At 37.9% G+C, this 111,521-nt stretch overlaps 3 protein-coding genes and 1 long non-coding RNA gene across 4 annotated transcripts in view; 2 read left to right on the forward strand and 2 right to left on the reverse strand.

The window, feature by feature from the left end:
- Positions 1 to 3,935, reverse strand: part of FGF20 (fibroblast growth factor 20) — a 7,658-nt gene extending 3,723 nt beyond the window's left edge. The window contains exon 1 of the mRNA XM_008146222.3: positions 3,653 to 3,935. Within this exon, the coding sequence (XP_008144444.2) occupies positions 3,653 to 3,935 (283 nt within the window). The remainder of the gene's footprint in view (positions 1 to 3,652) is intronic.
- A 15,957-nt stretch (positions 3,936 to 19,892) lies between these two features.
- MICU3 (mitochondrial calcium uptake family member 3) lies at positions 19,893 to 93,150 on the forward strand. Its single transcript, XM_008146223.3, has 15 exons — positions 19,893 to 20,283; positions 46,563 to 46,716; positions 50,291 to 50,322; positions 55,670 to 55,748; positions 58,013 to 58,060; positions 60,941 to 61,023; positions 63,451 to 63,522; positions 65,513 to 65,551; positions 75,807 to 75,902; positions 82,451 to 82,551; positions 82,927 to 83,098; positions 86,472 to 86,580; positions 89,085 to 89,242; positions 90,303 to 90,371; positions 91,993 to 93,150. Exons 1-14 carry the CDS (start codon positions 19,894 to 19,896, stop codon positions 90,369 to 90,371), a joined length of 1,602 nt encoding a protein of 533 aa, XP_008144445.2. The 5' UTR covers position 19,893; the 3' UTR covers positions 91,993 to 93,150.
- LOC129150005 (translationally-controlled tumor protein-like) lies at positions 27,732 to 28,500 on the forward strand. The gene has a single exon (XM_054720094.1). It carries the CDS (start codon positions 27,779 to 27,781, stop codon positions 28,235 to 28,237), a length of 459 nt encoding a protein of 152 aa, XP_054576069.1. The 5' UTR covers positions 27,732 to 27,778; the 3' UTR covers positions 28,238 to 28,500.
- On the reverse strand, positions 54,626 to 56,708 carry LOC129150006 (uncharacterized). Its single transcript, XR_008556787.1, has 3 exons — positions 56,629 to 56,708; positions 55,658 to 55,735; positions 54,626 to 54,773 (listed from the first exon to the last, which is right to left on the reverse strand). It is a non-coding gene; the product is annotated as an uncharacterized LOC129150006 (long non-coding RNA).
- Positions 93,151 to 111,521: the final 18,371 nt, after the last annotated feature.

Raw genomic sequence — 111,521 nt, forward strand, 5'->3', positions numbered from 1 at the left:
AAAATATCAGGCCAAATCATGTTGGTAGAAGTAGATATGTTAATGGAATTTCATCCAGGATATACTTACAAATGTGTAATTACTTGAAGTTGTATTGAATGTTAAATTTAAATTGAAAAGGATACTATGGTCACATGTAACTTAATTTTCTTTAAGTGTCTGATTTACATTAAGATGCTCCTGTCTTTCAAAGAACAGGAACTGGTTAACTAATTAGGATGCATAATAGAGCCAGATTTCAAATACAATAAAATATGTTTCATTTGCATATAGACCAATTATAAAACAGACCTTATATTCCTTTTTCTTGCAAAACTTAAACCACCTATACTTTAATTCTCATCTTAAGATATTGCTATCTTGTCAGAAATATGAAATTGTGGAAAGACAGAAATTACACATTCTTAGAATAATTATATTAGATAGTTTCAACTTTATTAAATAATATCCAAAACTTCATACATAACCTGGTATAAATAATTTTGCAATGGCTCATAGGGTTGATGGGAAAAGGGTTATATGTTTTTTGTGTGTGTGTTCCTCTTAAAGATTTTAGCCACACTTTTAAATTCTGATCCTTTTTCTCCTCAAGGAAATAGTATACCACATAGTAATTTGTAGTCATTAGATTCTTAAATGAGATTTGACAAGTCTTTTTTATTTATAATATGAGGTGGCAACTAAGCTAATTCCTTCACAAAGAGTAGACATGAAAAACTTTCCTTAAGAGGTAATCACAGATTTTAGATAGATTTTCTAATGCCCAGTGTCCCATAAAAAGACTTGGAGGTACTTTGTCTTTCTGGTATCATTTTCAAAGCCAGCCTTCTTTAAAATCATAATAAACAGGTGAGTCAACCCACAATGCAACCACATCAGACAAATCTATGGAGAATAGGGGAGAATAAAGGAAAAGCCTCTAAAGAAATACGTTTGATCTCAGTTAAGCTTTTTTTAAAGTAATGATTCCATGTTTAGGTATTAGGTAATATACTACTGTGCAGAGAAACTCTATTATAAGTATAGGGCTAACTCAAATAGGAAATTATTTTAACCTCACTGGGACCTTTCTGACTATTGATGTGGTTTTGAAATTTTAAAATCCAGAATTCTGATATTTTTTACTTAATTGTGACTAAATCAGTATAAATTATCAAACATGTTAATTTACTTTAACATCTGAAATATCCAATCTTAAGTTTTTTCAAAATTAGTTTTTTGATGACATAGAAATGAGTCTAAAAGAAAAATAGCAAAATAATTTCATAATTAGTAATTAAAACCCTAGGAAAAGAAGGCAAGTAGAGAAAGAAACATAAAATTATACATCCTAAAATTAAGCTTTCTTCTCACCTACACTCCTTTGTAGTAAATTATGATGTCTTAGCTACCAGAGGCCACTAGGAGGCACTGTAATGCACTGTAGAGACTGTTCACTCCTTTAGGCTACCAGACCCATCTGGTTATCTTCTCTTTGTGACAGTAAATACTTTATTCTGATAAGTAGCCTCTCATCATAGAGTGACAAACCAGCACAAAAATCAGTCAGTCATATTTTTGCATTTACTAAATAATTACACAAAATTTTAGCAAAAAAATTACCATAAGATAGTAATTCTGATATGCAATCTTCATTTCTTAAGGAATGGATTTAAATACCAGTTTAACGAGTGTTATCAAGTCTACAAATATTTACTCATCTCTTCCAACAGAGTCAGTCTTATAAAGAGACACAAAGCGGAAGAAGCAACTCTTGTCGTTGGGGAAATTCCATGAATTGCAAGTGTTTCCAAGGCTACATTATGTACCCCAGGGGCAAGTCTGAATAGTACCTACGCTTAACTTCCACCTGCTCTACTTATAAGCCTTCATGCATTTGTGTTCATTTCTGAATCTCCTGGTAGCTGCAGGATTTCTCTGTCATGAATGAAGTGCCGTAATTCTTAGAGGTGAGAGAACTGAGCCACCTGGTGTCCACCAAGTTCGTGGGAATCGGAATCTCAGACTCTTCCATTCAGAAACCACTTTCCAAAAGTGACCCCAAGGTTGGCCACTAGGCCATGACGCTTTTGACTCATAGTCACTGGGAATTTGGAAGAGATCAGCGGGAGCTGCAAACATATGCATTTTAAAAAGTTAATTGTCTAGGCCTTTGAGTGCTACCCAATGACCCCCACATGCTCTTTTCTACATTGAGAGTGACAAAAGCCACTCAGCCCAAGACTTCCACTTCTCCGAAGTTTTAATGAGTACTACGGACCAAAAGGAATGAGAGTAAAACAAGGAGATGAGGACAAGATAGAAGGTCATTTGGAGAAGAGATTCTCAAAAAATCCTGCAGTGCTGAGGAAGGTAAGGGAACCTGATCCCGTGTGGGGCCCTTTCACATTGCTGCTGACCAGTAAATGGCATCTTGAGGCGGGAGGTGGGGGGAAGAGAGAGAGAGAGAGAAGAGAAGAGAAGAGAAGAGAAGAGAAGAGAAGAGAAGAGAAGAGAAGAGAAGAGAAGAGAAGAGAAGAGAAGAGAAGAGAAGAGAAGAGAAGAGAAAAAGAAAAGAAAAGAAAAACAGTGAATCTCTCCAAAGATGTCCCAAATTTGAGGATCAAACCCCTTGGAGAGTGCTAGGCAGTTAACTCTAATAGGATGAATGTTTGCAATGGGGGAAAAGATGCCGGGATGTCAGTGGCTGAGAGCGTCGTAAAGCGATCACCTATTCAGTCCCCTCCTTGTACAGTCAAGAAAACCAAGGCTCAGACTGGTGAGGGCCCTTGCTCGTTAGGGAGGAATTAAACGCGGAGACGTTCTGATTTCCCAGTCTAGTGACTTAACAGTCGGCCTTAACACTCACGCACTTGCTTCTTTCCTTTAACCCCTGCCGCTCCCAGCGCCGCTGGAGGTATTCCGAGACCTGTCCCTGGGTGTTCCCACCCGTATCTCCTTTCGCTTCCCCATTTCCTCCTACGTGCGGTCCACACCGAGATCTTTGCTTGGGGGTTTCACAGTTTGTAAAGAGGAGCCTACCTGAAGGACTGGGCATGCTCAGTAGCCACAGGCTTTTTTTTTTTTTTTTTCTCACCCAAACAGAACTTTAAGCGCGCAGAGGACTGCTGCCAGGTGAGCCTGACCGCAGCGACGGCGCCCACGAACTACCCCGTTACCTCCGCAGGTGGGCGCCCCCTGCGCTCTGGGTGGGCAGGTAAATGCTCGCATCCCGGACGGGAGCAGAGCAGCCCTGAGTGCGTAACTGCAGGGTGTGTTTAAAGGAGCGGAATGCTTCCTGTTACTACTTTTTGCTGATAAAACGGTAGCCGGGCGGGGGAGGGGGATGTGACAGGAAGTGGGAGGAAATAGTACGGGGGTTTGAAAAACAAAACAAAAACAAACAAACAAAACACTGCCTGCGAGGTAGGCGGTGCGAGGAAGATCCCAGGCCGCAGAAGGGCTGGGAAGTAAAGCGCGTGCGGAGCCCCCACCCCCCCACCTTTTGCTCCCCCCGCCCCGGCATCCGGAGCCGCGGGCCTCACCTCCGTTAGAGGACAAGTCCTCGGGGTCCCCGCGCTGCTCCCTCGGGCCCCAGCCCGCCAGCGCCGTCTCCCGAGGAGGGAGGCGGCCGGGGTGTGGAGAGGAGCCGGGGTGGGGCGCAGGTACCTACCGAAGAGGCTGTGGTCCTGCCGGGTGCCCTGCACGCTGCCGTCGGGCAGGATCTGCAGGTGGAAGCCGGTGCGGCAGTAGAGCTGCCGGCGGCGCAGGATGCCGTGCAGGTGCGCCAGCTCCGCGACCCCCGGCCCGCGGGCGCCCCGCTCCGCCGCGCCCCGCCGCTCGCCCAGCAGCGGGGGCCGCTCCCCGGCGGGAGGCAGCAGGAAGTGCGAGCCCACCTGCTGGCCCAGGCCCTCCAGGCCCCCCAGGAGGCCCCCCACTTCGGCTAAGGGCGCCATGGAGGGAGGGGTCAGGGGGAGAGGCGGAGGATCCGCAAAGCAAAAGACCCTCAATGAAAAGTATAGCTGGGGTGGGGGGGGGGGTGAGTGAAGAAAAAGGACAGCGAACGGAGCGCGGAACGTTAAGACGCGGCTACTCCTGCGAGGTCGCGGAATGAACTTTGCACTGAGCTGGCTGGGCAGCGGCCGCCGTCTCGGAGCGATCTTCTCTCCGTGGGCAGGTGGGAGCGGGCCGCTGGCTTTGCAGGAGCATCTAGAGCTGCGGCCGCCAGCACGGGGGCCGGGGGCAGGGGCTCCCGCTCCGCAAACCGATCAGAGCAGTCCTGTGTACATACACGCCGGGTATATAAGCGGGTCCTCTTGACATATGCTAATCAAGTCCTTTCATGCGCGCTGGGGAGGTTCTGTTTGAAATCTTAAACCGGCCTCCTCTCAACAGGTTTTAGCTCTTCGGAAGTGACCAAAAGGGCCCTGGACGGTTCTCTGTCCGTGCAGCCGCAAAAATCATCCCCACACGTGGCCAGAGCTGGCCAGCCACTTCGGGAGGCGCAGTCAAGGCCCCTCTTTGGGGCTGGCTGTCTTGGGAACAACCTTGATGCGGCTCCGCCGCTGCTGTGCAACAGCCTTTGATGTGCGCCCCTCTGCAGTGATAGATGGCTGCTCACAGGAGCCCAGCTTGGCAGGTATATAGAAGAAGGGGAAGTGGGGCGGGAGGGGAGGCTGGGAGGGGAAGGGGGAGGGGGAGCAGAGGAAAAGGAGAGGAGAGGAGAGGAGGAGAATTGGACTCCTTGGGAGCTGCTGGGAGAGCCTGCAGTGGACAGGTGCAAAGAAAGGTAAGAGAGGGAAAAGGGAAAAAGGGTGTTACCTGAGGCTTAGACCTGCCCAGACACACATGAAAGGAGAATCAAAGCTTTGACAGTTTAACTCACTAATTTTAAAACACTAATAAAATGTACAAGCATTACTCTTTTCTTTTATCATTTAGATGGGGGATTTTCTTTACATAATCAGGGTTAGGTTACAAACACACGGACTCCCCCTTCCCAGGCTCTCTTTAATGTTAATCGTTACTCAGCACATGATATTACCAAGATTGTCTTATAGCTATATGGAAGTTTTATATTGTGTGCTCAGGTCGTGAACTTTTAATCAATATAATATAATAATATAATAAATCCCGAATCTAGGGATTATGAGTAAACCCAAATAGGCGGGAAAGAGGTATTGTTCATCCTTATATTTGCCACGAATAGAAAATGGGAATCTGTAATAGTGTCATTGGTGAGTAGCCTCTGGGCCCTTCCCAAACCAAGAGCACATCCCTTTCCGCTTGGTTGCGTTTTCTTTAAGGTTCCATTTTTTGTTTACTTTTAATTATAAAAACAGTGTTGATTCTTGATGTGTTTTTGAGATATGGAAAGTTACTGGTAAAAAAAAAAAGGAAAGAATGCCTGTATGTATTTATTAAATAAAAAATCATTGAAGTGAAGGAATTGGATACATCTCCATTTGAACTTATAAACTCTGGGTTTGGACCACTAGTTAAATTCAAGATGTTTCCATTACTATTTTTTCAGTGGTAGAAGAATTGAGAATCCATCTTTTGGGAGATTTATGCTTCCGCTGAGCAAAAAGTTTTAGGGAATCACTAAAGATTAGTTTTCCAGTCTTGTTTCATAGTCTATTCAGCAAAAGCCTAAACCTGGGAGCGCAAATGGATGGGATTGCTTTATTTTATTTGGTCTAAAGGGTTGGGGTTTTTTTTTTTTGGTTTTTTTTTTTTTGCTAATTAATTGGCAGGTGCTTTAAAGTAGGTAAAGTTACACCTTTTCATCACTATGGCCCTAAGTACTGACCCTTGTGCCACCAAGTTATAAAAGAGTCCTTAAAACAAGTGATTTACTGTTGATAGATATGAAATAAAACAAAAACACTGGCTAAAAACAATAAACAGATAAATCACTTTAGAAATGTATACTGCCAAGTCTGTTTTAAAGGTTGTACCAGGTAAATGTCATATTATTTTACCTTTCAAATAACAGCAGTCTGTCTTGTGGTAGGACCCCAAAATCCACCATAATCAAGATTTCAAAGGACATCTGTGTAAACATTATCACATCAGTGTAAAACACCAACCAATGAGCTTTTACTTTGAACCAAATCTTCTTAATTGCAGTGTTAAATCAAAGAAAGTTAGATCAAAGTTGTGTGAATCTCATAGCGGGATAACTAAAATAGCCAGTACATACATCGATCACTTTTAAAGAAGAGATACTTAAAGGTTTAAAACAAAGATCAAGTACCTTTTAATGAGGTTTGTTTCAAGGTCTAAGTTCTTCACAACATATAATACTATTAATTATCCCACCATGGATATATAACATCGCCACCTGTTCCTTGAGTACTAGTTTGGTACAAAATGAAATATTTTAATTCTATAAAACATTTCCTCATACTTTAAGTCTTGCTGTGTGAGTTATAGCTCTAAGACTGTTTAAGTCTTTTATATTATTTATATATGTAAAACTATGGGGACATTTTATACATAGTCACCAAAACCCAAATACTTTAATAATAGAAGTACCTTCTCTTTGTGCAGCGTTGGCATTTTCCAGTGCATTGTCTTACTCGTATTTGATCACCACAATAAACCTATGAGATAGGCACATTCCACAATTTAAGGGGGAAAAATTCTCCCGGATTCTAGTTCAGGGTTTAGTCCTACATCCCAGGGCAATGTCCTTAAGCTCTCTGAAGGCCTGTTGCCTCTTTTGTACAATAAGAACAATATAACTCCTGCCTAGTTCACTACATCTAGGATTGCTGTGAGACTTGAATGCGAACATATTTAGGAAAGTGTTTTTATAACTATGAAGTTTTCCATGCATATAAGATGCTAGATACCTTCCGTTGTTGGGGGAAATTCTGCTTTATAATTTAACAAATGCAATTCATTTGAAATACAAAATAAATCTTTTTTCCCCCAACCAAACCTTTAATGTGTAAGTTTTGAATGGTGCTTAATGCCATTTTATAAAGGGCCAGAATAGAAACAAAAAGATAAGGATTTCTTTTGTTTGCACTAGTCATGTGACAGGAAAAGATAACACTAAAGATTTTTTTGCACATGCTGTGATGATATCATGGGAAGTTAAATAATTTTGAAGAGTGTTTTACAAGAGTGCATTATTCAACTTTTAAGTATACACTGCAATCTAATCAACTCTACCTATACTTCCTAGAGACCACACTTGCCTTGCTGTTCTACAAATATGTGGTACAATTTCTACTTCCACAAATGTAGTTACAGTTTTCCAGACCATAGAATTTCCTGCTAGCTTTTCAGCAAGCATATTGCTGTGAATCTTCATTTTACACATGAAAAAAAGATGGTTTTTGATACTTCTACATGTGTTTAACTTAAGAAAAAGAGCTGATTTAAAAGTCATGACTTTTACCCCCATAAAATAAAAGTACACTGGCTCACATTATTTTTATTTGTAATTACAAAATATTGGCAACAACATAAATGTCCTTACATAGGACACTGATTGAGTACGTTATGATATATTCACACAGTGGAGCATTATACAGCCGGGGGGGAAAATGGCAAAGATGGCTCTAAACTAATATGGAGCATTTCCAGGATATATTATTAAGTGAAAAGAGCACAGCTTCAGCATACTTTATGTACAGTGTGTTACCTTTTTTGTAAGAAAGAAGGAAAATAATAAACTTCTACCTGTGTATGTCCATTTTTTCCCAAAAATAAACATAGATGGATAAACCAGAAACTAATTGGCTAATTGACTACCTGGGTGAACGTAAAAAGAGAAAGGGAAGTGACACTTCTTTGAGAACAGCTTTTTATAGAGTTTTGACTTCTTGAGAAATGGAAAGGTTATAAAATTTTTTAGGTAGAATAAAATAAACAAGAATGAGGGGGAAATGGAATGGGACCAGAAACAAATGAACCTAACTGAATTCAAATAAATAGCATAACCACACAGAACGGAATAATAATATATATTTTTAAAAACTAAGTAACTTTCAAATACAGTTCGTTGGCTATATAATTAAGGTCTAAAGAGAAAAACAAACATAAACACTGAATTTCAGTTACAAAGACTGATTTCCCCAGTGGTGGGGGTTAGACTAGTATATTGTAAGATTGAGCAAATAATTACATACACTGACAATAATAAAAGCTAGGTGTTTCTGTTTTAAAGAATGGAGCTATAGACATGAAAACAGGGAAGATTAGAATGAATCTTATAGTATGAATTGAAATTGCAGTTATTGGTATGAACACATAGGTAGGTGTGTGTGTGTGTGTGTGTGTGTGTGTGTGTGTGTGTTCCATCTTAGTTCTGTCCACTAAAGGGGCCTAGCATCAAGGATACACCACAGAGAGTTGAGCACACCTAGTGTCTAGATCTTTAGTTTCTCAATTCAATCTACTGCTAATATGACCCGTAATTCCTGGAAAATATCTGGTTTCAGGACTGGAGCACCTTTTCTTTTTACGACTATTTTTTTAGAGCCATTTTAAGTTCACAGCAAATAAGAGGATACACACTTGCATAGCTTCCCCATCCCCTACCAGAGTGGTACATTTGTCACAATTGATGAACCTACATGGACACATCATCACCCGAAGCCCATAGTTTATATGGGTTAACTCTTCGTGTTGTACAGTCTAGGGGTTGTGACAATTGTATAATGATGTGTGTCCATCATTATAGTATTCTTTCACGGCCTTGAAATCCTCTGTGCTCTGCCTATGCATCCTTCCCCCGACCCAACTCATAGCACCACTTACCTCTTTACTGTTTCCATAGTTTTGTCTTTTCCAGAATGTCACGTAGTTGGAATCATACATTGTCTTCTTTCACTTAGCAATATGCATTTAAGTTTTCTCTGTGTCTTTTCACAGCTTAATAACTAATTACTTTGTAGCACTCAATACTATTCTATTGTCCGGATGTACCACAGTTTACTTATTCACCTGCTGAAGGACATATTGGTTGCTTCCAAGTTTTAGTAATTATTAATAAAACTATAAATTTCCATGTGCAGGTCTTTGTGTGAAAAACCGTTGGGTAAATACCAAGCAGTGTGATTGCCGAATTGTATGGCAAGAGTATGTTGAGTTTTATAATAAACTGCCAAATGATCTTCGAAAGTGGTTGTTCCATTTGCATTCTGACCAGCAATGAATGAGAGCGCCCATTGCTCCACATCCTCACCATTGTTTCGTGTTGTGGATTTCGGTGTTGTGTTTTGGATGTTGACCATGCTATGTGTGGAGTAGTATCTCATTTTAATGTGTGATTCCCTAACGACATATGATGTGGGGCGTCTTTTCATATGTTTATTTGCCATCTAGATATCTTCTTTGATGAGGTAGTTCTTCTGAAGCTCTTTGGCCTGTCTTTTAATTGGGTTGTTTGCTTTCTTTTTGTTGAATTTTGAGTTATTGGTATAGGTTAGATAACAGCCCTTTATTAAATGTGTCTTTTGCAAATATTTTTTCCCAATCTGTGGCTTGTCTTTTCATTCTCTAGACTTTGGCAGAGCAGAAGGTTTTAATATTAATGAGTTCTAGCTTAGCAAATTATGTATAGGACAAGGCAAAACTATGTTTACAGTTATGAGTACATGAAACAGAGTTTATTCTTGTATTATTTATTAATTATTGTATTATTTTCAATATGAGCAACTGTAAACCTACTTTTGCCCCACCCTGTATTTCATGGATCATGTCTTTGGTGCTATAACTAAAAAGTCATCACCATGTCCAAAGTCATTTAGGTTTTCTCCCATGTTATCTTCTAGGAGTTTTATAATTTTGCATCTCACATTTAGGTGTATATTCCATTTTGAGTTAATTTTTGTGAACATGTAAGATCTGTATCTATATTCATTTTTTTGTATGTGGATGTCCTATTATTCCAGCACCATTTATTGAAAAAGTATCCCATTTTTGCTCCATTGACCTTTGATTCTTTGTCAATGATCAGTTGACTATATTTATATGGATGTATGTCTAGAATTTCTATTCTCTTCCATTGGTTTATTTGTCTATTCTTTCACCAATACCACAGTATCTTGATGCTGTACCTTTACCATAAGTCTTATGGTCAAGTATTGTCAGTCCTCCAACTTTGTTCTTCTCATTCAGTATTGTACAGGCTAGTCTGGGTCTTTTTAAAAATATATATTTTTTTTATTGATTTCAGAGAGGAAGGGAGGGAGAGGGAGAGATAGAAACATCAATGATGAGAGAGAATCATTGATTGACTGCCTCTTGCACGCCCCCTACTGGGGATCGAGCCCGCAACCCAAGCATGTGCCCTGACCAGGAATTGAACCATGACCTCCTGATTCATAGGTCGATGCTCAACCACTGAGCCACACCAGCTAGTCTGAGTCTTTTGCCTCTCCATATAAACTTTAGACTCAGTTTCTCCATTGCCATAAATAACATCAAAATAATAATAGGAGCAAGATATTCATAGAATAAAATAATAATCTATGAGTGCAACTGTTCAAATAAATAAACAACCAAGCAAACAAATAAAAACAGTAAAGGAGAAGGGAACACTTTCCCTTATGGTAGATTCCTACTAATAAATACTGAAAGAATGATGCAATTAGAAAATGATGATTCTGCATCTATCATAGAATCATTGCTAATCCAGCAAAGTCATATGATGGATGCTAAAACTATAAAACAAAAAATAAAATAAATAAGAAAAAACAAATAAAATGAATGGGTAAAAGTTTGATGAAGAAGAAGCTATTTACAGTCTCCAATATCCCCTCCAAATTGTTTCTTCATCACCAAGAGAAAATTATAACTTTACAGTGAATTAAATCTAGCAAATACTATCTTAACCAAATAATAAAAGTAAACAACAATAATAAAACAAACCATGTGCCTCCTGATACCCTAGGAAGGATGCAATGTCATTTTTGTATGTGTTCTCGTCCAAAATGCATAACCTAAATCTAATCATGAAAAAAAAAAAAACATCAGCAAACCCCAATTGAAGGACATTCGTCAAAACAACTTGCCCATAGTCTCACAAACTGCAAAATCAACAAAGACAAAAAAAGAAAAAAGTTAAGGAACTGTTCCAGATTAAAAGAAACTTAAGAGACATAAAAATTAAAGGTGATGCATGATTCTGGTCTGAAGCCTGAACCAGAAAAATATAAACCGTATAAGAGACATTATTGAAACAAGTGACAAGATTTTAATATAGACTCTGAATTAAAAAATAGTATTGCATCTATGTTAAATTTCCTAATTTTGTCCATTTTACCGTGACTATATAAGGAAAAGTCTTAGGAAATACAAAATAAAAATGTTTGGGTAAAGAGGCATGATTTCTATTAAATTATTCTCAAATGGTTCAAAAAAATGTATACACAGCTATATATAGAAAAAGAGAGGATAAGATGATAAAGCAGATGGGGTGAGATGTTACCAATTGAAGAATGTGCTGGAAGGGTATGTGGAGTTCTTTGTACTATTCTTGTAACTTTTCTGTAAGTATAAAATTATATCAAAATAAAAGTTTTAATATAAAATTTGTAAGATCACAACTTAGATATTAGAAATGCTTTAATTATAGGAGAGAAAATCTAAATACAACAGTTACTATATAAGGTAATTGAGATACATCAGAATTCCAGAATTTGAACTATGCATTTGCATAGGAGAGTTTCAGTCTGCTCAAATCTCAAACCTGGACCAGAACAAGTTGTATATTCTCTGTGGATCATATTGAACACATGGATATTAATTGACCATAAAGACATATAAATTGGGGAACCAAAATCAAGCAGAATGAAAATTTGACACAAACTGAACATCGTTGTTATTACCTTCTTATCTCAGGAATGTCAACTACTCTAATGCAGTCCTTCTGCTCACTTTACCCACCACCAAGAACAAGAAGAGTAATAAACAACACAGTTTGATTTTTGCCTTGTATTGTTTTCTTTCCTTGTTCATCTTACTAGATACAAGCAAGGTATCGCCACACAGTAGGTATGAGATCTTGGAAAAACTACATTACCTCCTTGGAGTTCAGTTTTTCCTGTTTAAAACTGGGATAATGAAATATTTGTATCCAACCTGCTGAAGTGTTGTAGGAATCATATGACTAAATATCTATGAAAACCCATTAGTGCTATAGCATCTAAGATACTATTTCAGTGACAATAATCATTATCAATTTTCAATGGGGTTTAGGCCACTTAAAATTCCACCCACTCTGGAGTGAGAAATGTTAGTTCATGGAAGTCAAGTAAATGCATTTGTAAGGTGAGTACCAGCTTGGGGCTAGTACCAGCTATGCAAGTGACGTATTTCAAGTCACCTGCAACTTGCCCGGAAGGCAGGTTAGAGACGATAAGACAAATGTTGACCACATTTCATTGTAGATGTTAAGAACAGGCGTCAATAATGTAGTTCAGTTCATAAAAGCACAGTTACTGAAATATTCCACGTGTACAGTAGCCTGGTTTGAATGTTTTCCTAAGGAGAAACACGTTCTTTGGTGTAGTCCTCACACTAGAATGTATGTATGCTCCAGGAGGGCAGGGATCTTTGTCTGTTTTGTTCATGAATGTATATCAGGCACTGACAACAGTACCTGGCATATTTCTATACTTGATAAGTATTATTGGTTGATTGACATACACCTAAAGACTTTTTCAGAAACCTGAGTACTTTCTTTGATTTTTTTTATATATTTTATTGATTTTTTACAGAGAGGAAGAGAGAGGGATAGAGAGTTAGAAACATCGATGAGAGAGAAACATCGATCAGCTGCCTCCTGCACACCCCCCACTTGGGATGTGCCCGCAACCAAGGTACATGCCCTTGACCGGAATCGAACCTGGGACCTTTCAGTCCGCAGGCCGACGCTCTATCCACTGAGCCAAACCGGTTTCGGCTTTCTTTGATTTTTTTAAATTTATTTTTATATTGCCCCAAAGAATGGTTCTGAGTCATAGAATGTATATTCAAAGACTTACATTTAACTTGACTGTTAGAAAACACATGCACACTGGGCAAGATATCCTTCATCTTACAAAATAAGAACCCCTGGGCATAAAATCCACTCACTGAGAGAAAGTCAGCCACTAGAGGACGGTGTGGGCACACCCGCTCCCAGCCCCCTGAGAAAGCCAAGAGCGACCTTGATAGACAGGAAGGAATGCTGCCAAGTTTCACTTCTCCAGCTTCAAGTCATTGGTAAATTCCTCGTGCAAGTTTCACTTCCGAAAACAAAAACAGGGTAATAGCCCAATGATAATGAGTAGGTCATTGGCAAAGATGAAAGTCAGAAAAACTGCAAAAAAGTCAATAATCCCATGAGGAATGAAATACGGCTCAGCAGATTTTGTGCAGCTGTCAGGACACCTTGAAAGTGTTGACGCTGAAAATACTTGACTCCAGCTATTCCTGTGAACTAGGCTATAAGTTTCTAGCTGGCAGTGAAGTTGTGAATTGCGTTCAAGGACAAGGAGCTAAGTCAAGTACATGAAGTAGCAAGGAACTGGATTCGGAGTACTTTGTCGTGGTACAAAACGAAGAGCAGTTCTTTGAGAAATGTATAACCCATAAATCAGCATGTACCAGAATTGGCAACAAAAAGACATGACCACAACAGCAAATAACCACTTTGTGGATTTTTTTAAAATAAGAGAAGAAAGTTTCAGACAGCAACCTTTTAGGAGTGAGTTCAGTAAATTCAGATCCACTAGTATTTCCTCAAAGTCATCAGTATAATAAATTACAAATATTTCCAATGAGCTGAAACGATAGAAAAAAAATATTTTTTCAGGGCAGTCCTTTTAACCTAGCAATTTATTGGCTTGGATGTCTGAATGTTGAACAATAATTTAACTCATCGCTTTATCCTTCTGAAGAACTTATACCCATGTTAAATTCACATGGATTCTCAGTCATTTTATAAAAACAAATATTTGTCTCTCAGTCAAAAAATATGTGACTTCTTACTATAGAACAGGTGCTGTCTGTGTTTGTTAAAATGCAAAACACCATCTCTGTCTTCCTGCTGCTTACGGTCTAGTTGGCAGATACAAACAAGTAGAGGAGAACATTATAGTGGTGGTGCTATGATGGGGAAGTTCAAAGTGATTTGTTAAAGCAGGTAGCAGGGTAGACTAAACCAGCCTTGGAATGGTGTGAGCATTTTGGAAGAAGTTCCATCTAAGCAGAGTCCCATTGGGGAGTGCCAGGGAAGGGAGGGAGAGCAGACAATAGCCAGGTCAGGAAATGTCTCCTGGGAAGGCACCATTCACTCACTTTCCTCTGCTCTAAGATACAGGCCTCAGACTCAATTATCTCCATGGTTTCATTCAACCTCACATTTTATGATGTTCTACCCAAATTTCAAGGTAAAATTTAGTTGGAAAATAGAATTCAGTAACTTTGCTCACAAACCTCTGTCTTCAAATTATTTAAATTCTCCTTCCCTTAAAACCAGGACTTTAACAAAGATAAGGAAGGTTCTAAGGATGACACTCAAATAGTGATATTTTATAAAAGCAAATATAAAAATATGTTTATTTATACGTGAGCTTCCAACATCTGAAGTTCTCTTAAACATAACACAATATTTCTGTAGCTGTACCTACAAGTTCCCATTATTATGTAAATGCTATGTAATTTACAATTTTTTCTCTAACATAACCCACTTATAGCATATGTAAACTATCTTTCAAAAGTATGGTATTTTTTACTAATCCTATATAATAAAAGGCTAATATGCAAATTGTCCCCTCGACTGGAAGTTTGACCGGGAGTTCGACCAGGGGGCGGGGCCAGCCAACCGCCCTTGGCCCAATTGCCCCAATCGGGGTGGGCCGGCCGGCCCCCACCCATGTATGAATTCATGCACCGGGCCTCTAGTTTCACATAAAAGCCCAAATAAATTGCAATATAAAGCCGCATAGTAGTCAGTTATCACCTTTAAGACCTCTATCCCAAACCTTTGTTTCACATCTCTGCCTCATTGCCTCGTCCAGTAGAATGCATATCAGTTTTTCATAATTATCAAAGAGGATTATAAAAACATTTAATTTTCATCTACAGACTGGAAATAAGAACAAAAGCAAATTCACAGTGTTTTCCGAAATTCCTTTCTCATTTGTTTCCACTTGTAAAAGACTTAAAATGATGAATTACTCTAATGTTTAGCTCCTCCTTCTTCATTTGGTTTATTTTCAGTCTGAGAGAGCACCTAGTTGGGATAAAGATCTCGAATTTCAAATATTGGTTTTATCATTGTTCAGTGTTCCTCTTTATTTTAAAAATCACTTATGGACAAATTCTTCACAGGCACATAGGTAGGCACTAGAGGACTTGCTCAGTTCCTTGCTCAGTTGTTTAATAAGTAAGTCCATGTAATATATTTAGCCATAGCCAAGAGTTCAATGATTAATTATAGATATAGAACACAGGCCTCCAGTACATAGATTTTGATCACAGCATATGCCCTGAAACAAATACTACACATAGTAAAATCCTAAGCAGACCTGGTTTCCTTGTATAGCACTGCAAGGATGAAGGAACAGACCTCCTTATTCTGGGATAATTTGTTCAAGGAGACCTGTGCACCTGCATGATGATGTGAGAGTAGCTCACTTAGTGGTTTTTTGTAAAGTCTTATCATCAGTGAAAGGTTCACTTCATTCCCCTTGATGTGGTGGTCTGAGGTTTACAGGTTCCTGAACATAAGATTTGAGACAAACTTGAGAAAAATTACAATCATTTCCAAAGTGCAGACGAGTTTTGATATGCTTCAGTTGCCAAGGAATTTATGAAAACCCATTCTTCAGACTTTTCGGTTTTAGATCAATCTCTAGTGTTTGAGGAAAGCTGATTTATTTTAACAGAAAAAGACATTGCATAGTGATATAAATCACTTGATTTATTACTTTGCCTTAAGAATGACTACTTTGTTGTGGACAAGATATAACTTTTAAGTGTAATAAATTTCAGTATTGTTTACATGTATTATATCATTGTATTGTAAATTTGAAATAATATATTTTAATCAAACTTAAAAGTCAACATTAGCATAAAGCAACACTTAATTAGCTGGCAAAATCCAATGAGAGCTGGGTCCTGTTGGTTACCAGCTGGTAAAGGCACAGTTTTTTAACTGGCTCACTGCAGACTCAGCTTAAGTCTCCATTGGCTCCGTATAGTCAGTTATTTCTGTCCAAGTTTGAGATGATGTTTTTTGAATTCTAAGTCTTTGGAAAAACAAATATAATTATTTGGAAAGAATAAAAGTAATTAATATTAATGTCTGTATATAGGTTGATTGAAACCAATTAACCCCAGAAGGGAAGGGATGTTGTTAAACCCCTTTTTTATTAAAAGGTAGGTAAATTTTTGCCATTTGTAGCTAAAGATTTCTTTTTACAGTTTTCACTAAAGACTCCCCACTCCACAAAAAACAAACAAAAATCTTTAAAAGGTTAAAAATTTTTCAGACTTAGCTATCTCTAAATTCTTTTCTATTTTTACAGGGCAAATACAAAATATTCACATGTATACTACAGAAAATTTAAATATTTTTTAATTTATCTGTTCCTACAATTATTTGCACTGTCTTCTCTAATTGAAGAGTTGCAAAAAAAAAAAAAAACAAAAAAAATCCCCCCCCAAAAAACTATGGTGGCTCAACAATGCAGCTCAGCTTAGTCGGATAGCCTGTTCTTAGCAGATATATTCATCCACCAAGGCATTTTCCGATGAATTCTGGACCCAATCTGAAAATTTTGTTCATCACAGTGTTCTGGGTAACCAATACCAATCAATTGGAGTTGGCAAGAAGTGATACTGGTTCGCCATCCCACTAAGCTTCACGCAGTATATACACTGACTTAACCTTATGCTATGCTTGATTTCTCCTCTTGGTGCTGAGCTGTCCATCTGTTCTGAAGGCTGCCCTTCTGTTTGGTTATCTGCCCTTAAAGCAATTTCTCATCCAACACCTGACAATCTGGGGTTAGAGCCAAAGACAAGGGTGTATACTGGTTGCACTAGGCCTTACTATTAGGTACCTATTGGGTCTAGCCATATGGACATTACAGGAGAAAGTACTACAACTCAAAGAAGATAAGACACTAGGTGGTTGCTTAAAATATGACGTTCCTTTTGGCTTTTCCTTAGTAAGTAAGGAAAATAGCTAATGAGCATCTTCTTAAGGGTTTTTAGGTACCAAAAGACTTTTATTAAGGTGCCCCTTGGTTAAATCACTCAAAACTGTAACAAGATTATCTACCTTTCCACGAGTTTCCAACTCTTCAGTTTTTCACTCTTATCTCAACTCTTCATAAGTTCTATCCATTCCTTCTAAGTTGTACAGTTCAGAACTCAGCAAGTCCTCTAGTAAATAGCACATTAGTATAAGAGCACTAGAAAGAAATTGTATTTTTTATTTTATATAAGCTTTTTATTGAAGTATAACATACATGAAAAGGGATTGTGAGTTTTCCCAGAGTGAATACACTTGTCTAATTGGTACCGAGATCAAGAAACAGAACATGAACAGAGCTCCAGACCCTCCTTTCTCCCTTTCAGGCACAATCCTCTACCCCCAAAAACACTATGTTTCTGAATATAAATATGTATGTGTCATTTTGATTTTTAAAATATAATACATTTGGTTCTTTTGTGTTTGTCTTCTTTAACTCAGTTTTCTGCTTGTGAAATTTACTCACATGATTGCATGTAGCTGCACTTCAGTAATTTTCTTGCTATATAGCATTCAACTATATGAATGTACCACACACACACACACAAAATCCATATCACTGTTGATGGACATGTGAATACTTTCTAGTTTGGGGCCAATTACAAATATTTCTCCATGTCTTTTGGTGTGCATAAAGTAATCATTTTTTTATGAGTATTTCACCTGGGAGTGAAATTGATGGGTCGTGTGGTATGTTTATGTTCAGTTACATTATTAGAAATATTGTTTTACTACCCTAGTGCTATTCTTGCATAAAAGATGATCATTATATTACTCGTCTGAAGCTATTCTCCACCAGAAAACAGCTTTTAATGGGCATAGACACTTGAATTGCTATCAGGCATGAAACAAAGGATATAACAATTGAAAAAGGGCTCACTTGTTGTTGGACAGGAAGCTGTACTAGTATCAAGTCTGAGCTGCTATTCCTTGTTTCCCAAATATGTAAGATAAGCGGTTCCTGCCACTAAATGGAGGACAAAGACAACAGTAAGAATTAAACAGAGAGACACTGTCAGCAAAGGCCCTGGAAATTATAGTATAAACTCCTTAGTTGTAGAAGTCAGACTGGTCAGATTGTTACTGGTCTTGAAGTCAGATAGTTAAATGTACACAACTGGCAGCTTGGTGGCTGTCACGAGTGAGACACGTAAGAACAAAAAGGGAGCTGTCAAGGTCAAGTCACTGACCTTTGGCCGTGGATCATGCTGGCATTCCTCAGAGGCCCATAAGAACCTGGTGGAAGCCTATTGCTTCAAGGCTCTCAGTCCAACAGGATCCTGCCCAAGTATAACATGTAAGATTGGGTTCAAGTAACAAAATCACAACATTTTTTCCTGAATGGACCCATCTCCATGACCACACTCTCTGATCCTTCCTTACCAGCTCCTTGGCTTTCTCCTTTTGGCCTTCCATTTGCATCCGTTTCATTTCCAGATGTGCTGCTTGGTGTACCATCTCCTTTAGTGGCTGACCAGCTGCTTTACATTTGTTTATCTCCTGATTTGCCATGTCTATCTTGGCCTCCTCCCTCCGCACAATAATAATAAATTCCCCTCTCCATTTAATAAACATTTATTGAGGCCCTACTATGTGCCAGGAACCGGGCTAAATAAATACTAAGTAGCTCTGGCTTCTTGGAGCTTAGACACAGCTTAGTTTGACTGAGGGAAGGGGGCAGGGTGCAGACCACTGTCAGCCTGTCACTGGGAGTGGGAGACAGGCAAAATGGAAAACGGATCCTCAGCGCCTTGAGTAACGTGGTTCCCATAGCTCTGGGTTCTGGAAATTGAGTTCCAGACCCCTGGTGTCTCTCATAAAAGTGACACGGACAGTGTAACCAACAAGTAGACCAACAAAAATAAAGATGGCATTAATTCTTTATATTTAAACCAACAGCTTCCCTCCAAAATTAAGGGTATTTTTCAAGACAGTTCTGATTTGATGAATTAAGTGACCTCAGGTATGGTAATGTGTTTTGTTTTGTTTTTAAATATTAACGGTAACTAAAAAAGAACAAAACAGCATTAGCTTTCCCCCCTCAAAAGGCCAGGAGCTTTCGTTGTGTCAATTACACCCTTCAATGCAGTTTGCCATTTTTATGACCTGAGCCCACGTTGTATGCCTCATTTTTGTTGGACTCAAGATACAATCGCCAATGATTCCAGACCCGGTGTGGGACGATCAGGAGGCCGCCAGGGGATGGGGCTGTCTCAGAGGGGCGCTACTAGTAACCCGAGACCACCCGGCGAGGCAGAGGCGAGGGGCGCGGTTAGCGGAGGGGCGCCCGGCACCCCGCGGCCAGGGCTCCTCCAGCTCCGCTGACCAGGCCGCCGCCGCGGGGCTGGTTCCCGCGTCAGGTGTCGCCGGGGCCAACGTAGTGCAGTCTGCGGGGCTGGGCTGCGAGTGCGGGCGGAGGAGCAGCCGACTGCCCTCCAGGCTCTCCCTGACCCTGACCCTGACCCTGACCGGAGACCCCGCGTCCCCGCCGCGGACACCTGCCCGGGGTCCCCCAGGCAGACCTCGCGCTCGCAGGAGTCGCTCTCGCCCCGCGCGCGCCTCCACGCTCCGACTTCTCGCGAGATTTCACCCCCCACACACCCCTCTCCCGCCCCCTCCAGCTCGGGGCCGGCGGCTCCGTTATGGCTGCACTGCGGAGGCTCCTGTGGCCGCCGCCTCGGCTCCCGCCTGCATCCTCCCCTCATCACCCCTTCCCCGGGCCGTGGGGGCGGCCCGTGGGGACAGCCGCGGGCCCTCCCGGCCGGCCCGTCCCCTGCCGGGAGGAGGAGGACGAGGCCGTGGCTGAGGCGGCGTGGAGGCGGCGGCGGCGTTGGGGGGAGCTGAGCTTCGCGGCGGCGGCCGGCGGGGGGCTGGTCGGCCTCGTGTGCTACCAGCTGTATGGGGACCCCAGGCCCGACTCGGCGCGGGCGCCGGACCGCGGGCCCCCCTCCGACGGCGCTGAGTTCGAGCTGGAGGAACCGCCCCGCGGCCGGGGGCTGCTGCCCATCCCGGTCGCCGCTGCCAAGGAGACGGTAGGTGCGCGTGCGCGCCGGCGTCCGCAGGTGACGTCGGCCAGGTGTTCCCCCTGAGTGCGGGAAGGGCCGGGGTGACCGCCTGGCCTGCGGGGTGCGACCGAGGCTGTGGGCCCCCGTGACCCTGTGACCCCAGCTTGGGAGGCTGTTGCGGTGTGAGCTCTGCAGCCGCAGGCAGAGACCTCCTGGGACCAGGACCGACACCCGCTAGGCCCGGCAGACCCGGGTGTTCATTCAGATGTTGCCAAGGCTTAGATGGTGCTGTCATGGATGACGGAGAACCTTGAAGGTTGCTGCAGCGACCGCGTATCAAGGGATACCCCAAACCAGGACAAAACAAAACAAAAACCAAGGTCATGACAGGCAGAAAGCGGAGGGTGGCATGTGTGAGAGGAAGGAACTCACAGGCTGGGCTGGGCTGGCAACAGCGAATGATGCAGTGCAGGGCTGCGAGGTCTTAGACGACATTATTGTTTATCAGTCGCCAAGGACCAAATGCCAAAACTGTAGCTTCGGCATTTCAGGTCAGAAAGAATGAAGATGTCACCAGGTTGGGGGAAAACACACACACACACACACACACACACACACACACACACACACACACCTATTCAAAAGAATCTAGCCCACCCACTCCACCCCTTTCCTAAGGTAGAATCGCTTAAATAGGGACAGTAAGTGAGGAGATGGATGGATAGGACAGCAAAAGTAGGAACTAAATGAGGCTAACACCTACGGAGGAACTTCCAATGAACATGTTCAAGTATCATTAGTACTTTATAAGGTAAAGATGAGTAAAAGGCAAGAGTGAGTACAGGCACATGATGTTTTTGTTACATGAGTATACTTAACAGTCATGTAACTGACTAGGAAAATCGTCTAGGAATATTTTCCTTGCAGGACTAGAGGAGTGTGAAGGGCTCAGATGACAATAATTTAGAAAAGAGGCAACTGTTTTTAATGAAATGTATATACCCTTCATCCTTTGCACAAGGTACATAGTGGCGATCTGATGCTGTAGGTGTGTCATTTCTTTTGGTGGAGGTTGTTAATGCATTTAGATCAAGGAATCTATTGTCCTTATAGCAGCAAATCACAAATTCTTAGCATAAAGTACGTTTATACAATGAATATTTAAAATACTAGCAAATACTTCAACCTGCATCCTCCAAATCCCACACACACATACACTGAGTGGCCAGATTATTATGATCTCTAAACTCATAATAATCTGGCCACTCAGTGTGTGTGTGTGTGTGTGTGTGTGTGTGTGTATTAATATATAAGGCCCAGTGCATGAATTCGTGCATGGGTGGGGTCCAGCCAGCCTGGCCAGGGGGAGGGGACATGGGCAGTTGGTTGGCCTGCCTGCTGGTGAAACTCCTGGTCAAGGGGACAATTTGCATATTAGCCTTTTATTATATAAGATATACAATGATTGGCCAGACTTTTATGCGTTCAGAGATCATAATAATCGGGCCACTCAGTGTATATAATACATTAAACTTGTGTTCTGATGGACAAAGACAGAACTTTGAATCAACCACAGTTGATCTGGGAACAGAATAGGAATGTAGGAAACATCAAGTATTTTGTTTTTTTCTTTAAAAAAAGTAAATTTTACTTATAAAGTTGAGAGACAGGATCATGCAGTTTTAATTTAAAAGACCAAACTCAGAAAGCCAGGACTCTGAGTTCAGGACTTACTGGTTGTATCGTTACTCAACTTCTCAAAGCCTGTTTCCTCACCTGCAAAAGGAGGTTGACAGTGTCTTCCTCATACCCTTATGAGAGTTAAATGAGATAATACATTTTAAAAAAGAATGGTGCCCCAGCACATAGTGAGCATTCAATCAATATAATTTTTTTTTATTTATTCACTTATTTACTTTATGGCTCTATTTATTTGCTTATGTTACTATTGTTTATTGTTAATGAAAGTACTTATACATTGTTTTAGAAGTCAAATAATACTCAAGTCCTGTATCTTACCCTTCCCAAGTTTCCAATTGTACATTCTGATCATTATTCCTTTGGTATTTGACCTTTTTTTCCCCCTCTGAAAACTTTTATAATCTTCTCTTTTCCTGGTGTTTAAAAGCTTCACAACAATAACCACTGGTGTGGGCATTTTTTCATTTATTGTAAGAGGTACTTGAGGGCCCTTTCAGTATGGAAATTCATGTCTGAAAGTTCTGTATACTTTTTTAAAAAATAGATTTTTATTGATTTTCAGAGAGGAAGGGAGAAGGAGAAAAAGACATAGAAACATCAATGATGAGCCGAAACCGGTTTGGCTCAATGGATAGAGCGTCGGCCTGCGGACTGAAAGGTCCCGGGTTCGATTTTGGTCAAGGGCATGTACCTTGGTTGCGGGCACATCCCCAGTGGGGGGTGTGCAGGAGGCAGCTGATCGATGTTTCTCTCTCATCGATGTTTCTAACTCTCTATCCCTCTCTCTTCCTCTCTGTAAAAAATCAATAAAATATATTAAAAAGAAAAAAAGAAACATCAATGACGAGAGAGAACCATTGATTGGCTGCCTCCTTCGAGTTCCACATGGGATCGAACCTGCAACCTGGGCATATGGCCACATCTGGAATCCAACCCTGACCTCCTGGTTTATAGGTTGATACTCAACCACTGAGCCATGCCGGCTGGACCTGTATATTTTTCTTGTATTATTTCTTTGACAATTTTCTCCATTTTCTGTTTTCTTTTTCTGAAACCTCTATTAGTCTGAAGTTACATCTTCTGACAGATCCTAATCTAATTCTACTCTTTCTTTTGTTCCAACTTCTTCATCTTTTTGTTCGTTTGCTTTTGTGGGAGACATCTTTATCTCCAGAGATAACTTTATCTTCTAGCCTTTCTGTTGAATGTTTTATCTCAGTTATCCAAATTTTTTAACTCAAAGAACTATTCTCTGTTCCCTGATGTTCATGTGTTACAGCGATCTATTTTGTTTTATGGCTGCTACATGTCTCTTTTTACTATAAGGATATGAATTATAGTTTTGTTTTTAAGTTGTCTTCTGCTCCATGCATTGTGTTATCTCTTCCAGGTTCTTTTTCATATTTTATTTTCAGTGCTTTCACTATCATTTTGAGGTTTTCTCCACATATCTGTGGTTGTTGCCTATCTAGATTTGAGGCCACTCAGAAGCTCTTTTTACAGGAACTTGGCTTTTTATTTGGTGATCTGGGCTTTTCATTAGAGTGGCATCCACATCCCAGTATTTTATAAATATTTTTCTCTGGTCTCATTGAGCTTCTCCAAAGAATGGGAGAGGTGGGAGGAACAGTAACCTGGATGCACAGCACATTGCATGTATGTGTGAGAACATGTGTGTTGGGGGAGTATCCCGTGATATGCTTACATATTGTTATCCTCTGTTTTCAGCCTCACAACTTTCTCTGCCAACACAGTTCCTTGTGTCCCGAAGGCCTTATCCTTTCTGGGATCTGTACTCCAAATTAGCTTACTTCTGTGTGGTGTCCTCCTCCATGGAACCCAGGTTGTGCCTCTGCTCCTCTGGTCAATTACCTTTCCCCCATCTCTTCAAATTTATAAAAAATTAATGAGTTCTCTTGAGTGTTTTGGTCTCCTGTCCTTTTCTCTTTCCTAGTTTTTGTATGTTTATACCTTTTAAAAATATTTTATTGTGATTTTAATGTGGTTTTGGGAGGAAGAGGTTGAAAGAAACTCATAAGGTCAATCTGCCATTTTTTCAGAAGTATTTTAAACCTGTGTTGCCACTTCATTTATTATGCTTATTTGATTTTCCTGAAGTGGTACAAATGTTTCCTTTTGATGTTTAAAACTATAGCAAGAACCCTTGATTGATAAAGCCTCTTTTAATTAAGCAGCATATTATATTGAACATAGCCTAGCATATAAATTACCCTGTGTGTGTTATGGGACTAATTTAACTGATGACAATGTGCAGCAGTAACCTACAGACATGCAGTTCTATTTCCATAGCCTTGAAGGTTTTTAAAGACATTGCCTCTGAACTTCCAGACGGCCTTCCCCAACTCTACCATATACTCCAAGATGATGACTTTTTGCAGTTATTTATTAATTGTCTGTCTTTTCTGCTTGTCTTAGCCCTTTAAGGAGAGGTCTTGTGTTGGTCTCGACCACCTTTATATTATCACTAGAGACCCGGTGCATGAAATTCGTGCACTGGGGGAGGGGGTCCCCTCAGCACAGCCTGCACCCTCTCCAATCCGGGACCCCTTGGGGGATGTCCGACGGCCGGGATCGGGCCTAAACCGGCAGTCGGACATTCCTCTCACAACCCGGGACCACTGTCTCCTAACTGCTCACCTGCCTGCCTGCCTGATCACCCCGAACTGCCTCCCCTGATGGCCTGGTCACCCCCAACTGCCCTCTCTGCCGGCCTGGTCACCCCTCACTGCCCCCCCTGCCACCTGGTCACCCCACGCAGCCTGCTGTTTGGTCGTTTGATTGCCCCTCACCATCCCCCTGCCGGCCTGGTCGCCCCACACAGCCTGCTGTTCGGTCATTTGGTTGCCCCTCACTAACCCCCCTGCTGTCCTGGTCGCCCCACGTAGCCCTCTGTTCAGTCATTTGGTCGTCCCTCACTAACCCCCCTGCCGGCCTGGTCACCCCATGCATCCTGTTCGGTTGTTTTGGTTATGACAGTTGCTTAGGCTTTTATATATATAGATTGCCTGGTATGGAGCATAACCCTGATAGATATGCAATAAATGTTTATCAAATGAATAAGCTTATATCAGATACTTGCATGGGATGTGCACATTGAAAAGACACAATCAGTTGAAACCGGTTTGGCTCAGTGGATAGAGCGTCAGCCTGTGGACTGAAAGGTCCCAGGTTCGATTCCGGTCAAGGGCATGTACCTTGGTTGCAGGCACATCCCCAGTAGAGGGTGTGCAAGAGGCAGCTGATCGATGTTTCTCTCTTATTGATGTTTCTAGCTCTCTATCCCTGTCTCTTCCTCTCTGTAAAAAATCAATAAAATATATTTTTTTTAAAAAAAGAAAAGACACAATCACAGTCTGTGAGAATTAATAGTTTAATATCTTGTTCAGCTATAGTAGTTATTTATAGCACTGGAATTGGGTAGACTTCAGTTAAGGTCAAAATTCCAGGCTTTGGGAAACCAAATCACGTGACACTATATTTATTTTAATTGTGCAAGTTTATCTTGCCAAAATTTTTTCAGTAAACATAGCCTTGTACTTTATTAATATTATAAAGAGATATTGACAAGATTCTGTTTAGAACCTTTTAGTTTTAGCCTTAAAGTATTATTTTTATTAATGGAAAAAAAGTTTTGTTCTATAACTGCCTTTTTGTTTCAGATCCAGAATTACTTTACTAGATTGCTTAACATACTTTAATCCAGTGTTTTACTTATTATACAGAACACATGATCTATTTTATGATTTGTTAATCTTAAGAAGCTTTAAGCAACTTATTTTTATTCTCAAGTAAAAAAGATAACAGTATTTGTATCTTTTTTGTTTATTTCTATAATAATTTCCAGTAATCATTCATTTTTAAGTTTCTTTCACTTTATCTCTTTTCCAACCTCTTTTTAGGGCAGTACATTTTGAGACAAGGTTATGCTTCTTCTTTCCAGAATATCAAAGAATTTGCCAGATGTTTAAAATACAAACAGTACAGAGTGAGGGAAGTCACAAAAAGGTGAAATTGAAAATAGGTTGATTCTGTGTAGAATAACGTTGTATAGGAAGCTAAATTAGGCAATCACCTCTTTTGGTTTTCTGAATCACTTTGTGACAAATAAACCCTCCACATGCTACCTGCATTCCTTCTAGTGGCCTGACCATGGTGTAAATTCACATATAACAATTTGAGTATAGTTTTGTTTTTTTCCTAAGTAAATCACAGAATAAAATTTGAATGAATTTGGAAATAGTATTCCTCCTCAGGCTATACAAAACCTGGAGTTATAGAAATGCATGCACCTGTTGTCTGGGTTGCAGTGAACGATAGTTACAGCATTTTATGGATAGCCTTTTATTTAGATTCACCTAGGGAATTAGGAAATAAAATCGTCATGACCTCGAATTTAAATTTTAAAAAATTTATCATCTGTAATTATCTTCCAAGACTTAGAAATTCTCCAGAAATGCATATTAATCAGTTTGAGTGAAAGTGTATAACAGGTTTTTTTCCTTGGTCTATGTAATTTCCACATTCAAAATAAATAAATAAAAACACTGAATTCTATTTTGAATTGGAATTTGGGTAATACTATTGGGGTTTAATGTAATTTCCTACTTGATTCTCACAAACCTGGGTTGGGGATTAAGCCTGCAACTGAGGCACATGCTCTTGACTGGGAATCGTTGACCCTTTGTGGGCCACTGCTCTGACCACTGCACAAACTGACCAGGGTACTATCACATCTTTTAATTTGCTTCTGTTTTGTATTTTCATGATTAAATAGGAGTTTTAAATGATAAAATGTATTTTTAGCTTACTCATGAAACGTAGTTTTACAATGAATATTTGTACATGGTCACAACTTTTGCTGTTCTAATTATTATGTTATTCCTTTTTTTGAGATGTAAAACCCTCAGTAATATGATCTGATTAGTACTTTTTCCCCATAATATAATATTTAACTTACATAGGCAATATACCAACTTACACTACAGATTTTATTCTTTTGTATAAACTTGATAGGCAAGTTTAAACTGTAGAATATTAGTTCTACTGATCTTCTGTAATTGTGCCAAACACTGAGAATTTGAGTAACTTTAGTTTGTGTAGTGTAAATACTCTTGTGTTGGAGAAAAATGTGTTTTAAAAAGTCAAACAAGTTCTATTTATGGCTATTTATCTAGCATTAAAGAAAATGCTTAGTCACTTGTGTACTAAGCAGGAATTTTAAAATATATTGCTTTTTTACCTTACTCCTTTATTCTCTCAAGTGTTGATAGATTATATAAGCTAAGTAAAATGTGGAAATTTAGTGCATTGCCATTCAATTGACTAGCCTAGGACATTTGTTTGCTCATTAAAGAATTGTCTTTTCCAAATTGGGAAAGTAGAATCCAAATTTTCTGCTTTTTTCTCCATTCACTAAATTGTCTTTTAACTATTTTAATATTCAACTCCACCTCCAAAATTTAGGCATAGGAAGTGTATATAAAAGAATTTAAAATAATTCCATTTTTTTCTGCCTCTGATAAGGATAATATCTATCCAATTGATACTATAAGTATTGACTAGGTGAAATATTTGGATTATCCCTTTCCCTGGAAGTAATATAATGGATTATTCAAACTGCTTGCAATAATTCAAAAGTGAATATTCCTAACAGACTTACATCATGTCAGAAAGGCTGTCATACCTTTTCCGCCCGCTCCCCCCTCCCCCCGAGCGCCCCTCCAGCTGCACCACGCTCGCGCGGAGCTCGAGCTCCGTGCTCCTGCTAAGGCAGCACCGCCGTCTCCTTCCAGCCGCCATCATGATCATCTACCGGGACCTCATCAGCCACGATGAGATGTTCTCCGATATCTACAAGATCCGGGAGATCGCAGACGGGCTGTGCCTGGAGGTAGAGGGGAAGATGGTCAGTAGGACAGAGGGTAACATTGATGACTCGCTTATTGGTGGAAATGCCTCCGCTGAAGGCCCTGAGGGCGAAGGTACCGAAAGCACAGTAGTCACTGGTGTTGACATTGTCATGAACCATCACTTGCAGGAAACCAGCTTCACAAAAGAAGCCTACAAGAAATACATCAAAGATTACATGAAATCAATCAAAGGGAAGCTTGAAGAACAGAGACCAGAAAGAGTAAAGCCTTTTATGACAGGGGCTGCAGAACAAATCAAGCACATCCTTGCCAATTTCAAAAACTACCAGTTCTTTATTGGTGAAAACATGAATCCAGATGGCATGGTTGCTCTGCTGGTCTACCGTTAGGATGGTGTGACCCCATATATGATTTTCTTTAAGGAGGGTTTAGAAATGGAAAAATGTTAACAAAGTGGGCATTTTGGCTCCATCACCTGTCATCGTAACTGGCTGCTGCTTTTCATCCACACACCAAGACTAGGACAAATGGGACTGACGTTATCTTGAGCTCTTCGTTTATTTTGACCTTGATTCATTTGGAGCGGAGGCATTGTTTTTAAGAAAGAAACATGTCATGTAGGTTGTCTAAAAATAAAATGCATTTAAACTCATTTGAGAGAATGCTTCTTAGTTTAATACATTTTAAAATCTATCCTGTGTAGTGTTCCTGGAGAAGCTAGAGCCTGGTTGTAGACCACTGCTATAAAGCATATAGACTGTCTTCAGATAACTTCTACAGTGGAAACTGCTTCTGAGACTGGAGGAAAAAAACCAAGAATCAAAAGTCTTAATTCTGAGTTAAAGTAAAGGGAAAGACCATGCTCACAGCAGAGCCAACATTTGAAGTGGATTCCTTAGACATTTCATCACCTACAAACAGAAGTAGTTAACTGGAAGAGATTACCTAAAGAATAAAGAGACTAATACAGCCGGAAGCAAAGGATTGTCTGGGCTTATTTATCGTGTCAAGTTAGAACCAAGTTCTATAGAAATCTAGGTCTCCTGTAATTGTGCTGCAAGATTTTATGAAATGGGATGGCAAATTTTGTGTGACTTGAAGGTGGCTATGTTTGTAAATGGGAAAAGTCAGTATAGCTTATAGGATACTAGAGGCCCATGCACCTCCTGGTGACGGGTCATTCTGGCCACTGGCTTTTTATAATATAGATGAGGTCTAATTTGGTGTTCAGCTTTATCAGGACATTGCCGTGATTGCTTGTTTATAGATTGGCTCTGGGAGTGACAGACCTATGTGGCTTAAAATAAACGTGTGAACATCTGCAAAAAAAAAAAAGAAAAAAAGAAAGGCTGTCATAGGTTAGACCCATTTTAAGCTAATTCCAGCCCATTAGTTCTGTACTACTTCCAACCACTTTAAAGTTATTCTTACAAATCTAAAGATGAGATAGGATTTATAATTCTCCATCCTATATAATAAGAGGACATATAATAAGAGAGGAATATGCTAATTACACCGTAAGGTGTAACAACTGCGTAACGACCGGATCATGGATCTGCAGGAAGGTGGGGCAGCGAACTAGAAGCAGGCAGCAGAGAGCTACAAGAGGGGGCAGGGCAGCAAGCAAGCGGGAGGTGGAGAACTATGGGAAGGGGCAGGGCAGCAAGCTATGGGGGGGCGGGGGGAGCTACAGGAGGGCAGGGCAGTGGGCGGAGAGCTACAGGAGTGACCTACTCGCGCACGGATTCATGCGCAGGGCTACTAGTATTCATATAAGTACATTCACTCATTGTCCCCAGAAGATTAAGAAAGGTTTTGAGATATTAATACCACAGGATCAATGATGGAATCCTAAGGACAATAATAGGCAGCTTGTGATCTAGCGTTTACAGTGAAAGTAAATAAGTGTGACTCAAACTTTCACAAACCTTTGTTGTCTCATGGCTTCCTCCAGACCGTTTCCTGTACAAGTAAATGGGTCACAGCAGGATTTTATGTCCTCCTAGTAAAGAATGTAGTGTTAGTAACCTTTCTGTCCAGCACTGTGCAGATGTGCTAAAACACACGTGCCTTTCATGTCCTCTGTTCTGTCAGCCCTGGTGAGTACCTAATCATCATGAAAGTCAGGGAAGAGTTCTGATTTGAGTGTTTTATAACACAGACTTAGTCAAAGTCAAGCCATCCTATTTAGGGAGGAAGGTTAAAATCTATACTTCATACTTGGATCTAATGTTCCAAATATTATTGGTAAAAGTACAAATACTGGGTGTTATTGTGAACTAAATATTTATCAAAAATATTATACATATATGTCACCAAATAATAAAATTTAGAACTTATCCTGAATTATTATAGTAGTTATTCTTTTATTTTTATAAAACTGTAGGGAGCAGGCCAACTTCTCAGGGTTCCTGCCATTTCCTGGCAAATTATAGGTGAGTAGCACATTGTGTCTTTTGTCTTCTATTGCATCCCTTACCCAAAAGAAGTTGGAACATGGATACAGTCATAAATTGGGTTGAACATTGATCTTCAATAAAATGGTGAAAATTAGAAGGATATGGAGAAGTGAACCAGAGAGGGATTATCTGCATGTCAGCTATGTGAGAGCAGAAGTTACTCGGGGAGTAAGGATATATTGTTTGATTACAGGCAGGTAAAGAAAGAAACAGGTCTCTTCCATTTTTTGGTGGTATGTTTTATTCAGGAAGTTTTCCCAAGTGGCATTCTTTAATGTACTGTAGGATACAAGTATCTGCAGTTATGCTTTCTTAGTTGTAGGAGAGCAGAGTGACTCCATAGGGAGTTTAATTCCTTTGGAAAAACAAGGTACTGGGGGACAGAAAGATCAGAGGTACCTAACCTATAATATTTGGTGAAGACATTATAGTATACCTACTGATTCATTCACCACACTACATCCTAGTGAAAAAGCAATTTTATTTTCACATACTAGTACATATTTAACATATGCTTGGGAAAATATAGATCTTCCTAATATCCTTTCCCTCATGTCCTCCCTCTACAATGATCTTTTTGCCAATATCTACTTATGATTGCCCTCTACAATAGCTTTAAACTCAGTGATTAAAGTGATTATGGAAATAATATAGTGAAGCAGGGTACAATAAAGAGCTTTGCCTTTGTTACCAGTTCCTTATATAGCTGATTTAGCACCTTTTAAGTGGTAGTCTCAAAAATATACTTTAATTTGCATTTCACTTGCCAAAAAGTCTGTTGACCCAATCTAACTGCAATAAAGCCTGAGAATTGTAACCTTTGTTCTTTGTGCTATTGTGACTAGCTAAAAGTCAGAGTTCTCTTTCTAAGAAAAACTAAAGAGCAGATAATATATTAATCAGTCTTTCTCAGGTTTACAGTTGTGTTGGGAAAATGGCTTTGAAGTGAAAGAAAATGCTCATAAATGAATTATGGAATGCCCATTTACTAAAATAAAGGGATTAGATTTCTGGTTCTACCAATACAGCATATCAGTCATAAAAATATTTTAAACATCCTTTTAAATACCCTATTGTACTTATAATGAATTATGGGGAAATTGCCAGGGGCAGAAATAAAAAGGAAACTAATAATAGAACACTGTGAGCTGTAGCTTACTTGGGAGAGTGATGGGTCATCATCCATGGAATTCTAGGGACTAAGCCTATGTGGGGACAGGAGACAAGACCTTTGGAAGTTAGAACTGAGACCCTTCCTTTCTAAAGCCTAGGACTTAACAAAAGAATGAGCGAGAAAATAATCATCCATCCAATAATAGTTGATGACAAGGAAATCTGAAGATGTCTGCCTGAGCTCTAAGTAGAAAAAAAAAAAAAAAAGACTCTCCTGAGACTGTATGAACATGGTCCCATACTACCTCATATGGAATCGGAGTTAGAACTTCTGTTACCCAAGCTGAGAAAAGCTGATGTTGCTGGCAGATTGAAATGCAAAACTTCTTTGGAAGGAAATGCCCTGAACACTGGCCATATGTAAATTCTATAAATAAGATATACAAGAGGGTAAGTTTATAATCCAAAAGTATAAAATATAAAGTTCTGTAAGAAAGAGTCAATAAGCTGATTACATTCCTAACAACTTAATAATAGAATAATTTGGTTGAGTCTATAAGTTATTTTAAAAAAGATTAAATACACAAAGAAAAATAATAAGTAAATTATAATAAAGACTCAAATAGGACTTCTAGAAATGTAAAATATGGTCATTGGAGGTTGTAAAGGTTAAGCAGGACATAAGATGTAACTGATGCAGGATAAATAAAAATTAATCTATATTTAGTTATATTATAGTGAAACTAAAATCAAAGAAAGAGAGGGCAGATTTCCATAAAGGCATAGCTTTTGGCCTGATTGAAGATGAATCTATGGCAATTGGTAGAAGTCAGAAGACAGTAGACTATATCTTCAAAATGCTGAGAGAAAATAACTGCCAACATAGATTTCCATACCTAGGTAAATTATCATGTAGGAATGAGAACAAAATAAACTTATTTTTTAAATTTCTGTATTAATTAAGGTATTACAGGTGTCCTTATTCCCCCATTAACCCCCCCAAACCCCCCACTCATGCCCTTACCCCCTCTGTTGTCTGTGTCCACTGGTTAGGCTTATATGCATGCATACAAATCCTTTGATTGATCTCTCCCCCTTACCCCCACCCTCCCTTACCTTCCCTTAGGTTTGATGTTCTGATCAATGTTTCTCTGTCTCTGGATCTGTTTTTGTTCATCAGTTTATGTTGTTCATTATTTTCCATAAATGACTGAGATCATGTGATATTTATCTTTCTCTTCCTGGCTTATTTCACTTAGCATAATGCTCTCCAGCTCCATCCATGTTGCTGCAAATGGTAAGAACTCCTTTTTTACCGCAGCATAGTATTCCATTGTGTAGGTGTACCACAGTTTTCTAATCCACTCATCTGCTGATGGGCACTTAGGCTGTTTCCCTTTTACATGTCCCTGATACCTCCATTTCTCATCCCACAAAAGCTATTCCAAAGTATTGTGTTCCGCTGTACCTGCATGCCACCTTGCCCTATCTCTGGTAAATGGCCTCCATTTTGGATTTGATAGTGAATTTATAATATGTAAAACCTAGATGAGATCTTCAAAGAAGTAATTATAGATTAAAATAAGAGAGGTTCTTAGGACACTGTGGGTGAGTGGAACCACCATAAGGCACTGTGTAGATGAGAAGTACCAGCAAGTGTTGGGAAGGAACTTCCAGGGGAGTAGGACAAACATCAGGAGTTCTCCCCTCTGTCCCTCCACTAAAACTGTCAAGGTCATAGATGAGTTATCAACAGTGTCAGATGCTGTAAGATGAACACTGAGTATTGACCTTTAGATTTAGAAACAAGGAAGTCATCAATGACCTTGACAAGCAGTTTTAGTGGAGCGATAGAACCAGCTGAAGTAGAGGATATCAGAGACAGGAAACGTAGGCAGCTCTCTCCAATAGCCTTGCTGTACAGAGCAGGAGAGAAATGGTGTGAAGAACCCTATAGTGTAAGCTGCTATTACAGTACAGTGGACACTTTAACATCATAAGTGATCGTTCTTTCCCCTCCCCAACCCCCGCATTTTACAACTTTCTTTTTCTATTTGATCTCAGTCAGGGAAATACTATTGGCTGGTCTTCAGCTGTGTGTATTTCCACATAGATACATTTACTAAGCATCAAAACATTTCACCTAGAGTACTTTGGGATTTTCCCACACTGGGAATTTGATGTTTAACCTTTCGACCACCCAACAAGCAAAAAAAATGTTGCTACTTTTATCTTCTTAGAAGCTTTTAAATAAGCCTGAAGCCATTAGAGAAAGCAAGTGTAATACTTCCATGAACATTTTTTTAGCTGGAGTAAAAAATAGATGTGAATTGAGTCTCATATACATCTCATAAGATTTTTGCCCAGAAAATGTAAAATAAAAATCCAAATTTAAAAGGTATGTGCTTTGTAATGTTTCATAAAATGTTGGTACAGTTGCCAATATCAGGGCATAAAATTCTAAACTTCCTACATATAATCAAGTAAATTTTCTAATCATTCATTTTAAACCATTAATACTGATTTAATTTAATATAAAACAAATACTTTTTTAAAAGAAAGTAACAAGGATGAATAATCTAAACAGTTTTGGTTAATACAAATAGTTTTTATTTTTCATTTTTCCATTCTTCATTTTCATGTCTGTTTCTTGGCTGCTAAGAGATAATGCATTATACAGTGTTTAGATAATTGATATAATTGTCTCAAGTTACCTCTCTTGGATATTATCAGCTTGTAGGCATCAGTTTCTCTAATTGTCAAGTAGTGAATCCTTTATCTGGCATTTAATCTTGCCTCCCTGAGAAAACCAGACTTTACCACAGAGTAAATTTTCAAATTGCTGACCTGAAGTAACACGACACTGTGCCTTGGCAGTGAACCTTTGCTTTCTGTTATTCTTAGGAGGAATAATGATATACTCTGTTGCCGGAAGGCCCTGGTTTCACTACCTTCAGAAGTAACATCTAAGTACAAGTTACAAAGATCTGAGTTTGGAAATTCCAGATAATATAATTGCATTGACGCATATTTTTATTTCCTTTGGAAAGATGAGATAATTTTTAAAATGTAATTTTTATAATTTCTACCACTTCTTAAGCCACTGCTCTTATGTCAGCATATCCACAAAGTACCTGAAAATTATCCTTATTCACTTTTACGAATAAATTGTGTGTGTTAGCTTACAGGTGTGTTTGAAATTTTTATGTCCATGAAATTCTCCATTTTTATAAGTAGGGAAACTGAGGTTAAAGAATTAGAATGTAGTTCACAATTTCTCAGTGTAACAAAAAAGATAGAGCTTTCTGGAGCTAGAAAGAAGATTCCCTAAACATTTGTTTAGCAAACTTGAAAAGAATGTTAGTAAGTACCATAAAATAATTTCCTGGAATGTGTAAAATATAATTTCCTAGGAGGAATAAAATAAAAAGACAAATTTAAATTCTCTTCTACCTCTAGATTTCTGTGATTTCATTTTTATGTTGTGTTTTCTTGCACTTGCAGTGAAGATAATTGATGTGCCAACTCTGAAACCCATGCTTGTATAGTTCTCAGTAGCAGTTTTGCAAGATCTTTTTAATATGAAAAATTCAATTTCCTCAATGAAATTTGCCACATATAAAAATATTGCAGTAGTACTTAAACTTAGGATGTCTGTATTCTCCTTTTCTGTGAAAATAACACCATAAAAATGTTAACATATCTAGTTAGAATATGCCCACATGAAGCCAAGAAATCATAATTGTATTAATTTAATAAGGTAATATTTGTTGAAATCATAGTTTCATTTTTTTAAAGTTTGATGATACTTTATTTTCAGAGTGAATTTTACTTTATTAATGAAAGAAATGAACTTGTTAGAATTCAAACTTAAGTTTATACTGTATATATGTAAATTTTGGGATAATTTTATATATTATTTGTTACTTAAATTTTAAGAGTTTTTAGTTCTTTTATTTTGAGTATAGCAGTCTGTCAACCAAATTTAGTTTAAGAATAATTGTTTTATAATCATATATCAAAATTTTAAAAGTCATCATCTTTTTACCTATAGACAGTTCAATTCAGTTTTTGTAAATTAAAGTTTTGGACAGGAATTACTGTTCAGCCTCCCATAGATACTGTGGATAGGTTTGTGAGATGGAGCACAAAACATCTGTTTACACTCAACTTCTCTCAATATTCAAGGATGGAGGACCAGAACGAATGTTTTCTTAATCTCACTGATTTTGTTTAGTGAAAAGGTCAGAGTTATTGAAGCGTTTGCCAAATTTGGAAAAACAAAGCTGGGAGAGTGCAAGTGCAAACATTACATTTCAAGTGAATAGTGGCTGCGTTTAAGACTTTGGGGAGAAATACAATATGCAGAGGATAAAATGTGTGGAAGTGTCAATCTAAGGTGAATCACAGTAGTTTAGTATTTCCTAAAAAATTGATGAAGGTCATTTAGAAGTCTTACCTCCCAAGAGGTTACAGATGTGGTTTGTTTTGGAACTGTATCTCTCCAAGTCTTTGTTAAACATACTATATATAATTCTAATGTTTTTTTCCCTAGTCTTTATATTTCATGAGTCCTTGATGTTGTCACCAAAAGTTAGTTTGACAGAAACTGCAAGCTGTTGACCATAATCTCTTCTCTTACCCCATAATAGTTAGAGCTGTGGATGCCGGGTTCATTATCTTATCCTTTGCACTTAAGTGACTAAATTCTCTTCGATTGACCACTTCTAGGCCTGGCCTATAAAAGCTCCTCACATGAACTTCTTCCATGCTGCCCCCGCCCCACATTGGTTGATATAATGGCAGTCATCATCACCCTGGATCTCTGAAGAATGTGTGAATCAGAGCTTCCTGCTCCACCCCACCGCCTCAAATAGTCCCATCCCACCCCGCAGACCTGGCATGTCCTTTCTGCAATGAACATATTTCTGTTGTGTTTGAGCAATTACATTTGAGGAATTTAGCCCCCCCTATCTAATATACTAGATAAAGAAAGGGTTAATTGGTGAAGGCCTGGAATTTTGAGAAGGAAAATAATTGCTTTTCTTTTTTTTATAAAATTTTTTATTCAAGTAGTCACCATACAAGGTTATATTAGTTTCAGTTGTACAACTTAGTGACTCAACATTATTATATGTCTTACAATGTGATCACCACACTAAGTCTAGTAACCATCTGTCACCATGCAGAGTAATCACAATATTATTGACTGTGATCCCCTTCACTTTTTTAAAAATATATTTTATTGATTTTTTACAGACAGGAAGGAAGAGAGAGAATCAGAAACATTGATGAGAGAGAAACATCGATCAGCTGCCTCCTGCACACCCCCTACTGTGTATGTGCCTGCAACCAAGGTACATGCCCTTGACCGGAATCAAACCTGGGACCTTTCAGTCCGCAGGCTGACACTCTATCCACTGAGCCAAACCGGTTTCGGCCCTCTTCACTTTTTCATCCATCTCCTCACTCATCTTCCCTTTGGCAACCACCAGTTCTCTGTTTTTGTTTAATTGTGTTTGTTCATTTGTGTGTTTTTTTATGATTATACATATAAGTGAAATTATTCAGTATTTGTCTTTCTCTGACTTATTTCACTTCTCAAAATACCTTCTATATTGATCCATATTGTCACAAATGGCAGGGTTTCATTGTTTTTTGTTGCTGAATGATATTCCATTATATGTATTACTAGAGGCCCAGTGCACGAAATTCGTGCAAGGGGCTCGGCCTTTGCAGCCCTGGCTGCCTCAGCCGGCCCTCTCATCCCCGGCTTCATCCAGAAGGTCACCCAGATGGTCGTCCGGACAGTCGTTCTGCTGTTCGGTCCAATTAGCATGTTAGCTCTTTGTTATATAGGACTAGAGGCCCGATGCATGAAATTCGTACAAGGGGCTTGGCCTTTGCAGTCCCGGCTGCCTCGGCCTGCCCTCGCAGCCCTGGCTTCGTCCGGAAGGTCGCCCGGATGGTCGTCCGGTCGGTTGTTCTGCTGTTCAGTCTAATTAGCGTATTAGCTCTTTATTATATAGGATAATGTGTGTGTGTGCATGTATGCATGTGTCACATCTTTTTCCATTCATCTAATGATGGAGGAAAGTGGTTGTTTTTTTATCATGGTGAATTAAGTTTGTCAGCTGGACTGATCTGTATTCTCCTGGTATGAGAATTCAGCTAACCACCCTCCTGTAAGTTCAACCTCTCCATAGACAGATCCTAAGACAAATAGGAGAATATAAGTTTAAGATTAATTGGCAATTGGTCACTTTAGACATTGTTAATGTAACTGATCCTATGATTTAGCCCCAGTCTTATGGATTCCTGTCTGATACCCCAGTGACTTTATGTCAGTATCCAATGGACAACAGCTCTTTCTGAACTCAGGTTCCTCTTGACGTGGTCTATTCATCGCTTCTTTGAATAATGGATTTAAGCTAATTTGCCTACTGCTTGAACCTCTTGGTATCCCCTGTATCCCTGGCTGAGATCCATAGTTTGAGTCTTGTACTTGGTTCAGGATTGAGTCAAATAAATCATAGGCTACCTCTTCTATACCTTTCTGTTCTGGCTTCTGTCCCCTCCACTGCTGCCCCTCCTGCAATTTTCCTTGTAGCCAAAGGGTAATCTACCAAATTTGAGCTTCTTTCAAATTATGTTTGTTTTCCTTTTTCTCCAACAATAACCTAGACCTTTTCTATGTTGTAACTCCCAGTCTTCATTCATATTTGAAAAGTTGTATTTGCCTCTTTCTGCTTTCCTTAGTTCATCTAATCTAATAAAAGGGTAATATGCAAATTAACCATCACTCAATCACAAAGATGGCAGCGCCCATAGCGGCCAGGGCGGGATGCTGGCGTCGTCGCCCCCGGCAATGAGGCCAGTGTTCCGCAGGCGTCTGGGCAGGCAGCACGCCCCCCAGCCCAGCGGACACAACGCAGGGCTGGGGGCGTTCTCCCGGCGGCCGCCATGGGGCTCAGAGCACACCCCCACCCCAGCGGACACAACACAGGGTCCTCTGCACATGAGCTGCAGAGGAAATACCTTTTCTGACCGCTCATTGGCTAAGCTCCCTGTACGCCACCACTCGCAGTGTTCTTGGTAACTTGGGTAATAAGAATCCAAGAAGATGATCTAGGGTTTTTCCACCACACTCCTGGAGGAAAAAACTGAGGTCCACTGCTGGAGGGGCTAAGAAATGTCATATCCTACCCTAGCCGGTTTGGCTCAGTGGATAGAGCTTTGGCCTGCCGACCGCAGGGTCTGGGTTTGATTCTGATCAAGGGTATGTACCTAGGTTACAGGCTCCTCCCTGGCTGGGGCCCAGGTCAGGGCTCATGCAGGAGGCAACCAATTGAAGTGTTTCACTCACATTGATGTTTCTTCTGTCTTTCTCTCTCTCTTCCAAGCTCTCTAAAACTCAATGGAAACATATCCTCAGGTGAGGATAAAAAGAAAGAAAGAAATGTCATATCCTATGAAAGACATATCTTGAAAATGCCTAAAGAAAGTTTTAATTTTTTCGTGGTGAAGGGACTGGAGTCCATGTTGATAAAAACACCTTGGCGGCTGCGGTGGCTGGCAGTGGCAGCAGCAGTGGGGTGATGGGGCTGGCACCTTCCCCTGATCAGCCTGGTCACCTTCCACAGAGGGAGGCCAGACTGCTCCCATGGGGAGCGGGCCTAAGCCGTCAGTAGGACATCCCCTGAGGGCTCCCAGTCTGTGAGAGGGAGCAGGCTGGGCTGAGGGGATCCCCCCCCCCAGTGCACAAATTTCGTGCACTGGGCCTCTAGTACAATTATAAGTTTCTCACCAGATTGCTGTGCATTTATTCTTGTTACTAGAGGCCCAGTGCATGAAATTCATTCGGGGGGCGGTTTGTCCCTCAGCCCGGCCTGTACCCTCTCCAATCTGGGACCCCTTGGGGGATGTCCAACTTCCAGTTGAGGCCAGATCTCATAATCTCTCTCACAAACCGGCAGTCGGACATCCCTCTCTTAGTCCTCTCCTAACCAGCAGTCACACATCCTTCTCTTAGTCCTAATTGCTTGCCTGCCTGCGTGCCTGATTGCCCCGACCGTTTCTGCCTGCCAGCCTGATCGCCCCCTAACCGTTCCCCTGCTGGCCTGATATCTAACTGCTCCCCTGCCAGCCTGATCTCCCCCAACTGCCCTCCCCTGCAGGCCTGGTCACCCCCAACTGCCCTCCCCTGCAGGCTTGATTGCCCCCAACTGCCCTCCCCTGCTGGCCATCTTGTGGTGACCATCTTGTGATGGCCATCTTGTGACGACATGAGGGCAGCCATCTTGTGGTGGCCATCTTGTGACGACGTTGTGCTACACCACCTAGGCTTTTATTATATAGGATTTCTGTAGTCAAAGGTTAGAAGGACTTATGAATTTCATTCATGTTTTTTTTTTAAGATATTATAGAAGCAAAAATTACTCTTTATTGTTGAAAAGAATGGGTAATGTCAACCTATAGAAATTAAGAATTTTTCTTAATGAACATGATTTCTATAACTCCTGTCAGTCTCTTCCCTGTGGTTCACAAATTGTACTTTATCACTTTGGAAAAACTTGTTTTTTAAGCACATGATATTGAATCTATCTATCTACTAGTATATAAAAGGCTAATATGCAAAGTGTCCCCTTGGGAGTTCAACAGGGAGACCGCGAGTTCGATCACTTGCTATGACATGTGCTGACCACAAGGGCACGGCGTGGAACATGGTGGGTGACCAGTGGCAGTGGCAGGGTACTGAGGGAGTGAGGCAAGAATGCCAAGAGGGTTCATAAACTGGTTTGAATATCATTTTCCACCTTTATTTATTGATTGTTGGTTTCTGAATGTTCATCACAGTGATATTAATATTTCAGAAAGTTTAGATTTATTCAAACTTTGGAAAATTCAAAGGCATAGCTGATACTTTTAAAGATCTGAGTTCCTCCTGACATTTGGTAGACTGCTGACCTGATGCTGTCCCCTTCCTCAAAGATTCTATTATGTCAGGTCTGATATTCTCAGCTGAACTTCATGGACTGCTGCTCCATGTCTGCCTCCTAAAAAAACTGTAAAGTTTAACTTGATTAGAACTCCACCACAGTAAAAAAAAAAATTATAAAATTCGCCATTTGTGCTTTTACATCATTAGTTAAGAAAATAGTCTATTCATAAACTATAGGGAACGAAGCATGTAAACTATGGAAAGGTTTGAAATTAGTTAGGAGTGATTAAACCAAGCTCACTTATTCATATTTTTCCCTAAAACAGTTTTCGATAAGGACGTAATCTTCCAATTGATTAATTATTTTATAATTGATTCATTTGTATTAAGTAGGCACACTGTATTCATTCATTCAACCAAATATCTGTTGAATGAATGAATAAATTCACATTAGTTCATTAGTTGAAATTCATCTTGGAAACTAAAAATAGTTCAAAGGTAATGTAATTCATAGAGTTTTGTCCACTAACTTTTGAGTTTTTCTTTGGGGATTTCTGTTTATGCTTCTACTTGCCCAACACATTTTAATTTTGGTTTGAGGACTCTATTAATGTTTCTATTCTGGTAAAAAGGTAAAGAAACAAGAGGACCAAATGATCTCTAAGAACAATTCTAACTCTAAACTCATTTATTTTTGGTGAACAAAGGAGACTAAGTAAACACCCATTCCTAATTTAAGGTAGAAGATAATTATCAAAACCAATAGCAAACATTGCATTTAATGGCAATTCATTGGAAGCATTCTCTTCAAAACATGAAACAAGATAAGCATGCTTAATATTACTGATACCATTCAACATCATTTTTAGAGACCTAAAACTTTTAGTAGGTATGGCAATGAAAATGAGATATAAATATTATAAAGGGTAAGCTACATATCTGTCACTATTTTGAAAGAACTTACGACTCTCTACTTAGAAAATCCAAGAAAAAAGTTATTAAATTACTGAAGGAATTTAGTCAGGATAGTTGGATACAGAGCAAATATACCAAAGTCAGTAGCTTCACCATGGGACCTTTTTCCAGTGGAACCTTTTATTCCTATTACATTTCAATTGGTTAGAGGGAGAACAATTAATTGAAATGTAATAGTAATTTAGGTTCCATTCCCAAGTCACAATTACACAGAAACTATACAAGGTATAAGAGTAAATCTACAACAAATATCTAAAACTTGTGAGGAAAACTGGAAAACATTACTGAAAGACATAGTTGAAGACCTGAATAAATGGACTTCCACGTTCCCAATTTGGAAAAATCAGGTCTTCTTAAATTATACCAAAATTCAATGTCATTCCACAGAAAACATCAATAAGTTTTTTTAAAATTTGACACATTGATTTTGAAGAAAAAATGCATTTTAATCGCCATAAATATTTTAAAAGGATTGACAATAAGATGGCATTTTGCTTTACTAATGTCAAATACATAACCAAAATCTGTAGTCATTAAAACACTATGGCCCAGCCAGTGTGGCTCAATGGTTGAGCATCAGACCCATGAACCAGGAGGTCACATTCGATTCCTGGTCAGGGCACATTCTTGGATAGCAGGCTTGATCCCCTGTACGGGGGTACAGGAGGCAGCTAATCAATGATTCTCTCTTATCATTGATGTTTCTATCTCTTCCTCCTCTCTCTCTGAAATCAATAAAAACATATTTAACACACAATAACATTATGACATTTGAGTAGGAAGAGGCAAATAAATCAGTGGAAGAGAATAGAGAACATAAAAACCTACCCAAGTATTGATTTCCTGTTATGCTCTTTATCCCATCCCATTCTCCCACCATGTAAGCCAAATTATCCTACTAGATGATAACTAGACTGATCTAGGATCAGGCGAGTTTAATGGAATTTCATGAGAAAATTGGTTTTTACTTTTTACTAGACCTGATTCATTTCAGCAGTGCCAATGTGTGTTATTACACTACTAGAGGCCCAGTGCATGAATTCATGCACGGGTGGGGTCCTGAGGACACTATCGGCCCTCCAAGCGGGTGGAAGGATTCCCTTGCAGGCCAAGGATCCAGATCCGTCCCGCTGATGTTCTGCCAGTTGTTGGGAGCCACCTAGTGGCCGCTTTTATATCCTTTCTTCCTGTGGAGCGTCTAGGGAGGGGAAGTGGCCATGGACTTCCAGGAGGCCAGGGGTGCTGTTCCATCAGTGCCTGGCCCGTTCTCTGGAGATTGGACATGAAGGACTACTGAGAGAGTGAGTGGCTGCTGCCTGGTTGGTGGGCCACTGGGATGGGTCTGTCAGCTGAGCTGCGCTCCCACTGTGGGAGTGCACTGACCACCAGGGGCCAACTCCTGCATTGAGCGTCTGCCCTCCTGGTGGTCAGTGCGTGTCATAGTGACCAGTTGACCGGTCGTTCTAGTTGTTCCAGTTGTTTGGTCCTAATGGTCACTTAGGCTTGTATATAGTATACTAGAGGCCCAGTGCACGAAATTCGTGCATGGAGGGTGTATGTGTGTGCCCCTCAGCCCAGCCTGCACCCTCTCCAATCTGGGACCCCATGAGGGATGTCCAACTGCCCTCTCACAATCCAGGACTGCTGGCTCCCAACCACTCACCTGCTTGCCTGCCTGATTGCTCCTAACCACTTCTGCCTGCCAGCCTGATCACCCCCTAACCACTTCCCTGCCAGCCTGATCGACGCCTAACTGCTCCCCTGCCGTCCCGATTGCCCCAAATCCCTCCCCTGCCAGCCTGGTCACCCCTTACTCTCCTCCCCTGCAGGCCTGGTCACCCCTAACTGCCCTCCCTTGCCAGCCCGGTTGCCCCTAACTGCCCTCCCCTGCTGGCCTGGTCATCCCCAACTGCCCTCCCCTGCAGGCCTGGTCCCTCCCCAACTGCCCTCCCCTGCAGGCCTGGTTACCCCCAACTGCCCTCCCTTGCAGGCCTGGTCCCTCCCAACTACCCTCCCCTGCTGGCCTGATCACCCACAACTGCCCTCCTCTGCTGGCCATCTTGTGGCGGCCATCTTGTGTCCACATGGGGGCAGCCATCTTTAACCATATGGGGGCGGCCATCTTTTGTGTTGGAGTGATGGTCAATTTGCATATTGCCTCTTAATATATAGGATAGATATGTATATCTGATATATTACACTAAACTGAGCATAGGCATTGGAGGAAGCAAGAAGTTTGCAGTAGCAGAAAGCCCTTTTAAGCAACCGGCTCTCCGACATCCCCCAAGGGGTCCTGGATCACGAAAGGGTGCAGGCCAGGCTGAGGGACCCCACTGGTGCACGATCGGGGCCGGGGAGGGATGCGGGAGGTTGGCTAGCCAGGGAGGGACCACAGGAGGGCTCAGGCCATATCCAGCCCTTCTCTCTCAGTCCGATCGGCTGGACCCCAGCAGCAAGCTAACCTACCAATCGGATTGTCTGCCCCCTGGTGGTCAGTGCACATCATAGCGAGTGGTTGAGACCTTAGCATATCTTTAGCATATTATGCTTTGATTGGTTGAACGGACGACTGGATGACCAGATAATTAGCATATTAGGCTTTTATTACATAGGATCATATGCTTCCCTTTTAATCTGGGAAACAAACCATTTCCAAATTCTTCCCCAGACCTTCTTTTAAGGTGGTGCTAAATTGACCTGTGGTCACTTAATGCTGTTATCAAAAATGATCATTACTTTTGCTGAGGACATAGTGTGTAGAATTCATGCAGTAAAGTTTTAATGAAAACCTTTAACTCTACTTTGTAGATATCTTCTACCATTCTCAGGTAGTTAAAGAATACAATATTATTCTACAGTTCTGCCCATTTTCTCTTACTTAGGATGGGTTAGAGGCAAAAATCACAGGCCATTACTGTAAAATTTTAGGGAAGAAGAGTGTCTTTGAAAAAGTAGTGGAGGTGACTGGCTGTGAAACATTAGAGGGAGAACCACAGGATTTGCTAATTGATTGTTAGAAGTGAAGGAGGAGGAGGAGTTGCCTGCTTCAGCTCCTAGAAGGGGGATCATGTTACCAACTGCAGTGGTCCAGCAGGTTTGGCGTGCTGGGACACATGATAGACTGAGCCTAAGGAAGGGCAGCTCACTGAGAAAACACAGGCAGTCATGAGCACCAAAAAGCCACAGATCAAGCCCATATTAGGCCATAGCAAACATAGACGATATAGGCCAAAATTGTGGTTCAGGATGTTGGACTGAGGCATGGCTTCAGATGCTGGTGCAAAAACAGCTTCACAGGGAGAGGTCCTCTAGGAAATTCACTGGAGAAGAGGTATCTGGGGCCACGGAGGCCTAAGGAAAGGGCCTAGCACAGGGTTCCTCAAACTTTTTAAACGGGGGCCAGTTCACTGTCCTGACCCTCAGACCGTTGGAGGGCCGGACTATAGTTTAAAAAAAACTATGAACAAATTCCTATGCACACTGCACATATCTTATTTTGAAGTAAAAAAACAAAACGGCAAAAACACCCACATGTGGCCCGTGGGCCGTAGTTTGAGGACGCCTGGCCTAGCAAGAAGAAGCAGGAATGTAATTTGTGGTCACAGACAAGATTGGGTTCCCTAACCCTGGGATATAAGTGTAAAGGGGACTAAGGATAGTAGACTGATCCCTGAGGAGTGTTCAGGGAGATCACTGCCCATTCTTGATACTGAGTTGTTCATTGTCTCACTTCTCACCCTTGGCAGAGCGAAAATAATTTCCAAATTCCTATAGCTTACCTGAGCACTGTTATTAATATACTGCTGAGCTACTTGCCTCTAGTACCAGGTTGCTTCATCTCTCTGAAGCACTATTTCAAGAATCTCCCTAAAGCCATTTGTTTTCTGTCAGATTAAATTCCAGTGCTTTACTCTAGAATTCAGAGATTATTGTCAATTTACCTTTCTTTTTCTATGAATGCAAATCATATGCTCCAGGAAGATTATTACTAATTTACTGTGTAATATGCTAATTAGACCAGACAGCCGAATGACCTTCCGGACGACCTTCCGGACAAAACCAGGGCTGTGAGGGCCGAGGCAAGCCACCGCAGCTGCGAGGACCAAGCCCCTTGCACGAATTTCATGATCTGGCCTCTAGTATAGTAATAAGTTAAGAAGGTCAGATTACTGAACAATATAGTATAATCCCCTTTTTTTTTTGCCAAAAAAGGAAACAAAAAATTATATCTATAAGTTTCTGAAGTTCTGTCTTCTAAATTATATACAATAATTATATCACTTTTATAATCAGGAAAATAATCTTTCTGTTAAAAAATTAATTTGTTAGAGTTAGTTCAGAGAAAATAAATAACAGTGGACAATTATTTATATCCAGGGTAAAGACTGCAAATTAAGGAAAACAGAAGAGACTTCCTTCCCCCGCTACACACACTTCTAATTCTGTTCATCTTAACCCTAGAGAAAATTCAGAATGACTGTTGGTAGTAAGTATGCTATAGTGATCTAGAGTTAGCAACTTTAGTTCTAATATAAGTACTACCACTAAATGGTTCCTTAGTGGTAGCCATGAACACCCTATCAGGGTTTTACTTTGTAAAGAAAATTAATAACTACAATGAGTAAGTTTCTAATTAAATAAATATGCCTATATAAAGAGTGCATAGTAGGCATTCTACCTTTAGAATAGTGATTTTCAACCTGTGTGCCACAAGAATTTTTAAAACATGCAATATCTGACCTCTTTTCCCTTAGATTGTCACATAATGATGACAGCTCAACAATAGCCATCTGGTGTGAATGAATCAAAGTTATACCTATTTTTTTGTCAGATAGGCAAAAATATATTTTTTGGTGTGCCACAGATTTTAGTAACTAGTTTATGTGTACCATGAAATGAAAAGGTTGAAAATCACTGTTCTAGAAAAACTATTAGCTCAGAAATTTAATGTTCTTTAAGACTAAAACTAAAGAAATAAATTACAAGTCCTTCCAAGTTCCAGTTTAAAATCTTCAGGCCATTAACAACATTCATTGTAGGATCTTTGAAATATTAATTCACTGTACGCATGTGGACAATTAATTTATAAAATAATTCAGTTCTTCAGAAGACAATATTTTCAAATTTTCATTTACTCTATTAATTCACTTTCAGCACAATTAAAAGCATTTACAGTCTAAAAGGAGATGTTATTTCACATAGTTGAAATTTTTTTACTTTCTTTAGGTTGCTATTGGCAGAACAGACCTTGAAGACTTAGACCTCTATGCTACGTCTCGGGAAAGGCGGTTTCGTTTGTTTGCCTCCATAGAATGTGAAGGGCAGTTATTCATGACTCCGTATGATTTTATTTTGGCCGTTACAACAGATGAGCCCAAACGTAAGTATATTTTTAAAAATACCTTAATAATTTTATACGATTTTAAAAAAATATCTAGTGTGGAGCAGTATAAGTTTTTCAGAACAACTAACCAAGTAATGTATTTTAGAAGACATTATGCTATACAGTGTTACCAGACTAATAGTTTTTATAAACTCCTATTGGTATCTTTTCTCTTTTCAGAAGTTTTCAGTTGTTCCCTCTTTCTCAGTACATTAAGCTTAAACACCACCTTCACTCTTGATATTCTTTATAACTTCATATTCTTTAAACTTATATTCTGCCTAGTCAATTTTTACATCCAGCCTAAACAGAGTAGTTCAGAGGACTGGCTCTGAAGTTAGACCTGGGCAAGAATTATGCCTATATCTTTTATATTTGTCATGGCTCCTGCAGTATAAATATAGGCTGATTGTTTTTCACCTTTACATGTGCTGGGCAGTGGCTCTCAAACTTTTTGGCAATATATACATTTCTGAAAACTTCTTTAATATCTAACTTAATAAAGGATAGTTGGATTCTCATATCTGCTTTTGTATTCAATATGTTGCAGTATGTTGTTTTTCATGAAGTATGTGAGCAAAATCTGCCTTACAGATATAAAAGTAGCAAAAGTATATTGAAATTAGATTGGTGTTTAAACATTGGCATTCATTTAGTAGCTTTGAGAACTTATTCAATCTTTTGTTTCCTCATTTAAAAAGCTAAAAATAAAAACAGCCTTGTGAGGTTTTCTGAGGATTGAATATATCAGTTGTACTTAGTGTAATACCTGACACATAATAATCCTATATAATAAAAGCGTAATATGCAAATCAACCGAAAGGTGAAACAACAGGTCAGTGGGGGGCGGGGCTGGCGAGCAGGCGGTGCCAGGCCAGCCAAGGCACGTGCCAGTGGGCAGAGGGAGGGGACGGCGATGGGGGGGCAGTGACCAGCGGCAGCAGAGGGACGATTGGGGGGGAGCAGGGCCAGCTGCTCACTGGTTGGCACCGTCCCCTGATTGGCCCACCAGTCACCTCCCACAGAGGGAGGCCAGACTGCGGCTTAGGCCCACTCCCCTAAGCCATCAGTAGGACATCCCCTGAGGGCTTCCAGACTACAAGAGGGTGCAGGCCGGGCTGAGAGGCCCCCCCCTGGCCCAAGTGCATGAATTTTCATGCACCGGGCCTCTAGTTGCTTAATAAATGTTAGTAGATATAGTCACCATCATTATCACTTGAATTTGTAACCATGATTTAAAAATTTTTTAATATAATTTTATGGTGATAGCAATAGAAAAAAAAGGTATCCTGTGTAAACATTTGCTCAATAATTATAGTACAAGTAAATATCAATTGAGGTATACATCTGATTGTTGAGTATAATTTTGTGTTTGAAATTGAGAAAATTTATTATTTGACCTACTTAAATGGAACCTAAAAGGTGAATTTCCCTTCTAGAACTAAAATAAGTAATTATTTATTCTCATATAGCTTTAAATATTATTTTAATTTTAGTTTTAAAAGATGTATTATTAAAAAATTAGACATAACATACCTAAAAATATTAAAAATACAATGAATAACAACCTATAGCTTTAAGAAATAAAATATTTCCAATAGAATTGAAGTCCCTTTTCATCCAAGTTATATTTATATATGTAGTAACTTCATATTAAATAAGGAGTTTAGAAAATCAGAAAATCCTTTGAAGAACAATCTTAATGGCTCTTTAGTCTTTATAAGAAAAAGCTAATAATATTGGACATGGTGACATATCCGGCAGAATGAATATGTCTTTTGTGAATAATTTACCCTGGAGATTTCATAAAACCTACAAAACTCAAGAGTATTTCTAACTTCCTCTTTTGATAAATAGCTTCTGAACATTACATCAGAGCATGTGCATGTACTTTTGTGCCATTTATTTTTCTTCTTTTTTTATTGCTATATTTCAAAAGCAACAGTATTATTTACATTGTTCTGCTCATTATGAAAAGGAGGATGTCTTTACAAGTGAATGTATATAGTATCATAATTAAGGTTAAATGCTGAATTCAACTTTATAGGCATATGATTTTAATCACTTGATTACATGTTTGTATAAACTATCTTGGGTAAAGAAAGGATGTTGTTTCTACATAGAGAAGAAATCTATCTGCCTAGAACTCAGTTTGCTAAATTTTAGAACATGCTTCCTTTGGATCTTAAGATGATGTATTAATTAAGAAAAAGAAAGTTATATAGCAAAAAAATGCCTATCTTATAATCTTGAATTTGATATATTGTTTACATTAACTATGGTTAATTATATAGAAATAACAACATCACCATGAGGGGATATTATTGGTTGTCATTATTGTAATGTAGCTAAGATACTTAATATTTACCAGGTCCTAATTCAGCTGTTTAATAGGACTTAATCCCATATAAACATGAACTAAGTCATTAGATATTCACAGTGTTCAAATCTGAGCAAAGGAAACAGCAATATGACTCACGTTTATTTCAATATTGTAAGATTTATAGTTTTCAAGATCTTTAGGAGTGTGAAGAGGAATCAGAAAAAGAAAGTGATCACTGGTATTTTATTCGTCTACAAGAGGCCCAGTGCACAAATTCATGCACGAGTGTGGTCCCTCGGCCTGGCCTGTGGGATCGGTCTGAAACTGGTTCTCTGACATCCCCCAAGGGGTCCTGGATTGTGAGAGGGCACAGGCCAGTCCGAGGGACCCCACTGGTGCACGATCGGGGCCAGGGAGGGACACGGGAGGTTGGCCAGCCTGGGAGGGACCGCGGGAGGGCTCCAGGGCATGTCCAGCCCATCTTGCTCAGTCCTGATCGGCCAGATCCCAGCAGCAAGCTAACCTACCCATCAGGGCATCTGCACCCTGGTGGTCAGTGCACGTCATAGCGACTGGTCGACCAGTCGACTGTCTGCTCCCTAGTGCACGTCATAACGAGCAGTTGAGGAGCCTTAGCATATCATTAGTATATTATGCTTTGATTGGTTGAACGGATGACCGGACACTTAGCCTATTAGACTTTTATTATATAAGATAATATTTTTAGGGGAGAAGAATGAAAAACAGGATGAGACTCCCTACCTCACATTACTTGCTCTCTCCTTCATCTCTTTTACCTTTGTCCCTATCCTTCCCATTCACCCTAGAGAGACCTGACCTTTTAATTATAATCAGCAATAGTAACACAGCAGAGAGCATGGGTAACACCTTAAAATTATAGTTTCTCTCTGATAATATTTTACATTCTACTATGAATATTTAATAAATACCATTATTTGTGTTTTTAAGACCATAGGATGTTTAACATGAAGTTAAATTATTTTATAAATCTAGAAATCTCCAAAGTTAGATAATGGTTATGGAAAATGTGTTTCCTATTCAAATTATTTATTATAGTTTATAGTACATGAAACAAAAACATACCATAAGTAAAATACCAAGTTTTGAGAAACATTGCCTTTTAGATATAAAAGCTTGGTTTTAGGAGTTATGGTTGTTGATAGTTATTGAATTTAGACATATATGACATTAAGTATTATCTAATTCTTATATATTTGTTTATTATAGTTGCTAAAACATGGAAGTCACTTTCCAAACCGGTAAGTGAAAGCTCTTGGTATACATACACACTCATTCATATTCTCTCTCTCTCTCTCTCTCTCTCTCTCTCTCTCTCTCTCTCACACACACACACACACACACACACACACGCACACACACACACACGCACAATGTGGCATATAAATTTTCTGGAAATTAAATCACATCCAGGAACCATTTGAAGATGTGGATCATTGGTAACTCTCATGTGTGAGTGTAAGTTGGTATACCCACTTTGGAAAAACAGTTTGGCTGTATCTACAAAACTAAAGATCCACATATTCTTTACCTAGCAGTTCTACTCCTGGGCTTAAGTTCTACTACTGTGTATGCATATATACCTAGTGACCTTACAGTTGAATATGCCCTATGATCCAGTAATTTTGCACCAGTGTGTATATCCAGAAAAACTTTCATATATGCAGGACAGATTGATAGGAATGGCCATAGATTGTTCATGTTGGCCAAAAAGACTGTGATACAATATCAATAGTAGACTTGACAAATGAGTTTTGATATAGTCATACAGTGAATATTATATTAACAGTGGAAACAAATGAACTATAGCAATGCTTTTACTAGCTGAATCTCAGAAACCATGACAAAGTAAGCAATTCAAAAATACTATATAAAGTATAATTCCATTTATATAAATTTCAAAACTGGGGAAATGAAACCATCCTATAAAGGATACATTCATAGGTGGGAAAATACCTACCTAAGGAATGATAAATATAAAATTAAAGACAATATTTATCTCTGGGAAAGATGGAGGGAATATTATAAGTGAGTGATGCAAAGAGGCTACTTTGAAACTTTAGAGATATTTTCTGTAAAATTAGATATACTACAAATATGTGTCCTATCACAACTACTACTCACTGACTATAGGTGTAAGCTAATGCAGTGGCAGCCCGAACAAAGTAAGCTAACTTTGTTCGGGCTGCCATAACAAATACCACAGTCTGGGTGACTTAAACAACAGAAATTTATTTTCTTATAGTTCAGGAGGTTGGAAGTTCAAGATCAAGGTGTTGCAGGCTTGTTTTCTTTTGAGGCCTCTCTCCTTGGCTCGTAGATGACCATCTCCCTCTGCCATCTTCACATCTTTCCTCTCTGTGTGCCTGTGCTAATCCCTGCTTATTAGGGGACCAGTCACATTGGATTGGAGCCCACCTGCCGTAATGACCTCATTTAATCATGTTTACTCCTCTTTAAAGGCTCGTCTCCAAACACGGTCATATTCTGAAGTGCTGACAGTTATGACTTCAGATGTGAATCTGAGGTAGACACAATTTAGCCTATAACTTGTAGTATGATCAACAACAAAAAAAGAGGCTCTAAGGATTGAAACTGTAGCAAACAATATTATTGATAGAAACATATAAAAATACATAGATTTCACATTTATTCAAATTCAGTACAAGTTTAATAAGGTTGCTGCTGCATGTAACATTCTTCAACCAAAGTGAATAAAATATTTCTGCACCAGCAATAGCAATTTAAAACTGTATTATCAAATAAGATACATTTTACCATAGCAAGAAAAACTATTAAATATTTAGTGTACCTAACAGAGGTACAGATGTTATTATATATATTTTTTTTAATTCAATGTATTGGGGTGACATTGGTTAGTAAGATTATATAGGTTTCACATGTACATTTCTATGATACATGATCTGTATATTGCATTGTGTGCCCACCACCCAAAGTCAAATCAACTTTCGTCACCATATATTTGGCCCTTTACTCTTTGCTACTCCCTACACCCCCTTCCCTCTGGTAACCATCATACTGTTGTCTGTGTCTATGGGTTTAAGTTTTCTATCCCACATATAAGTGAAATCATATGGTTCTTAGCTTCTTCTGACTGACTGACTTTGCTTAGCATAATATTCTCAGGGTCTGTCCATGTTGTTGCAAATGGCAGTATTTCATCTTTTCTTATGGCTGAGTTGTATTCCATTATGTGTATGTACCACATCTTCTTTATCCAATCCACTATTGAAGGACTTGGGTTGTTTCCATGTCTTGGCCACTGTGAATAATGCTGCAATGAGCATAGGGATGCATATATCTTTATGAATAACCGTTTTCAAAAATGTTAGGGTGGATACCCAGAAGAGGGATTGCTGGGTCATATGGTAATAACTCTGTTCTTAATTTTTTGAGGAACCTCCATACTGTTTTCCATAATGGCTGTACCAGTTTACATTCCCACCACCAGTGAATGAGGGTTCCTTTTCTCCACAACCTTTCAACACTTGTTATTACTTGTCTTGTTGACAATAGCCATTCTAACAGGTGTGAGGTAGTATTCCATTGTAGTTTTTATTTGCATTTCCCTAATAGCTGGTGAAGTTGAACATATTTTCATTTATCTGTTGGCCATTTATATGTCTTCTTAGGAGAAGTCTTTGTTCAGGTCCTCTGCCCATTTTTAAATTGGATTGTTTGTTTTTATTTTGTTGAGATGTATTAGTTCTTTATATATTTTAGGTATTAAACACTTGTCATGGCTGTTGTTTGTAGATATCATCTCCCATTTGGATGGTTGGCTTTTTGCTTTGTTGTTGCTTTCTTTTGCTCTACAGAAGCTTTTTAGTTTGATATAGTCCCATTCACTTACTTTTGCCTTTACTTACTAATTTTCATGTAATGTATGTATATTAACTGTATAATAAGACAAAATTATACTCATTTAAGAAAATTATATGAATCCTTTAAAAGGCAACTATAATTCTAGGTAACTGAGTTCAATCCATCAAGTATTTATGTTGTACCTATTTGCAATACTGCAATATAATTCTGACACTAACTACCCGGAGTTATTGTCAGACTCGACAGGTTTAAGGACCCAGCCCCCAATAAGACTGCCTTCATTTCAGATGCCAGCTGCACGTTCAAGGTTCCCAGGCTACCCATACTTCTGACCAATTGACTACAAATCCATGCAGTTCCCACAACTCACCTCAAGTTCAATAATTTGCTAGTCTGCCTCATAGGACTGGAATCTTCTACACTTAAAATTACAGTTTATAATAATTATAAGGGACACAAATAAGGACCAGCCAAATGATGACACACATAGGGCCAAGTATGGGAGGGCCTCAAACACAGAGCTTCTGTGCCCTCTCCCCATAGACTCAGGTATGTCACCCTCATGTCACATCAGTGTTGTTCATCAACCTGAAAGCTCCGCTGAGCTTTGGAGTTTCATTGCATAAGCATGATTGATTGGATCGTTGGCCATGTGATTAAACTCAATCTCCAGTCCCTCTCCCTTCCCCTCAGAGGTTGGCTAGCTCAAAGCCCCAACGCTCTAATCACATGGTTGTTTTTTCTGGTGATCAGCATCTTAGCCTAAACTCAGGTGTGACCCATGGATATAGAGTCTGCCTCCCAGGAATCTGGACAAAGCCATCAACTTCTTTATTATACAACACTGCTACATATAAGAGACTAAGATAGGTACCAGAGAGGGGAGAGAGATTCCCAGCCTGAACGGAAAATAGATTTTAATAAAATTTAACAGTGTTTAAATTTAACAGAAGGCAAAGAAATGAGTGTGTCAGTTGGATGACCTATATCAGAAGAAACTAAATTATTACTGAAATAAACTGCTTAGAGTCAGTCAGGATCTGCCGGTCATTTACTAGTCGTGTGACCTCGGGTGAGTTGTGTTTTTTAAGACTCAGTAAAATATACAAAATGTGGATTACAAATTTTACAATTAAGTGAGATATTGTAGTAGCCACATTGAGGGCACTTAATGAAAGGTAGCTATGCTTTTTTGGTCTTAAATGCTGGCCAAATACATGGAAACAGTTAAAATAAAAGTTAATATATAATAGAGATGATAAAAATTAAGTGTAGAAAATGCATTTAAAATGTTTTTAAATCTCTTGCTCTAACAAAAATATTTGAGTTTAGTGTTGTATAAACAGTAAATACCCCAGATTTTCATCATTATTCATACCTGAATTTTTACCTCTATGCCATCGCTACCCATTACCTGGTGGCATCTATACCTGCAGTGCAGAGACCACAGCATGAAGGAAAGGAAAGCCAGGATTCACGGGTGGACTTTAGAGTCCCTAAATCCCCTAAAAATACCTCTCCTTTTTTTGGCATCCAGAGATTTTTTATTTGCATGCTAACTCCACTTTTTAATGAAAGGGATGATTTCTAAATGTCACAGAACATTTTCAGGTAAAATTACATCAGGAAGGGTTTGTCTTAAGTGCTGCTAAACTCAAATATGCATAAAAGTCACCTGGGCATCTTGCTGAAAACAGATTCTGGTTCAGCAGGCCTGGTAGAGAACTGATAGTCTGCCTCTCTAACAGTCTTTTAATGATGATGGAACCATTTGATGGTAGGTAGGGAGTCTCATGGTTCCATAATGATGGTTGGGCTACAGGACTTTGAGTAGCAAGAATCAGACCTAGAAATAGAAGTGGTTTCTAGTGTTTTCTTCAGTGTGTTCTTTAGCAGACTAATTTTTAAATTTTGAATTATTTCAAGTTATCTCTCCAAATCCTTTAATAATTTTTCTTCACATTTAACTAAACTATAATTTTCACTTAGTTGTTTTCAACACAGTATATAAATACATTCAAAATTATTTTAGTATATAAAGTGTGAATCAAATGTTTAAATTTTCCAAAAATATTTTCCCCCCATCAGCTGTGATAGTTTGATTTTAAAAAAAACAACTAATCAACAATTGAAGTCTGTGTTCTTTAATGACTAAGGTAAAATTAGAAAAGAATTGAAAGTATACACAATAACTTAATGTCCTTGTCCTCTAATTTCATCTAATATCATAATTCTTTGAGTCACTATTAAAATATTCTCATTCCTTCCTGATAGAACCCTTTGTCCATTTACTTCTACCACAAAGCCCCCTAAATACAAGAGGCTACAGAAAACAGTATGTGAAGCCAGGGGATCACCTCTGACCTTAATTAGGAAGTCCACTGTTTCAGTGGCTTCCATAAAACTGTCCTTTTCTAATTGGCTCCACAACTTACTCACTGTTTTATCTTAATTTTATTATCATATATACATTATTCTAATTATTAAATTTATTTGCAATTTTTGGTAGCTCTAATTGAGCTACCAATTGTAGCATCTTTATCATTTATTTTATATTTAAACTCTGGGCAAATGTTGGCTTTTGTGGTTGAATGAACTATGGGTAGAGAATAGGATAAATACAGCCATGTCTCAGGTCTCCTAAGTGAAGAATTTTTTTTACATAGGCATTTAGATATTTTTTTTAATCTTTTTTAGAATTAATTTACCTATTAATCAGCATTATGATACCTTATGTCATAGGAATTAAATCAAATGCTCTCTGAAACACCACCAGTTTGGAAAGGATCATCAAAGCTATTTCGAAACCTTAAAGAAAGAGGTAAGTTAACTTTAGTATTTATGTATTTGAATATTGACACAATATTGACACTTATACTGTTTATATATACAGATTTTCCTCATACTTAAAATAATTTTACAGCTATGTGTACATAGAGAAAAACTGAAGAGAAAAACACAGAAATATAATAATGGTTATTTCTGTGTAATGGGATTAAGGGTGGTTTTAATTTTACTTTTTATATATATTATTATATATTGTAAATTTTTTACAACAAAATGAACTTTCACAGGTTTAAAAAAAAAAATTTTTAACCATATTGAAAAATATAGGCTGTAATTACCCATAGAAAGCATTTTTCAAAAATACTGATTTTTAAATGTCTGTTACTTACAGGGAATTACAGATTTTCTTAAGTTTAATCAATATGAAAAAAAATTATTGAATCTGTGGTTGGCCATTCAATTTGAACATGTTTCTTTTAAAAACAACACTTACCACAAAATTCATTTATTTCAATTTACTCTGTTACCCATATCTGTGTATCTAACTTAACTCACTAATTCATACATATAGTCAAATTATATAGTTTTTATTGCAATTTTTTACAATGTAATTTTTGTACATATTTATGCAAAAACTAATAAAATCTTTAAGATTAATTTAATCTTAAAAAGGAATTTTTTTGAAATATTCTCAAGAATGAGAATATATAATATTAAAATATTAAAGAAATTACATAAAATTACCTTTTTTTTCATCATTTTTAACTAATACTGGTTGGAAAATGTATTTATCTAATATGAAGACAAATAGTTTAAAGGAGTACTTGTAATCCATATATTTTGTCTAATAGAATTAGAAATTCAAACTGCTTCCACCTGGGTCTCATGGAATCTGAAAAGAGGAGACACTTTACCTTTTATTTTAGGCCTCTCATCATGTAGGGTTTTTACCTCTTCGCAAAATCTGGGCCAAGGTATCTTTAAGGCTCTTAGAAATTTTTTCCTGGAAGTTGTCTGAAAGATTGCTGTTCAGATTTTAGGGTGGGATGATGAGGTCAGGACATGTGTTCCACCAGATCAATTTGAACAACATCAGTAAGATGGAACTGTGGAGACAGAGAGCCCATTTCCTGATCCCATTTCCTTTTTTCCTTCCTGCATTTATTCTTTCTTTTTCACTTTTTTTTTTTTTTGAGGGATCCCTATGGAATCTAGGTATTGTATCTTTATATACATTGACCATTCCAGAATCTTTCTCCCATAGCATTCATGGCAGTCAACCAGAACTATGTCTATAGGTCACAATATTCTAGTATAAACAAAAGAGGGGAATGCTTTCAGGGCCTCCTGGCTCGGTCCCTTCATGTCTTCTGACAAACTGCCTGACAGTGACTCCTCTTCTCTTTGTTCTTTAACAAAGAAGGTAGCTTCAGAGAACACCAGGTAAAATGGAGGTTTAAAGTTCACAGTCTGATTGTATAAGGATTTTTTATACCCTTTAACCAAACATCAGGACTATCTGGTATCTGGTTAAGTGTTATTGGCTTATTCCCGACTTTAATTTTCCCAGGATCTACTTGGAAAGTAAATTAATGCATTAATTCTAGTTTTGGCTTTTATAGTCTAAAAGAAAGAATTTGAGTAATAGGATGTATATTTTTATTTACCCCACACTAACTCCTTTTAAAGTTTGTAATTCTGGGATTACAGAGAACTCAGGCTTCAGTATACAGAAAGTATAAGCCATTTAAATAAAATATAAACTTCTTAGATTACATTTAATAGAAGCACTAAGTTTACAAATGATAATGATAACTTATGTCAGCAAAAGGATAACTATAGAGTTTGTTTTTGAATGTAGTACAGAAATCAAAATTCTAAGCAAGAATTGTTTTATAAACTGCTACTAAGAATTAAGCATTTTACAGTGTCAACCATTTCCAACTTTTTTGTTTTATGTTTGATTCATACACTGAAAACTAGCCATAAGTTTAAAAGTTGCAGCTACAAGTAAACATTATAATAATTATTTTTATTGCCAGTATATCTAGAAGCATTATGGTAATTTTTATAGGTTTCTACAGAGACATGAAACAATGAAAGTAAAATTAATTTTGTTGCTCTTTTGGGTTATGATTTAATATTAATAGTTTAGTCTCATTAAACAATATTTAGCATCTTCTTTAAAACTGTAAGTTCTTTATTAATATTTATTGCTATATAAGAATATTTTACTTGATAAATATGAAGGAAGTGTAATATTTTTACAGAGCATAACTGGTACTGTTTTTCTTCTAGGTGTGATTTCTTACACAGAATATCTTTTCCTCTTGTGTATTTTAACAAGTAAGTGTACTTAATTTCTGGATGCAATTTTTTAAAATCAGAATTTGTAGAAAACAGATTCTTTCTTAGATTCTCTTAAAACACTTTAGGTATGTCTATGCTGTTTTGCAAAATTCATGTCAGAATACCCACAGAAAATGCTAAGCATGGCATATCAAGGGTCAAAATCATAAATATTATTATGGCTTATAGTATATTAGTAAAATGCTCATAAATTATAAACTTAACTAGAGGCCCAGTGCATGATTGAATCATGCATGTGTAGGGTCCCCTACACGCTTTTGCTTTCGATTGCGGGGGAGCTGGGTGCCTGTCCGCTGGTGCACCAGGCCTTTCAGAAGCCTCCGGCTCGGCGGAGGCTTCAAAAGGCCTGGTGCCGGAGCAGACAGGCACCCAGCTCCCCCGCTTTTGATGGTCCACGGCGGGACGTGAGCTTGCTGCCCCAGAGGCCCCTTCTGTTCCGCAGCACAGCCATGGCGCAGATGCTGAGCTCGCGCCGCCGCTGGCGATGCAAGCTCAGCGTCCCGCTAGCCCAATCGGCTACCCCAGCCACCCCGAGTCCCGCCCCCTGCGCCTCCCTCTGGCCCAATCGTGGGCGTAGTGGAGTGATGGTAATTTACATATTACCATTTTATTAGGTAGGATAGGTAGGCTATCTATATCAATCTCTGTGTTTTAGTTTACATGGGAGCCTAAAGGTAGGACATGTAATGATTTGTAAATGTCCTGCTACACTCATTGGAATCACATTTTCTGCAAGACTAGTGTGAAAGAATATCTATCTATACATCTTACATCCTGAAATAGCTTCATTTTTCTCTTCCTCTTATGTGCAGCAATTCTTATGAAATATATGAAGGGTCTACTAAGGTTTTCAGTTAAATTTCATTGCATTTAATGATGGAACTGTACTCCAGCCACCTGACCTTTCTATTCCTTTATTCCCACCTCAGGAATTTGTACTTTCTGCTCCCTCTGCCCTCAGTGCTTTTCTTCAAGATCCTTATGATAATAAACATTATTTAGGTTTCCTTTGAAATGTGAAGACTTAGAGAATTCTTACTTGGTCATCATTTCTAAAATTCCTTGTATTTCTAAAATAGCTCCCTCTCTCATCTCTTCCTTTTTATCCCTTTACAGTGTTTTATTTTCTTCATAGTACTTAAATCATTTGAAAGTATTTGTTTATTGGTTTACATATTCTTGTCTGTCTTGCCACACTTGAATGCAGGGTCTATGATGGCAAAGATTTTATCTTTTTTGTTCATTTCTGTATTAAGAACAGTGTTTGACATGTGGTAGCCTTTTAAAACATAGTTGGTGAATGAATGAAGACAGGCATGAATGAAAGAATATTGGTGGTGGAATTTCCCATGTGGGGATTTGTGGAGATATATGGAAACAAGAACTCTCATGATTTGAGTTCAGTCAATAATGAATGTTAGCATGAAAATTACAGGAGTGGGTGCCAAAGAGCATTTCAAAGACTTCTTAAAAAGTTATCTTGTTATCTAGAATAACTGCAGATGCAAAATTTGAAGTTAATATATACCTAAACCAGTAGAGTAAGACTAAAACAGAACTGGTTAAGAAAGCCATGTGTTGAGATGGGACAAGATATGGTTTAAGGGTGTTGGAGAAAACACATAGGGTGGCTTTTGCTTCTATGGGAAGGTAAAGACCTTTGGGTGCTGTAAATCTTCTTTTGCAATTCAGGATCCCTCTTAGAAACTTCTAGGAGTTTGAATTTTAGAATTATGGATACTGTTTAGGTTAGAACCAAGAAAAATGTGAAAAGAGGACTAGCAGGAGGTAGGTTAGATCACCTATTACCTATCTATAGTTTTCTCCTCTTTGCTTTTTATTACTTTAACTTTATTTTCCCTTCCAAGTAATGCTTATAAGGATTTCCTTTCTACATATATTTTATGATCTTTTTAAAGCTTAAACTTGGTTATCAGAGATGGTATAGCTTTTTATTTCTTTCTCAAGTGAATAATAATGAAAATAAGTGTAGATTCCTAAAATACATGCAAGAAAGGAAATTGCATAAAAGACTGGCTTCCGTTTCCTTTATTTTCAGAGACAGTTATTACCAACTAAGAAAGTAGATCTCTGTACTTCTCTTTTGCTAGGTTCAAAATTTCACAACAGGTAGTGGCAAGTGTAGCTGTGGGAGGTCCCATTTAAACTTTTTGCCAGTCATCTCAAAAGAGTAGGTCAAATGTTTTGAAAAATGCATGTATACTGAGCTCTTTTAACAGCATGTTCAAATTTTCTACTGTCCATGCTTTCTTCTTTATGCTTTAGAAGTGAAAAGAGAAAAAGGATTGAACCTCATTGTAGGGTTCATAAAATTAAAACAGTTCATAGTTTGTGAAAGCCTGTCTTTTTCAGAAAATTAATTATTCTTTGTATTTTGGGGATAATTAGGAATTAATTATTTAAGCCTCTTATTTCATATTTCTGTTTTTGAAGTTTAAACTCTAAAAGTTTCAACCCAAATATGCAATCTCTCATGTTTGACTTTTATTTTCATTTCTATTATAATTTCCTCCAGAATTTGGATTACTTTATTGTGTCATATTTATTTTTGGAAGGAAGATAGTGAAATTTTACTGTCAGTGCAATGTAGCCAGTATCACACAATATTTTTAAAGTACATTATCAATTCTGTTACTAAAAAGGCTAATATATGAAGCAGAAATGTGTATACTTACATACAGCTTTTATTATAATTAATAGCAACATGTTGCTTTAATTTATTGCTTAAAGAAATTATTTTTGTACTGAATATAAATAACTGTTTATAACTAATATGGACTTTGTACTTTAAAGCCATTTCTCATTTCACAAATACTCCTCTGTCTTTTCTGGCAGAGCCTCATGCAGGGTTTAGAATAGCTTTCAACATGTTTGACACTGATGGCAATGAGATGGTGGACAAAAAGGAGTTTTTGGTGGTATGTATATTATTTGCTCAATTTTTATCAATGATTAAATATTAATTCCTTGTATTTTTATGTTTCACATTATTTAAAATAACGTTGTAGAAGCAAGAATGAAAATTTTATGCTTTCATGTATATTATCATATTCTTTGAATAATTTTTACATTGTAAAAATAAATTATATTCCATGGATAAAGATGGTTACAGTTGTATACACATTTTCTGGAAGTTTGAAATAAACATTTTATTTTGAGTGGATACCCAGTGAGTGCTCAGACCCCAACTTATCAGCCACCCAGTCACAACTCTACCGTAGGAACTTCCTTCCTTCTCATACAGGATTTACAATCACTGTTCTTCCTGTTCTCTTTCATTCACTTCTGCCTTGCATTCCAGTCTTGTCCCCATTTTCCTGTTCTATTCTCCTCTCTTTGACCAAAAGCTGATCTAAAGAGGAAAGAGAGAGACTGCTTTTTAGATATTTGTCCTTTGATCTTTCTCACCTGACTGGTCCTGTGTTGTTGCTGGTCTAGCAGCATCATTCGTCTTATCATTCATTTCATCACCCCCAAGTTGCTTCCAAAATTTTTCAATTTCTTTTTACCCAGGTATTTCTGCTCCTACTTCTGTGGCAAAATAGCTGTTACATTGTTACATTTTTTTCTCCAAAATAGAGATTAACATTAATTTATTCCTTACATTAACAAGGTCTACTCATTTATGTTCAACTCTATATTTATCTATATTCTCCTAGTAAAAAATGACATATATATAGCCATTTTATTTTCGATTTTTCCTTTGTAACAAGCCATTAAAAGTCCTGAGGAAACCTCTTTACTATTTTCTTCAGATGCTTGAACATGGAAGAGAAACCATGAAATCGTTTTTTTCCATGGTAGGAAAGACAAGAGATAAAAATCCTCATCAAAAGCTAATTAGTAACCATTCGAAAGGAAGCAAGCAGAATAATTGTTGGTATCTATCAAAAGGCTTAATCTAATGCCCATGTAGTCCTCGCCCCTGAGTACAGTCCCTGAGCCACGCCTTTGGAGCTGGAGCCATGCAGGACCCCTCATTTTCAGGATGGTAGGACGGTGAGAGTTTTCAATATCATTGCAAAGACAGAGCTATGTTCTTAACATCCTCAAATGGACAGATTTCGTTTTAAATATAGTTTTATTATGATAGTGTACAACTGTATTTTAGGGTTTTCCTAATGGGCCTAGTAATCTAAATAATTATCAATAGGCTTTCTGTGGCAACACTGCCAGGTTCCACCCCACTGACTTAAAGATTGACCTTTGGAACTCAGTCCATTGGAAGTTGCCTATATAGTTGTCTTTTGGAATACTCTCCATTTTTGGAGATGGGAGGTAAAAACATTTATGTAGAACTTCTGTTTCTACTCTAGACTCATTAAAACTGCCCTCTCCTTAAAGTTGTGGTTTACTTTTTGCAATGGCTGTACTACTTCCTCATGTATGATGTTTGTTTGCAAACAGCAAAGAGTTCTGAAAGCAGAAGGTGGAGTTTGGCTGTTATTTGTAGAGGCTTAAAGTCCAATTCTCATGCCTGTTTACAAAGTGATTATTAATAACCTTTGCTAAAAAAAATTTTTCACTAAGAAAAAGTGTGGAGATGAATTTAGATGTTAATAAATTATATTTTGTATATTATTTCATATTTTGGGAGATAATACATTTTATTTGACTTTCAGCTATTGCCATACAAAGTGAAATGGAGAGTTAAGATAGCTGTGTACATTACACAGACAAAAACAATAACCTTACCAGAAAACTTAGGTTTCCATTTGTAAAATAGGATTTTAGAGAAGAAATAATATTTATAATAAGAGCTAACACTTAGTGAGAAGTTACTGTGTGACAGGCTAAGTAATTATTTGTAATATTTACTCTGCACAACATTCATATAAGACCTGTCAATTATACCTCCATAAAGCCAGAGGAAAAAAATTTCCTGTAAGGTAAGGCATTATCTCTACATTCCTGATGTGGAAAACAAGCCTTAAATAATGAGAGGAACTTTTTCAAGGATTATACTTGCAGAGTCCATGCTCCCATTACAATGCTCAATTACCGGAGAAAACCTTAGAGGTCATCTAGTCCATCTTAATTTAATATATGAGCAAATTGGAGCCCAGCGAGGGTTGAGTGGCCTGTCCACCACCTTAGAATTGGTGTGTGACAGAAGGTGGGCTCAAATCAGAGACCCTGAGTTCTATTCCAGTGTTCTTTATACCCCAGTGGGCTTCCTCTCTTTTTATGTTTGTGCCATATGGACAAAATAAAACTATAATTTTGTACATTTTACTAACTGGGTTGCTGATACCAAAGGGTGTATTTTCTTTGGTATCAGCAACCCACAGATAAATAGGTAGGTACTGAGAATCTCTTGTTTGATATTGATTGGTTTTTTTCAGCTTCAAGAGATATTCAGAAAAAAAAATGAAAAGAGGGAAACTAAAGGAGATGAAGAAAAGCGTGCAATGCTGGTAAGAATAATTTATAGTAGTTTCAGGTGGGTTTTCTGGATAAGAATTACATTACTTATGTTGAAAACAATAAACTGTAACTTTGAAAACTTTCTAAAGTTCTAATATAGAAAAATTGCTTCAGTGTTGATGTGTATTGATACCAATATTTATATCAAATATTGATATTACATATCTGTATCCATAATTACATTCATTAAATCATTTTATTCATATTGTTGTATTCCATGAGATTCAATTACAGATTAATATAAATCATTATGCATATACAATTTAAAGGGGAATTGCAAAGATTTCATTACCCATGTAGAATTTAATGCTACTATAACTATGAATGTTGAAGTAAAAACAAGGTAATAATGTTATTTTGCATTCTTAGAAGTATATATTATAGATTTTTCTTCTGGGATGATGTTTTCATCTTACTCCAAAGGTAGAGTTAAGCAACATTTCACTCCATTTTCCTACCAGTTTTCTTTTGCTTGCCCTAAATATTTCAATCTGACAGCATCCCAGGTACTGAGTCCTTATTACCAGGCACCATACTAGATACTTTGCCTGCATTTTCTCATTTAATCTACCCAGCAATTCTCTTATATTTGTAATTATAGATGTGGAAACTGATCATTGAAAAGGTTAAATATCTTGTCCAAAATTACATAGCTATTAAATGATAATTCCAAGATTTGAACACATGTCTGGCCAACTCCAAAATCTATACGTTTACCCACTGTAGCATATTTCTTCATCTAGTACTTAGATAGCAGAAACATAGTGAATTTTGTTGGCATGTAAATGGTAATTGTTTCATTTGCAAATTAGTGATTTGCATTGGTCTACCAGGAATTCAAATAATTAACATACATAATTTAATTAATTTCATTTACCTAGGTTAGCTATCAGACTATTTCTTAAAATACCCTCAGCACTTTATGATAATATAGCTCTCTACAAATGTTTGTTACTATGTTTAATTAGTAGTAACTTAATGTTAATAGCCATCATATTTTAAATAATGCAAATATGAACTGATGAGATTTTTGAGTTTTGAAGCTATTAAAATTGAGAGTGAAAATATATGGATTATATTAGATAGCATAGCACAGGGTTTGAATATCAGCTCTGTCCTTAATACCTGGGTGACCTTGAAAAAGGTCCTTAACATCTATGTGGCTCAGTTTCTTCACTTTTACAAAGGGGACAAGAGGAGTAATGATCACATGTGATTCTTAAGGATTTAAATGAGCTAAAACAGGTAGTCACTTAACAGTATGTGAAATAAACACTCAAGAAGGAATTAGTAGAACCATGTAGCTACTTAAACTGAATATTTACATACCCAAATCAAAATTAAAAAAACCAAATATAAAAATATTTACATGCCAAATAAGATTAACTGCTTCAGAAAGAGAGAGGAAAATGAACATAACATTCTTGAGACACATTATTTGCTAAGCTCTGTGCTATAGCTATTATAAATTTCACTTCCATTTAGTCCTCATTATGTGTCTCCCAGGTAAGTACCATATCTGTTTTACAGATGAGAAAACAATCTTAGATTCATTAACTTGCCTAAGGTCATGGCACTGTAAGAGCAGAACAAGATTCCTTCGCAGGTCTCTCATACCATTTCCATGCTACATCTAGATTTCCCCTATCGCATATAGAATTGCCAAAGCATGTCTAAATAAAATCACATACTTTGGAGGAACAAGTTTTACTCAAGGCAATAGCTCCATCAGAAAGTTACAATTGAAATGGTTGAAATGAGCACATTATAAATAATGTTTAATTATATGAGATTTTTTAAACTTTGCTACTCATCTTTAACATTTATCCCACTTGTGTGTATGCTCTGTATATAAAATGTAGCATGATGATTTGCCCTTCCTAATTGATTACTTTGTCATCTTTTTCTTTTTTCCTTTTGCTATACTTGGGTTCATTCTGAAATGTGACACTTCATTTGGCCCTTTGTGCTCTATGTCAGCGTCTTCAACTGTATGGATACCATTCACCTACTAATAGTGTATGTACAATAATTTAAATATTCTTTATGTGAATATCCCTCCCCTGTTATACTTGATAATGTTATTTTGGTATATAAAACTATATATGCTACTGAAATGTTTAGGAATTTATTGAATATAAGATGCAACCAAGCCAAATTTTTTTTATTTCCTTCCTATATTTATGAGAAGACTAAAATTTACAGAGTAATTATATATCTTCAACTTTAGATTGAAATAAAGAAAAGATGAGTGAACAACAACCAACAACTCTGGTAAACAATTGAAATTTTTAATTTTCAGCAGTATTTGAGGAGTTAAATACAAATTATGGAGCAGATTTTCAGACTGTGCTCCTGCAAACACAGGCATTTTAAGAACTAGGTCTATATATCTGACATACATTATTTTCTCAGTTCTGATACAGAGGTATGTTAATGGATAGACTTTTCTTAGTTTTCAGTATTTCTCCCAATTTTTTTTTCTAAAACCTTTGATGCCTGCCTATCACCTATGGTCTATACAAAAGTCTGGTATAAGCTGACATTAGATATGTTTAATCTATCAATGTATCATGTTATTTCTCAAAGAGGATTATGATTTTCAGACTCTTCTTTTCCTGACAAAGTTAGTTCTGTAAATGATCTTCCAATATACTCTTCTTATGCTAAGCTTTCTTCTTTGCTTTCTCCTGGAAAGTTGAGCTTGTTGGTTAGCCCAGCTACTAAACAACTCAGAGTAGGCCATGCCCCTTTTGATTTTAACATGCACGATTCATTTAATTTCCCCAAGGTTAGAAGGATCCCTCAAATTACCTAAGTTCCACCTAAGTAGGCCTTTGAATTCAGGGTGATGGACTCAGCATAATGCAGGTCAGAGTGTTCAGTTATAGTGTGCAACTCTGTAAGCAGCTGTGCTGCCTCCTGTGTTGGACAATCAAAAGTCCAAGACACAAAACCTGACTCTGTTCTAGATTTGAACATATGCTGGAGGCTGATTCGGCATAACATAAACCTCAGATACCTTGCCAAGGTCGCAAGGAGTGGACCTAGAATGGGTTGGCAAACAAGCCAAGTCCATGGGACTGTAGGACGGACTAGTTATTTTGATTCTTTACAAGATACTTAAATTTTTTCTACAAAATTCACAACTGTTTGTCTTTAAATATGGTCTCTCATTTTCTTAAAATTTTAAAAAGATTCCTCTAGTAATCATTTCAAAAATTGGTAAGAATATGGAAGATAAATATCTTAAGTTTATAATACCATATGTCCTGTGAAACTTAATAAATGTTAATACTTAGGACTTTATTATTTATTTTTCTAATCTAATATGTCATTACATGAGCCATTTTTCAACTATGGCAATTTATAGTTTTCCTTTAAATTCATAATAATAATTTTCAAAAATGCTAACAAGGAAAATTCATTTAAAATTAGAAAATAATCAGATAGTGTAAAAGTTTATTTGAAATACGATTGGTGTATGTATTGCACAAATATATTATTAAAATATTATGAATTAACTGGTAATTATCTGCTGGTTTCCAGAGCTGTAGATGAACTGGAGTGATCAAGTATCTAATTTGAGTCCAGTTCATGGAGCTGAATATAACCTAAGATTCTAACCTTAGGAAGAAGTTCCTCAGTAAAGGGAGAGGCCCTCTTGACTTTCACTATAGAGACAGAGATTCTGTGTCCTCTGTAGTACCCTGTTCCAAAATTTAACCAATCCTGCAGTAGATTCTATCTGTATTCTGTCAAATTATTTCTTGGTAACATTTCTTGCTTCAGTATTCATGAAGATCATTACCTTACAACTTTCTGTTCCAAACAACCCTGATTCTTTTCATATTTCTGACATATCCAACTGTTGATTATCTTACCACTGTAATGAAAAGACATATTAAAAATTCAAAAGAATAAATAATGCAAAAGTGAAGTATATTTGATTTTGGTATGCCTTATGTGACTTTTTAAAGTACTTAAAAATTATCTTAATTACCCTTTATCCATTGTCGTAAAAAAATGTACTAGCTTTTATACAATTTTATGATATATGTTGAGATGTGTTTTATGGACTAAAAGAATTTTAATATTTATAAATGATCTGTGTTTGAAAAAAATGTGTATGTTCTAATTTGGGGTTTAGGGTTATATTTTTAAGATAGATAATATATCAAAACATATATTAGAACAAACTTATTAATTAAATGTTTTAAATTTCTTGTTATTTCTAATGTTTTTGTCTGCTTAATCTTTCAGTTAGTATGTTAAATTATATGTTACAATGATAGACTTGTCAATTTCTACTTATAATTATGTTATTTTTTACTTTATATACTTTTGAAACATTGTTATTGTCTATTTAAGAATAGAAATTACTTATGTCTTTTTAGTGAATTGACTCTTCTATAATATACTAGCCCTAGATATCTAGAAATGTTTTTGTCTTAAAATCTATTTTGTTGTTAAAATAAATATACCACCTTTATTTTTATTAATATTTTGTTATTTTTGTATTTTGTGGTTTTTTATTTTCTATTTTTCCCTCTCATGATGATGAAGCTTTTCCTGATTTTTAAAATATATTTTAGTTCAGAAATTTACTGTTAAAAAAATAAATAATAATAAAAGTTTTACCACCATATAGCTAAAAAATAAACATTGCTGTGTCCCAAAAAGCTTCTTCATATTGTCTCTCTAATGATAATCCTTTCCTCTTCTCCAAAAGATAACTACAGAAATAACTTTTATGTAAATCACTTCTTTGCTTTGCAGTTTTACCACCTACTTATGTATGCATCATAAATCATATAATTTAGTTTTACCCATTTTGGAACTCATATAAATGGGATCATATTATATAAGTTTTTCATGTTTCTTCTTTGACTCAACATCATGATTGTCCATTTCATTTTCATTGTTGTATCTAGGTCTAGTTCATTCACTGTCATTGCTGTAAGCAGCAGTTGTCAAACATTTTGGTCTCAGAACCCCTTTACATTGTTGAAAATTATTGAAGACTCAAGACCCAAAAGAGCTTTTGTTTATATTGGTTATATCTATCTATATTTACTAATATTTAACATATTAGAAGTTACAACTGAGAAATTTAAAAATATTTATTATCCATTTTAAAATAAAAACTCACATGTTAACGAACATTTTAATGAAAAATAACTTCAAAAATGTAGTGAAGATAGTGGCATTTTTCATTCTTTGCAAAACTATTTAGTGTCTGGCTTCATAGAAGACAGCTGGTTTCTCATAGATGCTTCTGCAGTCAAGCTGTTGCAGTATGTTATTTTGGCAACAAATACTCTCAATTGCTTCCCTTGGAGTGACAGGCTCACTTGGTTCACTTAAAAAAAAAAATGTCTGCCAGATACCAAAGTCTAAACAACCATAGTTTGTCTGTCAGTTGTTCTTTCAAGTAAAAATGATTGTTCATGAAAAGAAGTGGCTACTTTCCTTTTCAACACTAACCATCACACAAATGGTTTTTTCTGAAGACAGTCATATGACTCTAGTAGGCAGGAGAAGTGCTTTATGCGTGCTTCCAGTCTCTCCACACCAAATATTGAAATATGTTCAAAGGTCAGTTTAACAAAATTGTAGGTTTATTCTTCAGCAAGTATTCTTTTTATTCCTTTTATTGAAATTAAAACTTGTTTAATTTAAATTCTTTATTGTTTAAATTATTACATAAGTCTCCTTCTCCCTCCCCATTGACCTCACCCCAGCCACTCCCACCCCCCAGCACATGCCCTCACCCCCCCCCCACTCTCCGTGTCCATTGGTTATGGTTATATGCATGCATACAAGTCCTTTGGTTGATCTCTTACCCACCTCCCTCACCCTCCCCTCCCTTCCCTCTGAGGTTTGACGGTCTGTTTGATGCTTCTGTGTCTCTGGATCTATTTTTGTTCATCAGTTTATGTTTTTCATTATATGCCACAAATGAGTGAGATCATGTGATATTTATCTTTCTCGACTGGCTTATTTCACTTTGCATAATGCTCTCCAGGTTCATCCATGCTGTTGCGAATGGTAAGAGTTATTTCTTTTTTATAGCAGCATAGTATTCCATTGTGTAGATGTCCCACCATTTTTTAATCCACTCATCTGCTGATGGGCACTTAGGCTGTTTCCAAATCTTAGCTATTGTAAATTGTGCTGCTATGAACACGAGGGTGCACATATCCTTTCTGATTGGTGTTTCTGATTTCTTGGGATATATTCCTAGAAGTGGGATTACTGGGTCAAATGGGAATTGCATTTTTAATTTTTTGAGGAAACTCCATACAGTTTTCCACAGTGGCTGCACCAGTCTGCATTCCCACCAGCAGAGCATGAGTGTTCCTTTTTCTCCATATCCTCTCCAGCATTTGTTGTGTGTTGATGATAGCCATTCTGACCAGTGTGAGGTGGTACCTCATTATAGTTTTGATTTGCATCTCTCGGATGATTAGTGACTTTGAGCAAGTTTTCATGAGTCTCTTGGCCTTCTGTATGTCCACTTTCGAAAGTGTCTATTTAGATCCTTTGCCCATTTTTTGATTGGATTGTTTATCTTCTTTTTGTTAAGTTGTATGAGTTCCCTGTAAATGTTGGAGATTAAACCCTTATAGGTGATAACATTGGCAAATATGTTCTCCCATGCAGTGGGCTCTCTTATTGTTTTGTTGATGGTTTCTTTGCTGTGCAGAAGCTTTTTATTTTGATGTAGTGTCATTAGTTTATTTTCTCTCTAGTTTCCATTGTCCTAGGAGCTGTATCGGTAAAGATATTGATATTACATATGTCTGATATTTTGCTGCCTGTGGATTCTTCTAGGATTTTTATGGTTTAAGTCCTTTATCTATTTTTAGTTTATTTTTGTGTATGGTGTAAGTTGGTGGTCCAGTTTCATTTTTTTTGCATGTATCTGTCCAATTTTCCCAACAGCATTTATTGAAGAGACTGTCTTGACTCCATTGTATGCTCTTGTCTTCTTTGTGAAATATTAATTGAGCATAATGGCTTGGGTCCATTTCTGGGTTCTCAGTAAGTACATTCTTAAGGGAAACATTTTTTTTTTAAATGTGAATAGATGGGATTGAAGAATGTAATGGCTTTGGTCTTTGGTGCCACCATTGTTCTTATACTAAGACGTCAGCAGTTTTACCCACTGTTGCTTTTGCAACATCAGTGCAGCTGTCAATACAGTACCAAAGGCAAAGGAATGTCTTTAAGATACTTTGAAGAAGGTATTTGTTTTACATTTTGTCTAGCTTTTTCATTTATTCTCATTAAGAAGATTGGTGCTGTTTACTAGCCTGTCATTAGTAAAAGTCTGGTATATCTTTTTCAACCTCTCTCCTTATATTTTAGATGTGTTTTTATTAAAAGTATAGTTTGTATATTTTATAGGTTCTTTTTTATCTGGGTTGATAATCTATGCTTTCTAACTGGAAAATTCAGTTAATTTACATTACTATGATTACTAATTTATTTGGATTTATTTTAGCCATTTTAAATACTTTTCTTCTTTCTTACCTTTATATTTTTCTCTATACTCATTTAGAAAACATTCCTCTATATTCTTGAAATTTTAATAAGTATACTTAAAATAATACAGTCTTAGATTAAGCCATATCTTTACTCTCTTCCTTAAAAATAGATTCTTAAAGTGCTTTAATATCTTTCATTCCCCTCCTGGCATGGCTACTTGACATTCCACAATGTTTACCTTTGTCGGTTTTTTAATACCACAAATTAGACTTCTTAAATATATACCATCAGCGTTTAGAATTACTTACATATTTGCACTTCTTACTCACTAAGCCCCTCCTTAATCTCACCCCTTGTTAAATTTCATAATCTTATACTCACAAACTATATTCTCAAATGAGTGTCTTCTGGTAAAAATTTTTAAAACCCTCTTTCTGAAAATATCTTTACTTTGCCCTTATTTTCTCCAAGTTTTATTGAAATATAACTGGCATATAATGTTGTATTAGTTTAAGGTGTCCAACATAATTTAATATATGTATATATTGAAAAATGATTACCATAATAAATTTAGTTAACATCCATCATTATCCCATAGTTACACATTTTTTTCTCGTGATGAGAACTTTTAAGATCTCTCATAGCAAATTCCAATATAAAATACAGTATTGTTAACTATAGTCATCATGCTGTATATTACATTATTTATCTTACTAGAGGCCCGGTGCACAAAAACATGCACAGGTGGGGTCTGGCCGGCCTGCCCCAATCAGGGATGATCAGGCTGTGCTGGCCTGGGGGGAAGGGGCTGTGGGAGGTTGGCCAGTCGGCCTCTCCCCCAATCAGGGTGGGGGGTGATTGGGGGCAGGGCCAGCTGGGGGGAGGGGCCAGGGTGGTTGGCAGACTGGCCCTGCCCCCTGGTCAAACTCCCAGTCAAGCTCCCGGTCAAGGGGACAATTTGCATGTTAGTCTTTTATTATATAGGACTAGAGGCCCGGTACATGAAATTCATGCACTGGGGGGGGGGGGGATGTCTCTCAGCCCAGCCTGCACCTCTCCAACCTGGGACCCCTTGGGGGATGTCTGACTACCGTTTTAGGCCCGATCCCTAGTCGGACATCCCTCACACAATCCGGGACTGCTGGCTCCCAACTGCTTGCCTGCCTGCCTGCCTGATTGCCCCTAACCGCTTCTGCCTGCCAGCCTGATCACCCCCTAACTGCTCCCCTGCTAGCCTGATTGATGGCTAACTGCTCCCCTGCCGGCCCAATCGCCCCCAAGTGCCCTCCCCTGCCAGCCTGATTGCCCCCAACTGCCCTCCCCTGCAGGCCTGGTCCCCTCCAACTGCCCTCCCCTGCCAGCCATCTTGTAGTGGCCATCTTGTGTCCACATGAGGGCAGGATCTTTGACCACATGGGGGCAGCTATATTGTGTGTTGGAGTGATGGTCAATTTGCATATTACTCTTTTATTAGATAGGATAGAGGCCTGGTGCACGGGTGGGAGTCAGCTGGTTTGCCCTGAAGGGTGTCCCGGTTTAGGGTGGGGGTTCCCTTGGGATGTGGAGTGGCCTGGGCGAGGGGCCTGTGGTGGTTTTCAGGCCAGCCACGCCCTCCGGTGACCCAAGCAGAGGCCCTGGTATCTGGGATTTATTTATCTTCTATAATTAAAACTTTGTAGCCTTGAGTGGAGGCCAGGGCCGGCCAGAGCGGGTGGGAAGCTTGGCTTCCTCCATTTCCGGGAAACCCAAGCCTCCTGTTTGCTCCAGCTCCGTGGCCGTCGCCATATTTGTTGGGTTAATTTGCATATTCGCTCCTAATTGGCTGGTGGACGTGGCTTGTGGGCATAGCAGAGGTACAGTCAATTTGCATGTTTCTCTTTTATTAGTGTAGATTCTGGTCTTCTGGCTTCTATTGACATTGAAAAGTCAATTCTAAGTCTAATTATTATTCTTTTGTAGATAATCTTGTTTCCTTTCTTGCTACTTTTAAGATTTTTTTTTTGCCTTTGGTATTCTACAATTCTATAGTATATCTTTTTTACTATTATCTGTTATGAAATTTATTGAACCTCTCAAATATGAAGATTGTTTACTTTTATTCTTTAATGTTCACTGAACTATCTGTCTTTTACCTCTTTTAACAAAGGCGTAGACCTACCTTATACTCTGGTAAGGAGGCCTAAAGCTCACAGAGTCATCAGAGACACTAAGACTGAAGAAAGTCTTTGCCAGTTTTTCTACTATTTACATATCGTAACATTATAATATCTGTTTTATAATCACAGCACTCAGTTATATTGGGCATATTCCCCTATCAGTCTTTCCTTAGCCTGCATGTGTATGTTCTGATTTTGTGTTTGCTTTGCATTTCTTACTATTAAAATCTATTCTAATTTTTATGGCTACCTTAAGTTTATTTTAAATATTCTATTATATTTTTCTGGTATTAAAGATTTCTATTAGTTTTTCATGTTCTGAAAATTTACTTTTAATTACATCATCCAAACCATTAATTAAATCATTAAATATTGGCTCCTGAACAGACACACATATAGGAATGGCCAGGAAAACTACTGATATATTAGCCATATTTCCCTGTAATTGCATGCCATATATTTATTTAACACAAGGCATGATAGTAGTTGCTGTGAGAACATTGCCCCTTTCCTCAGAAACTTTATAATTTAAAAGACTTTAATGCAGCCATTCCATTGTATATTCTAGCAAAATTTAACTGGAAGCTAAATAAAAAATTGGAAAGCTTTCTTCAGAATGTGACTATTAAGCTGTTATGTTCTAAATAAGACTTTTATTTTGTTTTAAAAAGTGATATATTATCCTCGCCCTAACCAGTTTGGCTCAATGGATGGAGCTTCGGCTTGCGAACTGAAGGGTCCCAGGTTTGATTCCGGTCAAGGGCATGTACCTTGGTTGTGGCCACATTTCCAGTGGGGGGTGTGCAGGAGGCAGCTAATCAATGTTTCTCTCTCATCGATGTTTCTAACTCTATCCCTATCCCTTCCTCTCTGTAAAAATCAATAAAATATATTTTTAAAAAGTGATATATTATCGTGATAGATAAATACACATTCTTATTTTAAAATATAGTAACACGAAAAGGAGAAAATAAAAAATATTCTAATGCCACCATTCAGAGATAATCAGTATATTGGAGTATACTTACCTCTTTTCTATGCGCAGGAAATACGTTTTTTCTATAGAGATACATGTCAGTAAAGTTTATAAAATTGATTTTATCCCTTAATAGGTTGTAAATATTTTTCTAATGTCATCAATGTGTGTGTGTGTGTGTGTGTGTGTGTGTGTGTGATGTTGACAAGTGTTTGGAAGTAGGGAAGAGGCTTCACAAAGCAAGTCATCCCTGTAACCCTCCTAAGAATAATATAGTAAGTCTTATTTTGTAGTTTGATAGATTTAGTCATCCTTTTCTTTATCATGCATTAACCTTCTAAGTTACAATTTAAAAGTATATCCATGTTCAAAATGTGTGGATAATATTTGTACAATATTTAATCTGGATACCATTTATTGAGGTTTATCATACCTATATAAAAGAAAGCGAACTGTGTTAGTTCTATATTCAGCTCATTTTACTTATTTCGCTTATAATTTTAGTTAAAGCTTGTTTAGTTACTAAAGGGGGTGATGAGCAAAATGTCATATGGCTAAATTTACACTTATGGTAATAAATATCTTTGTTATACTAGTATACGTGACTCCTGAATAATACTATACTATTAACATATTTAAAGATTTTATTCAAATACGGGCAATAGGCAGTGTTTTCAAGTAAATAATGAATTGAAACTTAGATCTTTGAAATAATCCTCAGATGCATTATAATTTTATTAGTGGCATCAGACTTTTAAAAATTAACGCACATACACACATAAATAAAAGTGCTCTCGTCATCAGCTGCTACTCCTAAGTGTACTGTGCTGCATTTTCTTCCCACAATAATCAAAGAAATTCCAAGCCCGAGAACCTGGGAAGCCTTCCCTGGTAAATCTGGACAGAAACTTACATTTAAATATTTTTGAGTCTTTATAAACTCTTAAGTTTGTAGTTCTGCATTTTCATATGAAGATTAGACTACACTTCTTAGTCTAGATATCCTCTTCTTCAGACTAGCCAATACTGAGGTAGAAGCTAGTGTTCTCTCCTCATGGTAATAGCAAGTACCTTATCTATTCACAGCAGACACACCTATCAAATCCCTGAGGAGCTTTGAGTAAACTGGCTTATTTCTTCTTGACAATTTTCAGATTAGTTTAAATATTGTTTCCCTGAAGTGTGGACACAGTTATTTTGATCCTTTGATGCACTAACACAATGTTGCCAGCCAACAATAATTCATTTTTAAATTAATCATGGTTTTTATTGGTTGCTACAAAATTTCCCCAGATCTTCTACAAATGAATTGACTTCACATCAGGCATGAATAAAATTTTTATTTCACACTTTCTTAGAAGTTACGCATGTTTCAGTAGAAGGGCATGGGGGAGGGTTGAAGAATATGATTCTTTTTGACAAAGGCACATTGTACTTAGAAAGAGTGGTTATATACCATTACACCTTTGAAAATACCCAGGGTTTACCAGCAATGTAATATAATACTGTTGTGTGCAGCAGAAAACAAAAGAAGGTAAGCTAATGTGTTTTCTTTTCAAGGTTGGGTAGAAAAGATTTAAAGTGTATAAATTATCATTCTTTGTGACTACCCTTTAGATTTCAGTTGTGCTTCTTAAAACTTCTACAGGTACTTAAACCAGATGCTGAGGAACTTGTCTCCAGAAGCTACTGGGATACACTGAGACGTAATACAAGCCAAGCACTCTTTTCAGACCTCGCAGAGGTATAATTAAACCTCGACCAGGTCGTTGTACTATTTGCCATTTTGTTAATCTCATCCTCGTTTTATTTTAGAGTCACAATGATGGAACCAAAGATATATTTTACATTTTTCTTTTCCTCCAGTAAAGCAATAATTTCTCTGTGTAAGTGGTGTATTTGAGTATGTCAGCTGCGCTGGCAGAGATTGCAAGGTCACCTATATCTATGTTAAATCAACTTGCTTGTAGAAAACATGACTTTCCAACTTAATTAAAAGGAAGTATTGTTATTTTTAACTTAAGGATCACTTTTAGACAATTTGAAAATGCTGTTACATAGTTTCACAGATTCTTCTCACCTTTTAACTTGCAATATTTCATGAAATGATGAAACTTAACTTTGGTAAAAGATAGTTAATTGCTAGAGTTACAGAAGATTTAAACAATTAAATTTCCTAATATCATCAATAGAGAGTAGCTTAGTGTAGAGCTGGTGTGGTAGGAGCAGTCAAGGAAGGGAGGACATTTCCTCTTGACATTGTTTAGTGCATGGAAAATAAAAAGCACACTGACTATTATTCATGCTGGTTTTGAATTTTATAGAAATACCTTATTGCTGCGCTCAGACTGGTCCCACCACCCTGCTCTGATTATGCCGCTGTTCATAGGGATTTGTCATTTTAAAAGATGGGCTGTGTCTTGTAGATTAAACAGTAATTTATGTTTTTTAAATAATCTTTTTTTTATTGACTTGAGAGACAGAAACATTAGTTAACAACAGTCCCATTTATTTATGCATTCATTAGTTCATACATCTTGGTGCCCTGATCAGTGATCAAACCTACAACCTTGGCATATGAGGACGTTGCTCTAGCCCAGTGGTCGGCAAACTCTGTAGTCAACAGAGCCAAATATCAACAGTACAATGATTAAAATTTCTTTGGAGAGCCAAATTTTTTAAACTTGAACTTCTTCTAATGCCACTTCTTCAAAATAGACTCGCCCAGGCCGTGGTATTTTGTGCAAGAGCCACACTCACGGGGCCAAAGAGCCACATGTGGCTCGCAAGCTGCAGTTTGCCGACCACGACTCTAACCAACTGAGCTACATGGCCAGGAGTTATTTTATGGTTTCTATTGAAATTTTTTAAAGAACTTTTTTAGAGATGGCTATCATCTTATCACAAAAGACTTTTCAGTAAATACTAACAGATATATCTCTCATTAGTTTTTTCTTTGAAAAGTTGATTTCTCATTTCTTTTTCTAAAGTTTGACTTTTAAAAGTTACACCTAAAAATATCTAGAGAAGTAAACTGGATTGGGTATAATTTCTGTTATTTATATATACAGTGTTACATGACTAGGGCAAACACTTAGAAATGTTCGTTTTTTGTCAGTTGTGTTCAATTTTAAAGTCCCAAAAGAAATAAAGCTTTTCCCCTATCTCTAAACTGTGTTTGATATATCAGTATGGTATAATTATGTGAACAATTAATCTTTTAAAATTACCTTTTAAATTTGAACTATTTTTAGGCATGAAGTGGTAATAGATGTTCTACTTATAGATAATTTAGAGGTGCTTAACTTTAATCATCTATGCAGGCACACATTGGAAGTGCTTAATTCTGTGATCATTTGTGCAGGCACAAAGCGAAGACACTACTGTGAGCCTTTACTTTCCAGAGTCTAAAAGTCAGAGCCATTGGGGACACCAGCCCTTCGAGCCTCTATGAGCCACTGTGGCCTCGCTTCTAGCCAAGTCGTGTCACTGTTGTCCCTCCCCGTACTAGTCTGTCCACCTCTCAGCCTCCAGCCCATCTTTCATCTCATTTAACTCTTCTAGAAATTCTCAATTCGACACAATCTGTTAATTAGATGTTGAATTTAATTTATATCCTAGAGGTTTAGTATCAGAAGACCAGGCAAATTTTACATACACTCAAAGGTGGTAAATGATGTAGGTTCTTTTGAAGGTGTTTATCACTCTGTCAGAGGTGTGCTGGAGCTGGCTCTTTTGGCTTCTCACAGCTAATTCTGCACAGCTCTTCCTAACTCATCATCCTGTTGGTACCTTGAAATTGCCCATGATGGGAGTATTAATACCATACAAATGGGCAAACACTAATCCATTGGGCTTTTTGTCCGGGAGAGCCAGTTTACTAGCACACTGTTGGCTGTAGCCAATCCACACTATAATCATAAGCTGCTAAATTAATGAATGAATTTATTCAAGCATCATGAAAGTAAATCTTATGGAGAAGAGGAAGTAGAAAAGAAAAAGAAGAAAACAAAACAAGCTATATTCCAAAGGAAAATAATTATTTGGGGATTGTCTGTTACCACCTTCCCACATTAGAGAGGATAACAGAATTAACTATGGTTAAGTTACAAATCATTCTAATTCCTTATAGGTTACTACTGATGCTGGTGTAACACTGAATTGTTTATAGTATCAGTATTTCAGGATTCAAATTGGTTCAGAAAGAAAGCTTAGAAATCTATTTGTATTTCTTTGTTTCTTGTATATTTAAAATGTAAATCTTGAGATAAGTACTTTTCTTCAAATATTGTAGGTAAATTTGAGATTAGCCTCTCAAATTCTTATGCCAAAGCTGTTTCTAACAATAGATGATTTTCGATTATAGTAAATCCATATTATAATGAAAATTTAATATGCCACAGCTAACACTACTTTCTAACCAAAATAATAGATAATACATTTATGTAAGCCTCTCAAACAACTGTTGAGTACAGTCTGAATACAAAATTTTAAAAGCTATTTTGATTTTTATAGATGAAATTAAAAATTTTTTGTTTGCTTTAAACTTTACTCGTCCTTAATAAATTTCAATAGATTATTCAGAACCTCTGCCAACAATCCTCCAGCCCTGGGATAGAGCTGGATAAGATTATCACATTGGAATCAGTAAAAATATGTTGAAATGATATCCTTAAAACTCTTTATTTTAATCGTTTGATGTTTTTATTCATGCATATTTACTAATTTATTTCATTTTTTGTGAAACCATTTAAAGTAAGTTTTCATCAAAACAAAGTTAGATAATGGCCTTCCATGTAAGTGACCCCTGGGGTTCTTTTGTGGCAGTTTCTTGCTTTCTTATGAAAACACCTGAATTCATTTTAGTTTAACAATGAGCACAAGAATCAAAGGGATGAAGTCTCTATTTTTGTCCCAGCCCTCCTGTGATGCAAGTTATATAACACTGTTAGGATACCAAGGACTCTGGTGTAGTTTTCAGTGACTCCCAACAGTACTCCGTTTCATTGAAGGGGGGCACTTTTCACCATTCCCATTTTCTAATTTTTCTCTCTAATGTCAAACTTTTACTTATGCCTCTGTGGCTCTGGATTATCTGGATAAGTGCAACCTAAGTCTAATAAGATTTTCATGATGAAAGACTGTAAATGAAGATCTGCTGTGCTCTGTGGGCATGAGAAAAACTGGCTGAATGAGGTCATTATTTAAACCTGTGTAAAACAAAGCCATCCTATTCCCGTGTGTTAGGTCTCGAGGTAAAGGACAGCATGGCACTACAGAAAGCATTCCATAATTATGTTATCTGAGTTCACTAACTTTTGGTCTTTCTGTAACCTCTCATTTTAAGGCATCTTTTTTTCAGATCTATATAATATTATATTTGTAGTTTCAATAACAAGTTAAAGTGTACCACGTAAAAATCTTTTTTTTTTTTTTGCAGTAAGCTTCAACATTATTATATTTTCTATCTGAACTTCTTAAAATACATTGGTTTGGCCAAAATAATAGTAGCTAACATTTATTGGGCCTTTACAATGTGCCAGTTAAAGTGCTAAATGATTTACATGTGTTATCTAATGCAGTAATCCTTTATAGTAGACTAGAGGCCCAGTGCACGAAATCCATGCACTGGTAGGGTCCCTAGAGGCTGCTGGCCAGGGCCTCCCTCCCTTCCCCTGGCTTCCCCCTGGTCAAACTCCCAGACGAACTCCTGGTCGAGGGGACAATTTGCATACTACACTTTTATTATACAGGATACTTTTGTTATTCCTGAGGATAATATCCTCAGAGACTGACTTCACCACAGTCACTTAAACTAATAAGGAAAAAAGTCAGGACTCAAAGCCAGACTCTGACTCTTGTGCTTCATTGTATTCGTTCACCACACTACTGCTTACTTGTGAAGTGAACAGCTTTCTAAAACACCAACCCTCCTCCTCTGACCTATTTTGTCCCTCCCACATTCTGTTTTTTTAGCTTCCAGATGGATAACGCAGTTCAGTGGTCGGCAAACTGCATGGCTCGTGAGCCGCAGTTTGCTGACCACTGCCCCAGTTCCTCATACTAAGTTCTGATTGGCTAGAGCCTTCACTCTTATGCTCCTTTTAGGCATGTCTTCTCAAATATTTCTTTCTCCTATTAATTTAAGCTGTTTCATGGGTAATAAACTGATTAGACTTGATTATATACAATCACAAAAAATGTCTATAATAAACATGAGATATCTCTCCCGCCCCGCCCCCCCCCCCAAGGTCCTATGCTTTTTTTCAAAGCATCTTACGACTGCCAATCAGAACATTTGTATATTTCTTTTAAAAGCATATTCTAATTTTATCCTCAGAATTGTTATTATAGATAGGGTTATTCCCATTTTACAGAAAAGGTAGTTGAAGGTCAGAAAGTCAGTGAACCCAGGTCATCTGATTTTAAATCCTGCTGTTTCCATTCCAGCAGTCTGTGTCCTCAACCTACAGCTGCTGGTGAAGTAGTAGTCCCTTTTGAGCAGTACTCAAAATTACACTAATCTGCCATATAGGGAGCTCTGAAAAACTGGCATCAATAATACGATATATTTAAAAGATAGTAAATGACACCTGATTTTCGGGCTGTGTTCTTTTCCCTCTAGCAATCAGATCTTCAGAAAAGTTGGTTATACTCTAGGGAACTTCTTGATTATTCCAACTCCTGAGAATACTTGGGACTATTTCTCAGCAAACTAAGCTGAGAAATAGTAGAGATCTTCTATATCAATTATAAGGAGGTTTATGCTAGAGATCATTTTAAAAAATTCAAACTTAATTACTTAAAAGCAAATAGATTAGATTACTAAGAATTTCAACAATATTAGCTCATTTAAAACTGAAGATATCCTACACATTGGGGTTTTTTAAGAGAGAGGAGTAATCAGTGCAGCAGAGAAATCACTTTAGAAAAGGTGTCATGGATTCAAAGTGGGCATGCTGGAGGGAAAAGACCAATCAGGAGAAGAGTCTCTATAACACCATACTAGTCTTTAGAAAAGAATAATGTTTGGTTTAGGGAGAAATGAAACAAAGATCCTATACTAGTAAATGTTACATAGGATAAAATAGCTATCTTCATGAAAGAGGGCTATAAAGAATCAAAGGATTACCAAAATTTAGAGTATGGAAGAGGAGAAAAGGACTGATCCTTTGTAAAAGAGTATATGCTTTCTATTTCCTATGTGTGTGTTTTTTATGGAGTACTTATTGTCAGGGTTCTGGCCAAGAAGTAATACATTTCAAATATATCCCTTTTAATAAAGAAAATGGTAGTTATTATATAACTCTTAATTTGCAGGATAATATATGGGAAAGGTACAATTATGTGAAATTTATCATTTTTTACTTGAATTTCTAAGATAGGTATGAGTTAATGGCCAAATAAAGAAGGAAGGAACTGGAACAGAAGTGGAAGGTGGGAGGAATGGAGGGAGGGTGGGAGGGGAGAAGGGAGGGAGGGAAGCAAGGGAAAGAAAGGAAAAACCTATAAAGCTACATAAAAGGAAATAATGAAGATTTTCCATAAGCCATTGAACTTTGTAAGGACTATATAATTAAGCTATTTTAAGAATACACTTGTTGGAACTTGGTTTATCAAGTTGAATGGGAAAGGAAATACCCTCTGGAATTTTTCAAAAAATGTAAGACTTTTCTTTGAAAAAACTGTAGGTGATACAAATTTCAAAGTATTACTACTGTAGTTTCTCTTTCAAATTATAGCATCTCCTACCTAAATTATCATAAATATGGACGACAGTAGAAAAGTATTATGGTTTAAGTTATTTGTAAAGCTTGGGACCATTTTTTTGTCAGCCCCATATGTTCAATACAAATGAAGACTTTACCTATTTTGAACATCCTAATAAAAAAGGATTTTCAGGTTGATTAAGAAAATTCCACTATAAATTACTTAAGTAAAAATAAAATATTTAGATGATTACTAAAAGAGTTCAAGTACTTTAGATAATTAAAATATAGGTACCTTTTTTGCATAATTTGAGGTAGGAAACTTCCTAAAATATGTAATCATATCTTTAAAATTTTTTGATGGTAAAGATAGGTTTTGTTCATATTTCAATTTTCTGATTTTGAACTTCAATTTAACTGTAATGGCATTTATTAATATAGCCTTACACTTTTCATTCTAATGTTGATATATTTATATCCTAGATATTTATATGTTGATAAGATTCTTTGAGAGTTACTGGGTATCTTTATTCTGTTTGCTCATTGCATCTAACCTTTAAATTGTGATTTTTTTTTTTTTAAGCGTGCTGATGACATTATGAGTTTGGTAACAGATACCACACTTCTTGTACACTTTTTTGGAAAGAAAGGAAAAGCTGAGCTCAACTTTGAAGATTTTTATAGGTGAGCTTAATTTTTATATTTGTGTTGAAAAAAATGTTAACATGCTAAAGTCAGAAACACCTAGTGCAGTGAAACCTTTTCTCTGCTTTCATCTTAACTGGAGGTCTATGTCTTCTACTTCTATCAGTACCTTTATTCCAGTGGTTTTATTGATAAGAATGATAGGAAATTACTGAGTGATAAAAAAATGTGTGGACATCTGGATTGTTATTTCCTATACATCACACATTAACTCGTCTCATCACTGCCCTGCAAGGGTGTTTGTTATCCCCATTTTACTGATGAGGAAGCCAAAGCCCTGAGACCCTGAGTGCCATCTGTTACCATCAACACTCTTCATTTATCTTACTCATTCTTCATACGTTCTTGTCATAGATTCATGGATAACCTCCAAACAGAAGTTTTAGAAATAGAATTCCTTTCCTACTCTAATGGAATGAATACCATAAGTGAAGAAGATTTTGCTCATATTCTTTTACGATATACAAATGTGGAAAATACATCTGTATTTTTGGAAAATGTGCGTTACAGTATAGCTGAAGAAAAGGTATTTAATCCCCTATTTTTACTTTATTACAAGTGATATTATATTGTAATTATATAAGTCTATAAATATATTGTCCTTTGTTAGTTCTTTTGCTCTGTGAATTAATAGATACTTCGGATATTTTTTTCCTATGTGTCCTAAGTTTTCTGGCTAAATTTTAAAAATGGCTTAATTTAAAATTCTGGGTAGGTATTCATATTTTTCTTAGATATGCTAAAAACCCGTAAGATTGTTAACAATTGTTTTATTCAAATTACGAATATCATTTTTCAAGAGAATTCTGCTGAACTATATGCTTTGACTACTATATAAACATTACCTCATACAAAGCAGTTTATATTGACATCAGTCACACTTGATTCATTTCTATAACATCCTTAGTAAAAGGTCATTTGAAGATGGCCATTGATGAGTGAATGATCTTATCAGCAGTTGAAGTGAGGTTTTTCAAAGAGTTTGGATGGCATGAATGGTTAAGGACCTGGAACAACTGATTGTCTATTTGTTTAGTAGCAAGTGTTTTGTCAGCGATTCTGTGCAGTTGTGCATTATCTAGTGGTATTTGAATGCATCGTTGCAACCAAATAGAACTGGTGTTACAAGCACCCCTTCAAGCATGGGATGTTTTGGATATATTGCCTTCTATTTGTGTTTGTAGAAGGATCAAGGTAATCTATCCAAGAAAGACTTGCAAATAGTTTGACTTTGTTTAAAATGGATACCTGGTGACAGTGCTAACAATTCTCCAGTGCTAACAATTCTCCAGGAGAAAAAAGGACTTGATGTATTTGGCCATTAGTTTTACATAATCTCTCAATTAGGGGTCTTTTATCAGTTTTACATGCTAAACTGATTTTTTTTTAATTCATAGACACTTCCCTAAAAATAAATATTGAAATTATACTATGTCAAATTACTAGGGTATTTTTAGGGTCTTAAAGAATCCTGCAGTGCTGAGGAAGGTAAGGGAAACCTGATCCCGGTTGGGCCCTTTCACATTGCTGCTGACCAGTAAATGGCATCTTTGAAAACAAAACAAACAACAACAAACAGTGACTCTCTCCAATGATGTCCCAAATTTGATGATCAAAATCCTCTGAGAGTGCTAGGCAGTTAACTCTAATATGATGAAAATTTCTTCAATGGGGGAAAAGATCCCGGGATGTCAGAACCAGAAAGCGTCGTAAAGCGATCACCTATTCAGTCCCCTCCTTGTACAGTCAAGAAAACTAAGGCTCAAACTGGTGAGGGCACTTGCTAGTTAGGGAGAAATTAACAGTAGAGACGTTATGATTTCCCAGTCTAGTGACTTAACAGCTGCCTTAACAATCACTGCACCAGGCCTCTAGTAATGTATATACTGATACACTTGATGGTGTCCCCAGATCCCTTAGACTCTGCATTTAACTTCATTCTTTTTTCTTTCTGCTCTTCAGATTGAATAATTTCAATTGTCCTGTCTTTAAATTCATTGTCTCTTTCTTCTACCCTCTCAAATCTACTTTTGAACCTCTAGTCAGTTTTTCATTTCTGTTACTTATACTTTTCAGCTCCAGAATTTTGTTTGTTTGTTTCTTGTTTTACAATTTGTTTCATTATTTTGTTAATACATAGTTTTCCTGATTTCCTTTAGTTCTTTGTTCATGGTTTCCTTTAGCTCTTTTGAGCATATTTAAGACAATTTGTACAAAGTCTTTTTCTTTTTAGTTCAGTATCTGAGCTTCCTCAGGCATGGTTTCTGTTAACTTACTTTTTCTAATTCTTTATACTCATTGTAATTTTTGCTAAAAACTAAACATTTGAATATTATAATGCAGTAACTCTGGAAATCAATTCTCTTCCACAGTTCATTTGTATTCTTTGTCATATACAGTTGCTAATAATTATGTTCCATTGTCTTAGTGGTTAGCCAGAGAACTGATATAAATTTTCTTAAATGCCCAGAGCCAGGAAGAAAATAATATAGTATTCTCCCTGAAAGTATTGACATTTACTAGAGTATATTTACAGTTTCCTTAAAAATATCCCATCCTCCTGTTTTTCACTTTTACTAGCAATTAACATGTCACCCTGAGACAGAGACTGTTGCTGTGTCATCTGGTCGCAGCATACACTGATTCAGGGCCAGAGCAGTGACCAGTTTCCCTGGCAACAAGCTCTCCACAGCAGGACTAACCCCTTCTGGCTCCATCTCCCTAATTGGTTCGAATGGTCCTCTCTGGAAAACATGACAGGTGGGATTGGGTCACAAGCCGAATTCAGGTTTGGAACAGCCTACCATGAATGTAAGAAAAAAAGAAAGAGAAAAATGTGAAGAGAAAAGACAGTGAGGATTCACCTTGCAAATAAAGAGGGATTGTAATTAAAGTGGGAATAATGTATATAAAACTTTGTTCTTATTTTGATAATAAATTGATAATAAATATTATTTTGATAATAAACCACTTAACCAGTAGTTGGCTTGCATGAAAATAGACTCTTCTGGTTCTTTCTCTAGCTTTCCAGTGCAGCCTTGTTAGTATGCCTCCCCTACATTCAGGTCAGATTGGTCACGCCTAAGCTCTTAGCCCTCTGCTCTTTCGGTTTACTTTTCCTTTCAGTCACGTTAATTTACTGAGTAGAACACATTAATTAAATGCAGCTCTTGATGCCCAAATTTGTATTATCTGAAATATGTGGTACTTACTTTAAATAACTTTCCTGTTTAAGTCAAGTAATAGTAGTGGCAATAATTGTAGCTTACGTAAATGACATTCCAGAGGCCTGTCCATGATCCCACACCACGCCCTGCGTCAGGCCTCCCAGAGCTGTATGTACAGTCACTGTGCTTCCTCCTCTGTGCTGGCCATGCTCTCGCGGCAGGAGCAAGTGAAAATACACTACTGTTGGCTTATTTTCATTGTCACTATAAAGATATCGATGACCATCATACAATGTTAAATTATATTTAATGAGTATATGTACGGTGGAAACTTTTTTTTAGGTGTCTATTTAAAACTCTTCGTTTTCCCTTCATCATCATATTTACTTTCAGGGTTTAAAAAATTCAGGCCTGCAATGCAGAGTTTTCAAAATTGAAGCTTTTCTATCCATTTTGATTGTAGCAATTTTTTGGAACTTTGTGCTGATATGAGAACATTTTAAAAATATTTTCAACTAACATTCCTAATGGTAGCAACACTGCTAAATAGAAAAAAAAATCTGAGTGAATTTTACATTCCACCTGGAGAAAGGTTTCAGAATGTGCCCTAGAAATATTCACTTGCAAGATATATTGCACATGCTTAGTCTGTTTCTTTCTAGTAAGTGTAGGTACTTATTTTAATAAATTTGGCCACACTAAAATCTATTTACATATATTCTCTCAATATAGGGCATCACATTTGATGAATTCAGGTCATTTTTCCAGTTTTTGAACAACCTAGAAGATTTTGCAATAGCCTTGAATATGTATAACTTTGCAAGTCGTTCTATAGGTCAAGGTAAGTAATAATCTTTCAAAAATTAAAAGCAAGAAATAATCCTGCATTGTTTCTAGGGACTTTGACAGCAAATTAATTAGATATAATAGCATATTAGCCATCAGTTGCCTGAAAATTTGTTGTGTTCTTAAATGGGAAATCTGTTTTCCCTAAGCAGAGTTTAGGGAAATAGGCTGAATACCTGTATATGCAATATACAGATGATGTATTATAGAATTATACACCTAAAACCTATATAATTTTATTAACCAATGTCACCCCAATAAGTTCAATAAAAAAAAATGTTATTGCCCTTCATTTCTTACTGTGGGGGAAAGCTATTGATGTTTGTAAAAGATCAAAGAGAAAGACACCTCATGACTGCTTGGTAACATTGAAGGTTGTGTGTCTACTTACAGAAGAGCCAGCTAGTCGTGCCTCAGCCGTCATCACAGGAAGATGCATATTACCCACAATCCCTGTGGCTCAGAAACCTGAATTTAGCCAACAAAGGCCCCCTCTTAGCTATGGACTCACATTAACCATGTTTTAAGAATGTTTTGTAAAATTGAATGTCAATTTTGCAAAAAAATACAACTGTCATGGAACTCAGTGCTGTTGACCTCAGAACAAGCTCTTTCTTTCCCTGTAGGCAGACCAACAAGTTAAGTCCTTTTCTAGAATTCTATGGCCGTAACTACTCTCCCTTCTTCCCTCATGGCAATATCCTTTTTAAATATTATTGCCATACAAGGGCTTTCTGTTCATGTGTTTAAGATGATTTGACCTGTGTCTGTCATAATCCACTTTCCAAATGTAATCTAAGGGGACAGAACTTACTGTTTTATTGCTAAGCTCCAGGGAGAAGCCAAACTGCAGCCCGTGAGCGCTGATGATAATTCTCTCTCCCAGAAACACGGAGATTGAGTCCCTCATATGGCTTCACTAATTTATTCATTGAGGAAGAGAAACCTGAAAATTTGTCATTTTACCTTTGGTCTATTTTAGATGTTCAAATAGGGCATCTTCTCAATTGAACCCATTTTCATGAAGGAACCCAGCCATTCCAGACTAGCGTTTACTACCATGATAAAACTACTAATCAACCACAAAAGAAAAAACAGTCTGGTTCAGAATGGACAGTTACTGTTTCATTTTGTGGAAGTGGGAAATGGAAAAAATCGACTGTGTACTCTTGCAGGTGCTAGGAATGTATCTATCTCTCTACTTTCTGTTGTCGCTACTCGCACCTTAATTCAGGTTGTTATTACCTCTTAAAAGGATCTGGTGTTCCTGCCACTACCCACATCCCTCTGATATTTCCTAGACAACTCACAGAATCATCTTTCGAAAACACAGATTAGCCTTTCTCCAACATGCCTGCTATGGAAAATTCTTTAGTTCCCCGGCTGCCTGTTGAAGAATATACAGGTTCCTCACTTCAAAGTCCCTGTACAGAGCTTCTCCAGCTCTTATATGTCCAGACTGCTCCTTGTTCTCTGAATGTGCTTTATACCTGCCTGTCCCCTCCATGCCTTTGTGCATGTCATCTCGTCTGCCATTTCTCTCATCTCTACTGAAATCTTCTCTCCTTGGGGCTCAGCTCAGATACAAAATTGCAGCTTTTCCTAATCACTGCTCTTCTCTCTCCTTTCCCTACTCCACACTACAGACAGAAGTAATCACTCATTTCTAAATTCTCATAGTGCTTTGTTGGTACTTTTGTGTAGTCTTGTGTATGGTTACTTGGGCAGATGTCTCATCTCCTATTGGAACTGTAAAGAGAACTTACCATCTTAATAACCTCCAAAGTATCTGTCACTGATAGTAAGTGCTCATTAAACATTCATTGACTATGAATGTATTATTAAACTAAAATACAGTTATTCTTGGTCCTTTAAGTTAAAACTACAAAAGTTGGATTAAAAAGATGTGGTACTTTTACACCATGGAATACTATGCAGCTGTAAAAAAGAAGGCTCTCTTACCCTTTGAGACAGCATGGAGGGACCTGGAGAGTATTATGCTAAGCAAAATAAGCCAGTCAGAGAAAGACTAGTATCACCTGATCTCACTCATACATGGAATCTAGTGAACAAAATAAAATGAACAGAATAGATCTAGAGACATAGAAGCATGGAACAGACTGACGAATCTCAGAGGGAAGGTGGGGGTGGGGGTGAGGATGGAGGTGGGGGTGGATGGGATAAGACTAGCCAAAGAATTTACACGCATATATGCATAACCCATGGACACAGACAATAGTGTGGTGAAGGCCTGTGCAGGGGTGGGTGGGGGAGAACAAAGGGGGGAGAGGTACATCTAATACTTTCAATAATAAAGATAAATTTTAAAAACTACCAAAAGGTTTTGTTTCCTAAAAGATAGCATGATTAATGGAAAATCATGTTACATAAGATCATGACCCATGTTTAGAAAAAAAAGTATTTTAAAACCTTTTTAGTAATTAATACATATTATAAAAAATAATAATGGCTTATTCCTTTTCTATAACATTTATCTAGATGAATTTAAGCGTGCCGTCTATGTGGCTACTGGTCTCAAACTTTCACCACATTTAGTGAATACAGTCTTCAAGATTTTTGATGTTGACAAAGATGATCAATTAAGTTATAAAGAATTTATTGGAATTATGAAAGACAGACTCCATAGAGGATTCCGGGTAAACCTATACATTTCAAACCTATTGATATTATTTTTTTAAACTGAAAGGGAAAAAATCCACCTAAGTTTCAGAAACAATTTATATACATTTTTCAAGATATAAACATAAAATGTTATACTTGAAAAGAAAAATATAAGGCCCCACCTACTTTCAGAAACAATTTGAAGTGATAAAAGACAATGCTTTTTTAAATATAAAATCAGTTTGAATATTAACAACTTAATTTCATAATCAAGTAGTTCAATGCCTTCATCCCAATTTGTGGGGGCAAATGTTGCCAAATATTTTTTATTAATTCATCTACACACTTGCTATCAAATTTGTTAGTATACAAAGGAATACTACTATTTCTCATTTTATATAATGCAGCTTTCCACTAGGCAGCTTATTTAAGTCACCGTATATTCAGCACTTTTAATATAGAAAATAAAGTAAAAACATTTTTTGTCTGTTAAACCATTCTTCCTGTTAACATCTAACACTGTAAAATAATATGAAAAATCAGTGATTTTATTCTCAAGTTTGTTTTAAAGAATGAAATACAGCATGAATCAGTAAATGTTTACACATGTAGCATATTTGTAGATGGTGCCAAAAATGGGAAAAGAAAAAAATATTTCTATTAACATCTAGAATATGCAGCTATCCCTCTTTGGTAAGAATACCCCTAAGTATTATATGTTTAAAAAGAGAAAAAGTTATATATACAATAAAATCAAGATTCATCATAGACAATGTTTTTAAACATTTTTAATGATTTTTTAAAATCCAAGCTGTCTTGGTAACGATACTATATACTTAACTGCCACCTAGCGGCCAGTCATTAACATTTGAAATTATGGCAAAAGTACGTGAAAGGGCATGTATTGAAAATCATTTATTCTTCCTCAGAAATTTTAGAGTAGCAATATCAAATTAAAATATAAACTATGTTATAAACCACGGATGCTGCATTTTTCTCTTAGATGTTGTGTGTTTTGATTTTTTGCTTTATTGCATATTTGTGGCCCCATAACATTTCATTGACTTTTACATTTTTTAATCATCTGTTCCACAGGGTTATAAAACAGTTCAGAAGTATCCCACTTTCAAATCCTGTCTGAAGAAGGAACTGCATAGCAGATAAGTATGTTAGCTTCTCTGTCTAAAATTGTCCAATAACAATAAAAGAAGGGTCATAAATTATTTTTTTGCTGTGACATTTAGGAAATAACTAAGAGAAATGCCTTTTATTTTTAATTTTTAGGTCACTAATTCAAACCTTGAATTACTCTGTTAATGATCTTATTTTAGTAACTTTATTTTATTTAGTAATTCAGTTGATGAATTAATCATTATAACAAAGAACTGCTTTGCCTCTATTAAGTGAAATAAACTGGATTTAAATACTCATCCGATTGGAATTCTTTTGGAATGTCTTGATTGAAAATGATTGTTTAACCTGCAACTTTGTATCTGAGTAGACACAAAATAATAACTTCATATTCTACTTTTATAATGTAGAATCATTAACATCTAAGGAATATTTTTTAGGATCATGATTCCCAATGTCTGCTACAATAATAGCAGCTAATTTTTGTAGAGTTATTTAGATGCTTGGCACTATTTTAGGTGTTCTTCCTAAACTCTCATTTAATCCTCACAGATATCCCATTTAACAGCTGAGAAAATAGAGGCTTAATTAGTCATTTGCCAAGATAACATGCGCTAGTAAGTCACAAACTCGGGTTTGAACCTCATTCTGTCTGATGGCAAAGTCATCTTATTTATTATTTTCTAAACTATCCCTGTAGAATGCCATAGGTGAGGAAGGTACAGGAGGTTCATTCAATTTATTTCAACCCAAAGAAATGTCTCATACTTGTTACTGATCTCCAAATGAGGGATTTGTTTTTTTCTTTTCTCTTCTATAAGTCACCTGTACCTATAAAATTTTGGTCGATTATGGATTCCAATTAGGTAGGTCTTTAATTGCAAAAATATATTTCTTGCTGTTTTTCTCAAGCTGGAAACATTTATGTTTGGTATAGCAGTATTACCAAAATTGTTCCAAGCGATATCGATGCATATTATTTTAAAAGTTTAGTCAAATAAGTTAGAGAAATATAATAAACATAATTAAATAAGTTCCTTCCTCCTTAAAACTTATGGGATCTTATGCATTTGTGTCTCTAAGAGAAAATGTCAGTATTCTGTATTTTGCAAAGTAGCTTTGAGGCCTAATGTTTTATGGAACCCATTCTGGGAAATGCTGGTCTAAACTGTTTAGTGGCAAGTAGGCTAATCATTCATCTGAGGTGTAACTGTTGTGACTGAGCTAACAAACCGTCTTCCTAATCTCTGTTTTAAAGAACTTGATACTGCCCTGTAAGAACTTAAACTGAACATTAAAAAACATAGGCCCACGCCATTTATATGTTCATATAGGTAGTGTACTCAACTAATTTGTCATAGTGTCACTCTGACGCTATTGATTCTATGCTGTAGTTCATAGGACCATAGATAAAAAGGACTACAATTTTTCTAGACCTTGAAAGGACTGAGGACTAGACAAGTTACTAAACAAAACACTGAACTTTTAAATTAAAGGAAATGTTTTATGATTAAGTCTTTTGATCCTTATATTTTCTGTTTGATGTTTTTATTATGTGGATTACTGTTTTATATTATTATCATAATAATATTTTATTAATGTCATCACCTCTGAATTTCATGCTAAATAAATATTGCTTGTATTTTTTAATTAGGTACTTTGTAGAGCAAAGTTTAAAGAATTTATCTACATAACAAATGCAAGAAGCAGTAATTTCAGAGAACAGAAAGTCAGAACTTGCAGAAATGAAGGAAAAGGTGAAATGCTAATTATATATTTTTTCTTGAACTGAATTCTTGAATGTAAGACAGATAAAATTCATCTTACTAACTACAAATGCTGTATGTTATCAGGTTAAGCTTTTGCCTTGATTTACTGAACTTTGCACTTTTTCATTCCTTTCAGAAGTACATAGATACTTCCACTGACTATATAAGAATGTATTTTAAATATTTTAAAATTTATTACAAATTTGCCTAACTTCAAAATAATGTATGACTCCTGGAATCTAGATCACTTAAAAATGAACAATGACATATTTTCTTTGATTTTAGACTGTGAACTTATTTTAAGAAAATGAATATTCCTTAAGATTTAGCTTAGGGCCTTAGAATTGTTGATAAATCCCTATTATTTATCTGATGTTCAGTTACATTAAAGTGTTCTGAAAAACAAATAGAAATTAAAATACTATACAATATGATGATTTACACGGTACTTTTATCTGTTAAAACTAAATTAACAAGGAATTGTTTGAGTCATATAAAGTTTTTTTGAAATTCTTGTTCATTTATCAAAGTCAACAGAATGTCTAGTATTCTTTTATGTATACAGTAAAGAAATTTAAAATGTAGGGTTTTTTCCCTCAAAAAAAAGTCCTATATTGGTGGTAGAATAGTGGTAGTTGTAGCATTTGTCACTGTCATTGCCATTATTGTTTTAACATGATGCTGCTCCTGATTACAGATGGTGTATGTTAATAGCACTAGTAAAAATCATATCGTTTTTTTTCTTTTTTTATTATCTTAAGTTTTACATATGTCTCCCTTTTCCCCAATTGACCCCCCACCCCAACCATTTCCACCCCGGGCAAGCCTCACCGCCCCAGTGTCTGTGTCCATTGGTTATGCCAATATGCACGCATACAAGTCCTTTGGTTGCTCTCTAACCCCCCCACCTCCCCTGCCATTTGTCTCTGGATCTATTTTTGTTCATCTAAAAATCATATCTTATAATTTGTAACTTATTGCACATTGTTAATAAATGTCTATAGCATCCAAATGAGTACTGTAAAAGACTAATATAAAATGGTTTAAGGACTTATGTAAATATTAGGTAGAAGTTAATATTTTGTTTCTTGCAAAAGGACCACCTGCAAAAGTGATAGCAATTAGTAATAATGAATAATTTAATGTACTTCATTATTTCAGAATATGTCTTAAAAGAGAAAAGAAAAACTGTTAAGAAATAACAACATTAGATTTTCACATGGAGAAAATTTAATAGTACTTAATGGAAATCTGTTCAATTGAAAAGTTTAGTTTATAAAAGATTACTATACATCAAAAGTAGAACAATAAATTTAAATTAATATGTTAATATATTATATGTAGAAGATATATTCATTTATCTTCTTTTCCAAGATGTATTTAATGTCATTTGTACACACTCCAGCTATTACCTTGCTTTTGCATATGAAAACAGGAAATACTGACTTTGTTTTTATAAGTTATTAAATGTGAAATTGATAGCTGTGCATCAGCCTATTTATATAAGTAATGTTATTTCCAAGAAAATGTTATTAGCATTGACTATGTATTTGCCTTTTTACATTCTTTATCTGATATTATTTATTATATTGATGTAGCAATGTGATTCATAAATGTGAGGATTCTATGTAGTATAATAATTTAGTTTCACCTTTCAAGTTTGATTCAATTGATTGACTAAATGAAAATGCCTATTCACTCATTTAACATACCCTGGTCTATGTAACCTTACCTGAATCAACATTATTTGCTATCTAAAATAATTGAAAAATGCAGTTTACCTTTATCTTTGACTATAAGTTATATTATCTTGCATACATGGAAAAATTGCCATTTAGGAAAGTCCTATAATGCACATTAAAAACTAAATATAGCTCATGAAAATTATTTATAATTCTGTCATTCTCCCAAGGAATACTACATTGTGATCATTATTCATAATTGCTTATCAGAGTGAATGGATATTCATTTGTTTATAAGACTGTAGCATAATATTAAAATTGGAATAAATGAAATATTCTGGTCAATTAAAATGGAAAAGAATAGTAAATTACAATGATTCCCTACATATTATCACTCATGAACTTTAACCCTCTAATTAAAATGAGAGATTAAAAAAACTCTTTGGATTGTTGTCTATATCAAATGAAAAATTTTAAGTGCTTTGAAAATAATAATATGCTAAATACACTTATGCTAGTATTCTCAGAATTTCCTTCTACAAATTATTCTTTGGAAAGATGAAATTATACATAAGATTTTAGTATTATCCTCTTTACAGAGAGTCTACATGATGAAAGATTTGTGGTACCTCTCAGAATCATTTAATATTAAGAAAATAATTTAACTTAAGTTCCAATTTATTGTTCTTATTATAAAATATAGCTGTAAAGCAACCTTACATTCTTATATTATCTGAAAATAAATATACCTGCTCTTGAATCAAGAAACTTAGTACCTTGCTTTTATGTTTATCTGTGGGCTAATGTCTTTTTTTTAAAAAATTGTCACCTCCAAACTTCGGAACTGTTTATTGTTTACCAAACCTCCATTGGTCTCAGACCCTCTGCTATCATACTACATGCCAACGAAATTAATCACAACACTTCTGTAGTTAAACAAATCACAGAGCCATAAAGCCCCTCAAAATGTATAATAGGCATTGATACTTTGTATAATGTGGTCATTGGTACTGAGAAGCTTTCAGAAAGTTTACATGTGACTTAATGGAGTATCAGTTTTGCTTTACAGAACTGATTGCTTAAATGGCTTAAAATAATTAAACCAACACAGCCCCTTTGGTACTAATTTTGGTTCTTTTGTAGGCATCATCTTATCAAGATGACTCTTATAAATTTACTAGTTTTCAAAATACACTCATTATCCTACTCTTTATAGCCATACAATAAAATAACATTTTTACATACTGCTATTACTTCCAAAGGATGTAAAAATACCAATTGTGTAATATTCAATAAGTATACAATAAAAATCCTATCTAATAAAGAGGGAATATGCTAATTGACCATCACACCCTCACATAGATGGCAGTGCCCACTGCCAATAAGGAGGAAATTTGCTAATTGACTGCCATGCCCTCAAAGATGGAGGCACCCAGTCCCCTCAGCCCCACCAGGGCGGAATACGTGCAGCACAGCTGGGCCCGCTCCCAGGCGGGTCTGGCCACTCCGCACACCTGCCTCTGGTCCCAGTCCCCTCAGCCCCCCAGCCACCCAGGGCAAGCCCAAGGCACAGGCAAGCCTCGGATGGCGGCTGCCCAGCTGCCCAGGGCTGCCCAAGGCTTGTGCTGCCGGCAGTGGCAGCAGCAGAGGTGTGATGGGGGCGTCGCCTTCCCCTGATCACCAGGTCACCTCCCGCCCCTGAGGGCTCCCAGACTGTGAGAGGGGGCAGGCCGGGCTGAGGGACCCTCCCCCTCCAGTGCATGAATTTTCATGCACTGGGCCTCTAGTTTTAGTGATAAGAAAGCATAGTTATTTTTTCTTTTCTTTATTAGTAAGTCATAAAATAATGGTATGTCTTGCAATGAGTCACATCTTAAATTCTGTGAAATATTGTAAGATGAAATTCACTGCAAAGATATAATTCTCTTTATATCACAATCAGTGTTTTTGACACACGTCTTAAACTGAGGAATATATCTATAATTGTGACTTTATGCATATTAATATACAGTGCTCAGAGAAAGTACAAACATTATTATAAAAGTTTTCTGGAAAAGATAAGTTGTGTCAGTCTTGTAAAGGAAGAGAAGGACACGTGTTTATGAACACAAGAAAAGAGACAAGAAGAAGAGGATAGAGAAGGGATCTGAATAAGTATAGATTTTTTTAAATTGGGATTGAGTAGACAGTTTTTAGAAAAATAAATGTTTAAAAATGCAATAAAGCAAAATGACAATACATCCTTTCATTTATCAGGTTGAAAAGACAGAGTGGTACAGTGGTGGTAAGTGTGCGAGGCAAGTGCTGACAAAGCTATACATGTTCAGAGGGAAACATAGAAATATCTCAAAGTTTTTATCTAAAACTTTACTTCTGGGATAGTAATATCCCAATACATATATTTATAAATTTGCATGTAATAAATATACCTATTAAATGAAATAGTATGTAACTATGAGAAAGAATGAAGTTCATTTATCATGCTGATATGAGATGATTCTACAAGGTATTTTTATGGGAACACATCAAGGTATAGAAGAGGGTACGATATGCTTCTGTCTGCGTTCAAAACACACTTTCCTTGCAAAGAATTATATTTTAATATATCTTTATCAAAGTTATGTGTACAATTTGTTAAAAGTCAAATAGCTCCAAAGGGTTTACGTAAGACACAGCATTCCTTTTTCCTCATTTCTGCTCCTCAGAGGCAATTGCTTTCGAGTCTTTCAGCAGTTTCTTTTGGTATCGGCCTTCATATTTCAAGATAACATGCTTATACCAGTATTTCTTGATTGAATTTATTTTTGGTACATTACTGTTGATTTCCTACAATGGAGATGATAATTTGGCTCTATTACACAAACTCCTTTTAAGTCTCAGTCTCTCTCTCTCTCTCTCTCTCTTGCTCTCGCTCTCGCTCTCTCTCCCCCCTTTCCCCATCCTTTCAGTAAAGTTAGAGCATAATGTTATAAATCAATTAGTGTATCATCAATTACTGTATTTCTTTCCTTAAACATCTTACTTTCCCTAGAGTTAATCATTTTCTCCTTTTCAGTCTGCTTAATTTTTGTGTAGTTCTCATTTACCTATTATTAATTCATCACAGACTCACCTCCAGGACTAAACACACATTGTTAATGCATTGTAACACATGAAGTAATACGAAAATTTTTATTATACTTTTAGAAATGCCCCTGGAGCTTTCTGTCTTAGTAGCCCATCTCAAATGGTTGTTGTCTAGTCCTACTGCAGAACAACTTGGAAGCTCTGTGTGCATGGAGTGAACTTTTGACTGATAGGTTTCCCTCGTTGCTTTCTGACTGGGCCCTTTCCTCTGAGGGACCGTGACTAGTAGTATTAATAGGTCTTTTCTCTTTGGTCAGATTTCTGCTGCCTGGTAACTCAAGCCCTTGCTGCTGCTTGGTACAGAGGCCTTTTGAAGATGGGGCTATAGGCATGAAGGAGGCTATACGGTCATATATTCAACAAGTGGTTATTGCACTGTTTTGGGTGTTTTTACCATGTCTTAGTTTACTTTTTCAAGAAAAGCACATTTTTAAAACTTAGGATTTCAGTCTGGAAAAGGTGGGAATAAATCTTAAGGGTCATGTGTGGGGAGATTTATTCACCAAATCTAGAGGTAGGTTACTTCTTGAAGCAGATATAGTTTTAAGAAAAATGAAATTACAATGGTGATCGTGAATTTATGGCACTGTCACACAATGTGAGCTTGGATGTAGGGGTGGGAACTACCACGTGGTATGAGCTGGATGGTAGGGATGGAACTATCATATGGTGAGCTTGGATGGCTGGGATGGGAAAGGGATGAACTGATGGAGGAGCGTCAGTGGAAATAAGTTACTTGATTTCAAAAGTTAAAGACAATAGCCATACTCTGACATTTACCATAAGAGACAAAGAACTGACCTCGATTCATCAGTCTAATTCAGTATGGCATTCCCTATTGCATATTTTCAGGAATGAAGCAGGCAACTTGAAGGTTAGCAGATTAGTCTACTAGCAGATTTTAAACTGAGGTAAAATGAGAGTTTAGGACAAAATGAAAGGCAATAAAGATATTCTCAGGCTGTGGCATATAATGCTTTACTCGTTGCAAGCTGTAGGTGCTATAAGAGTTAAAAGTTCAAGCTGAAAAATCTACACAAACCACTGAAAGTCTATACTATTTAATGTCATTGCTCTTTGGTGCTAAGAGGTTCTCAATACGGTGAGTATCTTATATACCATTTGTGCTGTAATATTTAATTACAGCGAGTGTACAGATTAGCTGTCTCAAAGATTCTTTTGAAATCAGATTGCACATCAAAACTGCATTGTGCCCAGCTAAGTAAGCAAATTTAAGAAAGAGGAGAAGGTGATGTCAAGACTTATTGCAAAATGAACAAATAAAGAAACAGGATTTGCTTGATGTTCAGCCTCTTAAAGCATGACCAAATGTTAGCCTTTGTTTGTCAACTTAGCTCTGTTTTTCTAAAATTTACAGAGAATCAGCCCATGGAAAGTGGCCTTTAGCTAGGATAGTATTTGTAGTTGAGAAATAAAAATAAGCAACGTGAAGATGCTGACTAGATTATACTAATAGTTCAATTTCTCATAGTGATTGATTACCACATTGATATGTACATTAGTAATGCAGGTACAGGTTTTGTTTTGTTTTTTTACCTTTTTTCATTTTTCTGATTATAAGATTAATAAGTGTTTCTGCTCCCTGATACTTAAGGTTTTATAAGCTCAGAGGTTAATTTAACTTCTCCAAAAGAGCTAGACACTCCCCTCCCCCAAATACAACATACACCGAAGTATTCCCAGTTTCCAAGCATTTCTCCCTTCAGAAAAACTATAAAAATAAATTTTAAATTTTCCAATACCCAAATAGCCAGGGATGAAGACTAAGTGACTTAGAACCGGAATTGGACTTGCTGCAAATACTGAGGGACATAGGTGAGGCTCTCAGAGAGCAACGGGGTTGCAGGAAGGATAGGGAGCCTGCAGGCCCCATAGAGGGGCAGAATTGCCTGGGGCCAGAGCACTAGACTGATAGTATGTGCGTACAGGGTGAGGCAAAAGTAGGTTTGCAGTTGTGAGTAAGCGAAACAGTTTATTCTATTATCCTATATAATAAAGAGGGAATATGCAAATGGAGCATCACGCCATCACAAAGATGGCGGCACTCATAGCCACAAGATGGCGGCGCCCAGTCCCCTCAGCCCCGCCAGAGTCCCACAGTCCTTTCAGCCCAGCTAAGGGGGTGGGGGGAATGGAAGGCGCACGGTGCAGCCGGACCCGCCCTCAGCCCCCCAGCCGCCCAGGGCTGGCCCGAGGTGCATGCAGGCAAGCCTTAGATGGCAGCTGCCCAGCCGACACCCGAGGCACAGGCAAGCCTCGGATGGTGGCTGCCCAGCTGCCCAGGGCCACCTGAGGCTCAGGTAACCAGGGCCGCCCGAGGCTTGCGCTGCTGGCAGTGGCAGCAGCAGAGGTGTGAGGGGGCGTCACCTTCCCCTGATCACCAGGTCGCCTCCCTCCCCTGAGGGCTCCCAGACTATGAGAGGGGGCAGGCCGGGCTGAGGGAACCCCCTCATGCACTGGGCCTCTAGTTTTCTATAAGAACAACTGTAAACCTACTTTTGGAGAACCCAAAACCGAGACCCCCCTCCTCTGAGCTAAAATCTTCAAGGAGATCCTGAAGGGTTCTAAGACAAGTGCACACACACACACACACACACACACACACACACACACACACACACACACACACGTGACTGGTTGAAGCAGAAGAAACCATCCCACAAGACTCCTATAGATTATACTCAAGCATAACCTCTAAACAAAGACTATCAAATCCGGATAAGACCAACCACTATAAGTGAGAATTAATAGAGATAATAAATGTAGATCCCAGAGAACATAGATGTTGGAACTGAATACAGAATACATGAGAGCTATGTATGAAATGAACTATGAAATTATAAAAATGCGTTTCTAAAAAAATTATTGGGACTAAACAGATAAAATTTCTAGAAATAAAATTTTAAAAAGTTGTTAAAATCAAAACCTCAGTGGAGAGTTTTAGGTCCAGCCATGACTGGCTGACTTATTTAGCCTTTCATCATAAACAGCGACAACAAACACTGTAGGTCTTTGATCCTTCAGAAAAAGGAGTCACCGGTGACCTCTACGTTCAGTCTGGCTTTCTGCCTGGGAGCACTTTCCAAATGCAGCAGCGGGAAGTGAGGCCCAGACAGACAAAACAGGAGTTCCATGGGCTGGAAGAAATGAGCGCAGAGGCAAGCCTTGCTCAGGGAGCCGGGATGTGTGGGACAGAGAACCAGAGAAGAGGGAGCTGTGCAGAGAAGGGGCACCAGAGATCTGCTTTGGAACACAGCTGGCTGGACACCGAGCTGCCTGTGAGCAGGTGAGGCTGGGCGAGGCACAGCAGGAAACAGCTGCTGTAGGTCTCACCGTGTGGGCCTTGCGGGCCTTGGGAGTGCAAATCAGCCAGTGTGAGGCCTCACTGAGCAGAACAGGCCTTAGGAGTAAGACTACACTAGAGTAAGGGTGACCCTGTGTTATCATTTATAAATTGTCTGTTCCTATCCTTGGTCAAATATAGAGGTCTTTCGCTTTTTAAACCTGATCTCTTTGTATACTAATTATATAGATCATTTGACTGTCATATAAATTGCAAATATTCTCCCAATGTATTGTTAGAGTTTTATTTATATCTATCAAATGTTTGCATTTTTATATATTTGAATGGTCTTTTTATTTGCATTTCCTCCATTTGCATTTGCTTTTATTTATATTTTACTGGTTTTTTACAGAGAGGAAGGGAGAGGGATAGAGAGTTAGAAACATCGATGAGAGAGAAACATCAATCAGCTGCCTCCTGCACACGCCCTACTGGGGAAGTGCCCACAACCAAGATACATGCCCTTGACTGGAATCGAACCTGGGACCCTTGAGTCCGCAGGCCGACGCTCTATCCACTGAGCCAAACCAGTTAGGGCTGCATTTGCTTTTAAGCTTAGAAATTCCTCTCTCAATTTGATAAATATTGTCATATATTGTTATGGTTTATGTTTTCTTTGCACTTAACTAAAAAAAAAGTCACCTAGGATTAATTTTATTACATGGCAAAAGTAATGAGGACCTAAGTCTAAATTTTCCTGCAGCCCTAGCTGGTTTGACTCAGTGGATAGAGTCGAACCAAGGGCATGTACTGCAGTTGCAGGGTTCAATTCTGGCCAGGCCCTGGTCAGGTCACGTGCAAGAGTCAACCAGTCGATGTGTTTCTCTCACATCAATGATTCTCTCTGTCTTTCGGTCTCTCCTCCACTCTCTCCCCTCAAAAAAAAAAATTTAAAAAATAAATAAATCAAAGGAAAAATATCCTAGGGTGAGGATTAAAAATAATAATAAATTTCCCTGCAAATAACTAACCAATTTATCCCGCACTACTTACAGAATAATTCTTCCTTTTTGCCACCTAATATAATGTAAATTATATTTTAAATATTTTACATACTCAAATCTGTTTTAAGATACCATTCTCTTCCATTGGACTGTCTGGCTATCTTTAAAACTACATTGTTCTAGTTATTTTAGCTTTATAATGTCTTCACATTTCATAAGACTAGTTTGTCTTCCCCTCAATAGGCCACACTTAGATTCCTCTTGTTTTCAAATTTTTCTTAACTGTTCTTGTTTATTCTTTCAGATAAAGTTTAGAATTGTTTTATCATTATCTTCTTTACTTTAAACTTATGAATGAATTTAGAAAGCCATAACACATATATCAGTCAGGGCTCTCCACAGAATCAGAATCAATAGGATGTATATATGTATATCTACATGTATATGAAGAGAGAGATTTATGATAAGAATTGGCTCACAAGATTATGGAAGCTGAATAGTCCCAAGGTCTGCAGGGGGAGTCAGCAAGCTGGAGACCCAAAGAGCTGATGGTTTTGTTCCAGTCTGAGTCGAAGTCCTGAGAGCAGAGAGCCGATGGTTTACTTCCAGTCCTGAGGCTGGCAGACTCAACACCAGGAGAGATGATGTGTCAATTCAAAGGCAGGCAGGAGGAACTTGTTCTCCTTTGGGGGAAAGTCAGCCTTACTCTTCTGTTCAGGCCTTCAACTGATTGAATGAGGCCCACCCACATTAGAAAGGGCAATCTGCTTTACTTGGTGGACTGATTTCAATGTTAATGTCATGGAAAAACTCCCTCACGGAAGCACCCACAATGTTAGACCAAATAATCTGGATACTCCATGGCCCAGTCAAGACAAAAAATTGCCAAAACCGGTTTGGCTCAGTGGATAGAGCGTCGGTCTGCGGACTGAAATGTCCCAGGTTCGATTCCGGTCAAGGGCATGTACATTGGCTGCGGGCACATCCCTGGTAGGAGGTGTGCAGGAGGCAGCTGGTCAATGATTCTCTTTCATCAATGTTTCTAGCTCTCTATCTCTCTCCTTTCCTCTCTGTAAAAAATCAATAAAATATATATTTTTTTAAAAAGAGGTCACAAAAAATTAATCATCACGGTACCTTTGTAATATTTTCATCCCCTCCAGGAGCAATTATTTCAGTTATTTATTCTCAAGATCTATGGCTTTTATTATCTAGGTCCTACTACTTTTCATAAGGTCTTTTCTAGATCCTATATACTTATTGTTGCTTTTAGGAATGGAAATTTTCCCCTTAGGTTTTTTTATCTGATTATTATTGACTAGTAGCCCTGCGAATGAATTCGTGTGCCAGTAGCTCTCTGCGGGGCCTGGCCACTCCGCCTGCTGTCCAGAGGCTCTCCGGGGCCCAGAGGCCCATCTGCGGCCAGGTGCAGAATGCTTGCCTCGTCGCCGTGGTGACGAAGCAAGCATCCCACCAGGCCACTCACGCTGCCCGCTCTCAGGGGCTGCCCCCCGTCCCCGGGACTGGGGGACTCTGGTGGGGCTGAGAGGACTAGGCGCCGCCATCTTGTGGCTATGGGTGCCGCCATCTTTGTGATGGAATGATGGTTAATTTGCATATTACCCTTTTATTAGATAGGATACATAGAAAAGTAGTTGATTTATTCAGCCACTTAACTCTCAGTAGTTCTGATATTTTTTTCCCATTGATTCTCTTGAGTTTTTGGTGGACAATCATGTAAATGAAGGTAGATATGTCCTTGTCATTCCTATATTATTGCTCTTCTGTTTCCTGTATTATTGCATTGGTCATAGCTTCCGGAACAATGTAAAATGATAGTGATGGCAGAAAACTTTTTATTTCCTGTTTTACGAGGATTATCTCTGTTTTAAATTAAGCATAATATTTTGCTGTTGATGTGAGACAATACTTTATCTTGTTAAGAAAGCATTCTTTATTTTCTGGATTTAGAGGAGTCTGGAAAAATGAATGAGCGCTGAATCAGCTCAAATGCCCTTTCAGCTTCTACTGACATGATTATATATTGTCCCAATCAGACCTCCAGATGTGATATGTCTTCTTTATAGGCTTCCTGACCTTAAAGTATTCTACATCCTATCTAATAATAGAGTAACATGTAAATTACCATCACTCCGCTATGCCCACGATTGGGCGGCAGGAGGCTGGGGGGCGGGACTCGGGGTGGCCTATCCGGCCATTGAGAGGCATGGATCCGCTGGCACTGAGGGGGGCTACCCTGCTGTTGAGAGGTGCAGGGGGCGGGACTCCCGCCCCCTGCGCCTCTCAACGGCCAGATCCGCGGCCGCTGAGGGGGCCTGCCGCGGACACCCAGCTGTACCTCTCAACGGCAGGGTAGCCAGGTATCGCGACAGCCCCCCTCAGCGGCTGCGGACCATCAAAAGTGGGGGAGCTGGGTGCCTGTCTGCTCCGACACCAGGCCTTTCAGAAGCCTCCGCCACGCCAGAGGCTTCTGAAAGGCCTGCTGCACCAGCGGACAGACACCCAGCTCCACCGTGAAAAGTGAAAGCGTGCAGGGGACCCTACACATGCATGATTCAATCATGCACTGGGCCTCTAGTTGCTGGTGGTGATAGCACATTTTTTTCATTTCCTGGTCTTAGGCTGGTTGACTTCCCTCTCTCAGGTTCCTCATCTCTAAATTGGGACTCAAAATTGTATTTTCCCCATGTTACAGGGATTAGATGAGGTAATTCACATAAAGTAAATTTGTATAAAATCAGTGCCACCACAATATCTGGCACATAGAGTAAGTTCACCTAGTAGTACCATCGTCATCATCACCATCATCACAAAGGCTTGAATACAGTTTGAGTCGGGAAAATTATATTTCCTGTAGGGTTTTTTATATTCATGAGAGAGATGTTTCTCATATTTTCTTAAAGAAAATAAAATAGGTATTTTAAAATTTTTATATATGAGTCATGAGAAGGAACAATAAAAAGTCATTTTCTCATGATCTTTTTTAAAAAAAAAACTATCTTGTTTGTTTACATCTACCTCCTTGAAGGTCAAATACTGACTCTCATAATGTTCCTGGGCAGGGCCGGCTTCAGGGTCATGTGACCAGTGCAGGTGCACAAAGCCCCAAAGCACAGTGGCCCCGTGTTTGTGGTTTAATGCTCAGCAGTCACCAGCTTATCTATATATATAAAAGGCTAAGCGACTGTCCAACTGGTAGGTATGACACGCACTGACCACCTGGGGGCAGACGCTCAACACAGGAGCTACCGAGCTGCAGTGACTTGGCAGCAGTGGTTCTCGGGTGATGCACCCCAGAACCAGAGAGGAGGGAGCCCGATTCTCACCCTCCCTACCCACGCCCAGTGACTGCAGGGGCCTGGGTGCAAGTGTGGATGAGGATGGGGAAGGGGGAGGGTACTGGCACCCCACAGCATCTTGAGGCACAACAGAGAGGCCGTCCTGCCCTAGGCCGGCAGTGCACCCTGCGTCAACTGGCAGCCAGCCCGCGGCCACCGCCAGGAGGAGGCGCCTTTCACCCACTCCTAAGCCAAGTACTAGGACTTTCTAACACAGAGGCTGCAACTCCCTTGGGAGTTGCCCGCCCACTGTGGGTTGGGGTGTCAGGCCTGTGGGACGCAGCGATGTGTGACTCGACATTCCCAGGGTGTTCCCCCAGCTGGAGCATGGTTCCTCCGTCCAGCAGGGGGCACCAGAGGGAACCCAGCAGCTGCCAGGCCTGAGCAAATGCATGTGCGCTGGAGGCCTGGGATGGGGTCCACACTCACCCTGAAAGTGCCCCACGCGCAGAGCAGCACACCTGGCTTGCTGTGGGCGGGGTGAGAGCTCGTCCGCCCCCAGCTGACTGGCAGCTGGAAGCCTCTCAGAGGCTGTGGCCTCCCTGACGCATAAGTGGTGCCGGGGTCCCACCTTGCAGTGACATGCTCTGACATTTGCATTTAAAACATCATGACAAGTTGCGAATGAGAGAGACCACAGAAGTAAGGGAAGAGCTTTATATTTTAATGTTTTAACACTTTTTCCTGTTGTTTTGTTTTTGTTTTTAACAGAGTCCTGCATTTTCCTTTTGCCCTAAGTTCCGAATATTATGTAGCCAGTCCTTCCCTGGGATATGGCAGTTCGGGCCAAGCGTGCAAAGGCGTCGGTGGGTTTGGTGGGATATAGGATGGTAAAGAGACAGGTGAAGAAAAGAGTAATAATTTATGCTATTCGGAAATGGACATGGATTTTCTCAAAATTACAGTGGAGAAAATGGTTTTTGTAATAGAAAACTAAGAGAAAATGATAGTAAGATGACAAGTATACTCCTTGCAAAAAATAACACGGCGTTCGGCTCTAGGACAATTTGGTGTGTAGGGAGCAATTGTGATGAACTGTCTGAATTGATTTTTTAAGTTTCATCAATATGATGTCATCAACCAAATTCCAAATGGGTTCACTTAAAAGTATAAAGTTAACCTTATAACTCCAGCAGAATATAAATTTATAAGGAGTAAGAGCAAGATGTTATACCATTTTTAAAAATTTTACATCAGGCAGAAGCCATTTAGGTAAAAAGGAGATTTAAAGGACACACAGAACAAAGAGGACAGAAAACACACCCTCAACTGTCAGGGCACAGCCGAGGGCTACAGGCAAGTGCCTGTAAATTAGGGAAGGAACTGATAAATGACAATTGCAAAGAAAAAAAAATGCAAGAACCAGCAAATACTAAGTAATGTGTCAGCTTTGTTTGTAATTTGTCCCAATGCTGGAAAGAATACTGGTCACCTGGCATTGCAGTAATAGACACATCATCACCTTCAAACGGAAGAGGGAGGACCAGTTCTTTGGGAGCGGCTTCCCACCCCCTAGACTTGAATGACTGCTGCTGCCAGACGATGGATTGCGAGCACCATTTCCATTCAAGATGACTCTGTGGTTGATGAGCACTTTGGAAAAAGCAATTGTCTCCGGTTCTCTGCTCTTGAGATCCTGATACAATTTCTCATTAAGGTGATTCATGAATTTTTTTTTTCAATTAGATCCTATGGTATTTTTAAAAATCAATTTGGCTTCTCCCTTTCCACTAAATGAATGAGTCATTGTGTCATTCAGAGCGGTGTCGACTTGCATAGTTACAAAGTTAAATGACCCTTGGATAGAACTGAGAAAATGGGCAAGGACGAAAAGCAGTCTCCAAGACATACAATTTCAAAAAAGGATCAATGGGAAAATATGCAAAAACAAGGGAGATATACCCATATTGCGTCCATCCATTCAGAACGGCACGGGCTCTCAAGTCAGACTTCCTGAGTTCAAACTCTGGCTCTGTCGCTCCTTCCCTTGGTAGTTAAGCAAGGTTCTTACATTTTCTATGTATATTTATCTTTATTATTGAAAGTTACACAGATGTACCCCCTTTTCCTCCATTGACCCCTTCTAGCCGCCCCCATTCCCCACCCCAGGCCTTCACCACACTATTGTCTGTGTCCATAGGCTATGCATATATGCAGACAAGTTCTTTGCTTCATCTCTTCCCACCCACCCACCAACCCCCCACCTCAGCCTCGCTCCACTTACATTTTCCATGCCTAAGCGTTTTCACGTGTAAGATGAGATAATGATAGCAGCTGAGCCTTAGGGCTGTTATGAGAATTAAATGGGAAATTGCCTGTAAAGCACTGACTTGAGCAAACAATAAGTGTTATTTATTATTATCCTTAACATAATATCCCTATCTAGAGTCAGTTTATTTGTAATCATCAACTTGACCTTAAAGATTAATACAAAGTTAAATTCATGGGCTATTTAAAAATATAAAGTGGTACTTATTATTAAAGTGGAATAAAAATATTTTTTTAAAATGTCTTTTGGTAAATGTTGCCAAATACTTTAACCCTATCCTATACATACTTCCTATTTTAATTGTTGCCACCATCTTCGTCTACTTTATTAAATATTTTATGCTGTGCTTGTGAAATGTACATATAGTCCATGGACCTAGAACTATTTCTGTCTACTAGTTTTCCTTGTTCTTAAAAACAGAAAAGAGGAATGCCCACAGCAAAAAATAAAAATTCTGCCTTCCTGTCAGCTCCTTCTGCTGATATTTCAACGACTCCAAATTATATATTCACATAATTTGCATTTTCCCACTCTTAGTTCTAAAAAACACACATTAAGTCAAAAACTAAAATACATTCCTTTTATAGCAGAAAACTGCTCTATTGCTCAAAGCTAATTGGAAATAAAATCCAGTCACCCTGGAAAACACATACATTTTAATTTAGCTTCAGATCCCTAGTCACTCATATTCCCACACAGCACCTTTTTTATTTTTTAAGTGTAATATTTTCCTTTAAGAAGTAGGAATAAAGCCTTATCCTTATTGAAAAGTATGGCTCAATCCTGTGACTAACATAGTGCCTAGGATCTAGTGAATGAACATGAATGAATGAACGAACGAACCAAGTGAGACATATCAAGCCTGAAGAGCAGGCACAGTCTTTGCCTGACTTTTACTATAACACATTTCCTTAAGTAGGTCTCTGCCGTCTAATATGAAAACTAATACATACAATTAATCCCATACTCGAGAGCTTTCTAGTAAAATACATGCCTCAACAGCTAAAATACTTCAGCCTCTAGGAGATGAATTTTCCTTCTGTGATAGTAAGTGCTGATTAATTAACATATTCATATATATTGTGCATGTAAAATAGTACTATATATGCATAGTAATACCGATATTGTAGATGCATAGGTTTTCTGTATATGCTGGGCACTAGGCTAAACATTTTAAAGATGCTCCTCAAGTTATGATGTGATCACAAACCAATAAATCCATTGTAAATTGAAAATACTGTAAGTTGAAATGCATATAGTACACCTAGCCTACCAAATATCATGGCTTAGCCTAGACTACCTTAAGTGTGCTCAGAGCACAATCTATAATAATAAAAGCGTAAAATGCTAACTAGACCAGATGTCCTTCCGGACGACCTTCCAGACGAAGCCATGGCGGTGGGGGCCGAGGCAGTGGGGGCCGAGCCCCTTGCATGAATTTTGTGCATCGGGCCTCTAGTATTTATTTGATAAAATGGTGGCAATACAGTGCACAGTAGAGTACCAGTTTTTAACCCAGGTGATCTCGTGGCTGACTTAGAGCTGGGCTCACTGCTGCTGGCCCAGCATCACGAGTGTATCCTACTGCATAGTGATAGCCCAGGAAAAGATCAATATTCAAAATCTGATATCCTACTGCATAGTGATAGCCCAGGAAAAGATCAACATTCAAAATCTGATATCCTACTGCATAGTGATAGCCCAGGAAAAGATCAATATTCAAAATCTGATATACAGTTTCTACTGAATGTGTATCACTTCCACACCATTGTAAAGTGGAAAATTGTTAAGTTGAACCATCATAAGTCGGGGACTGTCTGTGTCTACATGATCTCATTAATATCCTCAACAGTCCTACGAGGTAGTAGATAATATTGTACATCTGAAACTTAAAGAAGTTTTATAATACCCTGAAGTCAAACAGCTGTTGAGTATAAAAGTGAGATTCAGATCTAGGTTTGCCTAAGTTTTGAGCCAGTCTCTTTCTTACCTGCCACGATAAATCGCTTACGGCGATGCAAGAACTCTAGGAAGCTGACAGGTGACTACCTCCTGGAAGAGGTGTGAGCGACGGGCTTTGGTCTGGTGGGACATACAGGCTTCCGAGTTAGTGTTTCTGAGCAGATTCCCAAGAGGCTGTGGCCAACGAGGCATGAGGGAAAGATGGAGTATTAGCACAGACAACTGGGTGGAAGGAAGGCTGAGATATTGGCCTATGTCAGTGGTCGGCAAACTCATTAGCCAACAGAGCCCAATATCAACAGTACAAGGATTGAAATTTCTTTTGAGAGCCAAACTTTTTAAACTTCAACTTCTTCTAACGCCACTTCTTCAAAATAGACTCGCCCAGGCCGTGGTATTTTGTGGAAGAGCCACACTCAAGGGGCCAAAGAGCCGCATGTGGCTCGCGAGCCGCAGTTTGCCGACCACTGACCTATGTCCACAGTCATGTAATGTATCGTCCAAACCAGGACCTTTTGAAAGTGAAAGGGGACCCTACTCATAATTACATGAGGATGACACCACGAACTGGGACTGTCCAGGGTAAACCAGGACACACGGTCACCTTTCCCATGTCCCCCTCTTGCTAATGTTTTCTCTTTTATTCCTTCTGGTTTTCCTCTCTTCTCGCCCTCTGTGTTCTCCCTTTGTCTGTCACTGGCTCTTTCCTTGTCCCTTAAGTGGCAGTGAGTTGCCATGGTTGCCTAGAAGTGGGTGCTCCCTGCGTGCCTCATATTTAAACTGATTTATACAGATGCTCCAATGCCATATTTCCTTTGCTGCTGTATTGGTTATCTGTTGCATAACAAATTAGCCCAAAATGCAGTGGCCTAAGAAAACATTATCTCACATAATTTCGGAGAGTCGGGAATTCAAGAGCAGCCTAGCTAAGTGACCCACCATCTCTTCTGCTTTCTTCTATTCCTTAGAAGTCAGTCACTAAGCCCAGTCCGCATTCAAGGAGAGGAGACCTCACCGCCACTTCTTGAAAGGAGGCGTAGCAAAGAATTGTGGGCACATTTGAAATATGTCCTTCTGAATAATTTTTTCAAACGTTTGACTCTGATTTAACTTTATCCCCGGGACTTGATCCAAAAAAACAACAAAATGTGAGGAAATACTATGAGCTAAGCTATTTGTGTCACTCTACCAGTGAAAATATTAGAAAACACACCTAAATATCTAACAATAGAGAAATGGTTTGATGACTTCCAGTACTTCTACAAAAGAGAACACTGTGCAGTATTTAAAATTATCCTGAAGCCAGTATCGTAACATGAAAAATATTTGTGATGAAATATTTATGAGAGGACACAAAATTTACATTGAAAAGATGTGTGCAAAACAGAGTCTAGATCCAGCCTCACCCCCTGACTAACACCCCCGCCCCCCAATCAGGGTGGTGACCACTGTTTAAGGTGGAGACTTCCGTACCATTCCTTACTCTAACAGTGGTGGTCTCGAAGTTGGTGGTGCTTCTAATCACATGGACTCTGAACCCTCCACCACTCTCCTGAGTGTTTGCAAAACAAAAACTCCTGTTGTCTCCTGGTCCGGATGTAAAGGTTATCGGTATCCTACCGCCAGCCCCCGATTCTCATAGCACGCTCATTACCAAAGAGCCCGGAATATGAGCAAGTGGAGAAAGGTGTTCTCAAGCAGCAGCAGCAAATCAAAAAGAGATTCACAATCGCGAGTGTGCACGTATCACTTGAAGGTAATTATAGACTCGGACTCTGAGGAATAAGATATAATTTACACTGGATTAATTCTAGCTGTTGGGAGAACCCCTGATGAACAAAATGCTTTCTGCTACAAATCTGAAGCCAGCGCGCCTTTTTTTGTTAAATGTCAGCATTAAATATTTATTGTTCATCTCGCCTGCTCTTTTTAAAGACCTAGGAAAACCCTGGGTAGGCTTTTTCCCCATTTACCATCTAAACTGCAATGTGAAATTGAGCTGTAAGTTACATTTGAAGTCTCTGACAACACCTGGAAATAGTTACCAATATGAAGCATTAAATGTGTTTTTCGCCCCCAGAAGAGTATGTTTTGAACCAGAGCCAATGTGGATGTGTAGAGACCACTGGGCAACATTAATTCCACTCCTCACCCCCACCACACACACACACACACACACACACACACACACACACACACACACACACACACGTTATAGAAAATCCTGCATGACCAGTCTAGCCTACAGCTTGAGAGAGACAGAGCTGGATATAACCAATTATGGTTTGGGTGCTGCAGTGATTATCTGATCAACACAACAAGAAGGGTTCTTGTGGCCACTGGATGAAGGCAGACGATTCCGTGTTTCAAGGCTACAGTTTTCCAGAAATAAGGCTATACCTTCAAGTACTGTTGGCTGAACAGCCAAATCTAAGAGTTGGCTTTATGTGTAGAAATTTGGACACAGTAGGCACTAAGTTTCTCCCTGAATATCCTTTGAAATTAATCATTTGCACACAAACCTCAGGCTGAGGAATCTATAATGTTCCCTCTTACCCCTTCATTTTCACCAACTGGCTCCTTCCTCTTTTTTGGACTCATGACTACAAAGGAGGAGAACTCAGAACACCATAAATCCAAACGTTTCTCCAACTCCCTATACCTCTCACTTTTTGTCTCTGCAAAACAGTAGACATATAACTAGAGAG

The sequence above is a fragment of the Eptesicus fuscus genome, chromosome 8, assembly GCF_027574615.1.
Source record: "Eptesicus fuscus isolate TK198812 chromosome 8, DD_ASM_mEF_20220401, whole genome shotgun sequence".
NCBI lineage: Eukaryota > Metazoa > Chordata > Mammalia > Chiroptera > Vespertilionidae > Eptesicus > Eptesicus fuscus.

Excerpts from the sequence above, each read along its gene's own strand:
- LOC129150005 (XM_054720094.1), top strand. The coding sequence starts at position 27,779 with ATGATCATCTACCGGGACCTCATCAGCCACGATGAGATGTTCTCCGAT.
- MICU3 (XM_008146223.3), top strand. The coding sequence starts at position 19,894 with ATGGCTGCACTGCGGAGGCTCCTGTGGCCGCCGCCTCGGCTCCCGCCT. Across the intron at positions 20,284-46,562 it reads TCGCCGCTGCCAAGGAGACG|GTTGCTATTGGCAGAACAGA; the intron begins GTAGGTGCGCGT and ends TACTTTCTTTAG. Across the intron at positions 89,243-90,302 it reads GACTCCATAGAGGATTCCGG|GGTTATAAAACAGTTCAGAA; the intron begins GTAAACCTATAC and ends TCTGTTCCACAG.